Source organism: Crotalus tigris, unplaced genomic scaffold (genome assembly GCF_016545835.1).
Source record: "Crotalus tigris isolate CLP2741 ecotype Arizona unplaced genomic scaffold, ASM1654583v1 scf7180000019483.1746242, whole genome shotgun sequence".
Classification (NCBI taxonomy): domain Eukaryota; kingdom Metazoa; phylum Chordata; class Lepidosauria; order Squamata; family Viperidae; genus Crotalus; species Crotalus tigris.
Genome location: NW_024097562.1, coordinates 901,027 through 1,045,205, shown reverse-complemented (window position 1 = coordinate 1,045,205; position 144,179 = coordinate 901,027). Strand labels below are relative to the sequence as shown.

The 144,179-nt window shown below is 43.9% G+C and overlaps 2 protein-coding genes across 5 annotated transcripts; both read left to right on the top strand.

Annotated features, from left to right (window-relative positions):
- Positions 1-9,358: 9,358 nt before the first annotated feature.
- Positions 9,359-12,287, top strand: GSX2 (GS homeobox 2). The gene is made up of 2 exons (XM_039362919.1): positions 9,359-10,049; positions 11,724-12,287. Exons 1-2 carry the CDS (start codon positions 9,518-9,520, stop codon positions 12,065-12,067), a joined length of 876 nt encoding a protein of 291 aa, XP_039218853.1. The 5' UTR covers positions 9,359-9,517; the 3' UTR covers positions 12,068-12,287.
- A 58,951-nt stretch (positions 12,288-71,238) lies between these two features.
- On the top strand, positions 71,239-139,423 carry PDGFRA (platelet derived growth factor receptor alpha). Of its 4 annotated transcripts, none has more exons than XM_039362896.1 (23): positions 71,239-71,478; positions 88,714-88,774; positions 90,182-90,496; positions 94,920-95,186; positions 98,153-98,283; positions 101,713-101,884; positions 101,969-102,158; positions 103,196-103,311; positions 106,374-106,497; positions 107,705-107,898; positions 111,491-111,585; positions 111,887-112,019; positions 113,644-113,748; positions 116,147-116,257; positions 117,903-118,056; positions 119,748-119,914; positions 124,329-124,438; positions 127,048-127,170; positions 128,430-128,541; positions 130,496-130,595; positions 131,059-131,164; positions 132,885-133,120; positions 134,962-139,423. In XM_039362896.1, exons 2-23 carry the CDS (start codon positions 88,726-88,728, stop codon positions 135,107-135,109), a joined length of 3,258 nt encoding a protein of 1,085 aa, XP_039218830.1. In that variant the 5' UTR covers positions 71,239-71,478; positions 88,714-88,725; the 3' UTR covers positions 135,110-139,423. The 4 variants fall into 4 exon arrangements, with proteins under 4 accessions (XP_039218830.1, XP_039218832.1, XP_039218831.1 ...); XM_039362898.1 differs by lacking the exon at positions 71,239-71,478 and adding an exon at positions 72,447-72,489; XM_039362897.1 differs by lacking the exon at positions 71,239-71,478 and adding an exon at positions 73,598-74,598.
- Positions 139,424-144,179: the final 4,756 nt, after the last annotated feature.

Sequence of the window (144,179 nt, the reverse complement as noted above, 5' to 3'; positions counted from 1 at the left end):
AGCCAGCAATGGATTGGTTTTCATTTGGCCCTACTGTAGATAGCTCGTTCGAAGGATAAGGATTGCATTTATCTTTTCTCTTTCCTTTAGGAGCTATGGTAGGCTGGAGCTCCTGAACTTTCAAGATGGGGTGCTCAGTCTGCCTGCCTCCCCAGAAACCTTTTCTGCCCTTCCCAGCCGTTTTCATACTTCCCCATTGAGGTGAATTCCTTGTAAGGCGGGAAGGAAAAAGTAATACACAACATTTACTTCTTTCCGTCTATAAATGCCACTTGGCCTTGGCTTTTTTTTTCTTTTCATTCACACACGGGTTTCTTCTTCAGATATGAATGACAAATTGACCCCCCCACACACAAACAAACACACACACACACACACACACACACACACACACACACACACACACTAGTTCTATTCCTATGACCTTCTTACCCATGGATAACTGCACAAATGTTTCCTTCCTTAGTCTAACTTTCTGAGTTTGCAGAATACTGTAATTTCATTGGCTGGGTATGTGCCACACAGTAAACTGAAATGTATTTAGCCTATTAGTGATGTAGTTTCTCCTGTGGATGCAGCCACCATTTTCATGCTTAGACATTAATAGTATGACCCAGTGACTTAAATAGCACTTACTCTCAGAATTCTCATATACATAAGATAGCAGCCATTTGAATCTTACTCTATCCCTACGTTTTTAGTTTCAGGCCATTTCCCGTCTGTATCTAACTATGTCACTACTGTATCCTGGAAACTCATTCTTGTGATGTGCTTCGTAAGGTTGCATTCATCTTATTCTCTGAGCCATAAGTGAGACAGTTGAGACTCTAGAAAGAGTACAGAGAAGAGCAACAAAGATGATCAGGGGACTGGAAACTAAAGCATATAAGGAACGGTTGCTGGAATTAGGTATGTCTAGTGACTAATCTAATGAAGAGAAGGATGAGGGGGGGACACGATAGCAGTGTCCCAATATCTCAGGGGCTGCCCCACAAAGAAGAGGGAGTCAAGCTATTCTCCGAAGTACCTGAAGGCAGTTCAAGAAGCAAGAGCTAGAAACTAATCAAGGAGAGAAGCAACCTAGAACTAAGGAGAAACTTCCTGACACTTAGAACAATTAACCAGTGGAACAACCTGCCTCCAGAAGCCGTGAATGCTCCAACACTGGAAGTCTTTAAGAAGAGACTGGACAGCCATTTGCCTGAAATGGTATAGGGTTTCCTGCCTGAGCAGGGGGTTGGACTAGATGACCTCCAAGGTCCCTTCCAACTTTATTATTATCATCATCATCATCATCCTTAGTTGTACTGGCATTGAAGTAGATCTCCCCCTTTCTCTTAAACAGTCCAAGGATACCCTCAAGGTGACTATATCCATTAGGCTTTGCCACTTAAGTGAAGTTAGGGGACTGTAGTAAGTGTACTAACTGAAAATTCCCACAAGATGGATACGTTGTAATGGGTCTTCCTCAGATTCAGGAACCGAGCTTACTTGATCCAAATTAAGTTGTACTTCCTCACAAGAACAGGTGTGTAGCTTGGGACTGCCTCTAGAGTCACAACTGCTATAGAAGCCTAAATGAATTTCATGGTGCGTTGACAGCAGTGGCAACTCTATTTTTCTTTACCTAAAAAAAGTCTTAGATCTGCAAATCCTCCTAGAGGAGAAGGCTAATAGATCTCACTTTGATGTAATTATACAGTTAAAAGAAGAGAAACATCCTCACTAAGAATTGAACTGCAGTTCTAAGTTAGATAGCCCAATCTTGCCTCCATTAAAATATCTATCCACCCATCGTCATTCTATGCGCATTTACCTGGGAAAGGGCCAGGAGTCTCTGGCTAGGTTCACACAAGAGATTACACTGAGCCCAAATGGCTTTAGGCAATCGGTGGCTCAACATACGGAGGCAAACTCTAACATTGGTTTAGCATGCCGTTTGAAACCACTGTGACAATGTCATGATGTAATACATTTGTTTAGTTGTTGCATATTATATGAGCACAGTGAATGTGTTAACACTAGTTTAGGATTTACAGTATGGAATAAATTCCAACGCAATACAATTCATTGATGACTTAGTAGGCAACCCTGGCTCTTTTATGACTCGTGGACTTCAACTCCCAGAATTCCTGAGCCAGCCATGCTGAGGGGAAAGGGAGAGGTTTCCAAGCTGAGCCATGTTGGCTCAGGAATTCTGGGAGTTGAAGTCCATGAGTCATAAAGCGGCCTAAGCTTAGGCCAGAGGTAGGCAACCTTGGACTTCAACTCCCAGAATTCCTGAGCCAGCATGGCTCAGCTTGGAAACCTCTCCCTTTCCCCTCAGCATGGCTGGCTCAGGAATTCTGGGAGTTGAAGTCCACGAGTCATAAAAGAGCCAAGGTTGCCTACCCCTGACTTAGTGCATCCTGCAACTAAGTTAATTCAGCAAATTACAGTTCAGTTAGCGTGGGTAACAGATTGTGCTGAAATCGAAGGGAGGGCATGTGAAGACGACATAATGAGGAAAGGATGCAACTTTGTGCTTGCAACACACCATCTGACACAATAATGCATGTTAGTTGCATCAGAATGTCAAGGCACGCATGTTGCTGGTCCCGCCCCACCCCAGACCTCTGTGTTGGGTACACACAATCTGTGCAATGTACTTCTGAGTAAACTAAGGATGTAAGTAAGTAAGTTTAGACCAGGGGTAGGCAACCTCAGCTCTTTTATGACTCATGGACTTCAACTCCCAGAATTCCTGAGTCAGTTGACTCAGGAATTCTGGGAGTTGAAGTCCATGAGTCATAAAAGAGCCAAAGTTGCCTACCCCTAGACTTTGGATTTAAAGGGGACCCAAACTTTAGACAGCCTTTTATAACTAACCTTTCAACAGCTAGAATATACAGTTAGTCCTCAAATAACAACAGCTCATTTAGCGACTGCACAAAAATACCGTGGCACTGAAAAGAGTGACTTACAACCATTTTTCACATGGTGACCGCTGCAGCATCCCCACGGTCATGTGATTTACAGGTGAATGCTTGACAGCTGGTTCATATTTATGACGGTTGCAGTGTCTCGGGGGTCACGTGATCCCCTTTTGCGACCTGACAAGCGAAGTCCCAGGGGGAATGCCAGATTCACTTAATGACTGGGTTACAAATTTAAACACTGTAGTGATTCACTTAACAAATGGGGCAAGAAAAGTCCCAAACCGGGGCAAAACTCACAGTGAATTTTTTCTCACTTAACGTCAAATTTGGGCTCAATGTGGGGTCGAAAGTCAAGGACTGAGGTTTTGCTGGAACAAAGAAGAAGATAATTAAAGATTTACATTCAGCTGATCAGACAGATTATGATGCTGGAAGGTTTGATGTAGCCCCCATAACTCTTGTTCTGAGGTCATGTGCCCCTCACTAAGTTGCAGAGGCCAGTGGGGTCCTTGACTTAAGCTCAGAGGTCGGGGGGGGGGGGGGGAGTTTGGAAAAATCATTGGCTTCGTTCTCCTCAGCCCAAATCCACCCTGCAAAGCTCTTGTCTACATCCTGACCTTCTTGCACGTGGCCCCACTCCATGCAAAGGGTGTACTTCCTAATTCCCACAACACTGTCTATGCCCTGGGATGTCAAACCTACCTTGTAGGGCTGTATTAATACTTATTGGTCTTCTCATCTGTTCTGTTAGCTATGTCCTTAGATTCTTCTAACTTCTTGTTGCATCTCACGGTTCATGTTGATTTGCTTTTATTTAGTATCCTATTATGATTTGTGTTGATTGCTTTCGTATCCTATGGCTATCACTGAGTGTTGTATCTATGATTTATGATGATTGCATTTTATGATTATGGTTATCACTTGTTACTTGTATGTACACTGAGACCTTATGCACTGGAGACAAATTCCTTGTGTGTGTCCAACCACACTTGGCCAATAAATTCTATTCTATTCTATTCTATTCTATTCTATTCTATTCTATTCTACTCTACTCTACTCTACTCTATTCCCTATTCTATTCTACTCCTATTCTATTCTACTATTCTATTCTACTCCTATTCTACTTCTATTCTACTCTACTCTACTTCTATCTCCTATTTTACTGTACTTCTAGTCTACTATTCTACTCTATTCTACTTCTATTCTATACTTCTATTCTATCTCCGATTCTGCTCTACTTCTATTCTACTCTACTTCTACTCTACTTCTATTCTATTCTATTCTATTCTACTCTATTCCCTATTCTATTCTACTCCTATTCTATTCTACTCCTACTCCTATTCTATTCTACTCCTATTCTACTTCTATTCTACTCTACTTCTATCTCCTATTTTACTGTACTTCTAGTCTACTATTCTACTCTATTCTACTTCTATTCTATACTTCTATCTCCTATTCTATTCTATCTCCGATTCTGCTCTACTTCTATTCTATTCTATTCTATTCTATTCTATTCTATTCTATTCTACTTCTATTCTGTTCTGTTCTACTCCTGTTCTATTCTATTCCTATTCTACTCTACTCCTATTCTACTCTATTTTTATTCTATTCTATTCTATCTCCTACTCTATCTACTCTACTCTACTTCCATTGTATTGTATCTCCTATTCTATCTCCTATTCTGCTCTACTTCTATTCTATTCTATATACTCTACTCGGCCAAGATCGAGCTCAAGGCGAGGGAAAGCGGGCCGGGCAGCTCGGCTGTGCTTTGGCTAGAAGCCCCTGTTGCAATTCCCACAACACGAGGTCAGGGGAGACCGTGGCACCTTCTCGCCCCTGGGTCCATTCCCTCGCCCGGATCGCCCTTGGCCGGAAGGCTCCAGAATCCGCGCAGGCCAGCTTCTGCCTTGAAAGGCACCCTTGGGACCCAGCAGCGGAGGAGGAGTTGAGGTCCTTGGGTGCGGAGCGAAGGGCGAGGCGCCGCGCCTTCCTCGCTTTGCGCCTTTCTTCCGAGGCCTGGCAAGGAGCCGCCTGCCCCCAAAGGCGTGCGTGCGTGCGAAGGAAAACTGAAGCCGCTTTTCCGGGGACTCAGGCCGACGCTCAAATTCAATCCCAGGCTGATTTTCCTGGGATTAATTTCAAAGGAAGCCAAAATGCGAGGAGCGTTTCGGGAAGAACTTCTTTCGAAACGGCTGGCACGAGCTTCTTCCTCTCCTGCGCGGGGGGGGGGGGGTTGAGAAACCATGCAGAGGATCGTTCCCGCCGCAGGTCTGCCCTGGGCCGGGATTGGCAAACCCCCTTCTCGCTTCTCCAAACCCCTTCTCGCTTCTTCTCTGCTCGTGGACGGCGGGAAGGAGTCTCCAGAGAATCCCAGGCGTTTAGTTTGCAAAGGGCAGCTTTGGGTAAGGCAGGGACAGGCAACCTTGGCTCTTTTATGACTCGTGGACTTCAACTCCCAGAATTCCTGAGCCAGCCATGCTGAGGGGAAAGAGAGAGGTTTCCAAGCTGAGCCAGGCTGGCTCAGGAATTCTGGGAGTTGAAGTCCACGAGTCATGAGGGGGCCAAAGTTCCCCCATGCTGGCTCAGGAATTCTGGGAATTGAAGTCCACAAGTCATAAAATAGCCAAGGTTGCCTATCCCTGGCCCGGCAAGGAGTCCTTTTCTGCTCGCGCGGCTTTTTCCGCTTTGAGGGAAAGGTGTCAATCTGAGATCCAGTTTTTCTTCCAAAGGATCGCTTCGCGACGCCGAGTGTGGCAAGGTGCCACGCCCTATGAACATGCAGTTGGGCTAAAAGAGAAATATATTTTAAGCATCTTCCACACACGAGACTTATTATTATTTGTTGTTGTTAATTGCGAAGTAGTGTCCAACCCATCGCGACCCCATGGACAACGTTCCTCCAGGTCTTCCTGTCTTCTACCATCTTCTGGAGTCCATTTAAGTTCTCACCTACTGCTTCAGTGACTCCATCCAGCCACCTCATTCTCTGTCATCCCCTTCTTCTATTGCCCTCCATCTTTCCCAGCATTAGGCTCTTTCTTCTCCAGGGAGTCCTTCCTTCTCATTAGGTGCAACACTTTATGGGCTAATAGACACAGACTTTAAACAGAAGTGGGAGAATTAGTTCAGCAGAGTGATGGCAGGAGGGGAAGAAAAACTGTCTGTGTCTTGTTGGCTCTTTTAGTCTTCTCTTCTAGACTCTTCTACTTTTCCCCAAAGAGACTCTTCTAGTAGAGTGGTGTATTTCTCTTAGATTTGTTTTTCATCAGTCATTTTACGGGGGCAAGGTAGTCACTGAAAATCACTTCCCTGTGGGTCAGGGCACTGCCATGGTTTTGGCTGACCATAACTGATCCCAACAGTTTCATTGCTAAGCAAGACAATTTGCTAAGTGAATTTTGCTCCATTTACGTCCTTTTTTTGCCAAGGTTGTTAAGTGAACCACTGCGGTTGTTAAGTTAGTGAACACCTGCCTCCTGTGGCGGTGAATGCTCCAACACTGGAAGTTTTTAAAAGACTGGACAGCCATTTGTCTGAAATGGTATAGGGCTTCCTGCCTGAGCAGGGGGTTGGACTAAATGACCTCCAAGGTCCCTTCCAACTTTATTATTATTATTATTATTATTATTATTATTATTATTGATGATGATAATAATAATAATAATAATAATAATAATAATAATAGGCGCCTTGGGTGCAATCCCAAAACAACTGGAGCACCACTTGAACACCATTGGCATTGACAAATTCGCTATTAGTCAATTGCAAAAGGCGACATTACTAGGAACTGCTTCCATCCTGCGACGATACCTGTAATACCATCAAACATCCACATCTGCCTATCCCAGGTCCTGGGTAAGGACTCGATAGGTAGACAAAATGCCAACTCCAGTCTGAACATCTGGCTGACTGTGCAATGATCCATAATAATAATACTTCTTGCCGGCTTGTTCTGGGCTTACAGCCCGAAGCCAATTGCATATCCCTCTACTTCAACAGCTCTGCCCTCCCCAGCCGAGTTTGGAGTTTGGACTGTGCAAGGCTGAGCTTAGGATGGGAGACCACGTGCAAATCTCTAGCGAAGGCTGGAGGTTCAAAGAAGTGCCCCTTCCAACTCTGCTATCCTGTAATGTGAGAGTGGCAGCCACTAGTGCACTGGCAAGAAAGCTATCAGATTGCATTCAACTACTCAGTGGAAATCCAGAGACTGCCTAGCCTTATATTCCTCCTGCTGACTTATTCAACTCTTTCTTACCCGTTGAAGTCAATTTCCCAATAAACCGGAGAAGGTGAGAAATCCTATATAATGAAGTAATCCTTGGGATTATACTTGTTTTTGGCCTTGAATGAAAAACAGCGGATCCGTCTGATCATTTCAAACAACGGATCCCAGTTCAGTTGATTGTACCCACATTTTCTCAGAGGCGTAAGCTCTGGGTAACTGGGACTCACTCCAAAGTAAAAAGGGAATAAGATCCCAGCCTTGCACTGAATTCAAGAGAGCTAACTGCTATACGAAATAAAAATCAGTGGGTAATTAGAAAAGGGACAAAGGCGTTCTTGGGCACCTAGCTCTCTGATGAACATTCAATCTCTCTCTCTCTCTCTCTCTCTCTCTCTCTCTCTCTCTCTCTCTCTCTCTCTCTCCCTCCCTCCCACTCTCTCTCTCCCTCCCTCTCCCTCCCTTTCTCTCTCTCTCCCCCTCCCTTTCTCTCTCCCCCCTCCCTCTCTCTCTCTCCCTCCCTCCCCCTCTTCTCTCTCTCTCCCCCCCCTCCCTCTCTCTCTCCCTCCCTCCCCCTCTTCTCTCCTCTCCCCCTCCCTCTCTCTCTCCCTCCCTCCTCTCTCTCCCCCCTCCCTCCCATCTCTCTCTCTCTGTGTGTGTGAACACATGTCAAGAGGAGCAAAGGAGCTTCGAAATTATCCGAAGGGAAAAGCTACCTCCCTTATATCTTGAGAATTAAAAGATCTAAAAGATCACCTGCTACCTTTGTATCCTATTCTGCTCTACCCTACAGAAAGGTCTAGTCTGGAACCCACAAAGCCAGTTTACTCGGAAGTAACTCCCACTGAAATCAAAAAGGGCTTGTTCCAAATGGACTGTGGGTGTGGAATCTATATCTGGGCTGTAATCAATCAACCCCGTGATTGAAAGGGGCCTTTTGTCCAGACTAGCGATGGGGCACCTCACCAATTAAATCGCGCGGGGCTGGAAAAGGAGAACCCAGCTGCGGGCTGGATTTTTTTTTTTTTTTCCCCCAAACTGCTTTTTCCCAATGTGGCGCTCAGATGGATCGAAGGACTTTTCGCCTTCAGCCCAGCACCTGATTAGAAAAAGGCTGCCCTGGAAACACAGCCTGGCTTTTTTTTTTCAACGCGGCACCCCCTTGGGGGGCGGGGGAAGATGCGAACTGGGGTTGGGATCCCTCTGGATCGCCTAGATAGAATCAGACAGTAGCCCGAATTCCTCCCTCGTTAGAGCCGCACCTGTGCAGGATGTAGCGCTGAAACGACGCTTCGGCGGCGCCGTTCGTCTCCCGGGCCGGTTACCGAGGGGTGTGTGTGTGTGTGTGTGTGTGTGTGTGTGTGTGTGTCTGCATCTGGACCCCTGGGAGAAGTTTGTTTAGTTTCCCCTTACAATTCGTTTGGGGAGGGGGAGAAGAGGTGACTTCTTAGGTGTGTGTGTGTGTGTGTGTGTGTGTGTGTGCATCTGGACCCCTGGGAGAAGTTTGTTTAGTTTCCCCTTACAATTCGTTTGGGGAGGGGGAGAAGAGGTGACTTCTTAGCGTACTGAGGCCATACAGTCCCTTTCTGTGGGGTGGGGGGGCGTTGTGTGGTGGAAAACCAGACGTCGGGCAAATTCAGGTGAGCGCGCCCGGCAAGCCCAAGTCTACACAAGGTAGGCAACAACCAACGAAGAGGGAAAGGAGAAGCGTGGGGGGGGGGCAACGCCTCCGGCCTCGAATCCAAGCGGGACTTGCGAGAAGCGGGCGAAGTTGCAACTTGCCGCCTCCTGGACGCTCCGCGGGGGCGCAGGAGCGCCGAGGCGGAGAAGCCGCCCCTCGCGAACCCCCAATGAATTAACCACACACACACACACACACACACACACACGCCTCTCGCTAAGCTTGCCCCCCTCCACGCGCCACACACATACACACACACACACGCCTCTCGCTAAGCCTGCCCCCCCCACGCCCACACACACACACACACACACACACACACACACAGGCTTTGTTTTGGGGAGGGAGGGGGAATCCTCTGAAAGGGCTCCGAACAAGCAGCTTTTGGAGACGCGCCGCTTGCCAGGCATCACGTGCGTAAAGTAGTTACTATAAATCGCGGCACCGGAGTAGAGTAGGGCGATGGGGCGGTGTGGGGCTGTGTGTGTGGGGGGGACATCCAGGGGAGGTCTAGCGAGAAGAGGAAAGGGGGGGGGCCTCTCTTTTAAGACCAGCCCTCTGGCGAGCCCCCCTTTGTTCGCCTCCCAGCCATAAGCACCTTCCCAGCTCGTCCCCAGGGACTTTGGCGGAGGCGAGCCACCCCGGAGAAGAGCCGGTCGGGTGGCCCGGGACTGGCCGAGCACCTGCCCGGCCATGTCGCGCTCTTTCTATGTGGACTCGCTCATCGTCAAGGACGCGGCGGCCAGGCCGGTGCCTGCCCTGCCGGAGCCGCCGCCCCCGCCGCCCCCGGGCCAGGATTTCCTCCTCCCGCTGGGCGTGCCGGCGCCGCTGGTCATGTCAGTAGCCGGCGGGCCCGCCTGCCCGTCGCGCAAGAGCGGCGGCGGCGGCTCCTTCTGCGTCTGCCCGCTCTGTGTCACCTCGCACCTGCACGCCTCGGCGCGGGCAGGAGGAGGAGGGGGCGCCGTCTCCGCAGCCTCCCTCCCGCTGCTCAAGGGCCACTTCGCTCCGGGCGGCGAGGGCCAGTTCTGCCCCCGGGTGAGCCACGGGCAGCAGCAGCAGCAGCAGCAGCCGGCCCCGCAGCAGCAGCAGCAGCAGCAGCCGCCCGGCTCGGTGGCATCCGTGGCGGCGGCGGCGGCGGCGGCCCAAGCGCTGGGCCACCCACCTGTCTGCGCAGCGGCCGCCTACGGCATGAGCGACCCCCGGCGTTTCCACTGCCTCGGCCTGGGTAGGTCCTGCCTCGGTGTGCGAGGGAGGGAGGGAGGGAGGGAGGGTGGGTGGAGGGTGGAGGACCTGCGCTGGGGACCCGGCAGCCGGGCGCTGGTGCCCTCTCCCGCTCTCCGCTGGCCCAGCCCCTTGAATCTTCCCGGGATTCCCTCGTCCTAAGGGAAAGCTCTCGGGTTCCTGGGGGATCCCCGGGAGATCTGGGAGCTTTAGGCCGGATTCCCAGGGCAGGCTACAGCCGGGGCTAGGAAGGCGTTCCCCTCCCCCGCGCGGTCAGGTGAGAAGCTGCTCCGGGCAGAGCAGGGAGCCTGACGCAGGGAGCGGGACTCCGGTCCTCTCCTGAGACGAATTCTCGGTTATCCCAAGAACCCTTCCAGGAGGAAGGCCACTCATCCGGCAGCAGCGCCTTCTGGACGGAGGGAAGGCGAACCGTCAGACCCATCCAGATGTTTGGGGGTTTTAAACCCCATGCGTCCCAGCCACCCCAGGGCGTACAGACTTCCAGCCTTTTCCTGGAGGGATGCCCTGCCAGAAGATTTAAAAGAAAAAAAAGAAAGAAATATGCCTGATGGTTCCCATCGAATAACGCCAACCTGGAACTTAAGGGACGGGAGGCGGTGGGTCTTAAGGTGGAGAGATCTCTGTTCTTGGACCAAGGAAAGGAATCCGCGTGATCTCCATCTGGCGAAAGAAAAAGAAAAAGTGAAAGAAAGAAAGAAAGAAAGAAAGAAAGAAAGAAAGAAAGAAAGAAAGAAAGAAAGAAAGAGAAGGAAGAAAGAGAAGGAAAGAAAGAAAGAAGGAAAGAAAGAAAGAAGGAAAGAAAGAAGGAAAGAAAGAAAGGGGAAGGAAAGAGAAGGAGAAAGAGAAAGAAAGAAAGAGGAAGGAAAGAAGAAAGAAAAAAAGAAGGAAGGAAGGAAAGAAAGAGAGAAGGAAGGAAAGAAAGAAAGGAAAGAGAAAGAAAGGAAGGAAGGAAAGAAAGAAGGAAGGAAAGAAAGAGAGAGAGAAAGAAAGGAAGGAAAGAAGGAAGGAACGAAAGAAAGACAGAAAGACAGAAAGAAAGAAAGAAAGAAAGAAAGAAAGAAAGAAAGAAAGAAAGAAAGAAAGAAAGAAAGAAAGAAAGCGAAGGGATGGGTGACCCCGCCCCCTCTGGTACACCGTAGCAAAACTCGCACCCTCCATAGCGGAGATGCGGGAGAAAGTCTTTATTCAGCCCGGGGCAAGTAACACCTAACTTCCAGGGAGTCGTAGCCGAATCGACCGCAGGGGCTTTAGACCGGCCCAAGGAGATGGTGTGAAGCCTCCATGTTCAAAGGCACTTTCGCTGTAATTGGCAGGAATTGGGAAGCAACAGCGGAAGACGTGAGAGAGAGAGAGAGAGAGAGAGAGAGAGAGAGAGAATTGGAGGGGGAAGATACCTCCCTGTCCTGCTGTCCAGTTGCTCAGGTGGGCGGAGGTTGAAGTGCAACGAGGGATTTGTGGTCCAGGATGGGTTAGCTCTTGTTGGGCTTTTTAACCGGGTTCTTCTTCTTCTTCTTCTTCTTCTTCTTCTTCTTCTTCTTCTTCTTCTTCTTCTTCTTCTTCTTCTTCTTCCTCTTCCTCTTCCTCTTCCTCTTCTTCCTCCTCTTCCTCTTCCTCTTCCTCTTCTTCCTCCTTCTTTTCCCCTCGGCTTCGCTGGCAGGAGGCTCGGACGGCGCCGGCCCGCTGCAGAACGGCAAGCGGATGCGCACGGCCTTCACCAGCACGCAGCTGCTGGAGCTGGAGCGGGAGTTCTCCGCCAACATGTACCTGTCGCGGCTGCGGCGGATCGAGATCGCCACGTACCTCAACCTGTCGGAGAAGCAGGTGAAGATCTGGTTCCAGAACCGGCGGGTGAAGCACAAGAAAGAAGGCAAGGGCGCCCAGCGGAACACGCACGGCGGCTGCAGCTGCGCCGGCAACCCGGGCCGCTTCGCCAGGTCCGAGGACGAAGAGTCGCTCTCTCCGGCCTCGGCCCACGAAGACAAGGAGGTCTCCCCGTTGTGAGGGGACCTCCGCCGGACTGAAGCGCCTTGACAAGAGCCCCGCCGGACTCTGACGGACTTGGGACGATTTCCCCCTTCGCTTGTTTTGATCGAGCCCCGAGTTGCCGAGCTGAGGGGGGGTTGCCTCCTCCAAACGGCAGCCGATCTGGTTGCTCCCCAAACGGGGGAGACCCCAGATCCCCAGCCCCCCCCCCCGTCCTGCCAGGTCCACGGCGGCGGAGGAAAGCGCTCGAGGCCTCATCCCCCCCCCCTAAATTAGGGGAGAAGACTTAAGCAGGGGTAGGCAACGTTGGCTCTTTTATGACTCGTGGACTTCAACTCCCAGAATTCCTGAGCCAGCCATGCTGAGGGGACAGGGAGAGCTTTCCAAGCTGAGCCATGCTGGCTCAGGAATTCTGGGAGTTGGAGTCCAGTAGTCATAAAAGAGCCAAGGTGGCCTACCTCTGACTTAGGGGAAATCAAAGAGTAGCAGCCTTGTACCGATCTTGATCAGAAATGGGAAGGGGAGGGGGGGGGCAATTCTCTGGAGAGTCGGTGGAATGCTCTGGTTTGTAGGGAGATAGTTTTATATCAAATGTATATTTATATTTATTTAAATAAAGGAGGTCGGACCAAAAGCGGAGGTGGAATATGCTTTTTTTTAAAAGAAAAAAAATGGGGGAGGGGGCAACAAAGGTACCCTAAGCCGGCAACTTTGTAAAATAAAAGGCGGGAAATGCTGGCCTTTCTAGAGACCTCTATAAAGACTTTGCAGATTTCTCGCTCTTTGGTCACCCCAGAAGGCTTTCTATGTTAGGCAAATTCATGAAGTGCCATCAAAGGCTGGCTTGTTACAAGGCCATTATTTTCATTTGTTCCTGTAAAATTATACTCAAAGGTCTTATAGTCGGCCTTTTCTGAAACTACTTAAAAACAGATCAGATACTACATAATCATCATCATCATCATCCAATAGTAATAGGCGCCTTGGGTGCAATCCCAAAACAATTGGAGCACCACTTGAACACCATTGGCATTGACAAATTCGCTATTAGTCAATTGCAAAAGGCAGCCTTACTAGGAACTGCTTCCATCCTACGACCATAACTGTAATACCATCAAACATCCACATCTGCCTATCCCAGGTCCTGGGTAAGGACTCGATAGGTAGACAAAATGCCAAATCCAGTCTGAACATCTGGCTGACTGTGCGACGATCAATAATAATAATAATAATAATAACAACAATAACAATAATAAAGTTGGAAGGGACCTTGAAGGTCATCAAGTCCAACCCCCTGCTCAGGCAGGTAACCCTTTACCATTTCGGACAAATGGCCGTCCAGTCTCTTCTTAAAAACTTCCAGTGTTGGAGCATTCACTGCTTCTGGAGGCAGGTTGTTCCATTGGTTAATTGTTCTGTCAGGAAGTTTTTCCTTAGTTCTAGGTTGCTTCTCTCCCTGATCAGTTTCCATCCGTTGCTTCTTGTCCTGCCTTCAGGCGCTTTGGAAAATAGCTTGACTCCCTCTTAAAAAAACGGTGCAAAACTGATTAATTGAGTAGTATCTGCAGGAGATGGTAGTCACCCTGGTCTGATCAAATTAAAAAAAGAAATCAAGATGGTAGGCACCTTGGTCTGATCAAAGCTTCATTTGGTTTTTTTTTATTTTATGCATGTAAAATCTGGTAAAGATACTATCAGGCTGTTGTGGCCACTTCCAGGGCTTTTGGGAAACTGCCCTGTGTCTCCCTCCCCCAATTTTTTGATTCAAAATACAAGTGAAGTTGCTGCATTGTCCCCATTTCCCAGATCATGTGGGCTGCCCCCTTTCAAAACAAGTAGAACTGACCCTTCAAAAGTACAGTGTGCCCTCACAACTTGTCTCTCCCCCGCCCCTTACAAAGCTACTCTCAGCTTGTAATGTCTAATATAATAGGAAGGAGAAATTACCACATTCATTAAAATGTTAATCACATCTATAATCCAATTTAGGTTTAGATTACTTTTCCCTAAATCTGGAAGGCAGAAAAGGCTGATCTAGCCCATTGCTGTAGCTTCCTCACCTTTAATCTTCCTGTGGTGCTTTTCTTCGCCATCATTCCTCTAAAATCAGATAGGGCAGAATTAACTCTCTAAAATCTGTGAGAAGAGCAACAGATCCTTTCTTTTAAAACTTAATTCAAGTTGCAACCGTTCCACTTCAACATTGTTGGACTTGAGCCTTCCATATATCCAACCAGCATCAACAAGGCCCCTTTTTGGACAGTGGTTAGCACCATGTCCAGCAACTCCCATATGGTCAGTGTGAGAAAGGAGAGTGGTCCAACCTCTGGATCTACAGCTTCAACATAGGTTACCAGCAAGTTATGAGGAGATAGCTGTCCCTCTGTGTCTCTCCCCAGTAGAAAGCCAATTTAAATGCCCCTGGGCACACTTCCAAATAGTCCACAATTGGTGAACTTCTTTTCTGGCTGCCAAAATTCTTTTCTAAATAAAAATCATGTTCCCACTCTGGCAAGAGGTTGTCAGTAGACAACTAATTACCTATTATAACTTAATTACACTAAGCTGGGGCATGCTTCATATATAAGAAAAGCTTTCACAAAATTTAATTCAGCCCATAACCCAAGGCTATTCCTTCTACAGGCATTTCTCTTCAAAGAAGAACTTTTTCTCCATTATTTCAATTACTTTTCTCTAATAATTTGTAATATTATTATTTGCAAAATGTAATGGGAGTCAATGGGGTTTACTTGCAAATAGGTTTCAATTTGTAAGTATCTACTTTTTAATCTATGGTTTGCTGAACCATAATAAAACTATTCAGATTATAATTGACACCAATTAGTCATAATCAAAGTTTCAGTGCCTTTGGAGATATTCTTTTTTTATATAGCAATAAGAGTTACAGGGAATGTAGCTTGAATGAGCTATTGAAAGAGTTGTCCAGTTTATATTTCTCATGGCATATAATCAAATTTTCAGATAGAATACAGTTATGAAACTGCATGCTAGATTTAATTACTAATTGCAGGCTGCTTGGTCAAAAGATAGGAATGAGGATTTGCAAGTACTAGTTACTACTGTCAGTTGTTGCAAGCATTCCTAAACTTGCTTAAAAGGAAGATTCCCTCTAAGAAAGCAGATATCAACTGTACTGGTAATGCAGTTGTGCTAAAAGGCCAATCTCATTAGCATGGCAGACTCTTAAGTAGGCAACTTTGATGTTTTCACTCCACAGAAGAAACAAGCTTCCTCCAATTGTGCTAACTGGTTTTGAATCAGTTTGAAAGGAGACCTTTTGATACTAATCAGAAATGGCTTGATTAACTGGGTGTTTTGAATCATATGGAGCTCTCTCTACAAATCCCGGCTGGTGGTCCAAATGAATCAATGAAAATCTTAGATGGCTCCAAAATATCAATACAGTATTTGTAACTAGGACCTCCATAATCACTGAATTTAAGAACGCAATCATGTAAACGCTAACTGAAATTTGGATTTCCATGAGCTTGCGAGATGGAGAATCACTTGTTGATGAATGAGGGAATTACAATATTAAAATAAATTGTTCTTGTTTCTACAAAGCCATTGAAAGTTATCTCATGTTCAAAATCAAGTATCCTCTAAGGCAGTGGTTCTCAACCTTTTTAATGCCGCGACCCCCAACCGGTCGTAAGTCGAGGACTACTCAACCGGTCGTAAGTCGAGGACTACTCAACTGGTGCAGCGCCGTTTGCAGAATGGGACTTTTGGCGGGCTCAGAAAGGCAGAGACAGCCTGGACAATTCTTATTGGTTTTTGAAAGCCAATAGAATTAGACTCTATTCAAGAGAGTCTATTCTATTGGCTTTCAAAAGCCAATAGAATAAAAGGGAGTAGCACAGCTAAGGAAAAGGGAAAAAAATGGCGGACTGCGTTGTTTGGCGACCCCCGTGAAATGGTCGTTCGACCCCAAATGGGGTCCCGACCCACAGGTTGAGAACCATTGCTCTAAGGAGATTCAACTCCTGATGATTCCATATAGCATTGTTGGTGGCAATATGAAAATGCTTTACCCTTGCTTTTTTCTGGGATACATGCACACACATGACATCCAATTTAGCTTAGAGACTGCAATTCCCTAAGCCAGCTCCCATCCACATTCTAACTAGAGCTGATCCTGCTTAGTTTCCAAGGGCAGTCAGTTGTGATCTCCTGTACTAGCTGAGTTAATAAAAATCTTTCATTGGTGCAAAATCTACCTATTCAGAGAGAAACTCCTGCATTTTCACCTTGTGGAAAAGAAGTCACTCCAAATTAATGAAGAGGTGACAAATTAAATCTGCCGGGGAGCCAAAGTGGGCACTGGCCGAGGCTCTGCTTTTTAATGTCTGCTTTCTTCCTGACTAGCAGACAAAGATAGATAGAAGGGCCCGGAAGCGTAGTTCAAACAGGACAATAAAGGAGGCCTATCACTTTAAGACAAGAAGCAGAGGAGCGCTTTGATGACTTTGCATTAAGCATCCTGGCTCTGAGTAAGTGACTCCTCTCTGGGTTCCCTTGAGGCCTTGAGCTGAAAAGCAATTCAAGGGGGTGACACTTCAAGCAAAGCTTGACACTCCAGGAGGAAAATCCGCTTAGGGAAAGAATGGACTTGGATGGGGGGACTTGACCTGCAGGTTTCTTTGGGTTGTGCTTCCCAAAGTCAAACTAAGCCAGGGATTCTGAGCTGTACAATAAAGCGGGATTTATTTGCGTCAATCACCTGTATAGGATGGCTTTCCAGAAGTCAGAAACTGAATGCCGCCTTTAAGCGGAGATAGTGCTGTGTTTCTTTGGCGTACAAACACCCTGGCTTAACTAGTTTGGCGTGTGATCAGAATTGCTCTCCTGAAACGGCAAAATTGTCTCTGAAAAGTGGTTTTGGACGTTTGGCCTTAAGAAAGGAGAGCTGCAACATGGGATTTTTCTCACTTTTCCTTTCTTGTTCATGAGGGCCTTTTAACTTTAAACTTGGAAAGGACCCTTTCCTTTTTCCTTTCTTCCTCTTCTCTTCTCCCTGCTCAGCTAAAGGAGTTCAGGTGTATTGCATTTCTATTGCTCACCTTTCTCTCATTCCCAGGCAGGTGCCCAGGTTGATTGATTTTATTCACTCTCTCCTACCCCTACTCAGAGTCAGATTCCAAGGCCGTTTCCTCTGTCATGATCATTAGTCTCAGGGCAGCAGCTGGTCATCACTGGAGTGGTAGAAAGCCTGCTTGCATCAGCACTGTTCATTCAGAAGATGCCAGGAATTGCTAGTGAGGAAATGGCCCAAGTATGTGTAGTGCAAGGCTTGACCCTGTGCACAGTGCAGGTTTGTGCATGCAAAGAAGGCAGCGCAGGGGAGGGGGAGGATATGACAGAACCAGAAGGTGGAGAATGAGTGAATTTATGCAGAAATGTGTGAAAGGTCTAATTTATGAGAAAAGGGATGCATCCGTGATGATGAGAAAAGAGGAGATACAGCCACACAAGGAAGGAAATCAAGAACGTCAAAGACAAAAGAGCATGCGGCTAAATTCCATCTCTCTGCAGTCACAGCAGTCAGGATGGGGGTTCCATCATCTAACTGCAGAAAAGATATTATGAAAGTAATTGTCTACCATATTTATCTCTAATTAACAACAAGAGAAGGAAGGCAAGCTTTTCTATGGTCTGGATTCTGGAATAAAGTAGCAGATGAAAAGACCGATGTGAGAAATGACAGCATGGATGGATTCACACATTGTTCTAAACGATGTTCCAATTGTGGCTTGTTCAACAAGCCACAGAGGCAAAGTTCACTGATCATACTAAGCAATGGATCGCCGTTTAAAAACTAGAATGGCTGACTTTACAGATCACATTATGGGTGAGAGGTAAGGGTGAACCTACCCTGAGTATCTAGGCATGTGCGTTTAGGGATGTGGAATGAACTTCCAGCCTTGTGGCAAAACCAGCACATGTTAAGAGTTTGAGGGTGAAAAAAAGCAAGGGCAAAGGCATCCGTGAGAGAGAAGGTTTTGAGCCAAACGAGAAAACCAGTTTCAAGGAAGGGTGGATGTCACTGATGGCAGCAGTAAAAAAGATGCAATTAAGAATGTCGGTGAAGAAAGAATAGGAACATGCTAGAGAATCACATTAGCTTCTTTCAAAAACTAAACCAGGAAATGGGAAGGAAAGTGAGAATTAGCGCAGGTGGGAGTGAAATGCATTGTGTGTGCATGCACATGGAGATAAAGGGCTCTTTTGGGAGTTTTGTGCAGGCAGCAGGGGCTCCAGAGGGGAGATTCCTCTGCCTCCACCAACAGGCATCCTGGGGTGATTCCCAGGGCCAGACACACAGGGAAATCCAATTGGCCCACGGTTAATTTGGCACCTTTTTGAACCAGGGAGGCAGGTGAAGCACGGCAGGTCCTTCAGAAAGATCCGGCAATGAAATATATCCCTGGGATTATTAATGGTGTGCTTCAGTTAACGGGAGAATTGTGGAAAAGTCTCTCTTCCCTGAGGGCTGTGGTCATGAAGGCAGAATAGCAATTGAACAACCATTCAGGAGCTGTATCCAACACACCGTCCTGACTCCAGGCATTCACCTAGCAGGCAGAAAAGGAGGAAGAGAAGCAGGTGGCAGCTAATTGTTAGCCACCAATGATGGTTAGTGGAGGAAGAGGAGCAGGTGGCAGCTAATTGTTAGCCGCCAATGATGGTTAGTGGCGATCCACAGACCTCAGAGAGCCAAGAATCTGTGAGGAAAACTGCACTCATCTGAAGGGGCACAAGTGAGCTAGAGAACGTGTGCCCGATTTCCCCGAAGTGTGGTTGTGTACAGGTAGTCCTCAACTTATGACAATTGAGCCCAAAATTTCTGTTGCTAAGTGACACATTTGTTAAGTGACTTTTGGCCCATTTTACTACTATTCTTGCCATACTTTTTACGTGAAACATTGGAGCTGTTAAGTTAGCAATCGGGTTAAGTGAATCTAACTTTGCTTGTCGAAACTTTATAACAATGACCCTGAAACACTGCAACCGTCTTAAATATAAATCAGTTGCTGAGCATCTGAATTTTGATCACATGACCATAGGGTTGCTGCAATGATCATAAGTGTGTTGTGTCACTTTTTTCGATGCCATTGTAACTTTGAACAGTTACTAAACAAACTGTTGTTAAGTCAAGGACTATCTGTACTGGTGCGGCCATACCCGAGCGTGCGTAACAAGAAATAACAGAAAATACTTGTAGCTCGGGTTTTAAATTTTGATAGTGGTTTGCTCTCCAAGATTGTTTCAATTTAATTTCTGAACATTTTGTTACCAGACTAGGTAACATCATAAGAACTTTTTTGTCCTATTTCTCTTTAGCTTATATACGTCTTATATGGTCAGTGATTGGTTGTTCGGTTGGAGCTATATTTAAATTCTGAGCAGCTAAGAAATCAGAATAGAGTTGGAAGAGACCTTGGGGGTCTTACAGTCCAACTCCTTGCTCAAGCAGGAGATCCTATACCATTCCAGACAAATGGCTCTCCAGTCTTTTTCTTAAAAACCTCCAGTGATAAAGCACCCACAACTTCTGAGAGCAAGCTGTTCCACTGGTTAATTCTCAGTGTTAGGAAATTTCTCCTTTGTTCTAGGTTGCTTCTCTCTTTGATTAGTTTCCTTCCATTGTTTCTTGTTTTGCCTTCTGGTGCTTTGGAAAATAAGTTGACCCCCCCTCCTCTTTGTGGCAGCCCCTCAAATACTGGAAGACTGCTATCATGTCCCCCCTAGTTCTTCTTTTCTGTAGATTAGCCACTCCCAAGTCCTGCAGCCGTTTGTTCTTCATATGTTTTAGTCTCCAGGCCTTTAATCATCTTAGTTGCTCTTCTTTGCACTTTTCCCAAAGCCAATTGGTTCTCTTGTTGATTGGTCCTTGGAATGGTTTGGTTTTTTTATCAAGGATTTTCCTTTCAGTGAAACGTCATCTCAGGTGAGGGGAAAAAGGATTTGAACTGGCAGTGAAGCTTTCTGCTCCTCTTTCAAGTGGCCTAAGCTTCCAAAGCCTCTCATTAGGAGCAGCTGAAGAAATGAGTTTCATGAGCCTGAAAAGGTACCTTCTCCAGAGAGGGCCTGAGGGTCTGGCAGGGGAAGGGGCCAAGCAGGCAAATCGGCTGCAGCAAGGGAGTGTGTGTGTGTGTGTGTGTGTGTGTGTGTGTGTGTGTGTGAGAGAGAGAGAGAGAGAGAGAGAGAGAGAGAGAGAGAGAGAGAGAGAGAGAGAGGTGAGAAAGTATGAGAGTGAGTGTGTGGGGCAAGACAGTGGGAGATAGTGGTTGTGTATGTGTGAGGCAATGGGAGAGTGAGGGTTTGTGTGGGAGAGTGAGTGTGCGTGAGTGGTGAAAAAGTGAGTGTGTGTGTGAGAGAGACAGAGAGACAGTGAGTGGGAGAGAGTGATTGTGTGTGAGAAACTGTCAGAGTGAGTGCCTTTGTGGTGAGAGTGAGAGTGTGTCTGCGTATGAGAGAGATGGTGAATGGGAGTGATTGTGTGACAGAGGGTGTGTGTGTGTGTGTGTGTGTGAGAGAGAGAGAGAGAGAGAGAGGTGAGAAAGTATGAGAGTGAGTGTGTGGGGCGAGAGAGTGGGAGATAGTGGTTGTGTATGTGTGAGGCAATGGGAGAGTGAGGGTTTGTGTGAGAGAGTGAGTGTGCGTAAGTGGTGAAAAAGTGAGTGTGTGTGTGAGAGAGACAGAGAGACAGTGAGTGGGAGAGAGTGATTGTGTGTGAGAAACTGTGTGTCAGAGTGAGTGCCTTTGTGGTGAGAGTGAGAGTGTGTCTGCGTATGAGAGAGATGGTGAATGGGAGTGATTGTGTGACAGAGGGTATGTGTGTGTGTGTGTGTGTGAGAGAGAGAGAGAGAGAGAGAGGTGAGAAAGTATGAGAGTGAGTGTGTGGGGCGGGAGAGTGGGAGATAGTGGTTGTGTGTGTGTGAGGCAATGGGAGAGTGAGGGTTTGTGTGGGAGTGAGCGTGCGTAAGTGGTGAAAAAGTGAGTGTGTGTGTGTGAGAGAGAGACAGTGAGTGAGAGTGATTGTGTGTGAGAAACTGTCAGAGTGAATGCCTTTGTGGTAAGAGTGAGAGTGTGTTTGTGCGTATGAGAGAGATGGTGAATGGGAGTGATTGTGTGAGTGTGTGTGTGTGTATGTGTGTGTGTGAGAGAGAGAGAGAGAGAGAGAAGGGGGGAGCTATGTTCTGCATGAACAATTAAGCTCGCTATTCAGGAGTGTTGCACCTGGTAGCCCATTGGGATACTGGGAGGCAAGGCGAATGTATTGGGGGGGGGGAAATGACAAAAAGTTTCTCTTCCGCGAAAGAGGGGGTGGGAGGGAGAAGACCCCCCTCAACAATCTCGCCTCTTTCCACGTTGGAAAAGGGCGCGTTCGTGAGGGACTGAGGCGCTTGCGCGCGAAGCCACCCGCCCGCTTGCCTCACCCCAGGCAAAGGCGGGAAGGCGCTTCCTTGAAGGAGCGCCGTCCTCCCACTTCAGACGGTGGGGGCCAATAAGCCCCGCGGGTCAGCGCATGCCCGTTGCCCTGCCCCCCCGTAAATATCGTCCCCTCAGGAATCCGGGGGGGGGGAGAACGCGCAGACCGGGAACCGAGAAGCTCCGCCCTGCACGTGGGGCGGCCTCGAAGAAAGGCCTGAGGGTAGGTGGGAGCAGGCGGGATGGGGCGGGGCCTGCCGGGTGATTGACAGCTGCTCTGCCAAAATGTGTTGAATGAGGCATGCTCGGATCCCACAGCACAGGTCATCTTTGACTTTCAAAAGTTTTGTTTAGTGACTATTTGAAGTTAGAACAGCACTGGAAAAAGGGGACTCATGACTGTTTTTCGCACTCACGCCCCCCCCCATAGTCACCTGATCAAAATTCAGACCTTGGGCAACTGGTTCCTATTTATGACGGTTGCAGTGTTCCAAGGTTGTCTGATCCCCATTTGTGACCAAAGTCAATTGGGAAGCCAGATTTGCTTAATGACCTTCTTCCTAACTTTAAAAACTGCAGTAATTCATATAATGACTGTGGCAAGAAAGATCATAAAATGGAAAGCTCACTTGATAAACGTCTCGCTTAACAACAGAAATTTTGGGCTCAGTTGTCGCAAGTCAAGGACTAACTAGCTCGGGTAGGCAACCTTGGCTCTTTTATGACTCGTGGACTTCAACTCCCAGAATTCCTGAGCCAGCAAGGCTCAGCTTGGAAACCTCTCCCTTTCCCCTCAGCATGTCTGGCTCGGGAATTCTGGGAGTTGAAGTCCACGAGTCATAAAAGAGCCAAGGTGGCCTACCCCTGAACTAGCTCAAGAGGAACCAGTCCATGAATGAGCTGAGGAAGATAAGATAAGATAACCTTTATTGTCATTTTTTTACTGTGGGTACAAATTTCAAAAATGAAATTTAGTTGTCTGCTCTCAAAGTGAAACACATACATGACACACACCTAAGCATACTATATACAACATATGTATAGACTCACAGCTTGCGTCCCCCTCTTTTTGTTTGGCCGTTTGATTGATAACTTGCCTTTTCTCCAAAGGCGCGAATTTATCCCCATCACAACAGCCCTGTCAAGTAGGCCAGGCTGAAGGATAATGACCAGTGGCAGCCTCAGTCAGTGTCCTCTGAGGCTGAGTGAAATTTAACAGCTTTTTCCAGAGAGGAAAAAGAAAAAAAAAAAAGACCAAAAACAGTCTGGTTTTTTTGGAGTGTTTTACCTTGCCTTGCCAAACAGGTCCTTCCTTAGCTGCCCAATTATGCATTGATTGTTAGTATCTTCTTAGAATTACACTGAGTTATATAATGGAACATTTACCGGATTTTCACATAAAGGAAGAGATTGTGGTGCATTGAAATACACTATAAAATGAGCAATGCTATTGCGTATAACAACAACAACAACAACAACAACAACAACTCTGGGACTTCAGAATTCAAACAGACAAGCACCTGCAACATAACACCCCAGACTTAACAATTGTCGATAAGAAAGACAAAAAAGTCTGGATAGTGGACGTGGCAGTGCCTGGAGACAGCAGAATAGAAGAGAAAGAACTGGAGAAGATAACAAAATACAAAGACCTACAAATAGAAATAGAAAGACTGTGGCAAAAGCAAGCAAGGGTAGTACCAATAGTCATAGGCTCCTTGGGTGCAATCCCAAAACAACTGGAGCACCACTTGAACACCATTGGCATTGACAAATTCGCTATTAGTCAATTGCAAAAGGCGGCCTTATTAGGAACTGCTTCCATCCTGCGACGATATCTGTAATACTATCAAACATCCACATCTGCCTATCCCAGGTCCTGGGTAAGGACTCGATAGGTAGACAAAATGCCAAATCCAGTCTGAACATCTGGCTGACTGTGCGATGATCAATAATAATAATAATAATAATAATAATAATAATAATAATAATAATAGAATAGAGCTGAATAGATTATTCAGTATTGTTGACATTATTGCACTGTTTCCTCTGTCAACAATACTGAATAACTCAGGACATGGCTATCAAACATCAAAAACATCTGCTAGACTATCCCACCTCCTTTACATGGATGATCTGAAGCTGTATGGAAAAACATAATCTGAAATAGAATCGCTGCTCAACACTGTCCGTATATATAGCCAAGATATTGTAATGGAGTTTGGCTTGGACAAATGTGCCACACTTACTATCAAACAAGGAAAAATAGTGAAAACTGAAGGAATCAAGATGCCCCACAAACATAACATTAAGAGTCTGGATGAGGAAGATACTACAAATACTTGGGTATCCTTCAAGCTGACAACATCAAGCACACTGAAGTCAAGAAAAAGATTAGAAGTGAATACATCAAGAGAGTGAAGAAGATCTTAAAGTCCAAACTCAATGGAGGAAATACCATAAAGGCAAAACACCTGGGCAATCCCAGTCATTAGGTACACAGCTGGAATAGTGGACTGGACTCAAGCAGAACTAAAAGCAATGGATAGGCAGACCAGAAAAATAATGACAATGAATCATGCCCTTCATCCACGCAGTGACATTGATAGATTTTATCTACCAAGGCAAATAGGTGGGCGTGGAATGCTACAAGTACATCAGATGGTTAAAGAAAAAAAAATGGCTTTGGAAGAATATCTGAAGAACAATGATGAAGATGCACTGAAATTAGTATATCAGGAAGGTTTACTAACTACTGGAGAGACCAAAGTGGCCTACAAGAAAGACCAAATGAATAACAGAATAGAGGCATGGGAAGACAAAGCACTACATGGCCAATACATGAAAAAAATAGCTGGGAAAGCAGATAATAATAAAACCTAGCAATGGCTAAGAGCAGGAAAATTGAAGAAAGAGACCGAGGGACTAATTCTGGCTGCACAAGACCAAGCCTTAAGGACAAATGCATATAAAGTCAAAATTGAGAATACAGCAACAGACAGTAAGTGCTGCCTATGCAAAGAAGCTGAAGAAACAGTGGACCACCTGGTAAGCTGTTGCAAGAAGATTGCACAGATTGACTACAAGCAGCGGCATGACAAAGTAGCAACAATGGTGCATTGGAAGATCTGCAAAAAAATATCATTTGCCTGTAAGCAAAAGCTGATGGGATCATAAAATAGAGAAAGTCATAGAAAATGATAAAATTAAACTGCTCTGGGACTTCAGAATTCAAACAGACAAGCACCTGCAACATAACACCCCAGACTTAACATTGTCGATAAGAAAGACAAAAAAGTCTGGATAGTGGACGTGGCAGTGCCTGGAGATAGCAGAATAGAAGAGAAAGAACTGGAGAAGATAACACAATACAAAGACCTACAAATAGAAATAGAAAGACTGTGGCAAAAGCAAGCAAGGGTAGTACCAATAGTCATAGGCGCCTTGGGTGCAATCCCAAAACACCTGGAGCACCACTTGAACACCATTGGCATTGACAAATTCGCTATTAGTCAATTGCAAAAGGCGGCCTTATTAGGAACTGTTTCCATCCTGCGACGATACCTGTAACACCATCAAACATCCACATCTGCCTATCCCAGGTCCTGGGTAAGGACTCGATAGGTAGACAAAATGCCAAATCCAGTCTGAACATCTGGCTGACTGTGCAATGATCCATATAGAATAGAGCTGGAAGGGACCTTGGAGGTCTTCTAGTCCAGCCCTCCACTTAAGGAGGAGAACCTGTATCATCTCAGACAGGTGAATGTCCAGTCTCCTCTTAAAAATCTCCAGTGATGGAGTGCCCACGATTTCTGGGGGTAAGCTGTTCCACTGGTTGATTGTCCTCACTGTCAGGAAGTTTCTCCTTAAACCAAGGTTGCTTCTATTCTTGATCAGTTTCCAACCATTATTTCTTGTCCTCCCTCTGGTGCTTCTGTGAATAACATGACCCCCTCTTCTTTGCGGTAGCCCCTCAAATACTGGAATACTGCTATCATGTCTCCCCTATTTCTTCTTTTCTTTAGACTAGCCAACCTAAGTCCCACAACGGTTATATATTGACTCTAAAGATGTGCTACTACTAGAAACAACTTATTCCATGTTCACTACGTCTATTCAGAAGAGACCCCCATTTTATTCAGGGCCGCGAAGAATGGATAAAGCGTCAGCCTTAAAAAACATCAAAACACTGACAGTAAAAATGCCTTTAAATTAATGGGGCTGGCTTTCAAAGAGGATGGTTAAGGCACATCTGAGACCTGGAGACTGGGAGTTCTAGTTCCACCTTAGGGGTAGGCAACCTTGGCTCTTTTGACTTGTGGACTTCAACTCCCAGAATTCCTGAGCCAGCCATGCTGAGGGGACAGGGAGAGGTTTCCAAGCTGAGCCATGCTGGCTCAGGAATTCTGGGAGTTGAAGTCCACCAGTCATAAAAGAACCAAGGTTGCCTACCCCTGACCTTAGGCATGAAAGCCAGATGGGTGACTTTGGACCAGTCACTCTCTCTCAGCCCAACTCACCTCACAGGGTTATTGTGGGGAAAATAAGAGAAGGAATAAATATTAGGTATGCTTGCTGCCTTGAGTCATTTATAAAGGAATAAAGGCAGGATAATAAATATACAAGCGAACCCTTCTATAAATAAATAAACAAATCCTTCTGCCATGGCTTCTTCAAGACAGAGACGAGGTGCTTCATAAAAATGCTTGAAAATTCAGAGTAACAATTAGGACTGCAACATTTACAATGTGTGGATTGTAAACCTTGTTTGAAACAGAAAGTAACATCTGGCCACAGTTTCTTCTCCCCAGATTCTAAATTACTAAAATATGTTCTTCCAAAAGAAGTATAGCATTCAAGTGAAAATGCATTTAAAAAAAGTTTTTCTATCACTCTATTTTCCCTTGATACAGAACAAACATTGTTTTGAGGATTATGCTTATTGGAGGTAAAAAGAAGAATAGATTTGAGTACTTGATAGTATTTGATCTGCAGTTCGCATATATAGTATTATTAAAGCATACTATTTAACAAATAATCTTTATGGTCATAACAGTTCATGTTGATGAGAAACTGGTAGTTTATTCAAATGTCTTCTTTTTCTATTCCAAACCATTAAACAACTTGAATGCTTATATTATGGATTTCATTTGCTGCTTGTGTTGCTTGTGTACAAGAGAGAATCTTTGTGTCTTCTTGCTATCATTTTTCACCATTCTTATAGAAGTTATTTTTTGACGACTTTCTAGAAACATCACACTTACACAATATAGATTGCTGACACTGACAATACATCTCACCAATTCCCAAGCAATAATATTGGCTGCCAATCCAGTTTGGGTATACAATTCAAAATGCTTGTGAAGCCTTTAAAGATCTTAAGCCTGTTTTGTCACACATAAGCCAGTCCAACTATTAATATTATATAACTGAGGACATCACTTTAATCCAGCTGTTCTCAACCTATGGGTCGCGACCCCATTTGGGGTCGATCGACCATTTCACGGGGGTCGCTAAGCAAGGCTGTCCACCATTTTTTTCCCTTTTCCGGCCGGTGCCTTACCTCCCTTGGGTTGGGCCAGCTGGTGGCCCAGCTGGTGGTCGGCCTGCTCCGTCTTTGCCACTTGCCAGGTATGCCTCAGCCGGCACAGGGGGCGGCACCACGCATGCGCAGCGCTCCCGGGCAGGGAAAGTCCTCTACTTACGACCGGTTGGGTAGTCCTCGACTTACGACCGGTTTAGTCCTCAACTTACGACCGGTTTAGTCCTCGACTTATGACCGGTTGGGGGGAGCAGCATTAAAAAGATTGAGAACCACTGCTTTAATCTTTCTGAGTGATTAAATACTTCTGAGAAGTGCCAAGAAAACACAACATTGGGCATCAAACAGCAAAAGACTTAATTACTGTAAACTGACTTAAGGAATCAAAATTATCCACCTCCTATTTTCAGACTTTTCACTGAAGACTTCCAAGAATGTTTCCAAGTTCTTCTCAATCAGGACTGACGGATCAGTTTTTACTTCTAAAGGTCATATGGATAATCACAACTGCATTCATGAAAAGCATTTAATACTTAACTTATTGAGGTCATTAACTGACACAAACTCATGAAAAGTGTCGCCGTATCTGAGTGGTTATCAATGGAGCTCATAACTAGGCAAAAAAAGAAGATAACTTAATGAAATGATAATAAAAAGAAAAAAAGGAGACTTTATGGCAAGGGATGCTTTAGGCCAGGGGTCTTCAAACGTGGCCCTTTTATGACTTGTGGACTTCAACTCCCAGAATTCCTTAGCCAGGCACGCGTGTCTGGCTGAGGAATTCTGGGAGTTGAAGTCCACAAGTCATACAAGGGCCAAGTTTGAAGACCTCTGCTTTAGGTTAAGAAATATATACAGGTAATCCTTGATTTATGACCATAATTGAGCCCAAAATTTATGTTGCTAGGTGAGACATTTGTTAAGTGAGTTTTACCTCATTTTATGACTTTTCTTGCCACAGTTCTTAAGTGAATCACTATTCACTATTCCCCATTAACTTTGCTTGTCAGAAGGTCGCAAATAGGGATCACATAACCTTGGAACACAGCAACCGCAATAATTTGAACCAGTTTCCAAGCAACTTAATTTTAATCATGTAACCGGGGGGGGGGGGAAATGCTGCAACAGTCATACATGGGAAAATGGTCATAAATCACTTTTTTGAATGGTCACTAAATGAACTGTTGTAAGTCGAGTAATGTTTTCTCAGATTTTTGATCAGGGTTATAATTTTAGCTTTATATTATGTTTGTAAGATTATATCTTTAATATAAAACTTTGTTGGAGTATTACATATTTATATAGAATAGAATAGAATAGAATAGAATAGAATAGAATAGAATAGAATAGAATAGAATAGAATAGATATCTTTAATATAAAACTTTATTGGAGTATTACATATTTATATAGAATAGAATAGAATAGAATAGAATAGAATAGAATAGAATAGAATAGATATCTTTAATATAAAACTTTGTTGGAGTATTACATATTTATATAGAATAGAGTAGAGTAGAGTAGAGTAGAATAGAATAGAATAGAATAGAATAGAATAGAATAGATATCTTTAATATAAAACTTTGTTGGAGTATTACATATTTATATAGAATAGAGTAGAGTAGAGTAGAGTAGAGTAGAGTAGAATAGAATAGAATAGAATAGAATAGAATAGAATAGAATAGAATAGATATCTTTAATATAAAACTTTGTTGGAGTATTACATATTTATATAGAATAGAATAGAGTAGAGTAGAGTAGAGTAGAGTAGAGGTGAATAGAGTAGAATAGAGTAGAGTAGAGTAGAGTAGAGTAGAGTAGAGTAGAGTAGAGTAGAGTGGAAAGTGTGTCAAAGTGGAGACCAATCTTCTCTCTGTGTAGATGACAATGTCCCACAGGGAGGGAGCCACCACCAAGAAGGCCCTTCTTCTTGGTCCACTTAGATGGACCTCCTTAAGAGAGGGGACCTGTAAGACTACAGCCACCATGATTTATGAAAGAAATCCAGACAATTTCATGAAGGTAGAGTTTAGAGTTTAGTGGTGCTGGAGAAGACTCCTGCGAGTCCCTTGGACTGCAAGGCGTTCAAACCGGTTAGTCCTAGAAGAGATCAACCCCGACTGCTCTTTAGAAGGCCAGATCCTGAAGTTGAAACTCAAATACTTTGGCCACCTAATGAGAAGGAAGGACTCACTGGAGAAGGGCCTAATGCTGGGAAAGATTGAGGACAATAGAAGAATGGGACGACAGAGAATGAGATGGCTGGATGGAGTCACTGAAGCAGTAGGCGTGAGCTTAAATGGACTCCAGAAGATGGTAGAGGACAGGTAGGCCTGGAGGAACGTTGTCCAAGGGGTCATGATGGGTTGGACACGACTTCACAATTAACAACAACAACAAATAATTCTTGCAATATATCCTAAAATACCTGTTACTGGGGAGTACTTGGTCACCATAATACCCAGAATTTTGACCACACTCAGCAGCACCCTTACTTTCTTCAAAGATCCTTTTATTCTTCTCATTGGTTTATTCATATGAATGATCACGCAGAAATCACGTATAGGACAGGATGCTATTATGACCACACATACTACATCAGAACTTGCTGCCAAACAAAAAAAAAAGTTCAACAAGTTGTTCTGATTTTTGAACTTTGAACAGGCAAACTTTTTCAGCCCCTTAAAAATACCCCTGCACAATTGCCGAAGTTCATTTACTCAGAGGATATCGAAAAGGGCTACGTAGTGGTGGAGCTCCCAACATTTTGTTTAAAAAAGTTTCCCCTTTGTTTCAGCTTTATTGCTGTGGAACCATGTGGTGGGGAAGGCTATAAAAAAAACGTGGATTTCCTTTCTAGACTTAAAACCCTCTAGTGGACAGGGGGGAAAATGCTTAGTTACACATCACGCAATCTGCAAAAGAGTTCCACCCTACAAATTGTAAAGAGAAGTAATATTAACATAATTAAGGGAGGTAGTTGGCTTTATTATTCCTTTGGAGATACAGTATTGCGAATGGAAAAAGTGATTATTTAAAAAAAGAAAAGGAGGGGAGAAAAGACAACAAAGGAGGAAAATTTCCCTCCATAATGTGCGTTTTGATCCTCTGACAATTTCACTATTTCAAGCTGCCAGGCCTTCATGAAAGAGAGTACAGGAGGAGTGATCAACCAATCACGGTTTGTATGTAGGCTTAAATACTTCATTCTTAGTGCAACTAGAGCAGAAAATGGCACAACGTGAATCCATTCTAGTGGCACTGATTGTAATGAGAATGGGAATGGCACAAAGGTAACCCATTACAGCCTCAATAAAGTAATCTTGTGTGGTCTTCCTTGGATGGCCTAATACCCTTCTGCTCTTTCTTTGGTGGAACCTTTAGGTTTCTTTGGCAGAATAACTGCATGCAATGCATCACGGCCCGAGCTTCATTTTAGCCAGGTCTTGTTCATGTTTAAAGGCTATCAGTTCCCTTTTTAATCAAATGGACGTCATCCCGTAAACTCCTTCAGCCACATTATTACGGCATCATGAAAGTGATATGAGGAGGCTCAAAAATCATGCTTGTTTGGGGGAAAAAACAATGTTTTTTTAGCATTCATGCTCTGGGTCTAATATGATCATGGACAGTCTCTAAGTCCCAGTATAAGGAACTTGGGTCTGCACAATCAAAGTCTACAATTACCAAATTGATTCTATTGCGGCTTTAAAGCAGAGAACGCTTAGTCTGGAGTACCAATCCTTTCATAGCTTAAACCAGAGCAGTTAATCTATGAGTAAGGGTGCAATCAACATCAGGAGGTAGAAGTAACTATTATATCATTAAAAATGAGAGCAAGTCCTGTGAGAAAGGGTTGAAATAAAGTGTAAACGGCAAATAAGTTACAGACAGGGTTTCTGCACTCAGCCAGTTTCAGGAAAGTAAAATGTTGATATGCTCCTTAGTGCCATTAAATAGGAAACTTAAGGAAACCTATCTTCAATTTTCCCCCCCTTCTTTTCTAGCTTACTATTTTTATTCTCGCAGAGTCCTCCAATCTCAAGGGTGTATTTTGGAGAAGCTTATGGAACAACAAAGGAAAAGGGGAGAGAAATAAATCCTGTTCCAAGAACAGGAACTTTGTTTTATTCATTCATTGAAGGAGATGAAATAATTCACTCGCACGATTAGTTCCCTCCATTTTTATCCTTACTCTGTGTTTTGTGCATTTTTTCTGCTCACATTAAAAACAAGACCAGAATGGATTGAGGTGTGGGGGGGGGGTGGAAGGCGTTTAAAAAGCTGTTAAGTCACTTATTCTGATCTCACGAGAATATGGATTTGGAATCGCATTAAGCAGACATCAGTCTACTTGAGCACACGGACAAAGCGCCTCTATGCCATCTTTCAAGAAACCCACTTTGCAAGGATTGTGTGCTCCTGATGCCATTAAATAGGACTCCTGGCACACAAAAATAAAGATCTAGAGTTGAGGCTGAACAAATTGTAACACGGTACTAAGCTCTTTGGCCTGAGTATCAGCCTGAACAAGACGGAAGCACTTCACCAGCCTGTCCCAAATACCAAACCCATAGATCCAAAAATCGCTGTTGACAACATCCAGCTGACAAATGTAAAGAACTTCTAATACCTGGAAAGCATCATCTCAAGTGATGGGTCTTTGGACAAAGAATTTGATCCAGGATCAGCAAGGCCAGCCAAGCTCTAAGGCAGTTGCGTACTAGAGCAGAATTCTGCAACTTTTCCAGCTTTACGGACCGGCGGGGGGTGGTGGGGGTGGTGTAAAGGGGATGGGTCCATGTGAGTGGCCATAATGCTTGCACGCAGCTCCATTTGCATGAGCGGCATGCACACGCACCTGCTGCTCATGCAAATGGAGCACGCGTGCCCATGCTTGTCTGCTGCATAAGCAAGTGGGATGCGTGCCTGCGCTCGCCTGCCACTCTCATGGCCCAGTGCGAACAGCTCATGGCCAACTAGTGGGCTGTGGCCCAGGGCTTGTGGACCCCTGTACTAGAGTGCTCAATCAACACAACACAGAACTGAAAGTCTATAGAGCTGTGCTTGTCCCTTCTCTCAATATGGATGTGATAGCTGAAGAAATTTCACCTGCATGCTGTCTTACTCCATCCTTGGCTTTCATTGGCAAGACCACGTCTCCAACCTGGATGTTTTGGATAGCGTGAAATCCACTGGGATTGAGCCCCTAATGATCAGAGCTCAGATGCAGTAAGTGGGACATGTCATCCGAATGCACAACCACCATATGCCTCACCAGTTGCTCTGTGGTGTACTGGACACTGGGAACAGATTGAGAACAAACCTCAAGGTTGTCCATGCAACAAAGATACTGAAAAGGAAACCCTGTGCCATTGTGACATCCAACAACCAAGGGAATTAGAAGCTTTGTGTTTTATTAAAATGTGTTTTGCTTGGTTTGTTGGGTTAATTTATTTTTTGTGCCTTAGAGTCAGTGCTAACTCTGGCAACTGCCTGGACAAATTTTCTTTCAGTTTACTTGGCAAGGTTTTGGCCATGGTTTGCCATTGACTGTTTCCTTCTAGGGCTGAGAAAGAGTGTCTGGCCCAAGGTCAACCAGGTAGCTTCAAGCCTAAGGCAGGACTAAAACTCACAATTCCCTGCTTTTCTGTTCAATGCCTTAATCACTAACCAACTAGTTCTTATATTTTGCCCTTCACCAGCCTTCAAAATTAAAAGACAGTGAAGAAAAAGACCCCCCCCAAAAAAGTCCTTCCCTCACTAATATGGGAATTGCAGAAAGGATAAACAGGCCACACATTCTATACTGGGTTCACACGTGGCAAGAAAAGGAAGTGTGGTTTGTTTTAGCTTGGTATCCTGTGATTCCAACCAATATGATTAAAAGCAATCGTTTATGGTTTAGGTTGTTATATAAACCCCATCCATTGTAGTTTATTCAATAAACCTTGGTTTATATACTATAAACGCGATGTGGTTTCTTTCATTTTGATTGTAACTCACAATTTACTGCAGGGAGCACAACGAATCCTTGAAGACGGCTATTTAGGACATTTAGAATTATATAAACCTGCTCATTATCGCTCAGTGAAAAAATTATGTTCAAAGCAAACCCACAACTTAATGCAATTTCATTGGCATCATAAACACACACTCTTTTCTGAACACACACACACACAAATATTTGTTATTGTTGTTGTTAGTTGCAAAGTCGTGTCTGACCCATCGCGACCCCATGGACAACATTCCTCCAGGCCTTCCTGTCCTCTACCATCTTATGGAGTCCATTTAAGCTCATGCCTACTGCTTCAGTGACTCCATCCAGCCACCTCATTCTCTGTCATCCCATTCTTCTATTACCCTCCATTTTCCTCAGCATTAGGCTCTTCTCCAGTGAGTCCTTCCTTCTCATTAGGTGGCCAAAATACTTGAGTTTCAACTTCAGGATCTGGCCTTCTAAAGAGCAGTCGGGGTTGATCTCCTCTAGGACTGACCGGTTTGATCGCCTTGCAGTTCAGGGGATTCACAGGAGTCTTCTCCAGCACCATAGTTCAAAGGCCTCCATTCTTTGGTGCTCAGCCTTTCTTATGATCCAGCTTTCACAGACATACCTTGCAATTGGGAAAACCATGGCCCTGACTATACGTACTTTTGTTGGCAGGGTGATGTCTAGCTAATTTTTTTTTTTTTTTTTAGATTACTAACAAAGAGTTAAAGGGGGACTGGGATAGCTATTTCGAGCTAATTCAAAAAAAAAAAACACTCAAGATACACATACAGTATATATAGGGATTATTATTTTTAACAGGCAAATTCAGAAATACTGTTTCTTCAACATGCTTCAACACACACTCCACTAAAGAGAAGCTCCCAGAGGATGGGAAAGCTCGGAAGAGTAAACCTCCGGGTCCCAGTGACCCACCCAGATTGCATCCATGCTTTTCATTGTTATACAGATCCTCACGCAGCATTTCCGTTTTTTTCTTTTCTACCATCTTTTTTTAAAAAATTGAGCGTGACATTAATTATAAAACAGAGGACTGTTACAGTACTCTTATCTTCCAGGTAGATAACATTATCGATCCTGTTACTCATTTTAGTAATCCAAGGGTCTGACTCATGTTTTTGTTTCCTAACTCGGGATAAATAGCTGCTTTCTTAAAGGGATAAGTCCTTAATTGGATTTGATGTGAAAATGACTTTTGGTGCAACTGGAAATTAAGCAAGAAGTTAAGTTCCTTTTTCTTTTGATGGAAGTAATTGTTTCATTAAATTTATGTTGACAAGCTAGCAGTCTTTAAGAGCTGCTGGTCTCAGATAAATGTTATGTCCATGTCAGATGCATATGGCTAAAGATTCTTTATTTAAAAATATAGTAAATCGTACAGCAAAAACCTCAAATATGTATAAATTAATGGATGGAAGTCCTCTGGGCAATTTTTCAGCATCATATAAAATTTGGATGGATATTGTAAATGGAATATGAATAATACCATTAGTGAGTAGGCAAGCTGCAAGAAGCTCAACAATTTTCTCAGAGGCTGGATCAGTTTCCACTCTTCAGATATCCTGTAAAAAGTCTAGTATGTGGTCTGGAATACAGTGTGCAAGGGAATTATTCTGTCCTCCACCAATTCATATGCATACTGATTTTAAATAGTGATAATTTTTTTTGTATTTTCCAGATTATTGGGAGAGGGGATTGTTGGGTTAAAGCCTCACACGCTCATGTATCATTTCATACTTATTTTCTTACAATACAGTAATTTCCCTCAGTCAAATGCATATTGCTATTTTTCCTATTACCCTCAGAATTGAAAAATCAACAATATGATCTTTGCTGCTCAGATCACCCAGTGATCTGCTGGTTGATGGGATCTAGATTGCTTGTTTTTTTTTAATAGCAGTTTCCACATCCATCCATTCATCTGTCTTTTCCTTATTTATTTAGTTAAGTATTAATCTATTTTCTAATATTTGTTTATACAAGATTTTTGTAATTATTTTGCATTTACTTCTTTCACTGTTCTTTCATGTCCAGTTTGCTGTATCACTTACTTACTTAAAACATTTGTATATCCCAGTCTAATAGCCAACTCTGGACGGTTCCCAATCCAAAACCAACTCAATCATTTCAGGAAACTAGCAATGGCAGCTGGATCTGAAATCAATTCGAAAGATTCAGATTTTTGTGTTTAGGACCTGAGAGATGAACACTGCATTTCACTTTTTGGAATCTGGGCCTGTATAGTTTTCTGCTGTGAACATTCTTGAAATACAGCAAAATTAAATAATTTCCTCACAGTTTTCTCAAACATAAACATATGTTTTCCGGCAACATTATGAGCCTAAGGATTCCATAGTTAATTATTCTGTATACATGGCATTTCAAAATACTGTGTAACCTGAAACCACAGTTATTTTTTCTTCCTATTGGCATCTTGGAAGAACTTCTAACAGTTGTTATAATGCTAAAATGTTTGTCTTTAAAATTTTCATTGGAACCTCGTCTAAATAACTAGAATTAAACAGAGCCAGCTCACTGGAGAGTAAAACCAAGTACATTTATTCATATACTGAAACTCTGTTCTCTCTATTACATTGAGCCAGCTTAGTCATTTCGTTATAGAACTTGCAAAACAATTGTTGTTGCTTCATTAGTATAATGAAGGACTGAAAAAATACTAACTAATCTCACATATACATTCCTCGCCTATGTTAAATTTGGTTCCGAAGACGCCACATTTCAAAAACCGTTCTTTGTCATTTCCATGAGAAATAGTTTTCTCTTCAAAATACATACGTATCTAGCAAAGTGCATCCTTTTATTTCATTCATATTTTTTTCTGAAAATGAGAGTGTTCTGTCTCAGTCATGTTATATATACATAAGGTGACCAACCGTCCTCCTTTAGGGAGGACTGTCCTCCTTTTGTAAGTTCTGTCCTCCCTCAAAAAGTGTCCTCCTACATGTCCTCCTTTTCGATATTTGAAGACTAATCTGCAGGGCTTTTTTTTTCCCTCATAGAACGCTCAGAACGGCGTTCCGGCACCTTTTTTTGATGTTTTTTTTTTCTCAGCTTTTGCATGAGCTGTGCTACTCCCCCTATTGGCTTTCGAAAACCAATAGGAATTGCTGCTGAGCGTGCCAAAACACCCAACCGGCAAACTTTGCACATGCAAGTTGTCTGCAGCGAAGACGAATTGGCAGGAACTTAGCACCCCTGCCTGCTACCCAACTACACCATCTCCTAGTTAGTTCTGAAGATACCGTGTTGTGGGAGCCACGGGGCCCTCTCTACACAGGGCTGCGCAGGGTGGGCGGTGGTGCTTGCGGGGCGGCTGCAGGCGGGGTGTGTCGATGGCAGGCTGCCCCCCAGGGCTGGAGCTGGTGCGGCTGGTGCTTTGGGAGCCGCGGGGCCCGCTCTACATGGCAGGGCAGCGGTGCTGGCGGGGTGGCTGCGGGCGGTGGCAGGGCAGGCGGTTGACCTTCCTCGGCCGAGCCAGTTTTGACGATATTTTTTTCTTCAATTTATCTGTGTCCTTCTTTTCATTGTAAAAAAGTTGGTCACCTTAACATACATAAAAAGAGGGTAAACCAAATTTTCTAAAAAGAATCAGAATCAGAATAGAGCTGGAAGGGACCTTGGAGGTTTTTTAGTCCGGCCCCCTTCTCAATCAGGAGACCCTATACCATTTCAGACAAGTGACTGTCCAGTCTCTTCTTTAAAACCTCCAGTGAAGAAATACCCACAACTTTGGAAGGCAAGCCGTTCCACTGATTAATTGTTCTCATTTTTAGAAAGTTTCTCCTTAATTCCAGGTTGCTTTTCTCCTTGATTAGTTTCTTGTCCTGCCCTCTGGTGCTTGGGAGAATACGTTGACCCCCCCTCTTTTTGTGCTGCTTGAGGTTGGGAACCTGGAAAGTCAAAGTTGGAAATAGTAAATGGAAAATATAGTTGGGCTAGGAAAGTAAAAGGGGAACAACTTACAATCCATTGCCAATCTAATGATTTCTTCATTGCTAACATAGTTTTCCAACAACCAGAATGATGCTGATAAACATCGCCACACAGAGCACATGGAAATCAAACTGATCGTGGGATGGATCATGAATTGCTTTCATGCAAGTTTTAAGTTAAGCTGAATCAAAGAAGAAAGTAAGTTTCCATAATACCATATTGAGCACATACTGATGATTTTCACGGAGAATATCAGGAATCACTTCGAAGTGCTGAACACACCTCAGGCTGTCATTTGATAGAGTAGCCATGATGGAAAAGATATTCACATGCCAGGCTCTATCTATATCCACAGAGATTGGAGCTGTGCAAATATTTTCCCTTATGATACTCTAGATGGACTTTGATGAAGCTGTATAGAAAGTGCATTGATGCTTTTGAATTATGTGTTTGGAGAATAATACGGATCGTCAAGAAAACTAATGAATGTTGAACAAACAATCCAGCATTCTCACTCTTGGCCCAAATGATCAGGCTCAAATTATCCTACTTCAGACACCTTATGCTAGCTCTTTGAAAAGTCTATAATGCTGGGGACAATAAAAGGGAAGACAAGAAGTCAAAAACCATCAGCAAGGGGGATGGATTCAGTTACAGTGATCCCAATTGCCACGTATCTTTATCCCCATTCCAATATTGTGTCCACTTCTGAACATTTATAATTCAAAGGATTCAAAGGAACTAGAATGGGTTCAAAGAAGAATGATGAGGATGATCACAGAATTAGAGAAGCAAGTCTAAGGCCTTCTGTTGGCCCAGAACAGAGGGCATGGAATTTAAGTCACAGGAAAGCAGTTTCTGATGGAAAGTAAGAAAAAAAAATGTAATTACAGTGAGATCCCACTCACCAGAGAGGAAATGGATGTCGTGTCACGGAATGTATTCAAATGGAAGCCAAACAGCTCTTTGTGGAAATGGTCAGTTCCAGCTTTATAATCCTATCATTCCATTACAATGATTGCTCTTTATCTTTTGTCACTTTGGCTTTAACATGCACTTCCCCAAAATCCAAGTACAATGAAATCATGTCATGCACCTCTGCAGTTTCCCTGTCTTTTTTCAGCAGACACAATCTGTATACCTGCAAGAATGTTTTAGAATTTTTACAAAGCCAGATGGCAGAAGAAATGTATAATAAATAAGGTGACATAACATACCCAAGGCAATGCACCGGGTGATGAGTATGATGCATCTTGTAAATGGAATACATGTTCTTGTTGAATAAGACTGCCAAACTAAACTAGTCAGATAGTTAATAGCAGGTCTACAACATTCTTTTCCAGTGTTACTCAAGCCATTATTTTTAATGTATATATGCTTAATCATACATTTAACTCAAAAGGTTAAAGTGAGTAACACAGACATCCAAAATCACAAGAAATTGCATTTGTTTAAAAATCAATAGGACTTTTTTTTTGTAAATACCAATGTAAGAAGAGTACTATGTAAGACATTTTAAACTCTTAAATGTTCATAACTATTAAATTAGTACCTACTGTATTTAATTTAGAAAGCACCACATTTAAACATTTAGGTTTCCAAAGCTTCCAATAAGATTAACTGAAGTCTGATTATACTCCCACAACTCTTTGTAGTTAATACAACATGAACCTTTTTGAGAATTCATCTGTTGACACAGTGTGTTTGGTGGGTAATTTTCGTCTCAGAAGCACACGTTGAAGTGAAACTTAACCACCCAGGTTTGTACAGATTTTTTAAAAATGAATAATCAACCAACAAAATAATGATAATAACGATAATGACACAAACAATGTTGTTCAACGTTATTCATGTAACAATTTGAACCGCATTAATAGTATAAATCTACTTCATGTATAGTTTATACTATGAATATTCATAGTATATATATATATATATATATATATATATATATATATATATATATATATACTAGAATCTAATAGTATAAAACTACTTCATGTATAATTTATACTATTAATATTAATAGTATATATACTAGAATCTAATAGTATAAAACTACTTCATGCATAGTTTATAGTATGCCAGGGGTAGGCAACCTTGGCTCTTTTATGACTCGTGGACTTCAACTCCCAGAATTCCTGAGCCAGCCATGCTGAGGGGAAAGGGAGAGGTTTCCAAGCTGAGCCATGCTGGCTCAGGAATTCTGGGAGTTGAAGTCCACGAGTCATAAAGCGGCCTAGGCCTAGGCCAGGGCTCGGCAACCTCGGCTCTTTTATGACTCGTGGACTTCAACTCCCAGAATTTCTGAGCCAGCCATGCTGAGGAGAAAGGGAGAGGTTTCCATGCAAAGCCATACTGGTTCAGGAATTCTGGGAATTGAAGTCCATGAGTCATAAAAGAGCCAAGGTTGCCTACCCCAGTTTATACTATTAATATTAATAGTATAATGGTGAACAAAGTTGCTCAGATCCATTCCCAGTTGGATCCCATGCGTGGAGATAGTCCATGCGAGATGCTGTCTTATCTGGGAACGTTTTGATCCTGTTAGCCTTGATAAAGGGGATAGGGCCCTTGACGCTATCAGTGCCACCTCCTATCAGTTAGATCCCTGGTGAAAGCCTCCAGGATGGTGACCAGCGGGTGGGTCCAGGCAATGATTAATACATCACTGGAGGAAGGGACATTCCTGGATGCTTTTAAGGAAGCCCTGGTTTACCCCTCCTTTAAAAAAACCACCACTGGCTCCCATCTGCCTGGACAATTTCCATCCAGTTTCAAACCTTCTATTCTTAGGAAAGTTTGTGGGAAAGATAGTGGCCTAGCAGCTGCAGAAGTTCCTGAGTGAAAGGATTATCTGGGCCTCTTTCAGTGAGAATTCAGGCCCAGTTATGGGACAGAAACTGCCTTGGTCACGTTTGTTGATGATCTCTGGCGAAAGCAAGATAGGGTAGTGTAGCCATCCTCCTTCTCCTTGACCTCTCAATGGCTTTCAATACCATTGACCATGGTATCCTTTTGGGCCGGCTGAGGCAACTGGGTGGCACAGTTCTGCACTGGTTTGGCTCCTTCCTCTGTGGGCAATCCCAATCAGCATTGATAGGGCATGAGAAATCCAGCCGTTGGCCACAGTTTTTGTGGCGTGTCGCACTTCTTCTCAACATCTACATGAAACCGTTGGGCGAGATCATCTATCACCAAGGACTGAGGTATCTACAATATGCCGATGACACCCAACTCTATATCTCCACTCTTGGTGACACAAGTGGTGCTGTGGCCGCCCTCTTGCACGGCCTGGAGGCTGTGGGGGCCTGGATGAGGGACAACAGGCTTTGACTGAACCTTGGCAAGACCAAGTGACTTTGGGTTCATGGGGCTCTGGGATCCGGGACTTTATCATCTTTGACTCTAGATGGGGTGGCACTGCCCCCAGACAGATCCGGTTTGCAACTTGGGGGTTCTCCTGGACTCACGACTCCTACTTGAGGAACAGATGGCGGTCACGGCTAGGACAGCCATTGTAGAAGTTTGTGATGTACATCAGTTGCGGCCTTTCCCGGATCAGGACTCTCTGCACTCAGTCATTCAATCCCTTGTCATCTCACAGTTGGACTATTGTAATGTGCTCTACATGGGGCTACCCTTGAAGAGCATTTGGAAGCTACAGCTGGGGCAGAACGCAGCAGCGCGGGTAGTTTTGGGGCCCCCCAAGAATGGCCCTTGTAACACTACTGCTCCACAAGCTGCGTTAGTTGTTAGTTTGCTTCCAGGTACAATTCAAGATGTTGGTGATCCCTTGTAAAGCCCTTCATGGCATGGGTCCTGGTTATTTGAAGGGACCATCTCACCCCACTGGGATTGGCTCGTACCACTCATGTCGGCAGAGGAGGCCTGCTGCAGGTCCCTTCAGCCCGACTATTCCAGCTGGCGGGCTCCAGGAGGAGGGCCTTCTCTGCTGTTGCTCCTGTCCTCTGGTACTTCTTGCCCCCCAATGTGAGGTTGGCCCCAACCCTCCTACCTCTTCATAAGGGCGTAAGATGTGGCTCTGCTAGTTAACATGGGGCCCCAGTGAGGGAACAGTGCAAGGGAGGGTGGTTGATTGAGTAATAACAGATCCCACCTACCCAGTGGTGCAATTCAAATATGTGAACAACCGGTTCTCTGCATGGATGCCGCTTCCGGAAGTCCATTCTGGGCCTGGGCAATTAAAAAATTAGCTATCGGTTCTGCCAAACTGGCGTGAACCGGCTTGAATCCCACCACTGCACCTACCCCCATTACATTCCCACTCTCTCCATGTATCTTTGATTTTAATCTTGGTTTTAATTTACTCTTGTTTTAATGTAGATATATTTTTATGTCTGTAAGCCACCCAGAGTTACCTTATGGTAAGATGGATGGCCAATAAATGTCATAAATAAATCTAGTCCACTTATTCTCTTCCTTATTTTATATAGGTGTGAATTTTATTTTTCATGGAGATTTCTTCAGCATATACTTTCTCCAATAGCTTTAAATGGCAGAATTCAGGATGAAAACCAGTTTTAACCCATGGCATGTTATTTAATTTTAAGTAAGTCCAGATTAAGTCCAGATTAAGTCCAGATTAAATTTTTCATTCAGGGAGTAAATTTATCCTTAAGGAATAATGTATCGAAAGAGTTCTGTCATGTACCCCAATTCAAGGTATTTTCTCTTTACAATTTAAATCTGCTTTTCAATTTTTTGATTTGCTCTTTGTACAACAGCATTTTTATGTCTTAGGCCATTCATTTCTAATGGGACAATCACATTTTTCTTAACTTAATGCTATCATTACCAATATCTTAAAGCCAAGTGAGGCCATAAGTCTGTCACATTTTGTTCCACAAAAAAATAAATGGTTGCTTTTTACTTACTTTCTTTTTTCTGGAGTCAATAGTGGAACAGGTTCAAAAAGAGAACAGAAAAGACCAACATGTGGAAGAGATTTTTGGAGGATTTTTAGAAACTGTGACCAAATAAGGCCCAATACAATTAAGGAGACAGAGGTGACCAAACTGTGAGGCATTTAATTCTAATGACAGAAACTCTGCTGTTTACAAGAGGGATCACTGGGCTTATCTAAATCACTATTTCTCAACCTTAGCACCTTTATTTGAACTTCAGTTTCAGAATTCTGGGAGTTGAAGTCCACACAATTGTCAAGATGAGGAACAAGAATCTAAACCCAATGCATCTTAATTTTACATAAAGCAAAGTTCTATTGCTGTGGCTCTTTCGGTATAATATGCCAGACATTAAAAATGCCAGAATTTTATCTGCAGCTCCCCTCAGGAATTGAAAGCAGACAACGTATAGTCAAGGCCATGGTTTTCCCAGTTGCAATGTATGGCTGTGAAAGTTGGACCATAAGAAAGGCTGAGCGCCAAAGAATTGAGACCTTTGAACTATGATGCTGGAGAAGACTACTGCGAGTCCCTTGGACTGCAAGGCGATCAAACCGGTCAGTCCTAGAGGAGATCAACCCCGACTGCTCTTTAGAAGGCCAGATCCTGAAGTTGAAACTCAAGTCCTTTGGCCACCTAATAAGAAGGAAGGACTCCCTGGAGAAGAGCCTGATGCTGGGAAAGATGGAGGGCGATAGAAGAAGGGGATGACAGAGAATGAGGTGGCTGGATGGAGCCACTGAAGCAGGAGGCGTGAGCTTAAATGGACTCCTGCAGATGGTAGAGGACAGGAAGGCCTGGAGGAACGTTGTCCATGGGGTTGCGATGGGTCGGACACGACTTCACAACCAACAACAAGACCTCTTGAATCATATATACATATTTATTAAATTAAATTAAGCACTAAAATGATGTAATCTCACATAATTACATTAATGGCAAGGTATAACTTTCCGCGAGCAGGTCTATACCCTGGGTCAGGGGTGGGGAATCTTGGCTCTTTTATGACTTGTGGACTTCAACTCCCAAAGTCTACGCTTTGTCAAATGCCTTACTGAAATCCGGGTATTCTGTGTCCGCAGCATTTCACTGCTCCACTAATTTAGTCACTTTGTCAAAGAATGAAATAAGGTTTCTTTGGCATAAGCTGTTTTTGAGAAACCCCTGTTAGCTTCTGGTTATAGCCTTGCTTGCTTCTAAATATTCGCAGATCTGTTGGTTGATAATCTTTTCTGGGATCTTCCCAAGTATTGGTGTCAGGCTGATTGGTCTGTAGTTTTCTGGATCCATGTTTTCCACTTTTTTTTGAAGATGGGAACCACATCAGCTCTTTTCCAGCCCTCTGGTAGTTCCCCAGTGCTCCAGGATCTTTAAAATGCATGGATTAGTACAGTGGTTCTCAACCTGTGGGTCGAACGACCATTTCACAGGGGTCGCCAAACAACGCAGTCCACCATTTTTTCCCCCTTTTCCTTAGCTCTTTAGGAAGTCTTAATAGACTCTCTTGAATAGAGTCTAATTCTATTGGCTTTCAAAAGCCAATAGGAATTGTCCAGCCTGTCTCTGCCCTGCTGAGCCCGCCAAAAGTCCCATTCTGCAAACGGTGCTGCACCAGTTGAGTAGTCCTCGACTTACGACCGGTTGGGGGTCGCGGCATTAAAAAGGTTGAGAACCACTGGTTTAGTAGTTCCAAGATCATGTCTGCCAGCTCCTTCAGAACTCTGGGATGTAATCCATTTGGTCCTGGTGACTTGAACTCGTCTAGGGTGGACAGGTGTTCTCTTACCGTTCTCTTGCCTAATTTAATTTGTATTCCTAGTCTGTCTTTTATTGTTCTGTTTTTGGTAGGTTGTGTTATTTTTTCCTCCCTTTTGTGTGAAGACAGATGCAAAGAATGAATTAAGCAGCTTTGGTTTCTCCCCCACCGCCTGTCACTTTCTTGACATCTTCTCCCATTAGTGGACCAATTGTTTCCATGAGAGTTTTGTTGTTGTTGTTGTTGTCATTTATTACACCTTGAAAGAAACTTTTTTTAAAATTATTTTTGACATTTGTTGCAAGTTCATTCTGAGCTTTAGCATTCCCGACTTCATTTTTACAGAGTTGGGCTACATGAGTAAAACAAAACCCAAAAAAAACCCGGGGCTATACATCATCGTACTTGAGAAAAACCTGGTGCACATTTGGAAGCAATTGTAGCTAGTTCTTCCCAGTGATTTTCTCCCGTTCCCCAATACTTCACATTGCAGAGGTTAACTAAAACCAACACTTGTTCCCTTTAACGGTAAATAGAAAATGTTCATTAAAAGGAATTGGCGGAAGATGAGAGGCACTTACCCTCAGTCTGAGATTGAGGGTGGGGGGGAGATTTTAAAACAATAGCATTTTTTTTTAATTGCATAAAGTTTACAAAAGCAACCCAGAGAGGCATTTACGCCGTGCATGTTTTCTGCAGAAATGAAATGCGAATACTTCGGTTTCCAATTCAGCTGATTTTTCTTGGACTCCTGCCAAGCTGCCTTGCAAATAATTTAGTTTGGCTTGCTTGGACTTGAGCGCCTCCTAGTGGCTTCACGCAAGGGCATCAGGATTTATTCCCCCCCCCCCCGCCCAATTGTTTCTTGTGAGTTTAAACTTTTCCATATTTGATTTGCGCTTAAAATTGCTCTGTGACGGTACTGCGCGTGTGTGTTTGTTTTTAATGAAACGGCCGACAGCCCTCTTCTGAGTTGCGCACAGACAAGAGCTGTAGCAAACCAAACTATTTCGACAAGAACCAAACCCGGCCCATATTGTGCAACGCTAGAGCTAATAGCACAATCTGCAGAGGAAGTCTCTGTTCCCTTCCCCTTGCCCTCCATCACGAACAGATGTTTGTGTAGTGACATTTGGAAATTGCCAGAATGCAAAGGGTATTAGTAATTCTTTAGCTATCTATCCCCAAAGATTAGGACTGAATGACCCATAGAAGGGCCCTTTTTTGTTTGTTATGTTTATTGTCACCTTAACTTTTTTAATCATGCCCTAGGACTTGGTTAAATTGCACACTTCCTCTGAATAGCAGAAAGCTTGACAGTTGCTTGCTCAAAACGTCTTGCAGGAGAACCCTTGGAAGAACCAAAGAACAGAGCAGACTGCTAAACCTATGGAGAAAAGCATGTGTGTATAAGCCACAAGAAATCTGTTTATACCTGTACGAAATATAACAACAACAACAATAATAATAATAATAAAGTTGGAAGGGACCTTGGAGGTCATCTAGTCCAACTCCCTGCTCAGGCAGGAAACCCTATACCATTTCAGACAAATGGCTGTCCAGTCTCTTCTTAAAAACTTCCAGTGTTGGAGCATTCACCGCTTCTGGAGGCAGGTTGTTCCACTGGTTAATTGTTCAAACTGTCAGGAAGTTTCTCCTTAGTTCTAGGTTGCTTCTCTCCTTGATTAGTTTCCATCCGTTGCTTCTTGTCCTGCCTTCAGGTGCTTTGGAGAATAGCTTGACTCCCTCTTCTTTGGGGCAGCCCCTGAGATATTGGAACACAGCTATCATGTCCCTCCTCGTCCTTCTCTTCATTAGACTAGACCAGTGGTTCTCAACCTTTCTAATGCCGCGACCCCATAATACAGTTCCCCATGTTGTGGTGACCCCCAACCACTTATATATCACTGGGTGCCAGGGGCGTGGCCAAAGAAAAGGAGGAAAAAATGGCGGACAGCCTTGTTTGGCGACCCCGTGAAATGGTCGTTCGACCCCAAATGGGGTCCCGACCCACAGGTTGAGAACCACTGGACTAGACATCCCCAATTCCAGCAACTGTTCCTTATACGTTTTAGCCTCCAGTCCCCTGATCATCTTTGTTGCTCTTCTCTGTACTCTTTCTAGAGTCTCAACATCTTTTTTATATCGTGGCACTTTTTTACATATAGCACTTACATTTGGTGAAGATAACATGAAAGCGAGGCCAGTATGGGAAACAATGGGGCTTATTAAGACACCATTTGTATGTTTTTTTTTTTATATTGTAAAACTATCAATAAACAGTCCTGGTGTTTTTTTTCCACCAGAGGCTACTCAACAAGATATATATACATTATTCTCTTCGTATTTTTTCTTATTTTTATCCTTTTTCTAGCAGGCCTGACTTTACACATGGTACTAATCTGTAATGTGACTTTATTTGGTGTAGTAGGCCATTGGTAAAGCCAAATGATGAAGTTGTGAATAATGTGACAAACCAGGGCTTAGCTTAATGTGTGAATACAATCAACAAGGTCTGCTTTTCAAAGTAGCCATTGCAGAGAAAAGCGACAACGATGATCAGGGGACTGGAGGCTAAAACATATGAACAACGGTTGCAGGAATAGGGTATGTCTAGTCTAGTGAAAGGTAGATTAGGGGTGACATGATAGCAGTGTTCCAATATCTGAGGGGCTGCCTCAAGGAAGAGAGAGTCAAGCTATTCTCCAAAGCGCCTGAAGGCAGGACAAGAAGCAACGGATGGAAACTAATCAAGGAGAGAAGTAATCTAGAACTAAGGAGAAACTTCCTGACAGTGAGAACAATCAACCAGTGGAATGACTTGCCTCCAAAAGTTGTGGGTGCTCCAACACTGAAGGTTTTAAGAAGAGATTGGACAATCATTTGTCTGAAATGGTATATAGCAGGGCTTTTCAACCACTGGTATGGGTACCACCTGTGGTACATTGGCACCTGGCAGGTGGTACGTGACCATCCTAGAAAAGTGCTAATGGAGGAGGGGAATGAACTGAACCGGTGGCAGCATCACACCAGCCTGAGCAAGAGATGGTTGGAGCTGCAGGGCTGTCAGGGCTCAGCAGAAGCACCAGGATTAGAGCTATGCTCCAGCGGGAGCTTGGTGCTGGTCCTGGTGCTTCTGCTGAGCCCTAAAGAAGCACCAATCAGCTGGAAAGCAGCACTGATCCTGATGCTTCTGCTGAGCCCAGAAGAAGCCCCGATCAGCTGGAATATTGCAGCATCTCCAAGGTCTTGTGATTTACATTCAAATGCTTGGCAACGGATTCATATTTATGACGGTCACAGTGTCCCAGGGTATGTGAAGTGACCAAAACCTGCTGCAACCACCCAGCAAACGGGAATAAAAACCAAATACCCCCCAACCCCAACCCCCGCTGCCAATCCTCAACAGAAATGCTCACAACAATGAAAACCTCGGACAGGAGGGAAAGCGCCATTGTAACTTCAAACAGTCACTAAGCGAACTGTTGTAAGTCGAGGACTACCTGTACTTCATCACTTCTTTCCTTTTTTTTTGGGTCATCAAGTTGTTGACAACTTGCTAGGCGACTGATGGTACTTGGATGTTGCCATATCCTTAAAGTGGTACAATGGGTGAAAAGGTTGAAAAGCCCTGGTATATAGGGTCTCCCAACTGAGCAAAGTGTTGGATTAGAAGACCTCCATTGTCCCTTCCAACTCTGTTCTGTTATTTTTTTCTGTGATCCCATGTATCCATCCCATCAAGCCCATATAAAGTCAGTAATGGTACACGATCTCCTCCACCGGCAGGTGGTTGGACTAGAACAGTGGTTCTCAACCTGTGGGTCGGGACCCCATTTGGGGTCGAACGACCATTTCACGGGGGTCGCCAAACAAGGCTGTCCGCCATTTTTTCCCCCTTTTCTTTGGCCACGCCCCTGGCACTCGGTGATGTATAAGTGGTTGGGGGTCACCACAACATGGGGAACTGTATTATGGGGTTGCAGCATTAGAAAGGTTGAGAACCACTGGACTAGAAGACCTCCAAAGTCCCTTCCAGGCTTTTTGTGCTATGTTCTGTGTCTGATGGGTGCAAGGTTCTTTTTACTACCTGCCTTAGAATGGAAGAAGATGGAAGTAGTTAAGCACTTGCCATTTCAAGAGAGATGATAGGTTCATTTATTTCATTCCATGGGGTGGATTAAATCTTGCATAAGCCATGCTGAATGTTATTGTTCCTTTCAAGGAATCCAAATGTTTAGCACAGTTTGTGCAAGGCTCAGTCTACAAGGCTACCTAGAAGCGTGTGCAACTCTTATTTCCTAGCGTTAGAATTATGGATAACTGCCCTCTTGAGTTCAGATATGCTTACACTGAGGCTAAATAATCTTTTTATTTCCAGGGTTTATACATATGTATATGTGTGTGTGTGTGTGCGTACATGCACACACACACACACACACACACACACATACGTATACATACATATACATATATGTCTTGAATGTTTTTTGATGCACCCTGTCAGCCCAAATATGGGGGGAGGGAAGAAATCTAGTGGCTGGCTGATGAGAGCTAATTAGCTTGAAATAGCTATCCCAGTCCCCCTTTAACTCTTTGTTAGCAATCCCAAAAAATTTAGCGCATATACATACATATATATGTATATAGGAGCATGAAGCTGAAAGCACCAGCCTGAAGATGACGAATGAGACTTCATCAAAACGTCGCCAAGACACTTCCAATTTTACGCGGGAGAAAAACCGAATAACCAAAGAGATAGATAGATAGATAGATAGATAGATAGATAGATAGATAGATAGATAGATAGATAGATAGATAGATAGATATACACAGTATACACACATATACACACAACTGAGGTAATTGCAAGGCTAGTTATTTAATGAGCTCATATTCAGAACAACCTTCTTTTGAAATAGTGTAAATGACTATCTGACTCTAATGTTCAATGTATTTGCTTGCTCTGTAATTGGTTTTATACCAATGGAGTATGAGAACTTGACACAGACAGAAGTAGAAACTCAACTAATATATATATATATATATATATATATATATATATATATATATATATAACCCCATATTTAGATAATTTAATTAACAGGGTCTTTTGCTCACAAAAGTTGAGGATTTGAAAATAATTACAGTTAGTAGTTCATGTTGCTGGATTGCCCATCAGTCACAAAATAATCCAAAACTAATCCGAACACGTGTTTAAATCTGGAGAATCAACACAACTTAACGCCCCTCCTGAGCTCTCTCAATCCATGTTTTTAAGCATGTTTTCTACGCAGAAAACAAGGAAGCCAGGAGAAGGGAAGAGATGTAGCCCAGGGTTGAAGCGTGTTGTCCTGCAGACATTTCATCTTCCTAGAATCATCTACAAGCAAACAGCCAAGCCCAGAGAGCACTAATGACTCCACAAACAAGAATGTCTTTGTTCCTGTAACCATTTACTGAAATTGCTGACAGTTCTAAGGGTCAAACAACTCTATTAGGGTTTTCACTTTCTAGTTACTTTGTCCCCAGGAAGGTTGAGCAACAAAAAGAGTAGAGAGGTTTTTATGGAATCCACTTTTTTCTGCTTTGTCTTTTGTAAACACAATGTAGTAGTAGTAGTAGTGGTTGTTTTCAGCCTAATTTAGCTGGATATACCACAAAGGTTAATATTCCACTAGATCATAAACCATAATTTACAAACCTAATAACTAGGATGACACAACACACTTAAGCCTGGCAAACTGCCTTATGGCTTCATGTAATGTGTGAACAAATCTGAGGTCTGGTGTGGGTTTTTTGTTTTTTTTTTTAGAATCCAAAACTGCTGCTGGATTCATAAAGTTTGGGACATATGATTGGCAACATGTTCATTTATTTCCCATTGTGTTAACCTAAACAAAAGCTGTTTTAAAAAAACACCCAAAGCCTGCTACGCAGGTTTTCTTTTTGCTCATTTAGGAAAAAGCGCCTCAAAGGTGTGGGAACTTCTTAATGCTCAACCAATGTGTCCAACCATCTCGTAATTGCTCGTGGCGGTAACGGTTGCCACCTAAATTAATATTATGCTAACCACAGTTTGCGAATTAGGTTAAAGGGGTGATCGGAGGAAGCCGCACACAGGGACCCTTCTTAAAAGGCTTTTGAGCAGATGGAGAGGCCGCCGATAATCAACTCACACACATACCGTTCGTTCTATCCACAAATATGTGCACACTCAGAACTCCAGTTGTAGCATAAAGCATTTGGCTCTATGACTGCATTCCAAAAGGGAGTTGCTAGATCAGCTGTAAGGGTCAGAATTACACCAGTTGCCAGAAGAGTCAAACTCCAGAGCTCAACGGAACTAACTTTGTGTTCCAGGAAAACAAACAACAACCATGTTTCACTTCTTTAGACCTGCATGAAGGGAGAAAAGAAGGGACGTTAAGGAGGAGTGTGGGGCTGTGTGGGGCCCAGGCGACAATAGCGAGGAAGGAACCCTCTTGAGGTTGCAACAGCAGGCCCAGTAAGACAAGCAAAGAGCATAATCAATTACGCTAAGTTAAACAGCAATGTTGGGAGTAAAAACAAAGGGAGGGGGAGGGAAGGGGTGGGAACAACTAACTTTTAACTTCTTTTGTGTCCCCTCTGGCCTCCCACCCCTTGCTGGAGCCTGGCTATTCAAAGCCAAATTATGTTGAACAAACAGAATGAAGAGGCTGGTGCTGGAGAGGAAAGCAAGAAGTCAAACAGGCCGCTTGCGTCCTGCACGTCAGCAAAAGAGCTGCCCAACCTTGTCAGGCTTGGGCTGCTGATGGCTGACGCAGGGAGCGGCCGTGCCTGTTCTCTCCGTTTGTCTCCACAAAGGCCGGGATTTCAGTGTCTCTGGGAAGGGCTGGGTTTTGGAATTTCCACGTCCTGGGCTTCTACTTTTGTTTATCCTGTCCGAACAAACATCCCTGAGTTTTGGCTTGGCCAACATGGAGGGTCAAAGGAAAAGAAGGAGATTGAGGTCTTCTCCTTACCCTCCTCCAGCCACGCCAGGGATGCTGGGGTCAGCTTTAGAGTGTGCAAATTAAAATGAAGAGAGTGCCCGTTATCCCATTAAGGAACAACGTTGCCTTTGTTTTTCCAGAAGAATGTACGTTTGATGACATTCGTGTAAACTTTCTTGTGGAAGTATCTCTGAGTCTGGATCTGTGCTAGCCACGTTGCATCTTTGGTGGCAGGTAACTATCCCCTGGTTCCTCTTGCCAAGAACAGGAAAAGTTAATTTTTTTGTAAGCTGCCCAGACAAGCTGGGTGGCACACACAAATCTAATAAATAAATATACTGAACCCCCCCAAATTGATTCTAGTCCCCATTTTAAAGACTGGCAGTGTAGCAAATAACATAGCCCCACCAAGACAGGTTATCAGAATACTCCTAAAGGATTTATCTAGCAAAGTTACAAAATGCTAATCCAGTGATAGCGAACCTTTTAGAGACCGAGTGCCCAAACTGCAACCCAAAACCCACTTATGCATCGTCGGGTGCTGGGTGGGCGTGGCCCATTGGCTGGGCGTGGCCCATTGGCGGGGTGTGGCTGCGGTGATAACGGCAGACTGGGTGGGACTACAAAGTTCAATCAATCAATTCCAACTTTGCGAGACCTTTTTTTTCCCCTGCGAGAAGTTGAAATTGATTGATTGATTGAACCTTTTTTTTTGCACACGGTGGCGGAGGTCTAAAGCGAAAAGGTTTTATAAAACCCAGCTGAAGGCCTAGGACTGGGGCGACGGCGTGCGTGCCCACAGAGAGGGCTCTGAGTGTCGCCTCTGGCACCCGTGCCATAGGTTTGCCACCACTGTGCTAAGCCAAGTCTTAAAAGGAGGAAATGCTTTCAAATAAACCTACAACTTTCTGCCAGTTTGACTTTAAAGGAACATTCCTGTGTAAGTAAATAAATAAGTAAATAAATAAACATTGCACTGCTGATTGGCCCCTTTGCTTTGTGACTTGCATATCACACATACACACAGAGACAGAGAGAGAGTGAGTATTCCTATTCTATTCTATTCTATTCTATTCTATTCTATTCTATTCTATTCTATTCTATTCTATTCTATTCTATTCTCTATTCTATTCCATTCTATTCTATTCTCTATTCTCTATTCTATTCTCTTTTCTATTCTCTTTTCTATTCTCTATTCTATTCTATTCTATTCTATTCTATTCTATAATTTAAAAAGAATTCTATACAAAAGTAGCATCAGCTGGGCTATGGCTTTAGCAGATATTTATTTACAGGTGCATTTGTGTCACTGAGCACGATATTGGGAAAACTCTTTATGACTTCCTTTTCCCCAGAGCTTTTCTGAAACAAACTGCTTTATATGATTGCACAGCAAGGTTGTGATTGACAACTTGTCCAAGAACTGTATCAGATTCAGAAAAATATTCAATTTTTTTTTCTTATGAATACAACTGTACAGAAAAACTATTCAAGGCACAAGACTACAGGACTCCCTATCTGAATTTGGACATGAAACACCCTCTCTCCTAAAAAAAAAAAAAAAGAAGAAGAAGAGATGAAATACACATTGCAAATTTGCTTAACACTAGAAACCATAATATGTGCCTATTCAGGGGATAACTCTGCTTTCAATATTAAACAAGAGAATGTTTTGCAAATCCATTCTCTAATAGTGTATTGTAAGTGGGATTAAATAATTACAATAATTATTTAAAGGAATACATTCAGAGAGAGAGAGAGAAAGAGAGAGAGAGAGAGAGATGGAGAAGTCTAAAACAAACAAATGCAAATAATGCTAATTGGAATAGATTGGAATAATTATATTACCCTAAATGATTTCATTATTTGTTGAACTTGTACTCTACCACAATTGAATGATAGTTTATCAGGAACACTGAATAACCAGTATTAAAAAGTCCATAGTAAACTCTGATCTGTAGAACATAAAACCCAAATTCAGTATCCATCACAACAGGGACAGCTAAAGTGGCTTAAAGATCGCTACATGTACTAAAATATATCGGGAGACCTCCCAAAGTATTCCCATAAAGATAAAAATCTATGAAAACACCAACAGTAATTTGTTGAGCCGACATAAAGATCATTTGGTGGTATTGTTTTCATAATACAGGTGGTCCTCATGTTATGGCCACTCATTCAGCGACTTTTCGAAGTTATAATGGGGCTGAAGGAAAGAATTTAAGACCGGTCTTCGAAATTTGATACATCTTTATAAAAAGCAGAAAGAACACTGCTTGGAAGCATCTTGTAGGGAACCAAAGCTGTCCCAATCCACGTCATAAAGAGTAGCTGGAACTTACAAAGTTATATTCTAGGAATGAAATAGACATATAAAGAATCTGTTATATTTTCTAAGCTGAACAGAGTCTTTCTCCAAATGCTGAGTTACTAGAAAGGCAACATGCTAGCTTCAGAATGAGACCCAGCATGCAGTTGCTGTAAAGAGTTCTGATGAGTCAGGAAAATGCACGATGCACTGCACAATCACACATCTGCTTGTCACCTTATGGTCGAGCGGCTGTAATTCACTCCACACAGGGCTGCTTCTGAAAACCACCCAGAAGCCAAAATTTGCGTGATCTGCCCAGGCAGTTATGGGCACATCTACATTTCAACCACAGAACACCTCAACTTTGGGAGTTCATTGGCTGCCAATCAGCTTCCTTAGTAAGACCACACCTGGAATACTGCAGCCAATTTTGGTCACCATATCACAAAAAAAAAAAGATATTGAGAGTTTGGAAAAAATTCAGAGAAGAGCAACTAAGATGATCCAAGGCCTGGAGACTAAAACATACGTAGAACAGCCACAGGACTTGGGTTTGGCTAGTCTAAAGAAAAGAAGAAATAGGGGAGACATGATAGCAGTGTTCCAGTATTTGAGGGGCTGCCACAAAGAAGAGGGGGTCAAACTATTCTCCAAAGCACCAGAGGGCAGGACAAGAAACAATGGTTGGAAACTGACCAAAGAGAGGAGCAACCTTGGAATTAAGGAGAAACTTCCTAACAGTGAGGGCAATTAACCAGTGGAACTGCTTGCCTCCAGAAATTGTGGACGCTCCATCACTGGAGATTTTTAAGAAGAGGCTAGACAGTCACTTGTCTGAAATGGTATAGGTTCTCCTGCTCAAGTGGGAGGCTGGACTAGAAGACCTCCAAGATCCCTTCCAGCTCTATTCTATTCTATTCTATTCTATTCTATTCTATTCTATTCTATTCTATTCTATTCTATTCTATTCTATTCTCCAATATCTATTCTATTCTATTCTATTCTATTCTATTCTATTCTATTCTATTCTATTCTATTCTATTCCAGACACAATTGAAAGTGCTGGTTATCGACAATAGGGGTTCCCAATCCCCAGGGCCATGGCCCCTTCAGAGCACGCATGCTCAGCTCCATTTGCACAAGTGGCAGGCACTCACACTTGCGCATGAAGCTCTATTTGTGTGAGTGTGAGTGCCCTACGCTTGCGCAAATGGACCTGGGAGTGCGTGTGCCTGCCACTCCTATGGAACTGATTCCTCTCCCTTCCCTCCATCAGTCCACAAAGCCTGAAAGGTTGGAGACCATTGATCTACAGGACTGGGAGGCTGGAGATCTTGAGTACCACCTCGTCCAAATGAATCTGCTTGGCCAAAAAGATCCGAAGATCAGGCCTGTTAAAGGTTCCACCACCAAGAAAAATTTACTTCAGGGACCTCATAATTTGGGCTTTTCACTGGTGCCCCTTTGGTGGGACTGCTTGCCCAACACGTCCAAACGACTTCCTTGCCCCTTTTGAATTTGTTTGCATTAAGCAGACAAAAAACAAAAAAACAAAAAATGAAGTCACGGCATATGGATTTGATGATTAGTACTATTTATACATTACCAAAAAAATTGGAATGCTACACTTTAATTATAGAAGAAAACTTAAAGTTCGCCTGTATCAACTTTAAAAGAAGTTGGAAGTAATTTTTGGTATATCTTTGTTTTTTCTGTATTTTTTATTTTATTATGCTTCTATCTGTCATGTCTCTCTTTTTCTACACACACACACACACACACAGAGAGAGAGAGAGAGAGAGAGAGAGAGAGAGAGAGAGAGAGAGAGAAATCTTCCTTACTAGAGACAGATCATAAAAACATGGCTATTTGGTAAAACTTTGGGGGAATGTTAGCTAGGACCTTCCCCTGCTGAATGGCACCATTTATTGTAGAGTGGGGCAGGTTTTTAAAAATTAGTTTCTACTTGTTTCTAATTCCGTGGGACAAGGGTATTTATACACCCATCAGAGCCAGTTTCCAATGCATACACCAAAATGAAATGAAATGGATAATAAAGTTTTAACAACTTTTGAAATGCTGCCCCCAAACTTCACCAAACCCACAAAAGATTGGTTTCCTCAACAAATTGGTTGTCCACTGAGCAAAAGATATACAGGTAATCCTCGACTTATGACCACAGTTGAGCCCAAAATGTCTGTTGCTAAGTGAGACCACTTGTTAAGGGAATTTTACGATATTTATCATGCCTTTGCAAATGACTGGGTGAGGCAGCATTTGGATCCATTCATCAAAAGCTCAAAGTGTACTGCAGTTGTCCTCAACTTACAACAGTTCGTTTAGTGACCGTTCAAAGTTATGACGGCATTGAAAAAAGTGACTTATGATCATTTTTCACAATGACAACCTTTGCAGCATCCCCATGATCATGTGATCAAAATTCAGACACTTGGTAACTAGCTGCTGCCTGTGTTTCCCCCAAAATAAGACTGGGTCTTATTTTTTATTTATTTATTTTTCCCTCCAAAAGAGGTACCAGGTCTTATTTTCGGGATAAGCCTTACCTCACCTCACCCCCACTTTTTCTGGGGCCAAAGTTCTGCAGCTGCATTTGGGCCTGCATTTTGCAGTCAGGCCTTTCCAGAAGGCCTAAGCAGCCAAGTACCGAGCTATGGATTCAATCTGTAGCTTGGTGCTCGGCTGCTGGGATCTTGCAGAACAGAGCTATGGATTGAGCCCACAGCTTGGTTGTTGGCTGCACAAGCCTTCTGGAGAGCTCTGTGACTGAGAAATGCAGGCCTGGCTGCAGAAGAGGCCTCAGAGGAAGAAGTGGGCTGGCAAGGAGAGGCCTGGCTGCCAGGTAAGTGGGTGCGGGGTGGGTGAGGCAGCTCCACACCTCCACCCCTGCCCTTGATTTTTAGGCATGTGACTCGCCCCAACTATAAGGTTTATTTTTGGGATAGGACTTATATTAGGCCTACCCCCAAAAATCAAGCTAGGACTTATTGTTGGTGTAGACTTCAACTCCCAGAATTCCTGAGCCAGCCATGCTGAGGGGAAAGAGGTTTCCAAGCTGAGCCATGTTGGCTCAGGAATTCTGGGAGTTGAAGTCCACGAGTCACCCCTTGTGTAGGCCTTACTTTTGGGGAAACATGGTTTTGGTGACTGTTGCTGGGTCCCAGTGTCACGTGATCAAGCAAAGTCAATGGGGAAGCCAGATTCACTTAACAACCATGTTACTAACTTATCAACTGCAGTGATTCACTTAACAACTGGCCAGGAAGGTCGTAAAATGGGGCAAAACTCAGTTAACGAATGTCTCGCTTAACAACATAAATTTGGGGGCTCAATTGTGATTATAAGTCATAACCCATAATGGCTGATTTCACTACTATCCTATTTAACTTTCCAGGCTAGCAAGAAACTGAACTCGTTTGACGTCTCAGTACTAAGTAGAATAGAACCTGGTTAACATTTGGATGTGAAACGCCTTAGAAATTACAATGGAAATCACATAACGCTCCAGAAGAAGATGGAAGAAAACCATCTGCCAATTATTTTCAATTTTAAAAAAAACGTGCGAATATCTCCATGAAGTTATTTGGAGCTTAGCTTGCCTGGATGGAGATGCTGCCTTTACTTTTTGTTTGTTGAACTTGCTAAGCTAAAATTAATCCTTTTCAATCCGCTCAGTTTAAAATTTGACACCCTTCTAGACTTCAACAAGGAGATCACAAATGTGGGTAAAATTCCAAATTAATTTTGAGGATTAAAATGGAGGAAGCTTTTTGAGGGACAGGGTTGGTAATTCATTTTAAGAACGAGAGATTATCATTCCTCTTTAGTAATAGCAGAAGTGATTGGGTCTGTCAGCGTGGTTTCATTGTGTTCTCAGCAACAATCTAGTGGTTATCACAGATATGAATTTATGCTAAAACTAGCCTCTTTATCTTTCTCCATCCATTGTCTTTGCCTCACTGAAGGGGAACTGATAAATAATATGAGATTAGATATTACTTTTCTTTAAATCAAGTCACATTGCTGAAAGCGTACACAAACTCCAAAATACACTGAGCCCTCAAGTGTATGTAATCTTGGAAGACCCTCAAAAGCAAATGGACTATATAATATATTTCTTGTAAGGCACCCGGAGTCACCATGAGTAAGTTGGGCAGCCATATAAATGTTATCAATAAATAATAATAGTTTTGATGTGCTTAAGTAAGAACGTGATGACACAATATTATTCTACCCTTCTGTGCCCACTGCTGACTTGCTAACAAGGTCTTTTGTAACTGTATACAAAAGAGGAAGAGAGGGCAGAAGTGTCTTTATAGGTGCACCGTAGGCGGAGGAAAATAAAAGTAATCCTCAACTTAGGACCACAACTGAGCCCCAAATTTATGTTGCTAGATGAGATGCTTGCTAAGTGAATTTTGACCCATTTTATGACCTTTCTTGCCACAGTTACTAAGTGAATCCCTGCTGTTGTTAAGTTAGTAGCACGGTTGTTAAATGAATCCCGCTTCCCCATTGACTTTGCTTGTCAGAAGTTCGCAAAAGTGGATCGTGCGATCCCGGGGACGCTGCAATCTTCATTAATACGAGTCGGTTGCCAAGCGTCTAACTTTTGATCACATGACCATAGGGATTTGACAATGGTCATAAGTGTGAAAAACGGTCATAAGTCACCTTTTTTCGGTGCCGTGGTAACTTTGAACGGTCGCTAAATGAACTGTTGTAAGTCAAGCACTACCTGTAGAGAAGACAGAACGCTTTTGTTGTTGGCGGGGGAAGGTGGTTGGACTTAATCCCGCAGTTTACATCCATGATTGGAAACTTGCAAGGTTTGCACCTCAGGGGCAACAAACCAAGATTCGGTTATCTATTTACATTTCCCACACGGAATATACAGTATATTGCAGTGGTGGCGAACCTATGGCACGGGTGCCAGAGGCGGCACTCGGAGCCCTCTCTGTGGGCACACATGCCGTTGCCCCAGCCTTGCCCCCCTGCAACCCCCTCCTCTCCCACCTCCCCCCTGAAGGAGAGTCGCCCCCGAGCGTGGCCCACACGGAGCAGCGCAGCCAAGGACATGGCAGCCAGGCAGCATATACAAGACTCTTCCCTCACACCCCATCATGCAGTTGATACTACAGGACGTGGGCAGAGGGTGTGGCCTCCATAGCGCTGCTGGGCTGCCTGGGCGATCTGCGGTGGTCCCTGGAGGCAGTGGTCCTGTGGGCAGGCGGAGCAGGGCATGGGAGGGCAGAGTGGGGGTGGGGGGGTGGAGCGGGGGCGGGGCCAGTTTTTGGGCACTCGGTCTCTAAAAGGTTCGCCATCACTGGTATATTGTAACTTCAGACAAAGATCCAAAGTGTGACTTTACATGAAGATATTATGAAGGCCTTTGAACTCTAGTGCTGGAGCAGACTCCTGCGAGTCCCCTGGACTGCAAGGTGATCAAACCGGTCAGTTCTAGAGGAGATCAACCCTGACTGCTCTTTAGAAGGCCAGATCCTGAAGTTGAAACTCAAATACTTTGGCCACCTAATGAGAAGGAAGGACTCACTGGAGAAGGGCCTGATGCTGGGAAAGATTGAGGACAAGAGAAGAAGGGGACGACAGAGAATGAGATGGCTGGATGGAGTCACTGAAGCAGTAGGTGAGAACTTAAATGGACTCCAGGAGATGGTAGAAGACAGGAAGACCTGGAGGAACGTTGTCCATGGGGTCGCAATGGGCCGGACACGACTTCGTAACTAACAACAACAATTATGAAGCAACCTTCAGTTGCTAGTTTGGAGAGAGAAAGGGAGTAGAATGTCCAGATTAGTGGCTTGCCTCTTACTACTCATCCCTTATCCACTACAACCACCTTCTGCCTCTAGATCAGTGGTTCTCAACCTGTGGGTCAGGACCCCATTTGGGGTCGAACAACCATTTCACGGGGGTCGCCAAACAATGCAGTCTGCCATTTTTCCCCCCTTTTCCTAACATACTCCCTTTTAATCTATTGGCTTTTGAAAGCCAACAGAATAGACTCTCTTGAATAGAGTCTAATTCTATTGGCTTTCAAAAGCCAATAGGAATTGTCCAGGCTGTCTCTGCCCTGCCGAGCCCGCCAAAAGTCCCATTCTGCAAACGGTGCTGCACCAGTTGAGTAGTCCTCGACTTACGACCGGTTGGGGCTTGCGGCATTAAAAAGGTTGAGAACCACTGCTCTAGATAAAAGAAAAGAATTGTGCAGGATGTTCTAGCTAGTTCCTAGAGAATTACTTCAAATTAGTTGCTGTTAGACTGGTTCACTCTGATTACTAGACATCAGTTGGGAAAGGCTTCTTACATTTCTCTTTCGGGTTCGCAGGGCGTTGGGAAAACGTCCACACCTTTCTGAAAGACCTCAGGAAAAGAATGTGAAATAGACAGATAACCTTTATTGTCATTTTTTACTCTGGCACACGTTAAAAATGAAATTTAGTTGCTTGCCGTCAAAGTGTGCACGTACATAACACACATTTAAACATCCTATATACCAGGACTTTTCAACCAGTGGTACGGGTACCACCTGTGGTACATTGGCACCTGGCAGGTGGTACGCGACCATCCTAGAAAAGTGGTAGCGGGGGAGGGGAATGAGCTGAACCAGTGGCAGCACCGCACAAGCCTGAGCGAGAGATGGCTGGAGCTGCAGGGCTGTCAGGGCTCAGCGGAAGCGCCAGGATCAGTACTGCTTTCCAGCTGATCGGCGCTTTTTTGGGGCTGTCAGGGCTCAGTGGAGGTGCCAGGATCAGTGCCAGGCTCCAGCTGGAGCTCGGCACTGATCCTGGTGCTTCTGCTGAGCCCTGAAGAAGCACCAATCAGCTGGAAAGCAGCACTGATCCTGGCGCTTCTGCTGAGCCCAGAAGAAGCGCCGATCAGCTGGAATGTTGTAGATTCTCCAGGGTCTTGTGATTTACATTCAGATGCTTGGCAACTGATTCATATTTATGACAGTCACAGGGTGTCAGGGTCATGTGAAGTGACCAAAACCTGCTGCAACCACCCACCAGACAGGGGGAATAAAAACCAAACACCCCCCACCCCACCCCTGCTGCCAATCCTCAACAGAAATGCTCACAACAATGAAAACATCGGATAGGAGGAAGAGCGCAGCCAGGCGAGCAGGCAGGTGTCTTGCTCAGCTGTGGCTTGGGGGGCACTTTTTTCAGTGCCATTGTAACTTCGAACAGTCACTAAGTGAACTGTTGTAAGTCAAGGATTACCTGTACTTTATCACTTTTTTCCTTTTTTTTTGGGTCATCAAGTTTTTGACACCTTCCTAGGCGTCTGGTAGTACTTGGATGTTGCCATATCCTAAAAGTGGTATAATGGGTGAAAAGGTTGAAAAGCCCTGCTATATACAATATATCTATAGACCTACACCCTTACATATAAGTAACATATAAATATTAATCACTGTCCATCTTGAATATATTACGGAAGGAGGAAGCTTGAGAGTTTGCAAGGTTAATACTGTATGGAATGAAACTGTGACTGAATCTGGATGTTCTGGATGTTCAGATACCATGGAGACCCCTCCTCCCAGAAGGTAACAAGGAAAACAGGTCGTGAAGAGGGTGTGTGGTGTCCCAGACAATCTTGGGAACCTTGCTCAAGCATCGCTTATGTGCCATGTCCTGGATGGAAGGGAGAGAACTGCCAATAATATTTTCAGCCATTCTCACCACTCTCTGTACCAACGGTTCTCAACCTGTGGGTCAGGACCCCATTTGGGGTCGAACGACCATTTCACGGGGGTCACCAAACAACGCAGTCCGCCATTCCCCCCCCTTTTCCTTAGCTGTGCTACTCCCTTTTATTCTATTGGCTTTTGAAAGCCAATAGAATATACTCTCTTGAATAGAGTCTAATTCTATTGGCTTTCAAAAGCCAATAGGAATTGTCCAGGCTGTCTCTGCCCTGCTGAGCCCGCCAAAAGTCCCATTCTGCAAACGGTGTTGCAAGTTGTCTGCAGTGAAGGCGAGCTGTCTGGAAGTTTTCACCCCTCCCTGCTGAGCAACTACTAAAAATGTAAGTAAAAGAGGGCCAGGGGTGGGAGGTGGGAGGCCGGCGGGCACAGGGAGGGTTGCTGGCACGCGTGGGGCCCGGCAGGTGCCTTTCCTCCCTTGGGCTGGGCCAGCTGGTGGCCCAGCCGGTGGTCGCCCTGCGCCATCGCTGCCCCTTGCCAGCTACACCTCGGCCGGCGCAGGGGGCGGCACCACGCATGTGCAGCGCTCCTGGGCAGGGAAAGTCCTCGACTTACGACCGGTTGGGTAGTCCTCGACTTATGACCGGTTGGGTAGTCCTCAACTTACGACCGGTTGGGGGTCGCGGCATTAAAAACGTTGAGAACCACTGCTCTGTACCAACTTTATGTTTGAAACAGGAAGGGGAATGGAATGGAATAGAATGGCAACGGAAGGGGAAAATGCTATCTCCCCTTTTCCAGTCTTAATCCCACAGTTACAGGAGAGTGTTGTTGGGAGAGGAAAGAGGCAAATCACACAAACACCGTTTTCTCCTAATTGTCCTGGGGCAAAGGGGCAAGATCTGAAAGATGCTTCATTTGCCCTTGGAAAGAGTGAAGCAGTTTGGGAAGAGACTCTCTGGAACAGGGGGCAAGATTGGCCAAGAAACCAAAGTGCACAAATCTATTCGCTGAAAAAAAAGAAGAAGCATAAACAGACCCCACCATAATTGATGCCAGACCTTCCAGCGAGCAAGACAAAAGGCTGCAGCTTGCCTTAGGGACTATTACTACGGAGCAGGTCCTCCCCCTAACCCAGCCACCTCCCTTCAACTTCCATCTCCAACACCCGCCCATCCCTCCCTCCTCTGCAAAATTAAGGAAGTCCATAAAAATTAATCAGTAATGTCAGGGAGGGAGGGGGGGCAAAAACCTCTGGATTTGAGGCTAGCCCCCCCCCTTGGAGTAAAAAAGTGAGCCCCTCCCTGGCTGCAGACTCCGTCAAAACAAACAGGAACAACGTGTTTAGAGGCAGGCTCAGATGTGCCAGTGACTGGGGTGGGAGGGAGCATATTTCAATGTCGGAGAACAAAATCTGCTCCAGGAGTGGGCTGGTCAAAGACCCACAACCCAATAAACAGCAGGAACTGTAATGAGCAGCTACAGAAAAGAAACTGCTGCTGTTGTGGACTCCTTTGCCCTCCAGTTCCACCCCTTCCTCGAGGGCCTTGCTCACACCTTCCAGACCTAATGGCCTACATTCTCCACGGGGAATTGCCGTCCAATTCCAAGGCTGGAATACGTGGTTTGGAAAACGGTCTAAATAGGGGCCACTCACCTCTAAAACGTTGGCTGGCCATCGGGGAGCTGCTGCCTGCTTTTCATGTGTGGACATTTACACAGCAGCACCCAACCTCTGCACAAAGATGCCGTGGTAATATCCTGTCTCTACCGTCTCCCCCATCCTCACTGTCTTACTGCCAAACGGTCAATGAAATGGGTATAAGGCAGTGATGGCGAACCTTTTAGAGCAGTGGTTCTCAACCTTTTTAATGCCGCGACCCCCCAACCGGTCGTAAGTCAAGGACTACTCAACCAGTCGTAAGTCGAGGACTACTCAACTGGTGCAGCACCGTTTGCAGAATGGGACTTTTGGCGGGTCAGCAGGGCAGAGACAGCCTGGACAATTCCTATTGGCTTTTGAAAGCCAATAGAATTAGACTCTATTCAAGAGAGTCTATTCTATTGGCTTTCAAAAGCCAATAGAATAAAATGGAGTAGCACAGCTAAGGAAAAGGGGGAAAAAATGGCGGACTGCGTTGTTTGGCGACCCCCGTGAAATGGTCATTCGACCCCAAATGGGGTCCCGACCCACAGGTTGAGAACCACTGTTTTAGAGACTGAGTGCCCAAACTGCAACCCAAAATCCACATGCTGGGTGGGTGTGGCCTACTGGCTGGGCGTGGCCCATTGGCTGGGTGTGGCCCATTGGCTGGGTGTGGCTCATTGGTGGGGCGTGGCCCATTGGCTGGCCGTGGCCGCAGTGGTAGCGGCAGACTGGGTGGGACTAAAAAGTTCAATCAATTCCAACTTTGCAAGATCTTTTTTTTTCTCACAGGAAGTTGAAATTGACTGATTGAACTTTTTTTTTTTTTTTTGCACAACGGCAGAAGCCTAGAGCGAAAAGGTTTTATAAAACCCAGCTGAAGGCCTAGGACTGGGGCAATGGCGCGTGTGCCCACAGAGAGGACTCTGTGTGTCGCCTCTGGCACCCGTGTCATAGGTTCGCCACCACTGGTATAAAGTTTAAAGTGGGTAGTAGACTGTGTTGAACCAAGGCTGTTAAACTGTGCTGTTCTCAGCTAAAGTAAGGAGCTTAGAAGATTGCCCTGCATCCCTTTGAGTGCTAAAAGCTAGCAGGCAAAACAAGCACTAATTATTTGTCTCAATAAAATAATGCTTTAAAAAAGCCATCCATACCTCTTTGCTGAGAAAAAAACACAGCAGACCACAAGGACAGTTCCCCCTCCCCCCCAGGCTGTCACTCTGCTTAACAACTAATTCCTACAACACTGTCAAACTACTTAGTAAGGCTGTATTACTACGATACTCCTCATCTTTCCTATTACCTATCCTTATCTTCTTATGACTATAACTTTGTGGCGTGTGTCTTACAATTTCTATTGTTTTATTTAATCTCCTGGTATGATTTATGTTGTTTTCTTGGCTTAGTATCCTATGACTATGGCTAAGTGTTGCATCTTATGATTTATGATGAACCTGTTGTATTTTATGATTTACGATGAATTCTGGGAGCTGAAGTCCACGAGTCTTAAAAGTTGTCAAGGTTGCAGATCCCTGCACTAAGAGGAATGCTGCGTGATGTACATTCATGTTGGTTTGATCTCCGAGCTTGGCGGTTTGGCTGCAAACGTTTCCTCTCCATTGGGGGTGGGGGGGGACTTCTCCAGTGCACTTTGAATTGTGCTTGTCTGTCACAGCGCTGGCCTTTAAATATCTTTTTGTGTGATGCAAATTGGTGTGGGTGTTATTGGTCCTGTCATGGTCTGCTTTCGGGCTGTTTCGGGCTCAACTGTCAACGCGAGCTGCTAATTATTCAAACACATCTCATACATTCACGTTCCCCAATCTGGTGCTCTCCAGATATTTGAGGTTCCACCTATCTGGCATGACCCCTGGATGTTTATGGTGGGACTAAAATTGCCAGATCCGATGGCGTTTGATCTGATGCAGCTAAAAAGGTCAGGTTTGACGCCAGCTTTGTTCTTACCAATGGACAGATCTATTTTGAAGGTTAAAAATCTGTTTAATGTCAAACCTCACGTCGTTTGGTAGCCAAGTTTTGAAGAAGAAAAAAAATCTGTAAGCACAACGAATCTGATTAGGCTGAAAGTACTTTTTTAGGGGGAAGACTAGGAGTCAGATCTTGCGATTACAGGGGGTGAGACCTTGCGATCTCAAGAGTTCCCCCTGCATCAAGTGGTTTCAATTGCCAATTTCCAGGCACGGTTCTTCATTCCAGAATTAAAAAAGTTGACTTTACTTATGTATTCGACTTGGGAGTAGATCTCTTTCAATCCAATTAGGAAGTCAACAGTTTTATCATCCTAATAATTGCCAAAATAAGAGGTGCTGACTTTTTTTTTTTAATCGGTTCTTTCGCCTAGGCAGCGTTTTACAGGAAGGGAGCTTTATGTAGCAATTAACCCAAAATAACTGAAGTCCTTCCATAGGGAAAAGAAAATCAAGTTTATTATATTTTCGTGTAAAATATACATTTTTGCAGAGAAATTTGCAAAATTTCCATTTGCATTAGGACTCAGGAAGTAAATAGCTACTTTGAAGACGGTCAGTCCTGTACCAATACACATTTCCCTAATTAGTAGAGACTAATCTCTTCCTCAGACTAGAGGCGTTAATTGGGAGAAACGGATCCACATTTTACGAAAAAGCAGTAGTTTCAGGAGGGAATATATATATATACATACACACACACACACACACACACACACACACATATATATATATATATATATATATATATACATATACACATATACATATATATATATAGAGAGAGAGATTTATATATATATATATATATATATATATATATATATATATATATAGATAATGTATAGATATAGATAGATATATATGTCTTGAGTGCTTTTTGATACACCCTGTCGGCCCAAATATGGAAGAAATCTTTTTTTTAACTCTTTGTTAGCAATCCCCCCCCATAGAGATAGATAGATAGATAGATACACACACACACACACACATTTATATGTTTTCTGAGGTTTTCTGAAAACCTCAGAAAACATATATATGTATTTGTATGTAGGTCTTTGGTTCTTCGGGTTTTGTCAAACTGGAAGTGTCTTGGCGGACGTTTGGACGAAGCACGAAGACAAAAACACCAGCCTGAAGATGACGAATGAGACTTCGTCCAAAGTCGACACTTTCAGTTTGACAAGGGAGAAAACCCAAATAACCAAAGACCTACATACATACATACATACATACATACATACATACATGTATATATATATATATATATATACACACATATACATACATACATACATACATGTATATAGAGAGAGTCTCCAGTTGCTAAAACTGTATGAGGTGCCTCCATAGACTATTGCAGTGGTTCCCTTATCCGAAGGAATCAAATAAGGGTGGGCGAGTCCCCATAGACCAGGCGCCTATCATCTTCATCGCGACGGTTCCTGACCGAATCGTTCAAATGTAATCTATCATAAAAAATATCTATCGATACCGACGTATCAAGACTTGACAAAAGACCAATCAGCTTTCTTCCAGGGTTAAGTCTGGAGAGTCGCGTGTGGCTTTTCAGTCAGGGAGTCCCTACGTTTAATGCTGCGGGTTTCACTCGCGCGCATCTCTCTCCACGGGACAAGTTCCGAGAGTTTTTGCCTCTACTTTTAGCTCCGGTCGTCTTCCTGGCTCCCCAGGAAAAAAAAAAAAAGGGGAAATGCTGGTTTAGATGACCGCCTACTCAACACCACGCTTTCTTCTCTCCCCCTCCCCCCACCTCCAAGCAGCTCCCCACATCTCTGGATGGCTGCGCTAAGAAAACGGCGAGGTTTGAAGGGATACCCAGGGGTAGGCAACCTTGGTTCTTTTCTGACTCGTGGACTTCAACTCCCAGAATTCCCGAGCCAGCCATGCTGAGGCGAAAGGGAGAGGTTTCCAAGCTCAGCCATGCTGGCTGAGGAATTCTGGGAGTTGAAGTCCTCGAGTCATAAAAGAGCCAAGGTGGCCTACCCCTGGTGTAGGCCACTTTATGACTCATGGACCTCAACTCCCAGAATTCCTGAGCCAGCGTGGCTCAGCTTGGAAACCTCTCCTTTCCCCCTCAGCATGAATGGCTCAGGAATTCTGCGAGTTGAAGTCCACGAGTCATAAAAGAGCCAAGGTGGCCTGCCCCTGCCCCTACCCCTTTAAGGTTGTTCGGAGCAAGAGGGAGGGAGGGGAAGGGAAGTCCTCGGAAAACCTCAATCTGCCTCTCCTTCGCCAGCCCCCCGGGGGTCCGGTTGTCCTTCCCTGGAGTTGCTTGCCTCGCTTTTCCAGCCCGGGAGGGAAAGGGCACCAAGCGGACGTCCTTCTGCTGCGATGTGGGGGGAGAAAGGGAGGGTAGGCGTGGCGGTTAATTTCCACCCGATGGGGCGTCCCTCCCAGCAAAGGGCCAGGCGAGGCTTGGATGCTGGAAAGAAGGCGGGCGGGAGTCTCCCGCCCACGGCACATCTGGTGTGAATATTCCCTGCTTTCTGTCCCCTTCTAGTTCCCCAGATAAGGGAAAAAACAAAACAGCCGGGCTGGCGAGGAGAAAGGGAGAGAGAGAGAGAGAGAAGGGCATTCGTCTCCTGTTCCTAAGGTCCACAGAGGGGTTTCTTTCTTTCTTTCTTTCTTTCTTTCTTTCTTTCTTTCTTTCTTTCTTTCTTTCTTTCTCTTTTCCTCCTTCCTTCTTCTTTCTCTTTCTTTTCTTCCTTTTTCTCCTTTCTCCTCCTTCCTTTTCTTTCTTTCCTTTTTCTCCTCTTTTTCTCCTTTCTTTCTTTTCCTCCTTCCTTCCTGTCTTTCTTTCTTCCTTTCTTTTTTCTTTCTTTCTTCCTTCCTTTTTTCTTTCTTTTCCTCCTTCATTCCTCTTTCTTTTCTTTTTCTCCTTTCTCCTCCTTCCTTTTCTTTCTTTCCTTTTTCTCTTTTTCTCCTTTCTTTCTTTTCCTGCTTCCTTCCTTTCTGTCTTTCTTCCTTTCTTTTTTCTTCCTTCCTTCCTTTTTTCTTTCTTTTCCTCCTTCATTCCTCTTTCTCTTTCTTTTCTTTCTTTTTCTCCTTTCTCCTCCTTCCTTTTCTTTCTTTCCTTTTTCTCTTTTTCTCCTTTCTTTCTTTTCCTCCTTCCTTCCTTTCTGTCTTCCTTTCTTTTTTCTTCCTTCCTTCCTTCCTTTTTTCTTTCTTTTCCTCCTTCATTCCTCTTTCTCTTTCTTTTCTTCCTTTTTCTCCTTTCTCCTCCTTCCTTTTCTTTCTTTCCTTTTTCTCCTTTCTCTCTTTTCCTTCCTTCCTTCCTTTTCTCTCTCTTCCTCCCTCAGCCCCGCTCATCTCAGCGCTTTCTCGCCCGATCCTCCAAACCAGACTTGGTCCCAGGGCCCTGCCTGGCGTTTGGTCAAAAGCCTCTGCAGAGTGGCCACGCTTCCTCTCAAGGGGGGGGGGAGGAAGATCCCACACCACCATTCCCCCCCCCAATTTATTCTCGACCCAACAGCCGCAGAAAGGGGCCGTCCGAAGGGATGGGCGGCTCCTCCTGTCCTTAATTTCCCTGCAAGATGGTTCAACCATTAGGATCCCAACACGTTCCCAATACGTCGGATCCTGATTAGGAACCACCAAGCGACACCAAACCGGTTTCCCAATTCCCTCTTCCCCGCTCGGTTCGGATTTACGGGGAACCGGGAAGTTTGTCTCTCTCTCTCTCTCGGTTTGAGCTCTTTGGCATCCCTTGCACGCTCTTCCGTTATCTGCGCTCAGCTCCCCGGGCTGGTTGCCTTATTGCAGGGGTTCTCAACCTTGGCCACTGTAAGACTTGTGGACTTCAACTCCCAGAATTCCTCAGCCAGCAAAGCTGGCTGAGGAATTCTGGGAGTTGAAGTCCACAAGTCTTAAAAGTTGCCAAGGTTGAGAACCCCTGCCTTATCGGGTCGTCGCAAAGTGGTTTATTCAAAACCCGAGATCTGATGACACCCAAAAGATGCTTTTCTTCCATTTCTCCTGCCTGGCGTCCCGTCTTCCTCTCCTCCCCTCTCCTGCTTTATCTTGCCCGCTGGGTTTCCAGAGCAGGAGTTAATTTCCATCTGGCGCTGACAATAGATCCGGGAACAAAAAAGTAAATTCCTTTTTAATCAGCTCCCCGGCTTTATCTGCAAGGGCAACCGCCTCCGCTTTCTCTCCCCTTCCCCAAAGGCAGGGGGGCTTAGCCCAGCCCCGAGCCTCGTCCGCGGGACGGGCAGGTGGAACGCGCCGATCCCGAGCGGGGCCAAGAGGAGCTGCGCGCCGGGCGGGGAAAGGCGCAGGAAGGACTCCAGAGAGGGGCTGCTTTTCCCGCAGCTCCTGAGTGCCAGTCCTCCCCGGGTCTCCGCAGAAGTAAGCCGCCTCGGGGCTGACTCCCGAGGGAGCCGAAGGAGGAGCGCAGGGTTAACGCCCGCGTGAAGGCGGTGGTCTCGTTTGGCCACCCAAGTTTTCCCCTTTCGGGTCGCCACTCACAAGTCGTAGCTGGCCGGATCGGGCTGCAAGAGACCCATCCATCCATCCTTCTTTCCTCCCGCCGCACTGCCTTGCAGGCTGCGCTTTGCGTCTAAACCAGTGGTTCTCAACCTGTGGGTCGGGACCCCATTTGGGGTCAAACGACCATTTCACGGGGGTCGCCAAACAACGCAGTCTCCCATTTTTTCCCCCTTTTCCTTAGCTGTGCTACTCCCTTTTATTCTATTGGCTTTTGAAAGCCAATAGAAGAGACTCTCTTGAATAGAGTCTAATTCTATTGGCTTTCAAAAGCCATTAGGAATTGTCCAGACTGTCTCTGCCCTGCTGAGCCCGCCAAAAGTCCCATTCTGCAAACGGTGCTGCACCAGTTGAGTAGTCCTCGACTTACGACCAGTTGAGTGGTCCTTGACTTATGACCAGTCGGGGGTCGCGGCATTAAAAAGGTTGAGAACCACTGGTCTAAACCAATGTTTCTCAACCTTGACCATTTTAAGGCATGTGGACTTCAACTCCCAGAATTCCACAGCCAGCATTGCTGGCTGTGGAATTCTGGGAGTTGAAGTCCTCATGCCTTAAAATTGTCAAGTTTGGGAAACACTGCCCTACGGTATCCTGTCCTCTCCCCCCCCCCCCCCGTCAAACAAGGGGCTGCTGTTCCTCAGCGCGGCCTCCTGCAGCAGAAACAGATGGAAGCAATAGCCAGGGCTGCGCTGAAGCCGCGGGAGGGGAAAGGGAGCGCCAAGAGCCGCGGGCAGTGGGAGCCCAGAAAGAAGGGGAGAGGGGGGGGTTGAAGCTCCAGATCCCCCCCGGGGCGATGGAGGGTGCGGGCGGCCGGCCCTGGGCAGCAGGGACACCAACCACGCGCCTGGTGCCCTGTTTCACCTTCCCCCCCCCCAGCTTCGGGGGGGGTGTCCTGGATTCGGCACCCTGGCGCGCACACTTGGGGGGGGGAAGCGTGGCGGGTGCAAGAGCTGGACAGGAGGGAAGAGCTCCCCCCCCATTTTGCTCGGTCCTCAGCAAGCAGGCTGTTCTGGAAGGCTTGTGGTGAGAGAGCCCCCCACCCTAGAGCGCGAAAGGAAAACCACTGCTGCTGATGCCGTCTTCCTGGGAGCCTGGAGGGTTTGTGGGGGGGGGTAAGGATGCCCGGCGAGAGCATCCAGAGCAGGGCAGAAACTGAACCACCCCCCTCCCGAAGGCTCCTAAGCCTCCCCTCCTCCACTTAAGGGTGGGGGAAGAAGTGGGTCTTTTCTGTTCTTCTCCCGTTCGTCTTTCAGCTTGCGCCTCGTCCGTTTCCTTTCCTGGAGCTCTAGCGCCTCCTTTGGACACCCCCCAAAGCTGAAACAGCTCCGAGGCGCAAAGGAGCTTGCGCGCGCTCTACGCCTCATTGCCTACAAACTAGACAGAAAATCAACAGCAGCCCCTCTGGATTCCCGGGATCCCACCTAAGCTCGCCCCGACCCTCCTTTCCCTTCCCCCTCCCGCGCCCACCAACCCGATCCCTTTCTCTCCTCTCCGAGGTTGCTCCTGCGGCGCAACTTCCACCCTCGCTTTTGCGCCAGGACAGGAGCCTAATCAGAGCCTCCCCATGTCCGACGGTGACGCTGGTACTTCCCTTGCCAAATCTCCTTTGGGCCCTGGGGAGGGGGTGGGGGGGTCGATCCCCAGCGCCTGTCTCTCGGGGGGGGGGGACGTCTTGTCGGAGCGAGGCCGCTGCAAAGCTTGAAAGCCACGCGCGATTCTTTTGCAAAGGCGCGCAGAAGAAGCCTTGCTTTCCCCTCCTACTTTCAGCCGTACCTGCGGCAAGGGGGTGCCTCAATCTCAGGGCGCCCCGACCAGCGGGACCCGGGGAACCGACGGTTGCAATGCAACCACGGGCTCCGATTTGGGGCGGGGGGGGGAAGGCTGCTCTTTGGGACTCCCCAAAAAAGTCCCCGGAAGCCCCAGCCGCGAGCGAACCGGGGACAACACGAACCACACAACACTTCCAGAAAGGGCTCAAGTCTGTGCAAAATTGGCTCCCTCTCTGGGGGGGGGGACCGTTGCTGAGATGGGGGGGTCAGTTGGAAAGGGGGAAGGGGGGCGGGTTAGGAATCAGCTCACGCTTTAGTGCAAAGGACCCCCCCTTCTTTCCCCCCGTTTCCAGTCCGTGCCATATGGCCGAGCTCGTCCCAGCACGAACACCAACACCACCAACACGCGCGCACCCGCACAAGCGTACGCACAACCCCCCCACCCCCGTTCCAAACGAAGTTTTGGAAGGTTTGGCTGACCACCCCCCGCCAGTTTAAGAGCTGGCGCGAGAGCCTCGGGCGTCAAATCAGCGCGGGAGGCTTTTATTCTGGAAGAGCCAGAAGTTGGGAATGGGTTTGTGTGTGAGTGTGTATGTGTGTTGGTGGGGGGGGGGGAAGGACCGTTTCCTGACAACTATTTACTTGAAACCAGAGATTCGCTGGGGCAGGATGGACTCCTAAGAATCGACTCGGCTCCGGCGGTCGCTTTCTGAGGCCGTCGCAGAGAAGGGAAAAGAAAAACACACACACACACAAAAAAAAAAAAAACGAAAAGAGGAATCCCGCGGTTTCAAACCCTTGTTGGATTTTTTTTTCTTTCTTTCTTCCTTTTTTTTAAAAAAATCGCCTTGATTTTGGCGGGTTTCGGATTATTGCACCAAGATTCCAGGAAGGTAAAGAAAGGGAGCCGTTTGGGGGGCTTTTTTGGTTTTGCTTCTTTTTTCTCTCCTCTTCGTCGGTAATTTTTTTTTTGGTTGGTTGGTTGGTTTGGAGTTGGACTCCCAACAAAAATTCTTTGGATGAGATACTGGGGGGGGGGGGGCACCCGCAATCCAGGCAGGAGCGTTTGGTGGCTTTCTCCCCACCCCCCCATCCCCGACTCCGCGTTTTGACAATTCGAATCTTTGGGTGTAATCCGAAGTAAGCCCCCCCCCTCCTTCGATCCAGACGGGGCTTGCTCCCCAAAGGAACCGGCATTCGACGCCAGGACGCCTGGAGTTGGGTTTTTTTTGGGGGGGGGGGGAACAGGCGTTGCAAGGATGAAATGGCCAGTATTGTTCCTGCTGGTGGGATGGGGGGGGGGGGAGAGAATCGGGTCCCGTCTTGTTCCTCCGGCGCTGGAGGGTCTGGAAGAGCGGGTGCCGCGGCCCCCAGGCTGCCATCGGGGCGGCTGAGCGATGCCACCGCAGAAGAAGCGCGGATCCGCGCCGGGGAGCGCTTTTCTGGCCCCGCCGCCGCGGCGCGCAACGCCCGCGCCTGCCTCTTGCGCCCGTCCCGCCGTCCCGGCTCGGCTGGAAGCGGCGGGAGGCCGGGCGGCTCGCTCTGGCGGTCTGAAGGGAGGCTGAGGCGCCGGCGGAAAGTCGTTGCCTGCCCGGGCTGCGCTAATGACAACCAGATTTGGCAGAGGGGCCGCGGCGCGGCATTCCTGCAGCTGGGCTGGGGGGGGAGGAGGGGACGGGCCAGGGCGCGGGGAGGAGGGCTGGGAGCGCCCGGAGGGGAGCCCCCTCGGAGCGTCCCTCTTTGCCAGAGGGCCACGGGCGGCAGAGGGCTCTCCGAAGGGGGAAGGCGCCGCGGAGAGCGGGCCGAGCGGCTGAGGCTTGCCGGCGTCTGGGGAGGACGGTGGGGGGGGGGGCGTCGGGTTGAGCGGCCCGGGGCTCGGGAAGCAGCTCGGAGCTTTGAGAAGGGTAAGAAACGAAGGGGGGGGGGGCTTTTCCCAAATCCGTGTCCTTCCTTCTTTCCTTCCTTTCCTTCATTCTTTCCTCTTCTTTCCTCTTTCCTTCCTTTCCTTCATTCTTTCCTCTTCTTCCTTCTTTCCTTTCCTTCCTTCTTCCCTCCCTTGTTCCTTCTTTCCCTTTCTTCATTCTTTCCCTTCTTTCCCCTTTCCTTCCTTCTTCCCTTCCTTCTTTCCCTTCATTCTTTCCCCTTTGCTCTTTCCTTCTTTCCTTCCCTCCCTTCTTTCCTTCCCTCCCTTCTTCCCTTTCTTCATTTTTTCCTTCCTTCTTTTCCTTCCTTCTTCCCTTTCTTCATTCTTTCCCTTCTTTCCTTCCTTCCTTTCTTCCTTTCCTTCTTTCCTTTCTTCCCTTCCTTCTTTCCCTTCTTTTCTTCCTTCTTCTTTCTTTCCTTCCTTCCTTCCCTTCCTTCTCTTCTTCCCTTTCTTCATTCTTTCCTTCCTTCTTTTCCTTCCTTCTTCCCTTTCTTCATTCTTTCCCTTCTTTCCTCTTTCCTTTCTTCCTTTCCTTCTTTCCTTTCTTCCCTTCTTTCCTTCCCTTCCTTCTTTCCCTTCTTTTCTTCCTTCCTTCCTTCTTTCTTTCCTTCCTTCTTTCTTTCCTTCCGCCCTCCCCGCCCATTGACTCCAATCTTCTCCTTTCCCCTTCAGTTTCTCCTCCTTGCCATTTCCATCTGCGCTCTTTTCTCTTTTTCTTCGCCCTCTTTCTTCAGATGCCGCCGCCGCCGCCGCCTCTCGCTCTCGGGGAGACCCGGTTCCGAGCTGGCCGATGGTGGGGAGGGGGGGGGAGGAAAGGAAACCCACCTCCTGGGGGACGGTCAAGACATTTACCTCCCCGGGTCTTTTCAGCCCGGCTTTGCGCCCAGACTAGGGGTACACATCGGTGGACCAGAGAAGCTGGCGGGGCGCGGGGATGGGAGGCTGGGGGTGGCTACTTCTGGGAAAGGCAGAAGGGAACGAGGGGGGGGGGGAGGAGGAAGGGTTCGGGCTGCAGCCTCCACGTCGTCTGGCAGGCTGGGTTGCCCGGTGGGGTCGCCTCGGGGAAGTCTTGGGAAGGGTCTAGTTGGGGACCCGCCGTTTGCGTTGGAACTGGGTTTGCCCGGATTCAGAGCTGCCCAACCGGGAGTGGCAGGAGCAGAGCTGCCCAATGAGCGCAGCCAGCCGCCTGCTCTGGCGGCCAAGAGTAGCCGCGGCGTAGTTGGGCTCCGGGTCCGCTTAGCGGGAGCGGCGGAGGGCCCACAGCTGCCTCCCGGACTCTCACGCCGCCCCCCCCCCACACTCCGGTCCAGCAAGGGCGGGGCGGGCAGGATTGACCGGAGCGCCGCCTCCGGGGCTTGTTAGCTGGCTTTCCAGCCTAGCCGAGACTCCTCCGAGCCGACGCTGCGGGAGAGGACCGGCCGTCCTGTCCCAAAGCGCCGGAGCAAGCAGTGCTGGTGACACCACCCCCCCAGGGCAGAACAAGCGGGCAGGAGAGAAGGGCGGGGGGGCCCCCCGGCAGGGATGCACCCCCCATATAATTGAGATCGCCCCCCTCGCCGTCAGCACCAGCCTCCCCCCTGCAGGCGGAGGGGTCCTCCTCTCCCACGGGTGAATCCCCCCCCCTTGTTCCCCCTGATAATCTTGGAACGGGGCCTCCCCTTGCCCGTCTTCGGAAGAGCTGCGCCGTTGGGGGCGGGCGCGCATTGCCTTTGGATCCCCCGAGGCTGGCGACGCTGCCCAAATCTCTCTTTGGATGCCTAACCCTCCCCGCCCCAATAGACGATGTTGACCCGGACAGACGACGCCCATTAGCGTCCGGACCTGGGATCTGGCCCACTCTTGCAGCAAACATCCTGGAGGGGACCTCGGGATCTCGGAACGCTTTGGTTACGCGTGGTTAAGACAGCTCATTCCCCTCCCCGCGGAAAAGGGCCACCAGCGGCGTGGGCTCGTCGCCCCTCCGCCCTCGGTTGCCTTTCCTCGGAGTTCCTGTTGGGGCAAAAGCGGGTTCTTCGCCCCTTGCACGGAAAGCTTGAGCTGCAGCGTCCGGGAGCTCTTTCGGCCCAGCGTCCGGAGCGCCTGCACCTAGGTGAGCTTGGGGTGGGTGGGGGGGCTTGGTGGGGACGGGGGCGTCCGTGAGCCCGATCTATAGAGCTTTCTCTACCCGCAGTTGTGGCGCCTTGGGCAGCGTTTTGCACTCTTTAAGTCCGCACCCAGGCGAAAGCCAAAAGCTGGGGGCGCCAGCGGTTGCAATTCTCCGCGGGGAGGAGGGAGACGGCGTTCCAGATGTTTCGGCTCTGCAACCCTTTGCCAGGTTTCTCAAAGGCGCTTTCCTGCCACAGGGAATTATTATTATTATAATTTTTTAAAAAGGGGGGAGCTGGCAGGGGGAGAAAAAAAAGGGGGGCGGAAGAACTGCGTGGCGACATTTGCATCGGAGCCGTTTCTCAGCCCTTTTGCAAAAACAACCTTGGAGTCGAAAGGAACGCCTGATTTTATTATTTATTTTTTATTTTAATTTTTGGCCTAAACTCCGGGGACCGAACGGGTTTCGGGACTCTTCCGAAGCCGCGGCGGGAACCCAACTGTAGAGTAGGAGCAACAAACGGCGGCGAAAGAAAACTTAAGTTTCAGAGCAGGGCGGGGGGGGGGGGTTTAAGGGCTGAGTCCTGTTTTGCTTGGGGACGAGGCTGGAAAGCCAAGCCGCTGAGGTGTGGCCTTGCCTCGGCTCGGTCCTTCTGCCAGTCGGCCTTCTGCAAATATTTGCAAAGGAGAACCCTCAACGCTCCGATCCTGAATCCGGAGCAGAGCGCAGCGCAAGCTAGTGGGAAGAGGCGGCCTTTTGGTGTGGGATTCATCCCGTGGGAACCAGAATTCCCCCGTAAGGAGCTTTTTGCAGACTGACCAACGCAGGAGAATGGGACTCTTTATTATTATTATTATTTTTAAAAAAATTCGAATGGACAAAAATGGGTCTTTTTTGGGGAGGGAAGCCCCCCCCACCCCACCTTCCTTTGTGTTGGGCTCTCCAGGTTGGCTTTGCCTTCGGATCTTGGCGATTCCCAGGGGGAGGAAGGAAAACGGCCGTCGCTGAAACGTCTGGCAGAGCTGGCCGAGACTGAAAACTGTGCGGTGGTGGTTAGCTTGGCACCATAATCATAGATTGCCTCAAATAAAACATGTTGACGCGGCGGGAATTTGTCTTCGCTTCCCGAGCCTTTTCCAAGAAGGGGGAAAAAGCAGGGCTTTAAAAGCCTTGCAAAAAAGGGCAAGGAAGATGAGCCGCGATGGGTGGTGGTGAGGGGGTGATGGTAGGGTGGGCGTGCAAAAGAGGGCTTGGGGGGAATCGCCCCTCCTTGGTGGGGTAACCTTGGCCGGGGGGGGGACCCATAGGTTGACCGCCGACCTGCCTTATAAATAGGAAGGAGCTGAGAATTTCTGGAGGTTTTTGCTGAGACGGTTTGTGTGATGTGGCGGGGGCGGATAACCTGGATCTTGCCAGAGAACTGGAGTAAATGAGAAGAGCTCGGCCAGGGTAGCTTTTCGCCTTTGCGGTCCTCTGCTGCCCTCCAGCGATGATGGTGAGAAATGGCAGGTCCGTTGCACCCTGACAGTAGAACAGTGTTTCCCAAACTTGACAATTTTAAGGCATGTGGACTTCAACTCCCAGAATTCCACAGCCAGCATTGCTGGCTGTGGAATTCTGGGAGTTGAAGTCCACATGCCTTAAAATTGTCAAGTTTGGGAAACACTGCAGTAGAAGGGGAACCGTGGCATTGCATGCTCCTTAGGGAAGCAGGTCTAAATTTTGATTTCGGATCTCCCTTTTCTTTTCTTTTTTTTTTTTTTTAAAAAAATGGTTGTGGACCAAATGGTTGTTTTACCAGGGTTCGATCTACCCATGTGTATTGTGTTGTTTAAGCCCTGGCTTGCGCACACTCCCTGCAGGCTGGCTGGGGGGAATGCTGGGAGATGAAGTCCCAAACATCTTAAAATCGCCACGTTTGAAAAACGGGGCTCCAGTCTGAAAGTGAATCGTTCATTTTGTATGGTGGATCTTCAGTTCAGGGCAACCGTATCAGGGCTTCAAAACGGTCGATCCCTATTGGAAGGCTAGAAAAAGTTTTCTTGAAGCTCTTTGCTGCCATCTTGTGGTTCTCTGGGATTTGAAGTCCGGATTGGGAACTTTTTTCTGTAAATGCTTTTGTGGTGTTGAGGCCTCTGAACTTCTCTTAAGATTTTAGTGGATTCCCTAATTCAGAGAAAGGGATCCTCTTTATAGGACCACTTCTGTTAAGATTTTTAGTGGATCCCCTAATTCAGATAAAAGGATACTCTTTATAGGACTGTGGAGAGCACGTTGGGGTGCTGTTACAAAATGGAGGCCACGGGGCTTGTTTATTTAAAAACGGGGATCCCCGCCAGCCACAAAAGACCCATTAAGCAGAAGGCAACAATGAGGAAAAGAAACAAAACTGAACACGCCATGAAGTTAAACAAAAATGTACCCACGGTGTGTGTGTGTGTGTGCGCATATCTTTACACACATTCTGCTTCTTTTGTCAGTTTGTGCGGTGCGTGAGGCCGAACGAAAATGATTTCCCCACAGGCCAAGTTGGCTATTGATTCTGGAACGTTTTTGCCTTGTTCTCGTATGGCTCATACGATACTTGGATTCTGCTGGCCTCGACTGTCAGAATATCTGGTGTCCACCTGGGGCTCTTCTGTGATAGATCCTAGTGCTCCTTTTTCCAAAGTTGTTCAGCGCCTCTGGGTGATCTGTGGCAGAGCATCAGGCTAGGAAAGGCTGTCTTTGTTAGAGGATATGTACTATAACTAAAACATTGCGATACTTGGTTAAATAGCTCCGTTTCTGTTTCATTGCTATTGAACTGGCTTGAAATTCTGATTCCCTCAGCATTAGTGGAATTTATTAATGGACAATAACAACTTCTGAATAGATACTCTTGCAGTGTGTCAAAGAAGCTCAGCGCTCAGCCTGGAAACTCAGAAAGCTAGCTATATCTGAGTTGCAAAGATCCACAGGATCACTACCCAGCAGCATAGAATTCATTTTTTTCCCCTCACATCTCTTTGCTGTCACCTAATGGTTGCATGCATTTCTGCAGGCCAGATAAGGTAATACAGGTAGTCCTTCCTGCACAGGTAATACCTTTTTCATTTAGTGACCGTTCGAAGTTAACGTGATTTACATTCGTATCCTTGACAACTGATTCACATTTATGACGGTTGCAGTGTCATGGGGGCCATGTGATCCCCTTTTGTGATCTTTTGACAAGCAAAGTCCAGGGGGAAGCCAGATTTACTTAACAACCGTGTTACTAACTGAACAACTGCAGTGATTTGCTTAACAACAGTGGCAAGAAAAGTCGTAAAATGGAGCAAAATTCATTTAACAAATTTCTCACTTAGCGATGTAAATTCTGGGCTGGACTAGCTATACTAGTGAAAGCTAAGTGATGATACATACATACATACATACATACATACATACATACATACATACATACATACATGACTTTTAGAGGCCCAAGGAGAGCATTTTCATTGACATGTGTCCTTTTTCTATCTGCTTTCTTTCTCATTGTTTCCTTCTTCAATCTATTTTTTTTTCTCTTTGTTATTTTGAGGGCATAAAGGTTAGTAACTCGCTAATATAAAAACGTGGAGGTACAGTCACTCTTGCCTTTAATTATATTTTAATGAGTTAGTTCCACTGTGCTGCCTCGAATCAACATTATTCATCCATTCAGTCAGTTTAGCTACCAAACTATATACTTCAAATGGGGATTCATCCACGTATAAGTTGCAGGGGAATTGTCCCCTCCTCCACATTCCCTGTGTTACGGGCAAGTCTCTTTTCAAGGCTAGACAGGGATGGGGAAAAAAAACCAAAACCAAAATCCCATCTAGTTTATAGACCTGGGATTTCCTGTAGCCTCTAATCCAAGTATTACAAGAGTTTATTCTTCTTAGCTTTTTTTCAAAGTCTGCCAAGGTTAGCTGGATCCTCCCTTCCATGTTCGAAGATGATTTTAAAAGCAGGAGAGCAACTTTGCACATAAGAAAATCTACTCCCCCCCCCCTTTAAGAGGTTTCAGCACCGCACATCACACTTATGCCCCGTGCAATTTAATTTCACATGGAAAGCTTGAAAGCTGATGTGTAATCCAAAACTGCCCCCATCTGCTCTGGAAATCAGCTTCTGGATTTACCGCAGCTCTACATCCCCCAAGTAGCTCCTGCAAAGGGCTATTAAATGTAATAAGTAGCCGGAGAAGATTGATATTTTTCATGCCTGTCAGTTCAACATTTCCTTGTCAGGCATAGCTTTCAGCACATGAAATGCTGCAGGAGATGGCCGACTAAAGAGGATAGTTGTTAGTTGCAAAGTCTTTATAAAAATGTAGGCAGCGGTTCTATACATACATATCTGGAGCGTGCAAGATTTCCTTTCTATTTATTGTTAGTTGCGAAGTCGTGTCCAACCCATCGCGAGCCCATGGACAACGTTCCTCCAGGCCTTCCTGTCCTCCACCATGTTCTGGAGTCCATTTAAGCTCACGCCTACTGCTTCAGTGACTCCATCCAGCCACCTCATTCTCTGTCGTCCCATTCTTCTATTGCCCTCCATCTTTCCCAGCATTAGGCCCTTCTCCAGGGAGTTCTTCCTTCTCATTAGGTGGCCAAAGTACTTGAGTTTCAACTTCAGGATCTGGCCTTCTAAAGAGCAGTCGGGGTTGATCTCCTCTAGGACTGACCGGTTGGATTGCCTTGCAGTCCAGGGGACTCGCAGGAATCTTCTCCAGCACCATAGTAGATGTCCACTAACTCAAGAATAATCACACAAGTGCTGTTCTACGGTTCCAGGATTGTGCCACCGAGAAATGCAAAGGATTTCCATTTTAACATTGCAGTTTTCTAGCAGATAATATTTAGATAATCTGGAACTGCTTAAAAATCTATTCCTACCTTTAGACAAAACCTTCAATTAGTATGTTTTCTTCTTTCCTGTGGTTCAACATTGCCATCTGTTGGAATAAATGCATGCACGTCAGAACTGGGGGGAAGCTATGCATAGCAAGGGTTCTTCTCAATAAAACTCTAGGGCTGGGGTCTTCAAACCTGGCCCTTTTATGACTTGTGGACTACAACTCCCAGAATTCCTGGAAGTTGCGGTCCACAAGTCATAAAAGGGCCAAGTTTGAAGACCCCTGCTCTAGAGGACAGATAGAAGGGTGATGTTATTGGGAAGGAAAAATATAGTTTATTCATTATTTATTGTAGGGGTTTTTTTGTAATCACCCACCATCCCCAACTTTATTTTGTTCTTTCTCCCGCTTCCCAAGTCAATTTTGTGTGACTAATGACCCATCACATTGATAATGTTGCTATCAGAAGACAGCAAATAGATATACAGGTAGTTTCAATTAGGAGTGGAACTTCGATTGTAAATTGTTGAGGTTGTAAGTTGAGTCAAATTCAATTTTTACTACGCTTTTTCAGCAGTTTAGAGACTCCAGCTTCCCCACTAAGTGGGTGTTGTTGTTTTTTTGCTGGAAATCGGCAAAAAAGGTTGCAAATTGTGATTGCGGGACTGTAGGATACTACAAAGGTCATAAATGTGAACTTGTTGCAAAGCTCTTAAATTGCAATCATGTGACCGCAAGGGTAGTCTAATGGTTGTAACTGCAAGTACAATTCGTAAGTTACGTTTTCTCAGGCCGCTGTAACTTTAAAGCAGGCGTCTTCATACTTGGCCCTTTTATGACTTGTGCCTGGCTGAGGAATTCTGGGAGTTGAAGTCCACAAGTCACAAAAGGGCCAAATTTGAAGACCCCTGCTTTAAACTGTCAATAAACTAATGGCTGTCTGTTAAGGACTACTTGTAATTTAATAATGGATGAAAGAGATGTATCTCCTGAAAAAACAACAACCATCAATTCTTTTGAGCAGCCACTTGTATATTCTGTTCCTATTGAGTTGGATGGACTTCCTTTCCAGAAAGCTTGCATTGAATGGCTTTTCACTTGTGAATAAGTATATCTTTGTGGACGTAAGCGTGTAAGAAAAATGCATAAGAGAGGTTATGGTTTCTATTCTACAAAATTAAAAAGTGGCTGCTGTGGAATTATTATTATTTTTTAATGTTAATATTAAGGTGCTGATGCCCCACCATCCAATTTTGTTCTTCTTTAGCAAGACTTGGCATACGGTGAACGAAATCTATGCTTCGCGGACAGCCCGTAATGAATGGAACTAGTAAGAAATATAATGTATACATTATAGAAAGGTATGAAGACGAATAGCATTAATTAGGATGTATTATTATAATGAACATTGGAAGGACAAATATAGCCATTCGTTAGATTAGAACTGAATTATCTCAGTAACCCTAAGCCAGTATTTCTCAATCTTGGTTACTTTAAGATGTCTGAACTTCAACTGCCAGAATTTCCTAGCACTGCATGCTGGCTGGGGAATTCTGGGAGTTGACATACCAAGTTGAGAAATATAGGTCTAAGCCAAGGGTAGGCAACCTCGGCTCTTTTATGACTCATGGACTTCAACTCCCAGAATTCCTGAGTCAGCTGACTCAGGAATTCTGGGAGTTGAAGTCCATGAGTCATAAAAGAGCAGAGGTTGCCTACCCCTGGTCTAAGCTATTTGATGCAAATATCATCTTAAAATGCAAAAAGAGGAATGAAAAAAATAGTAGATCCCACTGAACCTAATCAGGATCATCCAAAATCACTCTTTGAAAGCTTTTATTCCAGTCTTTCCAGCCACTTGAAAATCCCAGTCCTTCTGTAAAATAAAACAACAATCTCTTTCCTGTGTCGTAAAACTCGCTTACGGTAAGGATTCTAATATAGATGCATTTCAAACCAATGGGACCCGTACAGAATGTTGCAGTCTGGGTTTCTCAAAATTTCAGCAATTAAAATTCCCCTTTCTCCCAATTTACTCTTGTTCTGCTTCCCCCCCCCCCTTTTAAAATACGCATAAATGGCCAACCTATTGATGAATTTCCCTTGCAAGTTCATAGCAGCAGGCGTGTTGCTATGAGCATCATTGTTCTGACAGACTGAAGATGAGAAATAGAGATTATACGAGGAATGCGAGCTCCTGTATTCGACTCACGATCATAACCCAGCCCAACAGTTCTGTTTCTAAGTGAATCTGGCGTCCCCGTTGACTTTGCTTGTCAAAAGGTCGCAAAAGGTGATCACGTGACCCCGGGACATGCGACTGTCATAAATATGAGTCAATTGCCAAGCATCTGAACTTTGATCATGCGACCCAAGAGGAGGCTGCAACGGCCGTATGTGTGAAAAATGGTCATTAGTCACTTGTTTTCAGTGCGTTGTAAGTCGAGGCTATCTTTACAATGCCTTGGTAAGGCCACACTTGGAATACTGCATCCAGTTTTGGTCACCACAATGTAAAAAAGATGCTGAGACTCTAGAAAGAGTACAGAGAAGAGCAACAAAGATGATTAGGGGACTGGAGGCTAAAGCATATAAGGAACGGTTGCTGGAATTGGGTATGTCTAGTTTAACAAAGAGAAGGACAAGGGGGGACATGATAGCAGTGTTCCAATATCTCAGGGGCTGCCATAAAGATGAGGGAGTCAAGCTATTCTCCAAAGCGCCTGAAGGCAGGACAAGAAGCAACGGGTGGAAACTAATCAAGGAGAGAAGCAACCTAGAACTAAGGCAGTGGTTCTCAACCTTTCTAATGCCGCGACCCCATAATACAGTTCCCCATGGTGTGGTGACCCCCAACCACTTATACATCACTGGGTGCCAGGGGCATGGCCAAAGAAAAAGGGAAAAAAATGGCGGACAGCCTTGTTTGGTGACCCCCGTGAAATGGTTGTTCGACCCCAAATGGGGTCCCGACCCACAGGTTGAGAACCACTGAACTAAGGAGAAACATCCTGACAGTTAGAACCATTAACCAGTGGAACAACCAATTAACAATTAACCAGTGGAACTACCTGCCTCCAGGAGCTGTGAATGCTCCAACTTCCACTGGAAGTTTTTAAGAAGAGACAGGACAGCCACTTGTCTGAAATGGTATAGGGTTTCCTGCCTGAGCAGGGGGTTGGACTAGATGACCTCCAAGGTCCCTTCCAACATTATTATTATTATTATTATTATTATTATTATTATTAATCATCGCACAGTCAGCCAGATGTTCAGACTGGATTTGGCATTTTGTCTACTTATCGAGTCCTTACCCAGGACCTGGGATAGGCAGATGTGGATGTTTGATGGTATTACAGATATCGTCGCAGGATGGAAGCAGTTCCTAGTAAGGCCGCCTTTTGCAATTGACTAAGAGCGAATTTGTCAATGCCAGTGGTGTTCAAGTGGTGCTCCAGTTGTTTTGGGATTGCACCCAAGGCGCCTATGACTATTGGTACTACCCTTGCTTGCTTTTGCCACAATCTTTCTATTTCTATTTGTAGGTCTTTGTATTTTGTGATCTTCTCCAGTTCTTTCTCGTCTATTCTGCTGTCTCCAGGCACTGCCACGTCCACTATCCAGACTTTTTTGTCTTTCTTATCGACAACTGTTAAGCCTGGGGTGTTACGTTGCAGGTGCTTGTCTGTTTGAATTCTGAAGTCCCAGAGCAGTTGTATTATTATTATTATTATTATTATTATTATTATTATTATTATTATTATTATTATTATTATTATTATTGCTGTATTCCTTCTGTCAAAGAACACAAAGACCATCTCTTTCTTCTTAACCACCCGGTCTGCTTTCCCACTTTCATCCGAGTTCCGCTTTCTCTTGTTTTTTGTACTTTTCAAAGTTGACTTGGGGGTTCCTACCTGCCTACCTTCTTTCCCCGAATTCTCCCCGTTAAGGAAACCCAAAGTCTGGCGTGCAATTAGAGAGAGAGAGAGAAGCAGCCAGAAGAAAGAACATTTGCCAGTGGACAAATCAAAGGATGAGTGCAGAAGTTCCTTGAAAGACATATGCAAGGAGGCTCTTCTTTATCTAGAGAAAATACAGGATAGAACTGAGATAAAAAAACGGGGGGGGGGGGCAAAGAAGAAGGCTGGAGGGGGAAGATGACTTTGATGTCCCGAGAGCCTGGTTATCAGTGGGAGGCACTTAACATAAACACATGGCTATTATTGCTAATTGAAAAACCAAGGCAAATGACTCGTTCCTGCAAGAACGCCATCTGCTAAGTTTCTAAAGTTGCAGGGCTGGTGCCTGTTTGCTAATCGTTTGTCAGGGGCTGGTGGTGGAATGGAGGTCAGGGATTCATCTCTCCCCCCCCCCCACTTGTAAAAAGCCAGGGGAGTTGAGATCCTGCCAGCCCCACTAGTCAGTAAATCACTCCTTCTGGTCCGGGCTGTTTGACCGATTGAAGACTCCAGATCGCTCTGCTTCTAACTTCACCAGACAGTGTGGCCTGCTTATTATGGCCAGCTCTTGCTGCTGCTTCAGCCCAAGATGGCAACAAGGAGTATGTTAGTGCAGATTTCTCAATCTGGTGGCTTTTGAATGAAAAATGCCAGAACATGGTGGGGGGGGGCATCCTTTATAAAAATGTAGGCAGCGGTTCTATACATACGTATCTGGAGTGTGCAAGATTTCCTTTCTATTTGTTGTTGTTGTTAGTTGCGAAGTCGTTTCCAACCCATCGCGACCCCATGAGAACATTCCTCCAGGCCTTCCTGTCCTCTACCATCTTCTGGAGTCCATTGAAGCTCAGGCCTACTGCTTCAGTGACTCCATCCAGCCACCTCATTCTCTGTCGTCCCCTTCTTCTATTGTCCTCAATCTTTCCCAGCATTAGGCTCTTCTCCAGTGAGTCCTTCCTTCTCATTAGGTGGCCAAAGTATTTGAGTTTCAACTTTAGGATCTGGCCTTCTAAAGAGCAGTCGGGGTTGATCTCTTCTAGGACTGACCGGTTTGAACGCCTTGCAGTCCAAGGGACTCGCAGGAGTCTTCTCCAGCACCATAGTTCAAAGGCCTCCATTCTTTGGTGCTCAGCCTTTCTTATGGTCCAACTTTCACAGCCATACATTGCAACTGGGGAAACCATGGCCTTGACTATACGTATCCCAGGATAATGTTGCAGGATCCAAAATGGATTGGACATTGGTGAAGGACTTAAATCAATTCTATTCTACAGGGGAATCCTCTGCAGAACTCTTGGAAAGGATGCCTACATTTCTTTAATACCCAAAGAAATGGGATTGGATTGGATTGAACTTCTCCCACTTCAGGATCTGGCCTTCTAAAGAGCAGTCAGGGTTGATCTTCTCTAGGACTGACCGGTTTGATCACCTTGTACTATAAACCAGGGGTCCCCAACCCTCGGGCTGCAACATGCCAGCAACCGGTCCGCACAAACAAGCAAAGCCCCATCCGCGGGATGCAGGCAGCACACAAAACCACGCTCCCTCCAGTCTGCGGAAAAACCTTTCTCCACGGAAGCGGTCCCTGGTGCCCAAAAGGTTGGGGACCTCTGCTACAATCAGTAGATGGGCAAAAGATGCTAAATATTTCTGTTGCTAAGCGAGACGCTCGTTAAGCGCGTTTTTATGCCCCGTTGTATGGCCTGCCTTGCTCACGTTGTTAAATGAATCTTTGCAGTTGTTAAATTAGCAACAAGGTTGTTGAGTGAATCCAGTTTCCCTGTTGACTTTGCTTGTCCGAAGCTTACGAAAGATGACCCCGCGACTCTGGGACACTGCGACCGTCATAAATAGGAATTGACCCGCCAAGTGTCTGAATTTTGATCCCGTGACCCTGGGGATGCAGCAGTGGTCGTAAGTGTGAAAAACGGTCATAAGTCACTTTTTTCGGCGCCCTTGCAAGTTCAAACCGTCACTAAATGAGCTGTTGTAAGTCAAGGACAACCGGTGCTCTGTTTTGCAGATAGAAAAACAGGCCGTGTTTTCATGGCCCTGCTGTGGCTGCCCTCTTCACCTCTGGGGACCACATCTTGCAAGCACACCTGCGTTCCCACCTCTTCATTTTCCAAGGGGGCAGCCCAGAGGGAGAATAGGAGCGTGAGGCTGCGTCTTGTAAACTAGCATTAAAAATTATATAAAATAATAAACGAGATAGCCACGGAGCATGGAAGATTGCCAAGGGTTGCTAACCACATGGGTTTCTGCTGGCTGCATACTGGCAACGTGGGTTCACAATCCTTCCAGAGTGTGACAGAAAAATGCACACTCAGTTGCTGCAGACTCTTGCTATGTCCTCTGTATAATTTAAGGGCTGTGCGAGAGGAGTAGAATAGACCTTAGTTTGTTGCAATTCTGAAACAGCTAAATGTCAGAAAAGGATGATGATCTGTAATGAAATAGCCAGGTCTTCTGTCTTGGAACAGGGAGTTGGACTAGAACCCCAAAGCTGCTTTCAGCCTTACGATTTTATCAATCTGTCCATTCCTATCTGCCCCCTCCTCCTGCTGCAGTGATTCACTTAACAACTGAGAAGTGTAACATGGGACAAAATGCATTTAACAAATGTCTCGCTTAGTCACAGAAATTTTGGGCCCAGCTGTGGTTGTTAAGTCGAGAACTAGCTGTATTTTATCTGAAAGCGGATTGAATGGCTTATTTCAGTAAACAAAAGACTGGCAGGTTTTTAAACCTGTTAATGCAATTCACCACCCAGAGTCCAATTAGATGCAGCTCAAAACGCCTTTGGAGCAAATTATCTCAGTTTTTTAATTATTTATTTATTTATTTAATTTTATTTATATGCCGCCCAATCCCAAAGGACTCAGTTAAAAAGCAAACAAATATAGACTTTCAGGACTGTCATGTTTCGGGTAGGTTTAATTTTTTTTTTTTTTTAACCTTAGCAGCTGCTGTTTCGATAAAATTAAAAATATGACCATTGTAGGTAAAGAGTTTTGGACAAACTAAATGCTTAGTTATGTTTGTTGTAGAGCCTTAAGATTCGAAGTGTGAAGACTTTAGCCTTCTCTTTAGCCCTTAGCAGATTATGGGAGTTGTGGAACATGGAAGTTTGTCTTCTGCCAAGTTTAAATTCTGCGTGGGGTTTGTCTTCTTTCTTTCAAGATTAATCTCAGCTTTGTGTGCCGAGGTTTAGCAGTGTTACTTTTTTTGAGCCCTGAAAATGGTTTCATCGTAAGCTAGGTCAAATCAAGGGTGGTGTTTATTTTTTATCTATTTTATCTATTTTTACAAGAGATCCCTGTGTCTCAAAGTTAAGGTTTTCATTACTAACAAAAGACATCTGGGGAAGAAGATCACCAAATGGTGTTGATTTTGAGAGAAGCTAATCTCGGAATTCCCCCCCCCCTTTTTATTTTTATCTTTTCCTACTTGGTGCTAGGGATGAAGAAGTACGTGTCTAAAGCTGCATATACAGTAGTTCCTCTTTCACTGAAGTTTGAGGAATGTGTAAGACCTTTGCATCATGCCATTCATGATGTTGGCTTAATGGTCACAGTATCCTCAGCAGAAATACGTTGTTTGATTCAATAGGCGGAGTTGTTTTCGACAACTTGAAGAGTATTTGCAGTAATAATCATTTTATATGCGATAAATTTATGTGGCATTCTGAAACATGGGGTCCTTATGCAGCTAAGGCAGGGGTAGGCCACCTTGGCTCTTTTATGACTCGTGGACTTCAACTCCCAGAATTCCTGAGCCAGCCGTGCTGAGGGGAAAGGGAGAGGTTTCCAAGCTGAGCCATGCTGGCTCAGGAATTCTGGGAATTGAAGTCTACAAGTCATGAAGGGGCCATAGTTCCCTCATGCTGGCTCAGGAATTCTGGGAGTTGAAGTCCACGAGTCATAAAAGAGCCAAGGTTGCCTACCCCTGAGCTAAGGCAATATCCAGGATGTTGTTGTTCAGTTGCTAAGTTGTGTCTAAATCCTTGGGATCCCATGGGCCATACATAGCATGCCAGCCCCCTGCCCCCCCCACTGTATCCTGGAGTTTGCCCAGATACACGTAGTCCTTGACCTACGGCCACAATCGAGCCCAAACCTTATGTGGCTAAGTGAGAAAGTGAGTTTTGCCCCGTTTTATGACTTTTCTTGCCACATTTGTTAAGGGAATCACTGCAGTTGTTAAATGAGTAACACCAGTGTGAAGTGGATCTAGTTTCTCCCATTGACTTTGCTTGTCAGAAGGTCGCAAAAGGGGATCACGTGACCCTGGGGGACGCCGCAACCGTCATAAATATGAGTCAGTTGCTAAGGGTCTGAATTTTGATCACGTGACCGCGGGCATGGTGCAATGGTTATAAGTGTGAAAAGGGGTCCCTTTTTCAGTGCCGTTGTAACTTTGAACGGTCACTAAATGAACTGTGGTAAGGCGAGGACTACTTGTACCATTTATTTATTACTTATTCATTTTTTATGTCTGTCCATCTCACCATTACACAGATTCTGGGCGGCTTACCATGTTTGGGCCTTCAGGTTAGCCTTGACTCCTGGTGATGGCCAGGAAAAGTCCCTGTAGTTTTCTTCTGGAAAGATCTTGGAAGTGGTTTGCCATTGCTTTCTTCCTGGGCTGAAGGAGAGTGGCTGGCCCAAGGTCACCCACCTGCCTCTGGTGCCTTAACTACCACACCAAACTGGTTGTTGGGATACATATTTACCAATCTGAATATAAAGAGGAATAGGCCAGACAGTGTTAGTTGCCCTTTTGGCAGCAGGGAAGAATTTAAGATTGTCAGTACAGGTGGCCCTCGACTGACAATGGTTCGTTTACTGACCGTTCAAATTTGCAACGGCGTTGAAAAAAGTGACTTATGACCATTTTTCACACTTACGACCATTGTAGCCTCCCCCTGGTCACGTGATCAAAATTCGGATGCTCGGCAACTGACTCATATTCATGATGGTTGCCGTATCCCGGGGGTCATGGGGTCAATTTTCAGGACTTTCTGAGAAGCAAAGTCAGAATGAAGATTCACTTAACCATTTTACTCATTTAGCAACTGCAGGGACTGACTTAACAACTGTGGCAAGAAAGGCCATAAAATGGGGCAAAATTCACTTAAGAATTGTCTGACTGAGCAACAGGAACTTTGGGGCTCAATCAGGTTCGTAAGTTGAGGGTTTCCTGTCCATAATTTCAGCCTGCATTGCAGATGTATCCTATCTGTTTTCAATATAATCATTATTCTTTCATTTTATGTTCTGTTTTCAGTTGACCTTTACTATGGGTCCTTCCCGAAAAGAATTCTTGGTCTTGGGCTACCTCCTTGCAGGTAAGATTTACCTTCAGTGGGATATTTTTGCCAAGTCCATCATCCACCTAGAACTAAGGAGAAATTTCCTGATAGTTAGAACAATTAACCAGTGGAACAACCTGCCTCCAGAAGTTGTGGGTGCTCCAACACTGGAAGTTTTTAAGAAGAGATTGGACAGCCATTTGTCTGAAATGGTATAGGGCAGTGGTTCTCAACCTGTGGGTCGGGACCCCATTTGGGGTCGAACGATCATTTCTTGAATAGAGTCTAATTCTATTGGCTTTCAAAAGCCAATAGGAATTGTCCAGGCTGTCTCTGCCCTGCTGAGCCCGCCAAAAGTCCCATTCTGCAAACGGTGCTGCACCAGTTGAGTAGTCCTCGACTTACGACCGGTCAAGTAGTCTTCGACTTACGACTGGTTGGGGGTTGCGGCATTAAAAAGGTTGAGAACCACTGGTATAGGGTTTCCTGCCTGAGCAGGGGGTTGGACTAGATGACCTCCAAGGTCCCTTCCAACTTCATTATTACTATTATTATTATTATTATTTGTCAGAGAGTCTCTTTGGTTAAATATATCCTGCTGGAAGAAGAAGCCTGATACTTTAGATCCCATTTGCTATCCCTTCCAGTCGATGGGGAATTGTGAGAGCTGCCCCCCATTCCAGAATTTTAGTCAGTGCCTTGAGCAAACATTCAATTTGTTTTATTCTCATTTTCATTCACCAGTGATTCTGGTCCCAGAAACAGCGTCAGAAATGTATTTATCTACTGGCATTGCATGAAAAAAAAAAAAAGCTGCTTTGATTTCTCCCATCATGCATCATTTCTCTTCCCAGAAGGGAGATCATGAGTGCAAATCTTCAAGAATGCTTAGCATGTCATACTCAGACTCAAAGACAACAAAATCTGAATTTCATACATTTTCTTGGCCAGAACTGGAAAAGCTCCACCAGGACTTTTAGAGAAAGGTGAAGTTAATAGCTGAGTTTGGCCCGGGGTAAAATATGTACTGATTTCTTTGGCAGGCACTCAATTTGCAGACAGTACATACTAAGTTCCTTGGATTTTGAGGAGAATCTGATCATCTTTTGAGCAAGAAATATGCTACCGCCAGGTCCAGTTTTGAAACTTGCAGCGTAGGAAGGTGGACATTGTGCAAAAAAAACACATTATTTTGGAAACAAATGTCATTATTTGGTCTTGACTTATACAAAATGCTTAAGCAATAATACGATAAAAACAAAGTTTAAATGAACAGGAAAGCCAAGCTTTGCAAAAAGGTATAAATTGGTCCGAAGCAAATGCCTTTACTGTGTTGCTTGTGAATGCTTCAGAACTACTTGTAATCACAATGAAGGTAGTTCTCGACTTAACAACAGTTTGTTTAGTGACCGTTTGAAGTTACACCGTGCTTTCTCTTCGTAGGGTCATGCATCATCTCCTGCCAGAGTTTGCTTCCCGCTATTCTCCCAAGTGAAGAGCAAATGGTGGTGCAGCTGAATGCCCCCTTCACTTTGAAATGTTCTGGAGACAGCGAAGTGAGCTGGCAGCATCCAGCCCCAGAAGGCAACCATTCCATCACCATCAGAAATGAAGAGAACAACAGCGGCCTTTTCGTGACCGTCCTCGAAGTGGCGAACGCATCGGCTTCCCTCACCGGATTATACATTTGTTATTATAATCATTCCCAAGAGGAAGATGGAGAAGTCGAAGGGAAAGAGATCTACATTTTTGTGCCAGGTGAGTTGACGGAGTTCAAGTCACCAGGAAGGCTTTGGGATAGAGAGGCAAGTAGCTTCCACTGGATCCCTTTGAGTTAGAGCAGGGGTAGGCCACCTTGGCTCTTTTATGACTCGTGGACTTCAACTCCCAGAATTCCTGAGCCAGCCATGCTGAGGGGAAAGGGAGAGGTTTCCAAGCTGAGCCATTGCTGGCTCAGGAATTCTGGGAGTTGAAGTCCACGAGTCATAAAGCAGCCTAGGCCAGAGGTAGGCAAACCTTGGCTCTTTTATAACTCGTGGACTTCAACTCCCAGAATTCCTGAGCCAGCCATGCTGAGGGGAACGGGATCGGTTTCCAAGCTGAGCCATTGCTGGCTCAGGAATTCTGGGAGTTGAAGTCCACGAGTCATAAAAGAGCCAAGGTGGCCTACCCCTGAGTTAGAGCAAGTGGATACTCAATGGTTCTCAATCTTTTCTTCACCACGGACCTCCTTTAAATAGCACTTAGCGATAGCACTTGTATACTGCTTCACAGTGCTTTACAGCCCTCTCTAAGCAGTTTTACAGCGTCAGCCTATTGCCCCCAGCAATCTGGGTCCTCCTTTTACCAACCTCAGAAGGATGGAAGGCTGAGTCAACCTTGAGCCGGTCAGGATCGAACTGCCAAACTGGTGGCAGCCGCAGATAGCAGAAGTAACCTGCAGTACTGCATTCTAACCACTGTGCCACGTTTCGTTTCTCATCCCAGAAGCTTCTGCGGGATGTTTTCTGCCCTGTGTCCCTTCACTGAAATCCTTCCATTCCCCACCATCCAGTCAGAGCTGAAGAAGCTTCTGAGATGAGAAGTGAAATGTCTTCAAAGAAAAACAAGACAGTCCAGTTGCCTCATGAAAAAGCACCTTTGTCTCAAAGTTCTTGTTTGGTTATCCTAGGGCAGGGGTAGGCAACCTTGGCTCTTTTATGACTCGTGGACTTCAACTCCTTGGCTCTTTTATGACTCGTGGACTTCAACTCCCAGAATTCCTGAGCCAGCCATGCTCAGGGGAAAGGTTTCCATGCTCAGCTATGCTGGCTCAGGAATTCTGGGAGTTGAAGTCTGCGAGTCATAAAAGAGCCAAGGTGGCCTACCCCTGTCCTAGGAAATGGGAGATTGGACTAAGGTAGGCGTGCACTGCTTTGGCTGACTTGAGAATGTCAGCAGACTTTGGACAGCATATTGAAATGGTTGATTATGTGCCATCAAATTGGTGTCAGTTGTTAACGACCACATAGGTTATGTTCCCAACTTGATCCTTCTAAGTCCATCAATGGTACATTAATCATTGCTGTAATTAACTCCATTCCCCTTGTGGCTGTCTTCCTCTTCTTATATTCCTGCTGTCTTTCCTAACATTAGAGGACTATGTCTTTGCAGAAATGGGTCCGAAGTAGGATAATTTGAACCTGGTCACTTGTAATACGGATGAAAATTCTGGCTTGTTTTGCTTGATGATCCATTTGTTTGTTTCCCTGGCCTTTCCTGGCATTCTCAGGATTTTTTTTTTCTGACACCAAAGTTCAATACTCATTCAAAGTCAATATTCCGCTTTTCAAAGTTCAACTTTGGCTTCCATAGAGCTTCACCTTTTGACTTATGATGTCCCACAAACTGTGCTCTGGCTCTGGCTATAAGAGTGCCCTCATCTTAGCCAAAGATGGAAAAATTTCAGTCCCAGAATTAGGACAAAACTGCCTTGCTGGAGCTGAGTTGAATGCTCTTCTTCCCTAACCAGACCCACACAGTTTTCAGACACTATGACCAAACCTCAGCGGTGTCACTTGATCAGCCTGGGGTAGATATATACACAACTGAGTATGATCAGTATACTGGTGATGCTGCACGCCATGTTGATGGATGACCTTTTCCATGACTTCATATATACTAGATCAGTGGTTCTTAACCTGGGCGATATTGCCCCCCAGAGGGCGATTTCATTTTTCAGGGGGGCGATGGGATGAAAAGGAGCGATGCGGGGGCAAAGGAACGAAAAGGGGGAGATAAGGGGGCGATGGAGCGAGAAGTTTTGGGGACACTTTTGAGACTTTTTTGTGCAGTGAATCGCTGTATATCTGTCGTACAAAAACATCTGATTGCTCGCTATTAGTGGATTGAATTGTGTTTTCAAACGTTCCTCCAGCTAGCTTCAGTACAGAACGCCGTACATATGTGAAGATGCATCGCTTATCTTCGTTCGCGCAGCGCAGCAGCCTCTACCCATACAGTGGCACGCCGTTGGCCAGAATATGGGAGATATGGGGAAAAAACTGGAAATAAATTATTTGCATCGATATGTCCTGATGACAATTTTAAAGAAAACAAAAAAAGTGTTTGCATAAATTGAAGAATTATTTCCTATGTTGTGATTGAGAGGTTATGTTGGGGGAGGGGGGCGATGACAACTTCCTTATTGGCTCAAGGGGGCGATTCCTTCAAAAAGGTTAAGAACCACTGACCTAGATGACAAACAGAGCTTGGGTGAAATAGGAGCTTTAAGCATTTGCAAGGTTTTGTCTGTTTAATGCAGGGGTGTCAAACTCAATTTTATTGAGGGCCGCATCAGCATTGCTGTTGCCCTTGGGGGGGCCAGGTGGGTGTGGCCAGGGTGGGTGCAGCCTACTGGGTGGGCGTGGACAGAGTGGGTGTGGCCTACTGGGTGGGCATGGCCAGCTCTACATCGTTTGCGTCAAGGGTGCCTGTGGGGGGCTGGGCAGGAGTGGGACAGATCTGAGGGTCTCTGGCAGAAGGGGGTGGGACCGGGGCAAGCACCAAGGCATGGTGCATTTCTTCATTCCTCACAAAGGGTGACACCTCCCCAGCATGCACCCAGGGGGTGGGGCCAGTGCAACGGGCTGGTTCCTCGCTGTTTCTGGACGGCCTTGTGGAACTAAGACTGAATATGTTTCAGCATAGATGGCCACCACAAAATTGTACATTGGCTCCCGGCCGGCTTGGGCCAGGGCCAAGGAAGCAGGGGTCGTTCTCTCATTGTTTCCAGGGTGCGTTCGCGGGCCACATGAAACCACTTCGCGGGCCACATCCGGCCTCCGGGCCTTGTGTTTGACATGTCTGGTTTAATGTCTCTGTGGAGATACTGGGAGAAGTTATCTGACACGTTAGGAGGAGATATCATCAAGATACTCATGATATCCAGCTTTACACCCATCCCAGGCCCTCTGAGAAATGTGGTGGAAGTTCTGGAGGCTGTCAAGGACTGAACGGGGAAAAACAAGCTACTCAACCAAGCAAGAAAGAATGGCTTTTAATTCAGATTCCATGAGTATTCTAAGTTTCCAACTTTGATTATCAGTTGAGTTGGACTCCCCTGGAGGGAACAGGTTCACAGTCTGGGGTCTTCCAGGATACCCATCTGCTACTAAAGGATTAAGTGGAAAGCCAGATAGAAGCTTTAGCTAGTGTGCAGTTGAGTTTTACTTGGAATAGAATGTGCTAAGGACAGAATCTTTGGCCACCTAATGAGAAGGAAAGACTCCCAGGAGAAGGGCCTAATGCTGGGAAAGATTGAGGGCAATAGAAGAAGAGGATGACAGAGAATGAGGTGGCTGGATGGAGTCACTGAAGCAGTAGGTGTGAACTTAAATGGACTCCAGAAGATGGTAGAGGACAGGAAGGTCTGGAGGAACGTTGTCCATGGGGTCGCAATGGGTCGGACACGGCTTCGCAATTAACAACAACAACAAGGACAGAATCATTCTTTGACCATCTCTTAGTTAGATTACTACTATTCATTCCACATGGGACCTCTGAAGAGGATCAGCCAGAGATGTCTGGCAGTCAGAATCCAATGGTCAACATGCTAACTGACCAGACATTTTTTTGCCACATTACACTGCTGTTATGAGAGCTGCTTTGGTTACCGTTGTGTTTCTGAGTATAGTTCAAAGTCCTGAATGCTATTTTTAAAAATTCAACATGGCTGGATTTCTGACAGACTGTCTATCTCAGGTAGATTTTGCCTTCATGATAATCCATGTGTCTCCCAAGGGTTCCCACCTTCTAATTATGGCTGAAAAGACTCAACCCTGGTTGTTCTCTGTGTGACTTCTCCTTCCACAGAAATGTCATCACATTAGTTTGTTTAGGGTGGCATCAGTTCGGCTAGGTAAGAGAAAGATCAAATGGAATAAACTCATATTATTGTACGGCACATGGGATGCAGGCTGGAGATTGAATCTATTAACGTATGTATTTATTCCTCTAACCCAGGAGTCTTCAACTTGGCAACTTTAAGACTTGTGGACTTCAACTCCCAGAATTCCTCAGCCAGCCCTGGCTGGCTGAGGAATTCTGGGAGTTGAAGTCCACAAAAGTCTTAAAGTTGCCAAGATTGAAGACCCCTACTTTCTAACCCGATTGATGCATCAGAGTATCTCTTTCTCAACAGATCCAGCTGTTCCCTTTGTTCCAACCTCCCCAGAAGATTTGTTCATCGTTGCCAGCGAGGAAGACAATTCTTCCATTATCCCATGTCGCACGACTGACCCTAACACTCAAGTCACTCTAATGAACAGAGAAGGAAAAATTCTGTACGCCTCGTACGACAACAGGCTGGGCTTCATTGGAAACTTCTCTTTGGGGTCCTACATATGCAAGACCACTGTCAGAGCCGTTAACTTTGAGTCTGGCGAATTTTTCATCTATGTTTACAAAGGTACATCGTGTATTTTTCAGTTGACATGGATAAATGACAGGTTTTGAGTCTCCTTCGATGCTTTGCGAAAGGGTCCAATTGCCTCTAGTTCAGTGGTTCTCAACCTGTGGGTCGGGACCCCATTTGGGGTCGAACGACCATTTCACGGGGGTCGCCAAACAACGCAGTCCACCATTTTTTCCCCCTTTTCCTTAGCTGTGCTACTCCCTTTTATTCTATTGGTGTTTGAAAGCCAATTGAATAGACCAGTGGTTCTCAACCTTTTTAATGCCGCGACCCCCCAACCGGTCGTAAGTCGAGGACTACTCAATTGGTCATAAGTCGAGGACTACTCAACTGGTGCAGCACCGTTTGCAGAATGGGACTTTTGGCAGGCTCAGCAGGGCAGAGACAGCCTGGACAATTTGTATTGGCTTTTGAAAGCCAATAGAGTTAGACTCTATTCAAGAGAGTCTATTCTGTTGGCTTTCAAAAGCCAATAGAATAAAAGGAGTAGCACAGCTAAGGAAAGGGGGGAAAATATGGCGGACTGTGTTGTTTGGCGACCCCTGTGAAATGGTCGTTCGACCCCAAATGGGGTCCCGACCCACAGGTTGAGAACCACTGGAATAGACCCTCTTGAATAGAGTCTAATTCTATTGGCTTTCAAAAGCCAATAGGAATTGTCCAGGCTGTCTCTGCCCTGCTGAGCCCGCCAAAAGTCCCATTCTGCAAACGGTGCTGCACCAGTTGAGTAGTCCTCGACTTACGACCGGTTGAGTAGTCCTCGACTTACGACCGGTTGGGGGTCGCGGCATTAAAAAGGTTGAGAATCACTGCTCTAGTTAAAGAAACGGTCGTCTTCTAAGTACAGATTTAATTCTCACATGGCTACAGAAAAATAACTCCCCAAAAGACAGATGGAAAAGAGAGACCGAATGGGCTGTTATATAGGGCGAGCAAGGGAAAGGGGCAAAAAGGTTTGAATTTTTATTTTATAGAAAGAAATGCAATTATTGGAATAATCTACTTAATGGATTTCTAACTTCAATAAAATGTACTTATCGGAAGTCTGGAAGTTCTCTGAACTTGGCTAGTTGGTTCCAGTCTTGTCTATCAATTGAAGGCAAGCCATCTTTTGTCATGTGGCTTGTTGGGCATAAATAATCCACCTCTGGCCTAATGGTAGGATTAGCTATGTGGTTAGACCAGGGGTCTTCAAACTTGACAACTTTAAGACTTGTGGACTTCAACTCCCAGAATTCCTCAGCCAGCCCCAGAAGTTGAAGTCCACAAGTCTTAAAGTTGCCAAGTTTGAAGACCCCTGGGTTAGACCAGCAACCGACTACCAGCCCCCTGCTAAGACCTTGAGTGTAGCCTCCAGAATTTCCTAACCTTCACTTATGCCTGTGGGTGTGCTTCCCTCCCCATTGCTTCCCATTTGCCCTACAGATTTTCTTTCCTTTCTTCCTAATTTCCAGTTTCCATTCTTCTCAACTTCTAAATGTCTGATAAATGTGTTTCTGACAAACATTCATCGTTAGATGTTGGCACAATTAGAACTCGGTGATCATTCTGGCAGGTTGTACAGATGAAAATTAAGTTTTATTGGAGAATTTAACATTGGGGTAAATAATTTATTCTGAACACCGTTGGGAAGGGGGAATCAATAGATTTTAAAAGTAGAAGGACAAGGATAGTTTTGTTTGTTATGTGTTAATGCATCTGTTATTTTGCCCCGAATTCATGATTCTGGGTAGTGTACAAGAATCTCAATGACAATCTTGCCAGATAAGTCACAATATCAATAAAAGCAATCAAAACATTAGGAAAGGCTACCTTCTTTCCTCACTATGTATATGGCATTGTGGCTGCGTTCACACCACCCACTGGACCTGGTTACTGAATTCATCCATTTCTTATATTTGGATAATACATTGACTTATAAACTCAAAAGTTCATATATGTGCCAGATCCCACTGAAGGTTAATATTAACTCCAGTATATTGAGTTTATTGTTCAGATGCAAGCCTTTAACAAACCTGATTGTACTGAGATAACAATTTATGGGTAAATTTAGTTTGTGCTAAACAATCCCACTTCGACAAAGGCCATCACCCCTCTGCTTGTCTTGTATGCAATTTGCAACACGTTTCTTTTGGAATTTCATCTGGAAAAATTTGTGTACAGATAGTTCGTTGACTCACGACCACAACTTAGCCTGACATTTCTGTTGCTAAGTGAGACATTTGTTAAGTAAGTTTTGCCCCATATTATGACCTTTCTTGCCACAGTTGTTAAGTGAATCACTGCTGTTGTTAAGTTAGTAACATGGTTGTTAAGTGAATTTGGTTTCCCTATTGCCTTTGCTATCAGAAGGTTGCAAACGGTGATCACATGACCCCAGGACGCCGTAACTGTCATACATATGAGTCAGTTACCAAGCACGTGAATTTTGATCATGTCATTGTGGGGTTACCGCAACAGTCATAAGTGTGAAAAATGGCCATAACTCACTTTCTTCAGTGCTGTTGTGACTTTGAATGTTCACTAAATGAACTGTTGTAAATCGAGGACTATCTGTATTCCCTCATTCAGGCAGATTGAGGATGAGTCTTGAGGCACCAGGTGCTGGGAGGAGAATAATTGAGACAACAGTGTGCCCTGTTCCACATCTGCAACTAGATTCCTGCTTTTGAATCCAAAAGAGGACTCTGTTCCATCCTTTTAATGATTCAAATATGTTATTTATTTTATAGAGCAAATGGGATGCAGAATTCTATTCGTTCTTTGAACTCAGAAAACCCCAAATGCCCTGAATTGGCCCCATAAATGACAGTTGAAAATACTACGATTTAGTTTAACAAATTTCTTCCCACCACGTCGTTAATGTTGATGTTCTCCTTAATATACAGAGAAAAATAAGGCATTCAAGGGAATGATGTTCTATGCATATTATTTCCTTAAAATGTTTAATCCTCTTCCAGCTCCATCATACCTTCATGTTGAAATTGAGTCCCCCAAGACTGTATATAAAACAGGAGAAACCATTATCGTTACTTGTGTGGTCTTGGATAATGAAGTGGTGAACCTAGAGTGGAATTATCCGGGGAAAGTGGTAAATATCCCTTTTTGTTGTTGACTAAATGGCTGGAGGATACCGTGGGTGGGGCTTTAATTCCGTATTTTTAAAAAGAAAACGTCCGGATAAAAACATTTGAAAGAAAGGCCAATTGTTAAATGTATTTGCTTGGTCAACTGTCAAGATTTAATGGTTAGCAAGCATGCAGAGCTTTGCAAAATGTTATGGGGAGATGAGTAACATATGAGTTTGACAGGAAGTGGGAGAAGAAGAATAATAACACTTCCACAAACCTGGAAAATATAATACAACAAAAATGGTTTTTGTATAGTTGCTCACATGTTACACTTCTGCTGATGAAAGAACATGATTATTTGCAAATGTCTTTAAGTCATAATCCAAAGCAGACTTCTCTAATCTTGTCTCTTCCTAAAGTTTTGGACTCTCCAACCCACAGAACTAATAACTAACTAATAACTATATTGTCACTTTGAATCTACACCGATCGGCATACGTTAAAATGAAATTCCGTTGCATACAGCTCTCAAAGGGTCACCACCTCCGATATACACTACATAAATAGGACAAAAACAAACAAATAAATAAACACAGAATTAGGCATATACCCACATATATTACATGACACAGAGAAACAACACAGACTAGTTGAGCCGAGGTGGCGCAGCAGTTAGAGTGCAGTACTGCAGGCCACTGTAGCTGACTGTGTTCAGCAGGTCAGCGGTTCAAATCTCACCGGCTCAAGGTTGACTCAGCCTTCCATCCTTCCGGGGTAGATAAAATGAGGACCCAGATTGTTGGGGGCAATGTAAATATATATATATATATAATATATATATATATATATAATATATATTATATATATAGCTGCTCGAAGCACGAAGCTGAAAACACCAGCCTGAAGATGACGAATGGGACTTCGTCAAAACGTCGCCAAGACACTTCCAATTTTACGCGGGAGAAAACCCGAACAACCAAAGACCTACATATATATACATTGCTTACTTGGTGTACACCGCTTAAAGAGTGCTTGCACTTAAAGCGGTATATAAGTCTCATAAATAAATAAATAGTTCAGGTTATGTATATGTGTGCATGGCGAGAAAAACAAATTTTGTGAGTTTACCCAGAAGGATGGCATAGGGAACAAAGCTATTAACAGAATCGGGTAGTCCTGCTATAAATACTTCGAAACCTCCTCCCAGAGGGAAGCAACAGAAACAGACCATAAAGTGAGTGTGTGGGGTCTCTAACAAGGCTTTGAGTTCTAAGCAGATAGCGCTTATAAGCAGCATCTTGAATAAGAGGAAGCGAGCTTCCTATAATTTTCTTGGCTGTCCTTACCACTCTCTGTATGGACCTTCTATCTGAGGCACTACTGCCACCAAACCAGACAGTGATGCCGTTTGTTAAGATGCTCTCAGTCGTGCCTCTGTAAAAAGTGGTCAGGACAGAAGGAGAAAGATGTGCTCTCCTCATCCGACGCAAGAAATGTAGACGCTGGTTTGCACGCTTCACTAAGGATGACGTGTGGAGAGACCAATTCAGATTGTTAGTTGTCTGCACCCCCAGATACTTAATACTGATGACCATCTCTACAGCTGCATCCTTGATAATGAGTGGAGTATAGTGGAGTATGACTATGCCGGCTCTTTCTGAAAATCTACAATGATCTCCTTTGTTTTATCAACATTTAAAACCAGGTTACTTTTATTGCACCAGTCGACTAGAGCCTTCACCTCTTCTCTTCTTTTTTTCTTTTTCCAATAATTTTATTAAAGATTATATTATACACATAAAACTAACACAGCTAGACTTGCAGTTCTCAAGGTTTTCAATCATATATAGCTGCCTAATGTGCAAGCAGCTGATGAAAGCTAAGGAGCTCGAAATAGCTATACCAGCTTCCCTTTAACTCTTTGTTAGCAATCCAAATATATATATGTGTGTGTGTGTATGTATGTATGTGTGTATGTGTATGTGTATATATATATATATATATATATATATATATATATATATACACACACATATACACATATATATATATATATATATATATATATATATATATATATACACATATACTGTGTGTGTGTGTGTGTGTGTGTGTGTGTGTGTATACACCTGAGGTTTTCGCGGGTGTTTGTATGTAGGTCTTTGGTTATTCGGGTTTTCTCCCGCGTCAAATTGGAAGTGTCTTGGCGACGTTTTGACGAAGTCTCATTCGTCATCATCAGGCTGGTGTTTTCGTTTTCGTCTTCGTGCTTCTAGGAGCAATGTGTGATCATAGCTGTTTCTTTCTTTTAACTGCCAGTGGGGGTATGAACTGATTGGGTGAGAGCCTGGCTGTGTTCTGTGTTCTCACATCCCCCTGCAACTCAGACTAACCTGAGCACAACAAAGCCCCCACCCAAACAGAACACTCCCCCATCTAATTAGAGCACAACCAACCCCCCATCCAATCAGAGCACAGCCAAGCTCCTAACCAATCAGAACACACCTCCACCCAATCAGAACACAGCCAGGCTCTCACCCAACCAGTTCATACCCCCACTGGCAGTTAAAAGGAAGAAACAGCTATGATCACACATTGCTCCTAGAAGCACAAAGCCGAAAACACCAGCCTGAAGATGATGAATGAGACTTCGTCGAAACGTCGCCAAGACACTTCCAATTTGACACGGGAGAAAACCCGAATAACCAAAGACCTATATATATATATATATGCAGGAAGTTTTTCAGACAGATGTCTAATTGATTACACCTTGACATTTTTTTTTAACTGCTATACTGCAGTTTTACTTTTTTTACAATCTCTTTTGCCTTCCAGCCCCCAACTAGGGGCGTTAAGCAGGCTCAAGTCGCAACTGCGAAACATTACAAATCCAAATTTCTTTTTCTGACAAAGAATTAAAGAATTAAAGAGAGCAGACTTTGGCTTGCTTATAAGAGACTCTCTCACTACCTGGCGTCTTAAGCCCTGAGGATGCCGGCAGGTGACGGCGAAAGCTTGGCGATTTTAAATTAAATTAAACTTTTATGGTTTTATCACCCTGGTGCTCATCTTATTTTAAATATGAATATTCCCAGGGTTCATATTTTTAGTGTTATTAACCATATATATATATATATATATATATATATATATATATATATATATATATATATATATATATATATACTTAATATTTTATCAGCAACACATTGTCTAGGTTCCAACAATTAACTAATACATGTTAAATTCCTCTTCTCTTCTTAATTAGACATCTGTGACACCACCTAATTAGACACCTTTGACAAATATGGAATCCAGAATGGGGCTTCCTCTGAAAATCCTTGGGTACACGGAGACCGATGAGATAGCATAATATTTTCGGTAGATGTCTTATTTTAAAAAGATTTCTGTCTTGACTATCTGTTCCATTCCCTCTCTCCCATGTGCAGAAGAATAAAGGAATAATCTCCCTTGACGACATCAAAGTTCCAGCTCAGAAGCTGATTTATAATTTAACCATTCCAGATGCATCAGTGAAGGACAGCGGAGATTATGAATGTGCTGTTAGACACGTGACTAAAGATTTTAAGAAAATGGAAAGGATTGCCATCTACGTTCACGGTAGAGCCTGTTTCTCCTTTTCACGCTATGATTGCTCATGAGAATGGCAACAAAGGTGGTCATGGAACTATTGTCTTCCTACAGATAAAGGGTTCATTCATTTGGAGCCCCATTTCAAGCCCGCGGAGGCCGTCAATCTACACGAAGTCAAAAACTTTGTAATTTATGTCTATGCATATCCAGAGCCAAGGTTGTTTTGGCTAAAGGACAACGTCACACTGATGGAGAATCTCACAGAGATTGTAACCAGTTCCAAGCAAATCCAAGAAACCAGGTAAAGGAACTAGCCTGTCATGGATTGGTGGTTTCTTCACCACTGAACCCACCATTTGGGAAACAAGGTTTCTTCTCAAAAATTATTTATTCTCCTCACGGAATAATCTTCATTCCAGGATACACCTCTCTGAAAATTTTCCCTAGTTCTCAGTCTATAGTCCAAGGGTAGGCAACCTTGCCTCTTTTATGACTTGTGGACTTCAACTCCCAGAATTCCTGAGCCAGTATGGCTCAGCTTGGAAACCTCTCCCTTTCCCCTCAGCATGGCTGGCTCAGGAATTCTGGGAGTTGAAGTCCACCAGTCATAAAAGAGCCAAGGTTGCCTATGTTTGATCAATGATTTTGTCTTTGTCAAAAGATATGCTGGAGGTTCTCAAGAAAAGATTGCATAACCCTTTGTCCAGAACGATATAAGGTTTCCTACTATGGTCAGGGGTTTGGATTAAAAGACCTCCAAGGTCCCTTCTAACGCTATGATTCTAAGATGAAGTATTGGTTGAACACAACATAGAATAATTCTGGTTTATTCCTTGTTTCTTTGTTGGTCAGTGCCAGGTAGACATAAATTGTTAACCCTTTTCGTTCGAAATCATTGCAAATACTGACCCTATAATATACCCACCACCTGTCTATAATCTGAACCTTCCATTCCCACAATCCTTGTTTTCTTCCCCTTCTGCTCTATCTTTCACTGTAACAGCAATTAAACCAGTTCCAAATCTCATGTTTATTGTTTGTATAATCAATCTGCTGCCTGTGTTCTGAATCAGACTATAAGTCCCCAAACCTCCAATTTTCTTTGGTTGAAAAGAAGTAAGGCCAGTGATCTTAACTCTTGTCAGTAGTAAAAACGGGATATAAATGTTATAAATTGATTTAGGATCAGAGAGAAGAGGTACTTCAGAATTGTGGCATTTGGGTCTAAGTGAGTCTTTTCGGATACATATATTTTGGTCTCCATTAAAATAATGATTTGCTTCCTGCTGTGCTGTGCTATTTTTTTTTAATCACGTTTTTTTAAAATTATTCTCACAGATATCAGAGTGTATTAAAATTAATTCGTGCCAAGGAAGAAGACAGTGGATATTATACACTGGTAGCACAGAATGAGGACGAAATTCAAAGATACACTTTCTCCCTGCTCATACAAGGTAAACCTGTAAAAGGGGACAAGCCAACATTACACACATCACACGGGAAGCACATGAGGTATAAATATAACATATCGTCTGACGGGTAAATGTAATATTGAGGAACAGCTTAGAATGCCAGATCAGCTATGAAGGCCACTGGTAACACACATCTCAAAATTCTTTTTTTTATTAATTTTTTTAAAAAAATTTACAATATAAACCCTCCCATCCCTTCCCCCCCTCCCCCACTTCCCAGAGCTGATTACAGGGTGACAAATAAACAAACATAATCTATCTAACATAAACCAATTACCGAATATGCCGGCGTATAAGGCGACCCGGCGTATAAGACCCCCGTCTTCGGCGCCAAGTCGCATGCCTAGAAAGTCGTCTTATACGCTGGAAACTACCAGTATTTCCGGCGTATAAGACGACTCGGCGTATAAGACGACCCCCGACTTCGGCGCCGATTTTAACGCAAAAGTCGTCTTATACGCCGGAATATACGGTATACTATCAAACAAAACCATAACGCACTTTAACTCCTTTTCAAAACAAATATTAACAAATTAAAACAAAAATAATAATATAATTAAAACTATTAATAATTATCTAACATCTACACGTATGTAAGATAATACTTATCAGTTTCACATTTCTTTTGAATATAATTAATCCACCTTCTCAATTCTTGTGATGATCAAATAAAAGAAAACCCTCCTTTGTGCAACTTATTTGAAGAGGGATTGAAGTTTCACTTTAGTAACACATTGAAGCAGGAAGGTCAGAAAAGAAAAAAAAATAGATGGGTATAGATCAGGGATAGGCAACCTTGGCTCTTTTATGACTCGTGGACTTCAACTCCCAGAATTCCTGAGCCAGCAATGGCTCAGCTTGGAAACCTCTCCCTTTCCCCTCAGCATGGCTGGCTCAGGAATTCTGGGAGTTGAAGTCCACAAGTCATAAAAGAGCCAAGGTTGCCCACTTCTGGTATAGATGAACTGGTATAAATAGTGCTTCTGAAATTCAGCCAGTAACTTAGCAAATTATGTAGGAAAATAGTGCTTGCTTGCTGATACTGGTGGATGATAGTCTGGGAATTATTTCAGTCAACATACTTCAACATCTGCTGTGCCTGGCTGAAAAGCAGATGTGGTCCCATCCATGAGGTTTTAATTTGGAGAGAGGAAGGGGCACATTAAAGGGATAAGGAATGGCAGAGCAAAATAAGCATTTAGCGCAGAACTTACCCTGATGACCATGTTTAAGGAAGAAATTTGGAAAGAGTTCATAGAGATCTGTTTCCATTCAGTGCTATCAGATAATGTTTTATTTACTTGCGTCCTTAAAAAGGGCTTCAATTAATTGGCTCGTAGATTGTAAATGTTTTTGTACAACTTGCAGATGGTAAATGCTGCTTTAGGAGAGCGTTTCTCTTTGACGTGGAGAGAAGTGTATTAATTTTTTATCACAGGATCTGTAATAACAATGCATAATGCTTTAGCTAAAATCAGAAAGTTCCTTTTGCTTCTGAATGCTTGGATTTATACATTTGTAAAATGAACTGATTGGGAAACTGACTGTTAATGGCCATTTTGTGACTTCTATGGGAGGATCATTTGCTATTCATACTGATTAGATTTACTGTAAAGTTCTCGATGTGTATCAAGGTAAATCTTTAAATAAATAAATGATTCAGAGAACTGCTGTAGGCTTCAATTAGTAAATAAGGAATTGTTTTCACTATGGCAAACTCCCATGATAGAAAATAAAAAAAATCTTTTTGGATTAAAAAAAAAACTTTCTCTGGTAAATGACACTTATATTGAAGTTCTGGTAATACTGCATGTCAAATGACTGAAATAATTTAATGTTCTGATTATTTATCAAGTAATAATGAGCATTGGCAGCCTAAATTCTGAGATAAGAAATGCTTTGTTAAGATTGAAAATTGAATTAGCTGATTTTAAGTTGAAATAGTCAGTTTAAGTCTTGATTCCTCACATTTTTTTCAGAGAAATATGGGTGCAGAAGACTTGTTAAATACAATATCTTATCCAGCTGCCTATACCAGGGGTAGGCAACCTTGGCTCTTTTATGACTCAGGGACTTCAACTCCCAGAATTCCTGAGCCAGCATGGCTCAGCTTGGAAACCTCTCCCTTTCCCCTCAGCATGGCTGGCTCGGGAATTCTGGGAGTTGAAGTTCACAAGTCATAAAAGAACCAAGGTTGCCTACCCCTGGCCTATAGTGTATTATGGTCAAAATGGCCCCAGATATTCTGTATCCAGAACATTGCTGACTCTTTAGAGACTGTTTGCAGTTACAGTGGTAACGAACAAGTAACCAGTCTTCGCATTTATAACCTTTGCAGGTCTGTAAAGCAAAGGAAAGCTGAAGTCAAATCATAAGCACAGTCCTGGTTTCACTTGGTGGCTGCTTTGTTTACTGACCAAGCTGTTTGTCCCAATTTTGCTATGCTAAAAGAGGACTACACATAAACTATCAGTAGCTTGATCTCCTATCAATGATCTTCATGGTAGTGATTTCCATATATACTAGATTTCAGCTCTCATGAGTTGCAAGCATTCTGTTGTGCCACATTGGCTGAGACCAAGGGAAGTTCAACAGATCCCAAACCCACCAGATTCAGCTTGTGACTATGTTTAGTTGGGGCTACCTCTGGGAAAATGTGCAGTGTATTGCCATCTAGTACTGCAATCTTCCTACTTAGAAGTAACTTATGGTGAACTACTCTCCTTTTAGGCAAGCAATCACAGAACTGCATGATAGGGTCAAATTTATATGGATGTCTAATTAAACTTCATCTCACTTGAGTTAAGAGAAAAGTATTTCAGGTAAATAAGCATAGATAATTCATATAATGCAGGAGACTATCCTGTCTCAGGGAACACAAGCCTCCCCCCCCCCCAAAAAGGCCTCCATTTCTGAAGCTGCATTTCCTCAAGAAACAACTGTGTCTGCCAGGCAGATGTGAATTCAAAAATAGTCTGGCTCCGAAGAAACCAGCTCCAGCAGACAAACTTCTTACATGCTCTTCCCAATTTATCCCTTTCCAGTTCCAGCTTTAATTCGGGACCTGGTAGATAATCACCACGGCTCTGTTGGGCAGACAGTCAAATGTTTGGCAGAAGGGACACCCCTCCCCGATGTGGAATGGCTGGTTTGCAAGGACATTAAGAAGTAAGGCCTTTGATTTTGGCTGCCTTGTGTGGCTTTAGCTGGCTGGTATAACGACATGTTTACTACATCCTTTTCATAATATATATGTTCCTCAACTGGGCGCCTTCCAGTTTGTATTGCATTTCAATTCCCATAACTCCGAAACTGGGAGTCATTTATTAGCTAACAATAAAGTAGTAATACAAAATGGCAATGGACAGTCAGGATAGAGAGTGGCTAAAGGATTATGGGAGTTGAAACCATTTGAAAATACGTTTGGACATCGCTGAGGTAAAGATTGCAGATTTGGGAGTGGGAATACCATTTATATTGATTAAAATGCCTCTTGAATTTTTAATTTGGGTGCAGTCAATGTATTGTTAAATGTGTGAATGCATATAACGTATTTTTAAACAACCCAAGAGACAAGATTTCCTAAACAGAGTTGGACTAACAGCAATGGTTAATCATTTCTCTTACACGATGTCTACTCAACAACTATTGTTTTCTTCCTTATAGAAACAGATACCCCTTGTGTGTTGGAGTGATATATAATTTAAAACCCAAAATTAGTAATAAGTCAACCTTATGAACTGCATCTAACAATATTTCCTAAGCTTAAGTTTTGTGTGAAAAGCATGCTATAAATCTGTCAAACCCTTTGGAATGAAGGATAAAAGCTGAGATTTGTCCATGTACATCAGTGGTTCTCAACCTTTTTAATGCCACGACCCCCAACCGGTCGTAAGTCGAGGACTACTTAACCGGTCATAAGTCGAGGACTACTCAACTGGTGCAGCACCGTTTGCAGAATGGGACTTTTGGCGGGCTTAGCAGGGCAGAGACAGCCTGGACAATTCCTATTGGCTTTTGAAAGCCAATAGAATTAGACTCTATTCAAGAGAGTCTGTTCTATTGGCTTTCAAAAGCCAATAGAATAAAAGGGAGTAGCACAGCTAAGGAAAAGGGGGAAAAAAATGGCGGACTGCGTTGTTTGGCGACCCCCGTGAAATGGTCGTCCCGACCCACAGGTTGAGAACCACTGATGTACATGGAACCATTCTTAATACTCCTGAAATGTTGTTGTGATATTAATAAATGTTCAAAGAAAATTTTGATGCTGCTTGGGTATGTCCCGATGCACGTCAAGGTATTTGTTCACTAAATAGTCTTCAGTAAAGGAAGACTTTTTTGGGGCGGGATCAATCAAAAAGCGATTTCTCTCTAGATGCAACAATGACACCTCATGGACCCTCCTGACCAACAATATCTCTGACGTTACGGTGGAGACTCATCTTGATGAGAGGAACATGGTAGCCAGCCAGGTGACTTTTCAGAAGGTGGAAGACATCATGGCTGTTCGATGTATGGCTAAGAATGACCTTCGTACTGTTACAAGAGAACTAAAGCTTGTGGCTCCTAGTAAGTTAATTTTTTTTGATTTTATGTTAATTAGTTTAACTTAGAAGACTTTCACCTGTTTAGACACCCAATCAAATGTATTAAGGCAGCGTCCCCCAATCTTTTGGGCACCAGGGACCGGTTCCATGGAGTGAGGTTTTTCCACGGACCGGAGGGGGCGTGGTTTCGTGTGCTGTCTGCATCCCGCGGATGGGGCTTTGCTTATTTATGCGGACCGGTTGCTGGCATGCCGTGGACCGGTGGCGGTCCACAAACCGGGGGTTGGGGACTCTGTTTTAAGGTAATGGTAACTTATTATTCAGAGCCAACGTGTGGAGTTTTCATGAGTATTTTAAATACAGATAACCCACAAATGAGCCCCAAATTTCTGTTCCTAAGCAAGACAATTGTTAAGTGAGTTTTGCCCCATTTTAGGACCTTTCTTGCCACAGTTGTTAAGTGAATCACGGCAGTTACTAAGTTAGTAACAGGGTTGTTAAGTCAATCCCCATTGTCTTTGTTTGTCAGAAGGTCGCAAAAGGGGATCACGCAACTGCACTGCAAACTTGTCATAAATATGAGCCAGTTGCCACGCAGCTGAATTTTGATCACGTGACCATGGGGATGCTGCAATGGACATAAGTGTGAAAAACGGTCATAAGTCACTTTTTTTCAATGCCGTTGTAACTTTAAATGGTCACTAAATGAATAGTTTATGAATTCGAGGACTACCTGTTTTGCAATCTGTCTCATTTGAAGCAGTATGACAGTTGTACTTAATGAGGGACAATTCCTATACTGTGGGCAAATTTCCATAAGATAACTTTGTTTAGAGTTATGGTAGAAAGCAGGGTTCTTCAAACTTGGCCCTTTTATGACTTGTGGACTTCAACTCCCAGAATTCCTCAGCCTGGCTTAGGAATTCTGGGAGTTGAAGTCCACAAGTCATAAAAGGGCCAAGTTTGAAGAACCCTGGTATAAAGGAAAAATCTGTCTCCATTACCTTTGCCCAGCTGATTTAGTTGACTGATAACTTTTATTTATTTATATATTAAAGAAATATGTATGTGACTGTCCAACTCACGGTGACTCCTGGCAACTTAAAGGAATAAGCCCCGTATACAAAATGCAATACATCCCACACACCCTGGCAATAGCGTTTATCTATTTATTATAAATATTTATCTTTTCATTGGCTTTTTAGACACCTACAATTCTCTTTTAATCTTATCTTAATTTATATTATTTGCTGCTTTCAACACTGTTTGGTAGAAAAGCGTAAAAATATCTTCCAGAAACAAATTCTGACAGGTCATTAAAAAACATCTTCATTTCCCAAATGCTAGACTACATTTGTTCAAAACAAAAGCAAACAGTCAAAAAGCAGTAGATGGGGAATTATGGCAGACTGAAAACAATTTCTGCTTACTGTTCATATCAGTGCTGTACTAAAACTTCTGAAACTTTAGCTGGCACAGTATGAAGATTCTAAGTTTAGAATCTCAGAATTTGTTTTTAGAAAAGTAGAAGAAATATTGATATGAGACTTTAATCTCAAACAAGAGAACATCAACATAACAGATGCACATAGATTAAAAATGAGAGCTCAATTCAGCTAAAATTAAGTACTTAATTAGTTCTCATGTAGGTATTAAATAATTGCCAAAATTAAGTATTACTTCTGAAAGAGAATACTTTTTTAAATCTTTCCTGTTGTAATAAAAACAGGAAAGTGAGTTCCGTTCCAGAAGTAATGAACCTTATTGAATTCATTATATTTATTGTGAGGTAAATGTGTACAAAGAAGATTTATTGAACAGCCGATCTGTGACTAATGAAGATTAATTAAAGACACTGGGATTTATTTCTGAGGGAAACAAATTCATTCTTAATTTCTCCATCAGAGTCAAGGGCCGAAGATGACAATATTCTATACATTTTCCTAGGAATAAGTTCAACTGAATTTAATGAACACATTCAAGGACACAAGATTAAAGTACTTCCTCAACCCCAAAACAGCACAACGTCAGATTTTTTTTTTAAGAAGACATAATTACAATGAGGAAAGATCCATTTGATGTAGCACATATATCTGAAAATAAGTACACATTAAAAATAAAAACATGTAAATTTAGGCTAGCTTTTATAAAATAACAGATTAAGCATGTACAGGTAGTCCTTGAATTAACCACCACAATTTAGGTTGCTAAATGAGAAATTGGTTAAATGAGTTTTGCCCCATTTTACGACTGTTCTTACTACATTTGTTAAGTGAACCACTGCAGTTGTTAAATTAGTAACACGGTTGTTAAGCGAATCTGACTTCCCCATTGACTTTGCTTGTCAGAAGATCACAAAAGGGGATCACATGATCCTGGGAACGTTGCAACCGTCGTAAATATGAACCCGTTGCCAAGCATCTAAATGTAAATCACGTGACCACAGGGATGCTGTAATGATCATACGTGTAAAAAATGGTCGTCAGCCACTTTTTCTCAGCGCCGTTGTAAGTTTGAGTGGTTACTAAACAAACTGTTGTAAGTTGAGGACTACATGCATGGATGTGACAGATTTTTTAGTTTGCAATGTATCTGTCAAAGGAACAGTAACAGCCATAAACCTCTTAGACAAAAGAGGGTTTGTCTTCTTTGTTATTTCATGGGGCTTGTTCCCACACATTTCCTTTGCTTTTGTTTTTAACAAGGATGACAGAGGACAGAAACAGAAGGGAAGTGAACTATATAATTTTTAAATGGCTTAATTTGGAAAGATTGGCTTTTGTTTTTTTGCTGGCACGCAATGTAGGATGATTGCATGAGTTTTTGTAGGTTAACTTTATTAGGCTTGCCTAATTCCTATGTCAGGGGGTCATCAAACTTGGCCACTTTAAGACTTGTGGACTTCAAGATCACGTGAAGTATTAATACCACTTTACAAGGCCTTGGTAAGGCCACACTTGGGATACTGCATCCAGTTTTGGTCACCACGATGTAAAAAAGATGCTGAGACTCTAGAAAGAGTACAGAGAAGAGCAACAAAGATGATTAGGGGACTGGAGGCTAAAACATATAAAGAATAGTTGCTGGAATTGGGTATGTCTAGTCTAATGAAGAAAAGGACGAGGGGGGACATGATAGCAGTGTTCCAATATCTCAGGGGCTGCCCCAAAGAAGAGGGAGTCAAGCTATTCTCCAAGGCACCTGAAGGCAGGATAATAAGCAACGGGTGGAAACTAATCAAGGAGAGAAGCAACCTAGAACTAAGGAGAAACTTCCTGACAGAACAATTAACCAGTGGAACAACCTGCCTCCAGAAGCGGTGAATGCTCCAACACTGGAAGTTTTTAAGAAGAGACTGGACAGCCATTTGTCTGAAATGGTATAGGGTTTCCTGCCTGAGCAGGGGGTTGGACTAGATGACCTCCAAGGTCCCTTCCAACTTTATTATTACTTTTACTGCTGCTACTACTACTACTACTACTATTATTATTATTACTCCCAGAATTCCCCAGCCAGCCATGCCTGTCCTATGTTAATACCAGTGAAGTCAGAATGAAAAGTTAGTTTGCTTTAAAAAAAGGAACGAACGAATCCTCTGTGCTTCTCCTTTATAGCATTAAGATCGGAACTCACGGTGGCGGCAGCTGTCCTCGTGCTCCTGGTGATTGTAATAATCGCGCTGATTGTCCTGGTGATCATATGGAAGCAGGTAAGGAGAAATCCTTTCTCTAAACCAGTGGTTCTCAACCTGTGGGTCGGAACCCCATTTGGGGTGGAACGACCATTTCACGGGGGTCGCCAAACAAGGCTGTCCGCCATTTTTTCCCCCTTTTCTTTGGCCACACCCCTAGCACCCGGTGATGTATAAGTGGTTGGGGGTCACCACAACATGGGGAACTGTATTATGGGGTCGCGGCATTAGAAAGGTTGAGAACCACTGCTCTAACTCAACTTCTGCACGGTTTAACGTATTGGGATGGAGCTGACCTTCCATGCCTTCTTTTGCGCAGAAACCCAGATATGAGATCAGATGGAGAGTCATTGAGTCGATCAGTCCCGATGGCCACGAGTACATCTACGTGGATCCTATGCAATTGCCCTATGACTCAAGATGGGAATTTCCTAGGGATGGATTGGTGCTAGGTAAGGATCACCCAAAGACTTGCGATTGTTGCTGCCGCCAAGAAAAGAGTCTCGGAATTTTTCATAGGAAACCTCAGAGCTGAGGTGGCGCAGCAGTTAGCGAGTGCAGTACTGCAGGCCACTTTAGCTGACTGTGTTCAGCAGGTCAGCGGTTCAAATCTCACCGGCTCAAGGTTGACTCAGCCTTCCATCCTTCCGGGGTAGGTAAAATGAGGACCCAGATTGTTGGGGGCAATGTAAATATATATATATATATATACATTGCTTACTGGTGTAAACCGCTTAGAGAGTGCTTGCACTTAAAGCGGTATATAAGTCTCATAAATTAATTAATTAATTAATTAATAATGTACCAGAAATGGGTTACACTAGAAGGCCTTCAAGTTTTCTTCCAACACTGTTATTATGCTGATCCTCTTGGCAACAGGTCCTTCATCCCAAACAGCTCAAAAGGCTACAGGTGAGACTGTTATGGCCTTTCGGTTCTTGGAAAATATTCTTTTTTTTTTTCCTTTTTTTTAATAATTTTTTTTAATTTTCCATTTATTCAACATACAAAATACAATTTACAAGATAAGATAAATTCATAACCATTGGTGCCGCTTGTCCGTTCCCACCAAGCTTCATCCACCCTCTCTAATACCTTCCCTACTTCCCTCCTCTTTCTCTCCTCCCCTCCTACTCTCTTCCTCTCCCCTTCTCCTCTTACCATCCTACATCTTCCCTACACCTTCCTCCCCTCTCATCCCTCTCAAACAAGGAACGCAGCATAGTTGAAATGCCCAAGTAGCACCTCTCACATAAACTACCATATCTATATTATCCTTACCCACCCACTCACCCACCCACCCACCCGCAACCCCCCCCCTCACTTCCCAGAGCAGAATACAGGGTTATTAATAACAAAATTAACAATATACAATAAGAAAAAAGGAAAAATAAAGAAAAAAGGAAAAAAAATCATACTTAACCCTTAACTCCCCTTAAATTACATCATCATAAAACAAATCTCTCCTAGAACATTTACTATAAAATTTACTCATAAAATAAAGGAAACTTTGTAGTCCCGTATTTTTTCTGAATATAATCTATCCATCTTCTCCATAGGTTCTTGGAAGATATTCTTATCGTAGTGAAATGGAAAATATTTTTTTTAAAATTCTTTTATGGGGCTTCATGACAAATCCCAGTAACACTGGAGCAGTTCATGCTGTTTCTATTCTCTGGCCTGGAGCTAATCAAATGTCCTCTTGTTGATAGTGACATGATGAAAAAAAAGAGAGCTTAGGCACTTCTGCTTACTTAGGGCATCTTGCTTTCTATCTTTTCTCACGCTTATTTTATGCGAAAGTGAAGTAATAATTTAAGATGGCGGACTTCTCAACTTTATCACTTCAGATTGTAGCTAGATGGGCATCCTGTACAGAATTGAAATAAGGCCATATTTTTTTGAGTTTCAACTCTTGCCTAATTAAAAACAGGCTTCCAGTGCTCAAGAAGAAGGTACTAGTAGATTTTACTAGGTTTACGGAAGTTACCCATGCCACATATTTAGAAAAACTCTCGAAAGGAAAAAAAATAACTCCAGAGTTAATTCTCAGCAACTGTATTCTCTCGCCTATAGGCCGAATCCTTGGCTCTGGAGCTTTTGGGAAAGTAGTGGAAGGAACCGCATATGGATTAAGCCGGTCACAACCAGTGATGAAAGTAGCTGTGAAAATGTTGAAACGTAAGTATTTTTTTTTCCATTTACAGCTGATATACCGCATCATTCTGTTATGTATTCAAGATGGGCAGTGTTTAATATTCGTATGTTATGTATATGTAGGGCTGTTGGTCTATACCAGTGGTTCTCAACCTGTGGGTCGCGACCCCATTTGGGGTCGAACAACCATTTCACGGGGGTCGCTAAACAACGCAGTCCGCCATTTTTCCCCCTTTTTCCTTAGCTGTGCTACTCCCTTTTATTCTATTGGCTTTTGAAAGCCAATAGAATAGACTCTCTTGAATAGAGTTTAATTCTATTGGCTTTCAAAAGCCAATAGGAATTGTCCAGGCTGTCTCTGCCCTGCTGAGCCCGCCAAAAGTCCCATTTTGCAAACGGTGCTGCACCAGTTGAGTAGTCCTCGACTTACGACCGGTTGGGGGTCGCGGCATTAAAAAGGTTGAGAACCACTGGTCTATACATACGTTGTATATAGCATGTATATGTTGTATATAGAATGTTTAGGTGTGTGTCATGTATGTGTTCACTTTGAGAATGGGCAACTAAATTTCATTTTTGACGTGTGTTGTTGTGCCCACAGTAAAAAATGACAACAAAGGTTGCCTTGCCTTGCCTTGCCTTGCCTTGCCTTGTCCCATCCCATCTTCTCTTCTCTTCTCTTCTCTTCTCTTCTCTTCTCCTCCCCTCACCCTACCCTACCTCATCTCACCTCACCCCATCTCATCTCAGCTCATCATTCTCTTGAATGCCATCTCATTAGCATTTGAGCTTGCAATAAAGATTAATCAGCTCAATGTATTTCCTGTAGACTTAATATTTAATGTGACTAGTCTTTTTTTTTTTTAAAGGATTGAATAAAGTTACCAGTTGATACTTCTGTTCATAGTAGCGGAGCTGAGAAAATCTAATTATATATAGGAACTCATCAACACACAACCAACCGTGGGCAACCAGAATTTCCATTGCTAAGCGAGGCAGTTGCGCCCAATTTTATGCCCACATTTGTTAAGTAAATTACTGCCGTTGTTAAGTGAATCATGCAGTCATTAAGCACATCCGCCTTCCCCCATTGACTTCGGTGTGTCCGAAGCCAGCTGGGAAGTTTGCAAATGGCGATCACGTGACCCAGGGATGCTGCCACGGTTGTAAATATACGACTGTTGCCAAGTGCCCAAATTTTGGCCTCATGACTGTAGGGATGTTGCGATAGTTGTAAGTATGAGTACTGGTCATAAGTCATTCATGGTGCAAAATAATAATTTTGCAGCGCTCACAGTCTGATTCAGGAAACAATCTACACTGGGAAATGTCCACCCTAGGAAGATAGCGCTGCTTTATTTATTAAGCAAGTTAAGGAATCAGCAAATAAAATGAAAGGAGTTCTCTTTCCCTAGCACAGGGGTAAGCAACCTCAGCTCTTTTATGACGCGTGGACTTCAACTCCCAGAATTCCTGAGCCAGCCATGCTGAGGGGAAAGGGAGAGGTTTCCAAGCTGAGCCAGGCTGGCTCAGGAATTCTGGGAGTTGAAGTCCACGAGTCATAAAGCAGCCTAGGCCAGAGGTAGGCAACCTTGGCTCTTTTATGACTCGAGGACTTCAACTTCCAGAATTCCTGAGCCAGCCATGCTGAGGGGAAAGGGAAAAGTTTCCAAGCTGAGCCATGCTGGCTCAAGAATTCTGGGAGTTGAAGTCCACGAGTCATAAAGCGGCCTAGGCCTAGGCCAGAGGTAGGCAACCTTGGCTCTTTTATGACTCGAGGACGTCAACTCCCAGAATTCCTGAGCCAGCCATGCTGAGGGGAAAGGGAGAGGTTTCCAAGCTGAGCCATGCTGGCTCAGGAATTCTGGGAGTTGAAGTCCACGCGTCATAAAAGAGCCAAGGCTGCCTATCCCTGCCCTAGCAGATCTTCTTTTGAAAACTATTTTTTCCCCAAGAAGATTCCTGTTCATAAAGAAACAGTAACCATGCTAACTTATTTCTGTGCAGATTGTCCTCGACTTACAACAGTTCATTTAGCGACTGTTCAAAGTTACCACAGCACTGGGAAAAGTGACTTATTTTTCACAGTTACAACCTTTGTAGCATCCCCACGGTCACGGGATCAAAATTCAGATGCTTGGCAACTGGTTCATACTTACGACCACTGCTGAGTCCCAAGGTCACGTGGTCAACCCTTTGCAACCTTTTGACAAGCAACGTCAATGGGGGAAGTCAGATGCACTTAACAACCGGGTTACTAATGAACTGGAGTGAGGCACTTAACAACTGGGGCAAGATCGGTCATAAAATGGGGCAAGACCCACTTAACAACAGAAATTTTGAGCTCAGCTGTGGTCACGACTACCTGTAATTTCTAGAATAACACATTCTAACTCTCTTGTGTACCGTATTTTCCCACCAGCAACGGCAAGGTCCAGCGAAAAGCAGGCTCTTATGTCTGAATTAAAGATAATGACCCATCTTGGGCCCCACTTGAACATTGTCAACCTGTTAGGAGCCTGCACAAAATCAGGTAAATTTCTCTAGCCGTCCTCTCTTTTGTCCCTTTCGCTTGAAAAAAAAGAAAGAGACCAGCAGGGCTGGCTGCTCTCGTTGAGCTAGTATTTAGAAGAGTAGGCTGTAATTTAAGAAATCAAACGCTGGCCATTTTACTCGATCACTGTTGCGGTTTGCTATACAAGTCTTCCTAGCATGATGTTCTTCAGATGTGTTGGTTTCTACAACTCCAGATCTGCTCAAAGGACAACTCCTATGAATTACTAGCCAGCAGGGCAAGCACATCGGGGAGGCGCCAAGTTTGGGAGCTAGCATAATTATTCTATAATTATTGTCAATCCTATGTTATCAGGATTGCATAATTTAAGACCTCACCAAGCCAAACACGGCCTCTTTAGCCATCGAAAGAAGTGACAAGAGACTTCCAAGCAGTGGTGGGATTCAAATAGGTCAAACATGTCAAACACAAGGCCCGGGGGCCGGATGTGGCCCGCGAAGTGGTTTCATGTTACCCGCGAAGCTGTCCTGGAAACAGTGAGGGAACAGCGCCCTCTGCCTTGGCCCTGTTCCAGGCTAGCCGGGAGCCAATGTACAATTTTGTGATGGCCATCTTGGCATTTGCCCCAGTGGACCATGCCTTGGCACTTGCCCTGGTCCCACCCCCTTCTGCCAGAGACCCTCAGATCTGTCCCACTCCTGCCCAGGCCGCCATAGGCACCCTTGACACGAATGATGTAGAATTGGCCATGCCCACCCAGTAGGCCACACCCACTCCATCCACGCCCTCCCAGTAAGCTGCACCCACTCTGGCCACACCCCCCCCAGGGCAACTACAATGCTGATGCGGCCCTCAGTGAAATTGAGTTTGACACCCCTGAAATAAGTGAACAACCGGTTCTCTGTCTGGATGCCGCTTCCGGAAGTCCATTCTGGGCCTGGGCAACAAAAAATTAGCTACCGGTTCTGCCAAACTGGTGCAAACCGGCTGAATCTCACCACCACTTCCAAGTACAGAAAGGTTGCTATGAACATGGTAGGTTATCATTCGTAGTTCTTGACATTCAGATTTCAGAACCTTTCTGACAGCCTTTAAGGTCGTGTTTATGTGTATAATTCAGTGTAGAAAAGTCTCTGATGACCACTAAATACCGTACTTTCCGGTGTAAAAGATGACTTTCGTAAGTGGTAAAATCGGCGCCAAAGTCAGGGATCGTCTTATACGCCGAGTTGTCTTATACGCCGGAAATTACGGTAGTTTCTGGCGTATAAGATGACTTTCTAGGCGTTTATGTGTATAATTCAGTGTAAAAAAGTCTCTGATGACCACTAAGTACCGTACTTTCCGGCGTATAAGATGACTTTTGCAAGTGGTAAAATCAGCGCCAAAGTCGGGGGTCTTATACACTGGGTCACCTTATACGCCGGAATATACGGTATGTCTCGAAAGGCAGATTTGGGGAGAGTGCCTAAGGCTCTCAGCGTTTTGCTTTTGTGACAAGAATGGGAGATGAATTCAAAGACTTCCTTCATGCTTCTTGGAGTTTGTCCACCAAGAAAGAATCATTGTTATTGAGACGTAATCCCTATCATTGATCTTCGATTAGTTTCCAAACATGACTTCCCGGAGGCATTAACTATTCTGCTTTGTTCCTCCTCGCTAGGTCCAATATACATCATAACAGAGTACTGTTTTTATGGAGACTTGGTGAACTACCTCCATAAAAATAGGGATAATTTTCTGAGTCGGCACCCGGAAAAGGCGAAGAAGGATCTGGACATTTTTGGCATGAATTCTGCAGATGAAAGCACGAGAAGGTAAGCTTGAGCTCTAAAGTAATCAAAGGGACAATATTAATCTGTCCCGTCTGCCTTTAACGTATAGCCATGCTGGCCACATGACTACAGAAATTGTCTTTGGACAAACACATAAGGAACGGTTTCTGGAATTGGGTATCTCTAGTCTAAGGAAGAGAAGGATGAGTGGGGACATGATAGCTGTGTCCCAATGTCTCAGGGGTTGCCCCGAAGAAGAAGGAGTCAAGCTCTTCTCCAAAGCACCTGAGGGCAGGACAAGAAGCAAGGGATAAAAATTAATCAAGGAGAGAAGCAACCTGGAACTGAGGAGAAATTTCCTACAATTAATCAGTGGAACAACCTGCCTCCAGAAGCTGTGGATGCGCCAACACTGGAGATTTTTAAGAAAGTTGTCTGAAATGGTATAGGGCAGACATGTCAAACACAAGGCCCGGGGGCTGGATGCGGCCCGCAATGTGGTTTCATGTGGCCCGCGAAGCCATCCTGGAAACAGTGAGGGAATGGCCACCGCTGCCTTGGCCCTGGCCCAGGCCGGCCGGGAGCCAATGTACAATTTTGTGGTGGCCATCTATGCTGAAACACATTCAGTCTTAGCTCCACAAGGCCGTTTGGAAACAGCGAGGAACCAGCCCCTGCTGCGTCTGCCCCGCCTCCTGGGTGCATGCTGGGGAGGTGTCACCCTTTGTGAGGAAGAAATGCACCATCGCCTGGAAGTGGCCAGCAAATGGCCCTTGCCTATATCCGGCTTGATGGGCTCTGGGGGAGGGGTTTTGGCGCTCTTCCAGTGGACCATGCCTTGTCACTTGCCCTGGTCCCACCCCCTTCTGCCAGAGACCCTCAGATCTGTCCCACTCCTGCCCAGGCCCCCACAGGCCCCCTTGACACGAATGATATAGAACTGGCCATGCCCACCCAGTAGGCCGCGCCCACCCTGCCACACCTACCCGGCCTATGTTCCCCCCCCCCAACAATCTGAGTCCTCATTTTACCACCCTCGGAAGGATGGAAGGCTGAGTCAACCTTCAGCCGGTCAGGATCGAACTGCCGAACTGCCGGCAAGCGGCAGTCCTAGCAGAAGTAACCTGCAAGTATTGCATTCTAACCACTGCACCACCTCAGTGCACAAAAAAAGATGTTGAAAATTTGGAAAAAAAAATTCAGAGAAGAGCAACTAAGATGATCCAAGGCCTGGAGACTAAAACATAGGAAGAATGGCTGCAGGACTTGGGTTTGGCTAGTCTAAAGAAAAGAAGAAACAGGGGAGACATGATAGCAGTATTCCAGTATTTGGGGCTGCCACAAAGAGGAGGGGGTCACGTTATTCACCAAAGCACCCAGAGGGCAGGACAAGAAACAATGGATGGAAACTAATCAAGGCGAGAAGCAACCTGGAATTAAAGATAAACTTCCTAACAGTGAGGACAATTAACCAGTGGAACTGCTTGCCTCCAGAAATCGTGAGCGCTCCATCACTGGAGATTTTTAAGACGAGACTAGACAGTCATTTGTCTGAGATGGTATAGGTTCTCCTTCTTGAGCAGGGGGCTGGACTAGAAGACCTCCAAGATCCCTTCCAGCTCTATTCTATTCTAAATATTCTCAATATTTAGAAATAACAGATCGGTATAATAAATACAGCAAATATTCAAACTCCAGTTTCTTTATATTGCTACGGTGCTTTTTAATTCCAGCTATGTCATCCTGTCCTTTGAAAATAATGGTGAATATATGGATATGAAACAAGCAGACACAACTCAGTATGTGCCCATGTTAGAAAGAAAAGACAAGTCGAAATATTCTGACATCCAGAGATCTTTGTATGATCGGCCTGCTTCATATAAGAAAAAGTCTATATTGGGTGAGTCCACTTATATATCTTAGCATATATAACTAAGTAACTTTATTCTGCAAAGAATCAGACTAGATTAAGGTTAGGTTTTCTCCTTGAATTGTTCTCCCCCCCCCCCCGAACAAGTCATTTGAAGTTGTTGCTAGTCTTGTACGAGCAAAAGTTAAAAGATTTTGTGGATGGCTTTTGTCATTTCACCTCCCTATTCCACAGTTTTTATGGTTTTTTGACTGTAGTCTGCGACGTTTGGTTCCATATTGTCCCTAATAGCTGCACCATTTAGTTCTTTTATGCTGGCACTCATGGCAGAAATGATTGCCATTAGATTTTATTTTATTTTTCGTCTTTCAGGCTTGATTGCAATGGTCTCTTTCTGTGTTCATCTCTCTGTATGAGCACAAGGATAGCTAAAGGGTCAGGTCTTATGGCCATTTCGACATTCAATTTTCCTAAAAATTGAATGATTTGAGCTTGGTTTTACAGGTCGTATAAAGTCTGAAAGATTACAGCACCATCTCACTGATTATAATCTGAATTATACCTTTTTCATGAAAAACGTAATGTATTTATTCTTCCTGTAGAACAGGGGTCTTCAAACCTGGCCCTTTTATGACTTGTGGACTTCAACTCCCAGAATTCCTCCTGGCTGAGGAATTCTGGGAGTTGAAGTCCACAAGTCATAAAAGGGCCAAGTTTGAAGACCCCTGCCATAGAATCATCTGTGTTGCCGCAGGTGATAGCTTCTACTGTAAGCAACTCAAAGTGAGTCTCCAAAAGTAAGCAGGGCTGGATCTGGTTAGTCATCGGATGAGAGACCATCAGAAATTCCAGAGTCTGGGAAGTCAAAAAGACATTATGGAAGAAAGCAATGGCAAATTAATTTCCATACCGCTACCAGAACAGCAGCATAGATACCTCCACAGAGTCACCCATAATGAAGCTCAGTTCAAAGGTGTCTTTTGGCATAATAAGAAAGCCAAATAATATTAACACCCTTGAAACAAATGTCGCCATATTATTGCATGCTAGTAAATATTGTGTGCACTAGGAAGAATTGAAAGTGAAGTATTAAAGCAATTGGAATGTCCTATGCACATAGCAGTGGGTTCAGAAGGTTCCCAAATATTGAGTCCCAGAAAGTTCCTGTATCTTGAAGAATCCTACAAAAGGCAAGAGTCGTATTAGGTGTTAACATTTCCTGCTTCAGGGGACAGGGAAGGCAAAAAATATGCCAGGTTTGGCTTTTTTTTTTCTGCAAATGATAATTATTTGTTTCTTACAATTCGGTTGATTATCTAAGGTTGTTGTGACAGCATCAGCTACTATTTATAATTCAAAATGAGGTAGGTATTTAGGATGACCTCTGGAGTCAAAGATTTCCTATCTTTTCTTTCTTTCTTTCTTTTTATATAAATGTTTTATTGAGTTTTATTATTTATTTATTTAAAAAGGTTTTTATTAATAAAACAGTTAAAACAAAAAAGGACAGAATGTGTCATACCAGTACATATAATCCTAACAATTTGTTCCTTGTCATACATATAATTCCAAATCTCTATATATACATGTTTTCCTATATAATACAGTCTCAAATTTGTTTCTCTATATCTTAGCATACAGTTTTATATATCACAATCTTAACACTAACTTAAAACACGAACAGTTCTCCTTGACTCATATCAGCAATAAAATTTGTCCCAGATTTCAAAATAGGTAGGTATTTAGGATGACCTCTGGAGTCAAAGATTTCCTATCTTTTCTCTTTCTTTCTTTCTTTCTTTCTTTCTTTCTTTCTTTCTTTCTTTCTTTCTTTCTTTCTTTCTTTTATATAAATGTTTTATTGAGTTTTATAAGGGTAGGGAAAGGATAAGATAAGATCGGTATGGATATTGGATGAGGTTAGGGGATGGGGTTGGGATAAGGGTAGGGGTAGGTACAATCATGGGGTTACCCCCACAAAAAAATTCAACGCTTTAGCAAGCAGACTATCGTCCAGGTACAAATATTAAATGACAGTAATTAATATAATACTAAACAGTTACAATCACTAATAATGACAATAATCATAAAAGTAAAGCTTAGTTAATAATTACCATTCATCCTGTTAAACTTCACCGTCCTTTCTCGTTCTATCGTATTGCTAACCATTGATAAAAAATTTTTCCCATGTTTTGAAATAAATTGAATCTTCTTTCTCTTTAATCTCTAAAGTTAATCTGTCCATTTCTGCACATTCTAAGATTTTCGTAATTATAGTCCGGTCATGTGGCTATCTTTTCTTTATCCTCTTACTTAGCACATAATGCTAATGTTTATCTCTATCCATAGAACTGATCAATGATGTTTCTTAGGCTTAATGAGGGCCAGTGTCATTGGTGGCACAAATGGTTTTGTTTTCCTTTTTTTTTTGTTTTGTATTTGGCCGATTTTGAGCCACTGGTTTTGTGCTTTTCCTTAGATTAGGATTCCTTCCTAAGGGTTAACCAACTTTAAACAGAAGTAATTTGTAGAATGCCAAATTGATGGTTAGTCAAGGGCCGTATGACCAGCTCATCCCTTTTACTGTCCTATTACACTGAAATCTGATCCAGGGTTTACAAAACAGATTGGCTCGCTCCTGATTCTTGAACTGGATTCCCTTCCCATCCCAGCTCCACTGGCAGAGGCTGGTCCACTATGGCTTTACTGAGTCCACAAGTCACCAAATGATTATAATTTAGGCCTGTTGCAGCTGTCATTTTCCCGAGCATAATAAGAATCATTGATCCTTTGAGAGCCTTGGGTGACCTCAATTGCCAAAAAGCACGAGCCAGCCTACTAGCAAAGCTAAGCAGGACAAAAATGGATATGAGTAGAAAACAAGTGGACGACTCCATGCCATTTCTAAATGATGCCTTTGGATTTAAACCACACGGGAATAAAATAACAACAAGCCCTGTAATGTGTAGGTGGTACTTCTTTCATCCTGCAATTTCTAGGAAAAATGTCTATAATTAAAGGAGATATATTTAGTATTTGGATTTATTTATTTATTTATTTAAAAAAAAAGTACTCTTCTCTACTATCGATGGATAAAAACGTAGCTTGTTATGTTGAAATGTTTTGGAGATAGTACAGATGTGATAGAAGGACAGAGGAAAAAGTTGCTGGATTTGGTAAAGGGAAACGACAATCTAAGGCAGGGGTAGGCAACCTCGGCTCTTTTATGATTCGTGGACTTCAACTCCCAGAATTCCTGAGCCAGCCTGGCTCAGCTTGGAAACCTCTCCCTTTCCCCTCAGCGTGGCTGGCTCAGGAATTCTGGGAGTTGAAGTCCTCAAGTCATAAAAGAGCCAAGATTGCCTACCTCTGGCCTAGGCCTAGGCCGCTTTATGACTCGTGGACTTCAACTCCCAGAATTCCTGAGCCAGCATGGCTCAGCTTGGAAACCTCTCCCTTTCCCCTCAGCGTGGCTGGCTCAGGAATTCTGGGAGTTGAAGTCCTCAAGTCATAAAAGAGCTGAGGTTGCCTACCTCTGGCCTAGGCCTAGACCGCTTTATGACTCATGGACTTCAACTCCCAGAATTCCTCAGCCAGCATGGCTCAGTTTGGAAACTCTCCCTTTCCCCTCAGCATGGCTGGCTCAGGAATTCTGGGATTGAAGTCTACGAGTCATAAAGAGCTGAGGTTGCCTACCTCTGGCCTAGGCCTAGACCGCCTCATGGACTTCAACTCCCAGAATTCCTCAGCCAGCATGGCTCAGTTTGGAAACTCTCCCTTCCCCTCGCATGGCTGGCTCAGGAATTCTGGGAGTTGAAGTCCACGAGTCATAAAGTGGTCTAGGCCTAGGCCAGGGGTAGGCAACCTTGGCTCTTTTATGACTCGAGGACTTCAACTCCCAGAATTCCTGACCCAGCATGGCTCAGTTTGGAAACTCTCCCTTTCCCCTCAGCATGGCTGGCTCAGGAATTCTGGGAGTTGAAGTCCATGAGTCAATAAAAAGGGCTGAGGTTGCCTACCTCTGGCCTAGGCCTAGACCGCTTTATGACTCATGGACTTCAACTCCCAGAATTCCTCAGCCAGCATGGCTCAGTTTGGAAACTCTCCCTTTCCCCTCAGCATGGCTGGCTCAGGAATTCTGGGAGTTGAAGTCCACGAGTCATAAAAGAGCCAAGGTTGCTTACCCCTGATCTAAGGAAATAGCGATAATAAGTACTTAATCCTTGAATTTTATGCAGGAAAAGGGGGGGGTGTGTGATTAAATCAGTCTGCTGGAGACACTGTGTTATCTCCTTCACCTCTCGGAAAGACTCAACCTGTTCCAAAGCCTTTCACTCTTGAGGCTGCCTGAAAGAGATTGACGGATTTATTGATTCCTCTGGAGTTAAAATTTAACAAAAGCATTTTCTTTTTATTTTTTTTCCCCTCCTCTCAATGAAACTAGATGGGAAGAATCTGCTTTCTGATGATAATTCAGAAGGCCTCAGTTTGTTGGACCTTCTGAGCTTCACCTACCAGGTAGCTCGGGGAATGGAGTTCCTGGCTTCAAAAAACGTAAGTGGAAAAGCTTGGAGGGTGGTTTCATTTAAACAAAGTTTGCATCCAAGCTTTGCACAGAGGTCTTATAAAAAGAACAATCAGCAGAACGTGCATGAGAAAACAATTATTTCTATTATATACGTAATTTGAGACAGTTGACATTTTCCCACACAGCTGTCCAATCCCAGGCAAAAACCCAAATAGCCAATTCTGTCATAAATCCAGTATAACATATTTAGATCTAAAGTTTCCTATTAAATTCTAGAAAACAAAACAAAAGAAATTACTCCAATACCATTCCCTAGCAAGATTAATAAGAGGGAAGTTATCTAAATCAGGCAATGGGGAGGAAACACAATTCAAACACAAATTGGTAGACTTCACACATATCATTACCGAACATAGGCTCTGGGTTTTTGAAAGGATGAGTGCAGACACACCAAATCTAGAAGAAGTGTATTTGTACATTTACATCAGGGGTCTTCAAGCTTGGCCCTTTTATGACTTGTGGACTTCAACTCCCAGAATTCCTCAGCCAGCGTGCCTGGCTGAGGAATTCTGGGAGTTGAAGTCCACAAGTCATAAAAGGGCCAAGTTTGAAGACCCCTGATTTACATACTATTTTCTGAAAAATGAATACTATTATGAGGGGGAGAAGAAACCACTTCGTTCCTAGCTTCAAACCCAATCAATTTTCACCTCTTTTGATCAGTCACTTGAGTTATTTTAAGAACGGGGATGGGAAGGGACCCTCTCTAAATTTAACAACCAACCAGATTTTTAAATGTTGTACCCCAAGAAGGACAGTTTTCCCAGTGGGATCTTCCTGACTGTACGATGGTTGGGTCAGAGTTAGGAGTTTATCCCTGTCAGCGATTCCCCCCCCCCCAACGTATTCCATAGATCTGCTTGCCATTACATATCTTATGTATAAGTCACAGTTTCTATGTTAGGATCTAGGCAGCTTGAAATGTTCATGTGGTCAAGAGGGAGACAGTGCCAAAGCTGCATGCCAGGCTGAGAAACAAATTCAGCCTGGTTGGCTTAGTCTTCTAGATTTGGTATTTCTGCACTCATCCTTCCTCTTACTTTCCCCTAAATAAGCTACATTGCAATGATCTTAATGCTAACATTTAACATTTGAAATGTTAAAGATGGAAAAGAGAGGGTTCGCCTTTAAAGAGCCCACCTTTAACATTTCAAAAGTATAAGATCATTGCAATGTTTCTCACTAGCATCAGCCAACACCACGATGTAAAAAAGATGCTGAGACTCTAGAAAGAGTGCAGAGAAGAGCAACAAAGATGATCAGGGGCCTGGAGGCTAAAACATATAAAGAACGGTTGCTGGAATTGGGTATGTCTATTTTAATGAAGAGAAAGACGAGGGGGGACATGATAGCAGTGGTCCAATATTTCAGGGGCTGCCCCAAAGAAGAGGGAGTCAAGCTATTCTCCAAAGTGCCTGAAGGCAGGAGAAGAAGCAATGGATGTAAACTAATCGAAGAGAGAAGCAACCTAGAACTAAGAAGAAATTTCCTGACAGTTAGAATAGTTAATCAGTGGAACAACTTGCCTCCAGAAGCAGTGAATGCTCCAACACTGGAAGTTTTTAAGAAGAGACTGGACAGCCATTTGTCTGAAATGGTGTAGGGTTTCCTGCCTGAGCAGGGGGTTGGACTTGATGACTTCCAAGGTCCCTTCCAACTTTATTATTATTGATCATCGCACAGTCAGCCAGATGTTCAGACTGGATTTGGCATTTTTGTCTACCTATCGAGTCCTTACCAAGGACCTGGGATAGGCAGATGTGGATGTTTGTGGCATTACAGATGGATGGAAGCAGTTCCTAGTAAGGCCGCCTTTTGAAATTGACTAATGGCGAATTTGTCAATGCCAATGGTGTCCAAGTGGTGCTACAGTTGTTTTGGGATTGCACCCAAGGAGCCTATTACTATTGGTATTTTATTTATTATTGTTATTATTATCTGTATACAGTGGTACCTTGATATACATTGTTAATTGATTTTGGGAGGGATGATGAGTATCAAAAATAAATGATGAACACCAAACCGGCCGGCTGAAGCTTCAAATCCCCTTAGCCGGGCGATCTGATGCTGCGCTATTAAGCACAGCAACCAGAGAAACCACAATAGATGGGAAAAGAAAGGAAAATAAAAAGGAAAAATACGACCTGATCGTTGTCTCTGCCTAAAGACTGAGCCAAGCTTTACCACATCTCGTACGTGTGAAGACCAAGTTGAGACTGGGTCTCCTAGCCCAAGGGAAGAGGCATGGCAAAGGGTTGATTGACTTGGTCTCTGGGCAGGAAGACAAGGATCAACCCATCTATTGTGGATTCTCCATCGTCATGCTGAGAAAAGGCGTTCAGGTAAGACAACGCCCCTTCTCATAAGGAATAATGTAGTGAGTCACAAGGCAGCTGATACTGACAAGTTCTAGCTTGTGCATTGAGTAAACAATGAGTACCGGGACCAAATTTTTGCAGTACCAAATTTGATGAGTTTCAAAGCAATTGAGTACCAAGGTACCACTGAATAGCAAAGTCAGCTTATTATTCTAAAGTTGACTAATGTATCCTTTTTTCTTTTTTTTTTTTTACAGTGCGTGCACCGTGATCTGGCAGCACGCAATGTCCTCTTGGCTCAAGGGAAAATTGTGAAGATCTGTGACTTTGGGCTAGCAAGAGATATCATGCACGATTCAAACTATGTCTCCAAAGGCAGTGTATGTATCGCTGTTGTTTTTACCTGGGGGTGGGTGCAGTGGTGGGATTCAAATCATTCAACAGCCGGTTCTCTGCCCTAGCGACCGCTTTAAGTATAAAAGAACGATACACCGAAAGGTGGTTTATTATTTCATGCATTTACTACTTAAATAAGTACAACAAAAGAGGTACACAAAACTAGCTTGCGTTACAAGAAAGAGTTTTAAAATGTTAATAAAAAAATATTAAATAACACCTGACCAAAAAAACAATAAAACTGTTAGGATATTTCCGTATTGCTTCTTGATTGGCGTCCTCACTTGCAATTTTCTTTCCTTTTATCCGAGCATTCTGGGACTTTTTCTTGTCTAGCTATACCAAGGGTAGGCAACCTCGGCTCTTTTATGACTCATGGACTTCAACTCCCAGAATTCCTGAGTCAGCATAGTCATAAAAGAGCCGAGGTTGCCTACCCCTGGTATAGCTAGACAAGAAAAAGTCCCAGGGCCACAACCCCAGCTAATATTTGGTGGCCTCGCCCCCTTTCTCCTATGCACCAATCAGGAAACTAGAGAGATGCACCAATCAGGAAACTAGAGAGATGGAGCGTCTATTCCTGAAATTACCTCTGAGAAGCACCACCTAGTTTTCGCCTGAGTGACGTGATCGAAGGCGCCACGTCTCCATTTTGTTTTCGTTGCTCCTCTCTTGGTCTTTTGGGGAGGTTTTTTCCCCCCCCCCCACCTGGAAGGAAGTTGAATAAAAAACAGACAAGTTCTGAAAAACATAGATTTATCATAACCAGTTTGCCGAACTCAACAAAAAATTAGGTTTTGGTTCTGCCGAACCGATGCGAACCAGCTGAATCTCAGCACTGGGTGGGTGAAAAGCAAGCTGCAGCCTTTTAAAAAATGGCCAACTTTAGTGTCTTTGCTATATAGCACATTGTCTATGTCAGTGGTTCTCAAACTGTGGGTCGGGACCCCATTTGGGGTCGAACGACCATTTCACGGGGGTCGCCAAACAAGGCTGTCCGCCATTTTTTCCCCTTTGGCCACGCCCCTGGCACCCGGTGATGTATAAGTGGTTGGGGGGGTCACCACAACATGGGGAACTGTATTATGGGGTCGCAGCATTAGAAAGGTTGAGAACCACTGGTCTATGTGCTACATAGCCACATACTTATGGCGACAAATCAACTTTAAAGACAGCCCTGATAGTGAATATTGCATTTACGGCAGTTCTTGCATGTTCTCTAATTCACGTTTGCCTTTTTCAGACCTTCCTTCCAGTGAAATGGATGGCACCTGAAAGCATTTTTGACAACCTGTATACCACATTAAGTGATGTCTGGTCCTATGGCATTCTTTTATGGGAAATATTTTCTCTTGGTAGGCAAACTAATTGCTTTGGTGTATGAAAGAATTGAACCTGATAAATAAACAGCCTTCTGCAATATACGAGGGTTGAAATTTTAGTTTAGAGGCATGTTAACCAAAATGGTATCAGTATTATTTTTTTTTTTATTTGCTATGAGCCTCCGGTACTAACCGAGAACAAATAAAAATAACAACATAATATCAGCAAGTATATGTTGATGAAAAAGTTGCATCCTATAATTTTCTATTTCCAAATTTTATAACAAATCAGGTGAATTCGAATATAGAATTCTAAGAAGTTAGTTTTGTAAATAATATCAATTTCGATGTTCTCAAAAGCCAATCCATACTACTGTTTTTGATGTATGTTGGCAATCTGTAATAGTTTGTTGGTTATTATTAAATTAAAATAAATTGTGCATCCACATATTCTTTTAAATAATACATAAAAACAGTTTCAGGATGTCAGTCAGACACCAGTAGAATATCTTTTGCAAATGGTTTGATAAACATATTTGATCAGAAAATATGAAGAGATTCTGTGGTAGGGTTTTTTTTTGGCAACTCAGACTACAATTTTGATCTTTATTATGACATATTAACCCAATATCTAAGAGGTCAAAGGCTGATTTTCTATTGGGTTTTTTTCGTTCTTTCTTTTCTTTAATTAAAGCTAAACAATTCATTTTCAAAACACTTTCCCCGAAACATAATCCCGCCTGCAAGATTGCGCCTCCACTATCATTATTGCTCTCAGTCTCCCGCCCTATCACCCCCTGCCTCAATGTTGAGGGCAGTGATGGCCACAATAATGTGGTCCACCCATAAAATAAGTAGACGGATTCATATGTTATGCTAAACCAGTGGTTCTCAACCTTTTTAATGCCGTGACCCCCAACCGGACATAAGTCGAGTACTACTCAACCGGTCGTAAGTCAAGGACTACTCAACTGGTGCAGCACCGTTTGCAGAATGGGACTTTTGGCGGGCTCAGCAGGGCAGAGACAGCCTGGACAATTCCTATTGGCTTTTGAAAGCCAATAGAATTAGACTCTATTCAAGAGAGTCTATTCTATTGGCTTTCAAAAGCCAATAGAAATAAAAGGGAGTAGCACAGCTAAGGAAAAGGGGAAAAAAATGGCGGACTGCATTGTTTGGCGACCCCCGTGAAATGATCGTTCAACCCCAAATGGGGTCCCGACCCACACGTTGAGAACCACTGTGCTTAAACCAATAACTCCAATTTTGCTTTGTGTCATAGAATTAAGTGGGTTTATTGTTGGGTTGCAAGACATTAATAAATAATATATGTTCCTATATAGTTGGATATCTGTAAAATGGATATCCTCCATTTTATTTGCAATTGTCTATCCTTATCCAGTGATTTATGTATACTATTATAGATTGCAAAATATTTAGAATCTGCTGAATCTCAGCTTAGACTGATTAGGTGGCGCAGTAGTTAGAATGCAGTACTGCAGGTTAACTCGCTGTTCACTCCAGGAGTTCGATCCTGACCTGCTCAAGGTTGACTCAGCCTTCCATCCTTCCGAGGTTGATAAAATGAGGACCCAGATTGTTGGGGGCAATAGGCTGATTCTGTAAACCGCTTAGAGAGGACTTTAAAGCACTATGAAGCTGCATATAAGTCTAAGTGCTATTGCTTTTGTTCTCCCAACCACTGAAAGCACATATTTATGAAGGAGACGTTGCTTGTTTAGAAGTTTTGTGGTTGTTGAAATTATGCTTGAAGGATGTGACCAGATCATTATTTTATCTTGATTTACCTGCTTTCTAAAAAAATTGTGTGTGTGTGTGTGTGTGTGTAAATTCTTGGACTCTTATCTTTGATGTACGTTGAACCAGTCAAATTTTATACACCCTTGTAAGATTAAAAAGATGGATTGTTTGGAGTTGCTTCCTGAGTCAAAAAATGTGATGTCAACTTTCTGCCTTTGTTTTTCAGGTGGGACCCCATACCCTGGGATGATGGTTGACTCTACCTTCTATAATAAAATAAAAAGTGGCTATCGGATGACAAAACCAGATCATGCTACCTCTGAGATGTACGTATTCACTTGCATCTTCTTTCTCGGCTTGCACATAATTGAATTAAACTGTTTCAGCTCGGTGTCCTTGCAGCATGTAGTCCAAAATGCTTCCAGGCTGAACTTTGAAATTTGCATTAGACTAGAGCTTTAGCTATGGATTGATTTGCCTCCTGCAATATTGCTTCTCCTTAAAAAAAAAACCCAAAAAACACTTTAAGAAAAAGATGGTGTTTGATAAAACAATTAGGTAACTAATTAACAGATGGTCATGAATTCCCTGGGATACTTAAAAGTATAAAAAGGTATGTAATGCAGTGGAGAATGAAGGTTGATAGCTGATTCAATGTTGGTTTTATTGAGGTGCACATTTGTCATTAGCCGAGAGGTCTACCGTGAATGGCTTTCCCCCTATTTTTCATCAGCCTTATATCTTGTTAACAATGTACTTATGAGGTATTTTCTTCTACCTGGTTCCCAGGTATGACATCATGGTGAAATGCTGGAATAGTGAGCCTGAAAAGAGACCATCTTTTTACCACTTAAGTGAAATAGTGGAGAGTCTGTTGCCTGGTGAATACAAGAAGGTTAGTCTTTTCAGAAAATGGGTGTTGCTTTTAGGATTTTAAAAATATGTTTCTTTATGGTCGTTGGGCTGAATTACGGTTTTTTAAATTATATTCTAGGGCAGGGGTGTCAAACACAATTTCATTGAGGGCCGCATCAGCATTGTGGTTGCCCTCGGGGGGGGTGGTGGCCAGGGTGGGTGCGGCCTTCTGGGTGGGTGTGGGCAGAGTGGGTGTGGCCTACTGGATGGGCATGGCCAGGTCTACATTGTTTGCGTCAAGGATGCCTGTGGGGGCCTGGGCAGGAGTGGGACAGATCTGAGAGTCTCTGGCAGAAGGGGGTGGGACCGGGGCGCCAAGACATGGTCCATTTCTTCATTCCTCACAAAGGGTGACACCTCCCCAGCATGCACCAGGGGGCGGGGCCGACACAGCAGGGGCTGGTTCCTCGCTGTTTCTAGACGGCCTTGTGGAGCTAAGACTGAATGTGTTTCAGCATAGATGGCCACCACAAAATTGTACATTGGCTCCCGGCCGGCCTGGGCCAGGGCCAAGGCAGCGGGGGCCGTTCTCTCATTGTTTCCAGGGTGCATTCGCGGGCTACATCTGGCCCCCGGCCTTGTGTTTGACATGTCTGTTCTAGGGAATAATGGCAATATGGAGATAAAAGGTTGGGATGCCTGAGACAACATACATGCTTTTAGGCCCCTTTCCATAGAGGATTGTCTTACCTTGTGCCATTTCTAAAAAGACAGATGATCCATCAGAGAGCAGATCCTGGAAAAGCTGTTGAAGTTAATAGGTTGTTTGGTTTCTTACTGTAATTATGTAGTATAATTTTAATTTTAATACTTTAGGCTTCCAAATCTATTGAGCCATCTTTTATCTCTAACTTAAGTTCTTGTCAAAGTTGTTGTCGCTGCCCTGCAATTTATGCAGGGCTATCACAGCCATTTGCGCTGCAAGGGCTTAAGTTACTACAACCACTGTTCTCATAAAAAAAAATATGTTTCACTTATGGAATAATTATTTTTCTTTAAAAACACCCTACCTGTGAAGCATGATCCTTGAACGGCAAAAGGAAACTTTATTGCAGCATACATTAGATTTTACAGAGAAGAAAGGTTGATAAACCTTTGTAAGACAGATATGTGAAACACAAGGCCCGGGGGCCGGATGCGGCCCGCAAAGTGGTTTCATGTGGCCCGCGAAGCCATCCTGGAAACAGTGAGGGAACGGCCCCCGTTGCCTTGGCCCTGGCCCAGGCCGGCCGGGAGCCAATGTACAATTTTGTGGTGGCCATCTATGCTGAAACGCATTCAGTCTTAGTTCCACAAGGCCGTCTAGAAACAGCGAGGAACCAGCCCCTGCTGTGTCGGCCCTGCCCCCTGGGTGCATGCTGGGGAGGTGTCACCCTTTGTGAGGAATGAAGAAATGGACCATGCCTTGGCGCTTGCCCTGGTCCCACCCCCTTCTGCCAGAGACCCTTAGATCTGTCCCACTCCTGCCCAGGCCCCCACAGGCGCCCTTGATGCGAATGATGTAGAGCTGGCCATGCCCACCCAGTAGGTCACACCCACCCAGTAGGCCGTACCCACCCTGGCCACATCCACCTGGCCCCCCAAGGGCAACCCCAATGCTGATGCGGCCCTCAATGAAATTGAGTTTGACACTCCTGCTGTAAGAGAATAAAGATGAATGTTCTAGGCTTCTAAGCAATGTTTTCAATTTTTTTCCTTAGAGTTATGATAGAATCCACTTGGACTTCTTAAAGAGTGATCATCCTGCCGTCACACGCATGAGAGTGGACTGTGACAATCCATATATTGGTGTCACTTATAAGAACGAGGACAAGCTGAAAGACAGGGAGAGTGGATTTGATGAACAAAGACTCAGTGCAGACAGTGGCTATATAATCCCGCTGCCTGATATTGACCCTGTATCAGAAGATGAACTGGGGAAAAGGAACAGACACAGGTAAGCACAGAAGGGACTTCATTGTGCCATCACTTTTGGTCACGTGAGGTAGTACATTCAGCTTACCTATGCAGTATGTATAGTCAAGGCCATGGTTTTCCCAGTTGCAATATATGGCTGTGAAAGTTGGACCATAAGAAAGACTGAGCGCCAAAGAATTGAGGCCTTTGAACTATGGTGCTGGAGAAGACTCCTGCGAGTCTCCTGGACTGCAAGGCGATCAAACCGGTCAGTCCTAGAGGAGATCAACCCCGGCTGCTCTTTAGAAGGCCAGATCCTGAAGTTGAAACTCAAGTACTTTGGCCACCTAATGAGAAGGAAGGACTCACTGGAGAAGGGCCTAATGCTGGGAAAGATTGAGGGCAACAGAAGAAGGGGACGACAGAGAATGAGGTGGCTGGCTGGAGTCACTGAAGCAGTAGGCCTGAGCTTCAATGGACTCCAGAAGATGGTAGAGGACAGGAAGGCCTGGAGGCACGTTGTCCATGGGGTTACGATGGGTCGGACACGACTTCGCAACTAACAACCATGCAGTTCCTGTTAACTAACTCATTTTTATTGGCTATTTTCAGTCTAGAAATAGCACTTAAAGTTATATACCACTTCACAGTGCTTTACAGCGCCCTCTAAGTGGATTACAACAATCTGGGTCCTCATTTTACTGACCTTAGAAGGATGGAAGGCTGAGTCAACCTTGAGCCGGTCAGGATCGAACTGCTGAAAGTGAGCAGAGTCAGCCTGCAACACTGTATTCTAACGGCTGTATCACCACGGCTCTTTGTTTGGCATTATCACATGTAATGATGTTGCCCAGATTTCTTGAGCAGATGCAGAAAGGAGCTAGAATTCCCTTATTCCTGTGGAAGGAAATATTGGAAACCCACTGCACTAAAGGATCTTTTGGTAATGGAGTTATTTGGCACATTGTTGGATTAGTGAGTTGCAGTCTCGGAAATCTGTGAATGGACTTACAAATAAAAGATCCAGAAGCTCAGATTTCTCCTCAACGTTATAGTCTTTCTGCGGCCACTGCATATAATTGGACAAGTGATTTAAGGGTTGTACGCTGCCCAGAGTCAATTTCTTGTGAGATGGACAGCCATATACAGTAGTGGCCAAAATTGTGGAAACCTTTTGGGAAAAGTGTCCAGTCGAAATGCCACCTTTGGTTAAGTTTCCACCCATTTTTTCTTCTCATTTCTTTATAACAGTAGCCTAGTTCACGTAATAATACTATTTTACATCGCTTTCTGGGCAACCAGTCAACTCTTTGCACCGTTACTTTAATTTTATTACGTTTTACAAGCTCACTAAATGAAAGAACACAAAAAAACCCCAACCAACTTGATAGCGATCACATAACACACTGACAAATGTCCTCCTCTCAGCTTCAATAGATGACATCAATCACTGAATCCTACTCTGATCTGATTGACTCATTGCCAAAACAAGATGACATCTGATTGGCTCTCTAAACACTCACGCTCATTGGCTACAATCGGATGAAGGAAAGCTACCTGAGATCAACCTAAGCAAGTTGTGCTTCCTTTTTCTGGTTATTTGGCTATAACCTTTCATAGAATACAGTTCAGATAATTGAACAAACTTTGTTGCATTACATTCTTGATTAAATTATCTTTCCATTGATGTATACCTTTATGGTACTACTCCCCCCAAAAAAAGTGGTGTTATTAGCCATCAAACCTCAAAAATATACTTTTCCCAAAATGTTTCCACAATTTTGGCCACTACTGTACATATGACAAACGAACAAATAAGTCAAGTATTTCCTGCGTTGCTTTGTTATCTTCCTAACTTTCTTCTTCTGTGCCCTGACCCAGTTCTCAGACTTCTGAGGAAAGCGCCATTGAAACCGGATCCAGCAGCTCTACGTTCGTGAAGCGAGAAGACGAAACCGTGGATGACATTGACATTATCGATGACATTGGCATGGATTCCTCAGAACTAGTTGAGGACAGCTTCCTGTAACTCTGGAAAGGGGAGCGGACAACTTTGGAGCGGTGTGAAATGAAAAAGGAAAGAGGAAGATGAAGATAATGACTCGCGAACTTTCAGTTTTGTAAGGAGAAGCACTCCGAAACAGATGGTAAAGACCTGCCAGTGCTCATGTCCCTCAACAAGTGGTCTCACAATCTCCCTTGGTTGGTGAAAGACTTTGAGAAGCTAGTTGTCAAGCATCCTTCTTCCTTGAAGTACTCCCGGAGCAGCTCAGCCCGTGTTTGCTATTTCAGCGGATGGATGAATAAAGAAAACAGCCACGGGTACTTCAATTTGTGTTTCAAGGGCATTCATATCTCAGACGGATAAAATTTCTACTACGGTGAATCATTGCCAGTGTGATTGTGTAAATACCTGTTCCTACCAGGATATATATATATATATATAATTTTTTTTTTAAAAAAAGAAGACCACTTAAAACTTTGGCATATTTACTTCCTGATGTTTATATAAGCTGCTGGTGGATTAGCACCTGAGACGAATTACATATCAAAAAGAAACCACTTTTGAAACACATGAAATGGATTAACACTAAGTAATGTTTTATTTTTTACAGATAATGCAAACAAAAGGGAACGATGGGTATTTCCAAAATGTATTCAATAGCTTATTAAATCAAATGAGATTTTTTTGTCCATAACCATAGAGGAATAGTTCTTTATCTACTGTTCTCAGTATTACTAAGTATAGTTTATAACTACTTCTCGTCCTTTGTTAAAACACAGTGCTAAAGTCATTACTAACAAACTAAATCATTTTAGGATTTAAGTATTTACACCAAAAGCTCTTCTATTTGACTGTTTTGGTACATTAAATCTAGTTTAAGAAGTAGGAATAGAAAGTGTTTTCTAGGGAATCTAGATATTAATTTTCCATCTTCAGCAGAAGAGCTTTCTTAATACAGCGGGCTGATATGCTAGTGAATCTTCACTAACAGAAGTTGATTTTGCAGAATATAGAAATCTAAAATGTATTTTTAATAAATTTAATACATTTACAATCAAATTATTGTACAATAGAAATAGGTGACCAATGAATAAGGCTGCTTGGAACATTGAAGAATGATGCCACACATTTGAAAAGGGGTTTTTTGGGGGGTGGGGGGGTTATGTATGACTAGTTAGAATGGATACACCAACTGTTCTTTCTGAAAAAGCTTTTTTCTGAGCCTGAAGTTTCCAGTTGTGTAGCTACTTTGTGCAAAAATGTTTTTGTTCTAAACAAATTTTCCTACAAAAATTAGCAAAGGTTTTTTTTTATTTTGGTTTTTTGTAATTACTCCAATGGGCATTGAATCAAACATAAAGTCTTTCCATGCATACAGTATACTTAAAACACAGGTCTGCCTTATTTCTGTAGATTTAGGGGAAAAAAGATGCCACTGCATTTCTAAAATGTCAATCAGGTAGCATTAATTCTTCTTTTATATATTCTGAAATAGGTTTAATATTACTCTTTTCTTAATCTGCCTTTTTAATATGTGTAATAGAGTGTCAAATTATTTTATGAGTTATAGTGGAATCCTATTCACGTCTACTTAAAAGTAAGCCCCAATCAGTTTTCCGGCTTACTTCCAGATCAGTGCATATAGGATTGTAGCTTTCAGGCTGTGATTTTGTCGGAGGGTCTGTGGAAATAATAAAACTGGAATCAGTCTGTACAAATAAAAGACTGGGAGCGTATGGTGCACAAGATGAAATTCCATAATTATTACTGAAAATCCAGTCTGGAGTTTTTATAAAGAGAAAAATAAGAAAGCGAACTTGCTTAGAAAAATCTGCCCTTGGTTCTAAAAGCCAAGTTGCACGCAGATCTGTATGTGCAATTTTCTGAAGTCACTCAATGCTGGAAGCAAAACAAAAACCTTGGCCTCTTGGGAGAGGCATTTGGCATATAATTACACTCACTGCAAGGCTCCAGATCAAGAGATGGAGCAGAGACTTGGCATTAAGAAAGTGTTGCCCGTGAGCCAATGGGAAGGCCTGATGGATCTCCCGTGGAATCCGTGTTCCCTAGCTATCCTTAAAGACACTGCAAAGGTCCCAGAGAGATGGTTACATGGAGCAATATGTGGCTAGAATTTATGACAGTAAAGAGCAGCACATAAAAAAGGCACTGAGTTGGCAAGGCTGTTTTAGAGATAGTACCGCATTTACGCTGAGCTCTATGCTTGATCATTGGGCTGAAAAACACCCAATCAGAACTTATCTACAGTGTGAATCAGTTCTTTGGGTCATCTCAGCCATGATTCAGCATCGTGGCCGCCCGCTTGATTCTGAAGATTATATAAAATGCCGAGTGATGCTTTAGTCAGGGGTGTCAAACTGCTGGCCGGTCGCATTATACGGAGGCCACGCCCACCCCAGCAATGCAAAAAAAGTCGCGATACATCGCGACACGTCACATGACGTGGGGAGTTTGACACCCGTGCTTTAGTGGAATAAATGGTCTCTCCAAACAGAAAGCACGATTCAGCCGACATTAAGTTCTTGAAAGATGTTAATTTCAACAGCTGATAGTTACATGCATGCTCAATAACAACCCAAGAGATTCCAATGTGCTTTTCTAGGGCTGATACAATATTTCATTGTATATTGTTCTGGATATGCCCAACGTCACCGCACCAAATAAGTAAACCCCAATTTTCTAGTGATCTACTCCTACCAGTCTAATTAATTACAAGTGGGCTGAGGTCAGATGCAGACTCCCAATATTTTATTAGCATGTACCTTCATCAAGTCTTTGCATCCCACTGGGCAGAAAAGTGAGATAAGGAGTTTTATAAATAGCAAAAATATATACTTTGCTTTATGTCCACCAAGCCTTCATGTTTCACCGAACATTCAATGGACTACAACAGAGGTCCCCAACCTTTTGGGCACCAGGGACTGGTTCCGTGGAAAGAGGTTTTTCCGCGGACTGGAGGGTGTGTGGTTTTGTGTGCTGCCTGCATCCCACAGATGGGGCTTTGCTTGTTTGTGCGGACAGGTTGTTGACATGCCGCGGCCCGGTACTGGTCCACGGACCGGGGGTTGGGGACCCCTGGACTACAACATTCTTGCCTTGTTGACGGTAATTGTCTCACCTTTCTTTTGTTATCTCCCAAAGCTTGCCCTACTCCACAAGATGCATAGTTTGCTATTTTGTGGACAAATCACCTTGCCCTCGCACCCTATGAAGTAGCATCTGGCCTTTGTAGGCTCAGAAGCTGCACAGGATCAGATCTGGTTCATATGCAGATAGGGGACTGCTATAAAATGCGGGGGTTGTAGGTTAGTTTGACCAGTACAAAAAAAAAAAAAATGCCTGGTAGAAGCCAACAGCGAACTAGTTAGAAAACTACATAAATGTTTCCTTGCTGACCTTAATTCCTTTTTGGATTATAGTGCAAATTGGTACGTACTATATGCTGTTCTCTGCTCTCGCTTGCTTGCCATGCTTCATGCCTTTGGGCAATACTTATTATGGGACCAAGATTTAGATATGGACCAAAATCTTTCTTATTGCCATAATCTTCTGAAAACTATAGCTCCAGATACGGCAATGGACTGCACATTCAAAAAAACCCCTTAAGTCAACCTCAATCCCAGAGCTATTTTTTGCAGTTAGATTGCAGTCCTACGTGACAGTCAGCTCCACAGCATTAAATGGAGCCGGTTTTTTTTTTTAGTTGATGTATTTAGGATTGCACTGGATTTTAGTAATATAGTGGCTGATGAAAATTATAGCTACTAATTTCTACATTATGGCTCAGATTCAGGGAACTTTCAGAAAAAAAGACACGCCCAGTTTCTGTCTGTTCCATATATACATGACAATCAAATCTGCCTGTGAAACATGACTTTCTTGGTTAGAATGGCTGACCTATCCCTTAAAATGTCTGCAATTATACAAAACAGTCCTATGATATAATGAAGGACATAAGATAAGGTGATGTTATACATCGATATGTATATAGGTATTTTTATATCAATTTTGAGGAGTTACTGCCAAAACATTTATGACAAGCTGTATCACTGCCTTTGTTAATATATATAGTTTTTTTTTACTGTGATATATTCCACAGGCACGCTAACTGTTGCACTTTTAAATGTCCAAATTTTATATTTTAGATAAGGAATGATAAGGAAAAGCGCATAAGAGCGTTCCGGATGGTAGCTGGAAGAGTGACTAAAGGTACAAAAATGTAATACAACTGCCCCTTTTCTTATTTTTTTTTGTCTTTAAGAACATGTAAATTAAGATCTTTATATTTCAATAAATGATATATATAATTTAAAAATACTTCAGAAGTTTCTGTTCTTACTCAAAGCGATCTGCTGTTTCCTCCAGTTTGGTGCTACACATGATTCAATTCACCTTATTTAGTCTAAGTAGCAATCATTGCTAATACAGTTAGTCCTTGACTTACAACAGTTCATTTAGTGCAGTGGTTCTCAACCTGTGGGTCGGGACCCCATTTGGGGTCGAGCGACCATTTCATGGGGGTCGCCAAACAACGCAGTCCGCCATTTTTTCCCCCTTTTCCTTAGCTGTGCTACTCCCTTTTATTCTATTGGCTTTCGAAAGCCAATAGAACAGACTCTCTTGAATAGAGTCTAATTCTATTGGCTTTCAAAAGCCAATAGGAATTGTCCAGGCTGTCTCTGCCCTGCTGAGCCCGCCAAAAGTCCCATTCTGCAAACGGTGCTGCACCAGTTGAGTAGTCCTCGACTTATGACCGGTTGAGTCAGTCCTCGACTTACGACCAGTTGGGGGTCGCGGCATTAAAAAGATTGAGAACCACTGATTTAGTGACTATTCAAAATTACAAGAGCACTGAAAAAAATAACTTGTGACCGGTTTTTTCATACTTATGACATTGCAACATCCCCAGGGTCACGTGATCAAAATTCAGACACTCGGCAACTGGTTCATATTTATGACGGCAGCCGTGTCCCGGGTCATGCGATTCCCTCATTTGCAACCTTCTGACAACCAAAGTCAATGGGGATTCACTTAACAACCACATTCACTTAAGCCAGATTCACTTAACAACCATGTTACTAACTTAGGAACAGCCGTGATTCACTTAACAACTGTGGAAAGAAAGGTCGTAAAATGAGGCAAAATTTGCTTAGCAAATGTCTCACTTAGAAACAGAAATTTTGGAGTCCATTGTGGGCGTACGTCTACATGTAGATCAAATTGCTCCAGGCTGAACAACGTGTGCACTCAAAGACCAGCCTTTTGATTGATTTGGCATTCCTCAAGACTATATACAGTAGTGGCCAAAATTGTGAAAACCTTTTGGGAAAAGTGTATTTTTGAGGTTTGATGGCTAATAACACCACTTTTTTTGGGAGTAGTACCATAAAATTATATATCAATGGAAAGATAATTTAATCAAGAATGTAATGCAATAAGGTTTGTTCAATTATCTGTACTGTATTCTATGAAATGTTATAGCCAAATAATCAGAAAAAGAAAGCACAACTTGCTTAGGTTGATCTCAGATAGCTTTCCTTCGTCTGATTGTAGCCAATGAGCGTGAGTGTTTAGAGAGCCAATCAGATGTCATCTTGTTTTGGCAATGAGCCAATCAGATCAGAGTAGGGTTCAGTGATTGATGTCCTGTATTGAAGCTGAGAGGAGAACATTTGTCAGTGTGTTATGTGATCGCTTTCAAGTTGGTTGGGTTTTTTTTGTGTTCTTTCATTTAGTGAGCTTGTAGAACGTAATAAAATTAAAATAATGGTGCAAAGAGTTGACTGGTTGCCCAGAAAGCGATGTAAAATAGTATTATTAAGTGAACAGGGCTACAGTTATAAAGAAATTAGAAGAAAAATAGGTGGAAACTTAACCAAAGGTGGCATTTCTACTATACACTTTTCCCAAAAGGTTTCCACAATTTTGGCCACTACTGTAGGGTTGATAAGTTTGAAGTTAAGACATACCTAAATTGGGGCTACTTATGATCCAGATTCAAAGTTCCCATGGTCATCCACCCCACCCCACTCCTCCCGCAGTCACGTGACTGAACTCTGGGTGTTCATTATGACTACTCCTGAAGCCTAAAAACAGTATGCGCTGGATAACAGTCCAGACAGGGTTTTACAATGTCTGGTAAAATGCAAAAATTTCACCTCTCCTCATTTTTCAACTATATGAAGCTGCTGGGTAGTTCATCAATGTAGTGTAGGTAGGATTCATTATCACCAGAATGCTGTGATACCAAGACCACCAGGGATTGTTGTTAGTTGCGAAGTCGTGTCCGACCCATCGCGACCCCATGGACAACGTTCCGCCAGGCCTTCCTGCCCTCTACCATCTTCTGGAGTCCCATTTAAGCTCATGCCTACTGCTTCAGTGACTCCATCCAGCCACCTCATTCTCTGTCGTCCCCTTCTTCTATTGTCCTCAATCTTTTCCAGCATTAGGCTCTTCTCCAGTGAGTCCTTCCTTCTCATTAGGTGGCCATAATATTTGAGTGGCCTTCTAAAGAGCAGTCAGGGTTGATCTCCTCTAGGACTGACCGGTTTGATCACCTTACAGTCCAGGGGACTCGCAGGAGTCTTTTCCAGCACCATAGTTCAAAGGCTTCCATTCTTTGGCGCTCAGCCTTTCTTATGGTCCAACTTTCACAGCCATACATTGCAAATGGAAAAACCATGGCCTTGACTATACGTACCTTTGTTGGCAGGGTGATCAATAAAAAATATCTTCTTAGCGGCATGGGAGTCAAGAAAGAAGGATGTTTTTATTTTATTTTGGATGCATATATTGAAAGAAATAAATAAGATGCTTTTTTTTCTTTTAGATCAGTGGTTCTCAACCTGTGGGTCGGGACCCCATTTGGGGTCGAATGACCATTTCACGGGGGCCGCCAAACAACGTAGTCCACCATTTTTTTCCCTCTTTTCCTTAGCTGTGCTACTCCCTTTTATTCTATTGGCTTTTGAAAGCCAATAGAAGAGACTCTCTTGAATAGAGTCTAATTCTATTGGCTTTCAAAAGCCAATAGGAATTGTCCAGGCTGTCTCTGCCCTGCTGAGCCCGCCAAAAGTCCCATTCTGCAAACAGTGCTGCACCAGTTGAATAGTCCTCGACTTACAACCGGTTGAGTAGTCCTCGACTTACGACCGGTTGGGGGGGGTCGTGGCATTAAAAAGGTTGAGAACCATTGTTTTAGATTAAGTTGTCCATTATAAGCTATTTCTGGATCCTGGATCCTGACCTGTAATTAATCTTTAAATAATTTGCTTTTAAGTAGCTTTTTTCCATTACCCACAAGATGGCGCTATTGTACAAGAATTAATTTATCTTAACACCTTTTTTTCCTACACTTCTCACACACACACACACACACACCCCATTTCTGGTAGTAATCTGGACAATAAAAAGTTCACAAGGAAGAAATTACATCCTGGTTTGCTTGGTCTGAAATGCCTTTTCCCCAGCTTCTCAATAATTGTTCAAGAACTAAAGATACTCATAAAGACATGGGGAAAATGATTTATTCCAACCTGTATCCAGTTCCCCACTTTCAAATATAAACATGGATTTCTGAAACAAGTTGAAAAGGAAAATTATAAATAACTCAAGGCGGTGAACATACCTACTACTCTTTCCTCCTATTTTCCTCCTGACAACCTTGGGAGGTAGGCTGGCCTGAGACTGGCTGGCCTGCAATCACCCAGTTGGCTTTTCTGGATTAGAACTCGCAGTCTCCTAGTCCACATTATTTTCCACACAGCGAGGATTCTACCTCACTGATCTTAAACAAGCAGCGTCACACCTGGTTAGTACTGAGGTGGGACGCTATCAAAAAAACAAAAAAACAGGCCAAATTTGGAAATTAAAATAAATCCTGATCGTGATTTGCAACATTTTGGCCAGAAATCAGCCTTTACTTCCAGTTTCTGGGGGGAAAACCCCCCACTCCATAGTGAACAGTGAGTTCCTTAATGACCACGGCTTTTGCTTAACAACCATATTGGTTGTAAAATGAACACTGCATTTGCTTAAGTATTACCACAAAAAGAGATAATAAAATTGGGCCCAGTCAGCTGATGGGCATTAAAACCTACCATCACCTGTTGTAGAAGTTTCTATAAAAAATTGGGGGACATTTCTATTATCAAAATGTCCCCCCAGATACTTTCCTTTTAATACAAGCAGTTTTGTGATGGCATGACCCATATTTTGGTTAGGGCATGAGCTTGTATAAGCAACCATTATACAGTCAAAGAAACTTTCAAATATTCTTCTTGCACAAAATCCTTTGATCTGGATAGAACAGACTGGACAGGAAGAAGCATACCACTGAAATTACTGCAAACCTGGTTATCTCCAAACAGTATCTATAGTTTCTGCAAAGGTGATCAAAAAGCAACAACGATTCCAATTCATCCCAATGCTGGCATCTTCTTCTTTTACCCATTAAGAAATTAAATGAATATGTATTGTGAGAAGTAAGTCTTCATCCTGGTTCATCCAAGCCGGGAATAAATAGGCAACATGGAGACTGCTTTGGGAAGAAGGTTACAGTTTATTGAAGAAGCAGAAAGATGGTCCTCGCAGGAAGGAGCAGAGGAGAGGAAAAAGAGAGAGCACATGGGCAGAAGGTTTTTTTATACCCTCTCTAGCCTTGTTTGGAATAGTTTCCTGTTCCTGTGGCATGAACCTTGAGGCTGTTTCTGTGTGTTTGTCTAGGCCTTGATATCTGTGGTTTAATCCTATTATCATATCCTGCTTCTCAGGTGATGGGGCTAATGACTCCTAGAGTTTGGGTGGGGTATGCAGATTTTCTTTGTCTTCTTGATTGCTCTGGCTTCAATTCTCTGATGGTTTTACATCTGCATTTGTATGGGGCTAAAGTCTTGCTTGGGGCAGAGAGATAGATTTGGGGCCAGGTTTGGTTTTTAAAAAGTCCTTTTGAGGAAAATTATATTTTTCTGCCTTTTTAATATTTCCTTCTCTGGGCTAACTTCCCTCAGTATGATGTCTGCAGCTTCACAATACATGGAGAAGGGCAAAAAGTGGTTTGCATTTTTTTTTT

Bases quoted from the DNA above. Each gene is read 5' to 3' on its own strand.
- GSX2 (XM_039362919.1), top strand. From the start codon at position 9,518: ATGTCGCGCTCTTTCTATGTGGACTCGCTCATCGTCAAGGACGCGGCG. The intron at 10,050-11,723 runs GTAGGTCCTGCC...CTTCGCTGGCAG, and splicing joins TTTCCACTGCCTCGGCCTGG to GAGGCTCGGACGGCGCCGGC.
- PDGFRA (XM_039362896.1), top strand. From the start codon at position 88,726: ATGGGTCCTTCCCGAAAAGAATTCTTGGTCTTGGGCTACCTCCTTGCA. The intron at 95,187-98,152 runs GTACATCGTGTA...ATCCTCTTCCAG, and splicing joins TTTCATCTATGTTTACAAAG to CTCCATCATACCTTCATGTT. The intron at 106,498-107,704 runs GTAAGGCCTTTG...ATTTCTCTCTAG, and splicing joins GTTTGCAAGGACATTAAGAA to ATGCAACAATGACACCTCAT.